This window comes from Crassostrea angulata, chromosome 6 (assembly GCF_025612915.1).
Source record: "Crassostrea angulata isolate pt1a10 chromosome 6, ASM2561291v2, whole genome shotgun sequence".
Taxonomy (NCBI): Eukaryota; Metazoa; Mollusca; class Bivalvia; order Ostreida; family Ostreidae; genus Magallana; species Magallana angulata.
This window is the reverse complement of record NC_069116.1, coordinates 56940519-57062414: the sequence shown is the minus strand read 5'-3', so window position 1 is coordinate 57062414 and position 121896 is coordinate 56940519. Positions and strand designations below refer to the sequence as shown.

The 121896-nt window shown below is 33.0% G+C and overlaps 7 protein-coding genes and 2 long non-coding RNA genes across 12 annotated transcripts; 7 read left to right on the top strand and 2 right to left on the bottom strand.

Moving 5' to 3' along the window:
* The first annotated feature begins 389 nt into the window (after positions 1 to 389).
* On the top strand, positions 390 to 7929 carry LOC128189775 (uncharacterized). Of its 2 annotated transcripts, XM_052861526.1 has the most exons (6): positions 390 to 499; positions 1560 to 1799; positions 3161 to 3418; positions 5409 to 5546; positions 5665 to 5805; positions 7360 to 7929. In XM_052861526.1, the coding sequence occupies exons 2-6, from the start codon at positions 1673 to 1675 to the stop codon at positions 7491 to 7493; spliced, it is 798 nt and encodes a 265-aa protein (XP_052717486.1). In that variant the 5' UTR covers positions 390 to 499; positions 1560 to 1672; the 3' UTR covers positions 7494 to 7929. The 2 variants fall into 2 exon arrangements, with proteins under 2 accessions (XP_052717486.1, XP_052717487.1); XM_052861527.1 differs by lacking the exon at positions 7360 to 7929 and having other exon boundaries at positions 5665 to 5837.
* A 4008-nt stretch (positions 7930 to 11937) lies between these two features.
* Positions 11938 to 13247, top strand: LOC128187623 (uncharacterized). Its single transcript, XM_052858033.1, has 5 exons — positions 11938 to 12056; positions 12286 to 12453; positions 12596 to 12712; positions 12828 to 13143; positions 13233 to 13247. The coding sequence occupies exons 1-5, from the start codon at positions 11938 to 11940 to the stop codon at positions 13245 to 13247; spliced, it is 735 nt and encodes a 244-aa protein (XP_052713993.1).
* Positions 13248 to 29581: 16334 nt separating this feature from the next.
* Positions 29582 to 34950, bottom strand: LOC128187622 (uncharacterized). Its single transcript, XM_052858031.1, has 2 exons — positions 34644 to 34950; positions 29582 to 29745 (listed from the first exon to the last, which is right to left on the bottom strand). The coding sequence occupies exons 1-2, from the start codon at positions 34888 to 34890 to the stop codon at positions 29582 to 29584; spliced, it is 411 nt and encodes a 136-aa protein (XP_052713991.1). The 5' UTR covers positions 34891 to 34950.
* A 1233-nt stretch (positions 34951 to 36183) lies between these two features.
* On the top strand, positions 36184 to 41407 carry LOC128189773 (uncharacterized). 3 transcript variants are annotated; one of them, XM_052861525.1, is made up of 8 exons: positions 36484 to 36577; positions 37734 to 37815; positions 37912 to 38126; positions 38230 to 38380; positions 38466 to 38807; positions 40402 to 40440; positions 40540 to 40627; positions 40715 to 41407. In XM_052861525.1, the coding sequence occupies exons 2-8, from the start codon at positions 37773 to 37775 to the stop codon at positions 40944 to 40946; spliced, it is 1110 nt and encodes a 369-aa protein (XP_052717485.1). In that variant the 5' UTR covers positions 36484 to 36577; positions 37734 to 37772; the 3' UTR covers positions 40947 to 41407. The 3 variants fall into 3 exon arrangements, with proteins under 3 accessions (XP_052717484.1, XP_052717485.1, XP_052717483.1); XM_052861524.1 differs by lacking the exon at positions 36484 to 36577 and adding an exon at positions 36184 to 36247 and having other exon boundaries at positions 40402 to 40627; XM_052861523.1 differs by having other exon boundaries at positions 40402 to 40627.
* A 14064-nt stretch (positions 41408 to 55471) lies between these two features.
* On the top strand, positions 55472 to 59230 carry LOC128187621 (uncharacterized). The gene is made up of 7 exons (XM_052858030.1): positions 55472 to 55689; positions 55879 to 56029; positions 56140 to 56312; positions 56633 to 56951; positions 58590 to 58628; positions 58742 to 58829; positions 58927 to 59230. Exons 1-7 carry the CDS (start codon positions 55513 to 55515, stop codon positions 59177 to 59179), a joined length of 1200 nt encoding a protein of 399 aa, XP_052713990.1. The 5' UTR covers positions 55472 to 55512; the 3' UTR covers positions 59180 to 59230.
* A 4735-nt stretch (positions 59231 to 63965) lies between these two features.
* Positions 63966 to 69199, top strand: LOC128190056 (uncharacterized). The gene is made up of 8 exons (XM_052861954.1): positions 63966 to 64023; positions 64108 to 64310; positions 64410 to 64560; positions 64632 to 64901; positions 65965 to 66075; positions 66987 to 67010; positions 68128 to 68215; positions 68419 to 69199. Exons 1-8 carry the CDS (start codon positions 63981 to 63983, stop codon positions 68675 to 68677), a joined length of 1149 nt encoding a protein of 382 aa, XP_052717914.1. The 5' UTR covers positions 63966 to 63980; the 3' UTR covers positions 68678 to 69199.
* Positions 69200 to 93118: 23919 nt separating this feature from the next.
* On the bottom strand, positions 93119 to 95165 carry LOC128186461 (uncharacterized). Its single transcript, XR_008243952.1, has 2 exons — positions 95111 to 95165; positions 93119 to 94607 (listed from the first exon to the last, which is right to left on the bottom strand). It is a non-coding gene; the product is annotated as an uncharacterized LOC128186461 (long non-coding RNA).
* Positions 95166 to 98848: 3683 nt separating this feature from the next.
* Positions 98849 to 105510, top strand: LOC128186460 (mannan-binding lectin serine protease 1-like). The gene is made up of 8 exons (XM_052856229.1): positions 98849 to 98968; positions 99043 to 99260; positions 99462 to 99612; positions 99723 to 99887; positions 99987 to 100151; positions 103839 to 103946; positions 105002 to 105089; positions 105188 to 105510. The coding sequence occupies exons 1-8, from the start codon at positions 98926 to 98928 to the stop codon at positions 105435 to 105437; spliced, it is 1188 nt and encodes a 395-aa protein (XP_052712189.1). The 5' UTR covers positions 98849 to 98925; the 3' UTR covers positions 105438 to 105510.
* Positions 105511 to 115588: 10078 nt separating this feature from the next.
* LOC128189746 (uncharacterized) lies at positions 115589 to 119078 on the top strand. The gene is made up of 3 exons (XR_008244273.1): positions 115589 to 116068; positions 116290 to 116434; positions 118706 to 119078. It is a non-coding gene; the product is annotated as an uncharacterized LOC128189746 (long non-coding RNA).
* The last annotated feature ends 2818 nt before the right edge of the window (positions 119079 to 121896 follow it).

The window sequence follows — 121896 nt, the reverse complement described above, 5'->3', positions numbered from 1 at the left end:
GTACTATTCAAATATCCAGAAGTTAACGACTCTTAGATTAACATGACCCCTTTTCTATTAATTCTTTGAGTCAAACTTGTTGAAAGTGTCACAATTAAGGCTTAAGTTAGGTTTGCGATTTTTTAGTATTTCCATGCACTAGTTAGAGAATTTTCTAATGTTCTATAATATGTAGGTATTCTTAAATATCTAAAGGCACTGAATAAAGAGTTGTGGATTTACCAGGTAAAAAATGAGGTAAAATCTTATTATCAATAACTGTTGCATTTATTTTGCAGGCTAGTATGATGTTCTTTCCTTAAATCATGTGGGGTCTACTTTCAGCTAAATTTTAAAGCATTAATGTCACTCCATATAAAAAAGCAATTTTGGTACATACTTCCTGGTTTTCTATGTTTGATACTGAATGTGTGTACAGTAGTGTTATATCGGTAACATGACTGTATTCGTTGCCTTTTCGAATCATGTGTAGCTGGGATACTTGTAGCATTTGCATATGGTATGTTTGTCAGTGTTGAAAAACTGTTTTGCCTTATGTAGTGTTTAGTTACACAGTTTAGTGAGATTGTAATATAGATATAATTAAATGTTATAATCTTTAAGTAAGGGTATTTATAAGGAAGAAAAATCTATTTCTAACGTCATCTGTTTAGTCCATTCAATATGTCTGTATTTTCATCGATATTCTAGAATTTGTTCGATACTTGCAAACGCTCTTGGTTTGCTTTTACATTTTTATGGATGCTGTCTCCTTAGGGTTTTAGTTGTCTTTCGACTTTTTTAAGGGGGGTGGATGGTCAACAAAGTACACAATGACGTCTGATTCACTTGAAATTATCAATGTGGTAACCTGAGTTTTAAACTGTTAATAAATGCTTTAAAATTTTAACATTTTTCTTATTCTCGACAAAAAGATTCATATGAATATAAATTAAAATTAAATTAATATAATAAATTGAAATATAAATATAATCATATAAAAATGGTAATATAAAGCCAAGACCATCAAACTTTTTAAAAGTCAAATGCGTTAAGAAGCATTTGTTTTTATATAAACACAAAACGTATTTATCAAATGGCTCATTATTGTTAAAATATTTGGTATTTTTATCATTTTATTAAATTAGGCTCATTTTTTTTTTTTTAGCAAAACAGAAAATCAATATATTTGACCGTGTTTATAACATATTTTGCAACGCAATAACATAACGTTTTAATTTTTCTAGATTGCTAGATATCAGCCAATCATAGAGCTAGATATTAATCAATTATATAATAAAAATTAAGATCTTATCTTTCCGAAACAATGTTTTCAAAAAAATATTTTCTGTAGGTTGTAATTCCCTATTTCTGTAAAAAAAAAGTCGTATGGTTCGCATTTAAAAAGAAATCGGATAATCCTGAAGTCATTTCTAAAATTTTTTACATTGACTTCATATTAATTTGACCAAAGCTGGACATGTTCAATATAAGTAGTTTAGATCTATAAATGTTTTAAACTATAGAAAACTATAAATAATAATTGTATACCACATAAGAAAGTCTCTTTGTTTCTTCAGATGATTTATCGTTCCAAAAAATCGCCACCCAATCAAAACCCTTTGTAGGCACGGCGGGCACCAATCAACTGTACGAGGCTAGTAATGCAGTGGATGATAACACAGCAACATGTATGAGAACAATAGTAATAGGCACCGGACTTAGCACTCCAGATAAGACTGTCTGGTGGAAAGTTGATCTTGGTGGAGTGTACAACATTTACAGAATTAACATCCTATTTAAAAACTACGACGGTTACGGTATGTACTATTTAAGCATTGAATCATTATTTTTTGAGAGATATGGTCTCATAACTGCAACTGTGTGTGCATACAAATTGAATAACGCGCGTTAGCGCGTTTTGATAATTTGTTTGCACACACCGTTACAGTTATGAGACCACATCTTTCAAAAAATAATGATTCAATGCTTATATTTGCGTTTTTAAACATTTATTTCCTTCCCGCAGATATTTGTTTTTAAAAAGCTCTGACTTATTCAACGAGTAATGAGAAATTAACGGAAGAGCCATTGGAACAGCCGAATAATGCTGGCAAAAATAGTGCACAGCGTTTTAAATTCTAATAGCACTATTTTTAATTATTTTTATTTCTGTGATTTAATAAATTTACTATTGGTACACTGAGAAATTAATCAGTTGAATTAATTCATTTAACCGTCAAAATATATTTACATCAATGAAATAATAATCAGCGTCAGTATAGTAACAGGTCGTGATCCGGTTTGAAGTCGCGAGAAGAGTCAGTTCATACAGAAGGAATACTTAATGTATTCCTACGCACCAGATTTACTGATTGCGTCTTCTGTGTTATGCGTAATTGTTATACTTTCATGTTAAATACTGAAATCTGATTGGTTAAGACGCAGTTAATAATATTTACAATTACCCTCAGCGTTAGCAACGCACTTGGCAACGGGTAACATTAAAAAATGTTACATGCGCGAAAATTATGCGCGTACGGTTCGCTGTAGAATTCACGTTATTCCTATATAAAAGCAGTAAAAATTTCTTTAAAATTTTAAAAAAGACATTCAGTATAACAAAATAAATAGTGCCTGTTTGGGAGGATAACAGTTGAAATTGACACCCCTCGAAAACCATTGTCAACCTCCGCTTCGCGTCGGTTGACAATGGTTTTCTCAGGGTGTCAATTTCAACTGTTACCTTCCCAAACAGGCACTATTTATATAATATCACTCAAATCAACCAATGCAATCTAATAAAGGGAAAGACAGGAAATGTAAATATTACGATTTATTATACCTCTGTGTATTTGTTGCTATAAAAAATTACGACGAATAAACCTGATTTTTGTTTTTTATCTCAACACCGTGATGCAGATTCCTTGCTAATTGCCCACTGATGGAAACTAATCTAAAAAATCTCCTGGTGTTATCTAAGCCGCTAAGATAAACTCAAAGTCCCGTAGATGGATGAATTGTGGTGAAAGTAAACCCCGTAACAATGAAATATATATTCAGATACGCTACGGCCATCTATTGAAAACATTTACAGTATAGTTTGAAAATCTTAGCATCATTTAGGAAACGATATTATTATTAATAAATATAAATTAAAGTACGAATACATTCATTACAGAGGACCGCCAAAGAGGACGATTTGCAGGATTCTCGCTGTACGTGTCCAACAGAGATGTATCATTTGATGCTGGTATAAAAGGTTCCATTCTGTGTTACAAGGACGGACCTCAGTTACCACCCTTAAACTTTACAACAGTATGTACTGAAAAAGGACGATACGTCATATATTACAACGAAAGGTTAAACGGAGTTATCTACCCGAAAGGATATGAAGTCACAAATGTATATGAGGAGCTCTGTGAGGTCATAGTTCAAGGTACATATTTTAAAAATCGAAATCCGTGAAGCACCAGTCGTAGATTTTAAAATCTCGCTTTTATTTTCTGAGAGTTTAGAGCATATATAAATCTTTTGCGTTCGCGATTTTTAGTTTTCGCCATTTGATACAAAACGGAAAAACTGCTGAATTAAATACTCGCGTGAAATAAGGAATCTACAGTATACCATTTTTAACTAACTGATATTTGTCCGTATGTATGTTATTATGTAAACTTAAGTCAAGTTACACAGTCCATCTGTTAATTCTTGTTTTTATCTTCTTCTTTTTTTGCATTTTTTTGTCGCCCCAACTCTTTTTACACCACTGCACATAATTTCATTAACCTGGGGATAAATGTGGATAAATACTTTGTATATGATTGATTTATTCCTAGCTCTTTGATTGGCTGATATGGAACAATCTAGAAAAAATAGAACATTCTGATTTAATAACAAACCTATATAAAAATTACAAATATTACAGCTTAAAAAGATTTAATCGCTTCTAGTGACGATAGGACGTAACGACGCTCTGATGTATTAAATCCGTCCGTGAAGATAACAGCAATATTATATAACTCTGACAAAAACCTGAAGCACTTGAGATAAAACGAATAGATTTTAATTATAATTGTTCTCGAGTGTTTCACGTAGATTCAAGGGGTAGGGGGTAGGGTGTCCCTCCACTTTTTGGCACACATTTTTTTTTTAAATATACATACAAAAATTTGAAATTAAAATACGGAAATGAACAGTTAACAGGTATACTACGACCCCTCCTCCACAAATTAGGATTTTCACGATTTTGGAAAGTTTTACTTTTATTTTGTAAAGATTTTTTGGATGAGTCTTAGTTATTAACAAAGAATATTTCTTTCTCACTCTGATTAAAACCATTTCTTGAATGTCATTTTTTATTTACTTGTAGGTAATTAATACTTTAGAATGATATCAATCATCTTGCCTCGATAAAAATTGGTTAAGGTCGACCCTATTACGGCATGAGCGATCCTTCAGTTCCTTCTAAGATTCTCTAAAAGAGGGGTTAAGCCTGGACAAAATTACACAAACAAACAGACGGACTGTTAGATCTATTAAATATTCTCAAACATTTTTTTTTTCATTTACAAATTTAAAACATAAGCTATGCATATGAATGTAAATCTTGTCAAACCAGGTGATTAATCAAAAAGTTACATAAATTGAGTTCTGTAAAGTAATTATTCCATGATACGTTTGTTCAATTTTCAACATTGTCCATAAGAAATAACAAAGCGGCAAAACGAAACTCAACCTGTACAGGTTTTATGATATTTTATTTTATTTATAAAATCTGGACCAAAAACGTGAGGGAGAAACCTTACGTAAGAGAAAAAGCTTCTACACAGTAGCTCCCCCCCCCGGGGGTGAGGGAGCGTCTATGCTCTACAATACCGGTATAAAAAAAAACCTGTAACCTTGGGTTGGTTGTTTTATGCATATGATATTGTTGAGAAGGCCTTATTCAAACTGTATGCTGATAATGGTATTATTAAGAAAAATAAAATGAAATTTTGCTTGTAGTTTTTTTTTTACAGACAAAAACACTGAGTAATGTAAATATATATCTCATTATTCAGTATTGAGAGGATACAACACTCACATATATGTACATGTTTGACGTTTCATTTCATTTCTAAGTGATATCGTATTTTACTAGGATATCAAAACAAACATATAAGACGTATGCATAAAATAAAATGAATGAGGTACTGTTTCATGACACAACATACGAAATTTAAAGACGAAGCTGTTAAAAAATTACTTACCTGATGTAAACATCTTTCGACGAGAAACTAACAACCTCTTCAAAATCACGCCAAAAAAAAAAAATTTGGTCATGATCCTAAAAACTTACAATTGTATCAACGCTTTGAAGGAATCAGACGACATCATGTTTTTTTTTTTATATAAGATTGTGTAATGTTTAATATCTATATTTGCAATAGGGTGTAAAAATGACGGTTTCTACGGCAGAAACTGTGACACTCCTTGTCCCAACAACTGTAAAGATAGCACTTGTCACATAGAGAGTGGAGCATGTTTAACGTGTAAACCTGGATGGACCGGAGTACATTGTAATACAAGTAAGATGATAATTTGCATGCTTGGTACATATGTAATTTATATCATTTTAATTGTAATGTGCCTTCTGGACAAACCCCTTTTTCCAACAAAAGTGTAAAAAAAAATTCTATATTACAGAATGTAGAGAAGGATGGTACGGTATAAACTGTGATCAGCCGTGCGTAGGCCATTGTAGAGACAACGCCACCTGCAATCATGTGACTGGTCAATGTGACAGAGGGTGTGCTGCTAGATGGACAGGGAAACTGTGTGACAAAGGTAGTACTTGTGATTTCACTTCATCACTTTAGTTAACCTTTCAGGATCTAGAGTAATGAAAGCTTAATTGACGTTTATGTTATCATTGCTTTGAAATTGCCTTTTATTGATCCATATTTGTTAAAAACACTCAAATATCAAGTTTCATAGTACCGTGATACATGTATAATGAATAGGGTACATGTATATTTTATGTGATCAGAAATCATATTATGATTAAAACTGTCTTTCAATAGGGTGATTCATTTTTGAGTTAACGCAAGATGAAACTTTAACTGCGTGTTTTTTGTTACAAAATAAAACAAAAAACAAAAACAAAAACAAAACCACCAAACAAACAAACACACAAAAAACAAACAAGGAAAACATAACAAGTCCACAATAAAAAAAATATGTCATTTAAAGACAAAGACAAGAACTGCACATTGAAATTCTTGCTCTAAATTATTATCTTTTTACAGTTGCAGATGTCATTTAAGTACATATACATGTATACACAAATAAATCTAATATTTAGCAGTAAAATGTAATAATATTGTAAACCCAATTCAGGCGGAATTTGATTGTGAATAAGTACTTTTTCTGATACATTGTATAGTCTTCAAAACTAAATTTTTAATTTTGTTCTGTCATTATACAAAATAGAATATCACTTTATGTGGATAAAGAAATTGTCCGAAGGAACAGAATCGGTATACAAAGGTGTTACCCGTGCGGCGTCCTGAAAGAAAGTGAATTACTTGTGAATTTCTTAACAAAGAGAGTCGATAGAATACCTGCGTTTAACTTCATTGGTCAAATGATGACACCAACATTACATGACCAAATAGAGCAATCTCTATGTCTTAATATTTCACATTAAAAAGTGCGATAACATGTAAGCGGAAAAATTGTAAAATCAATATATAAAGCATATTAGGTAAACTTAAAATTTCTTGAATATTAAAGATACGTAATTCGCATGGAAAGTTGTTGTGGAAGTGTACTTGAATAATTACGCACATTTTTTTTTATAATGTGAGTTCTTTGGCTTTTTATTTCCGTCAAGAATTCCGAGCTATATACAGAAAATCCCATATTAATCAAGTGTAATACATAAAGACAGAATTAACGCCATTTAACTCTACAATATATATATTTCTTTGTTTTTGATACATCGAGACACGCTGTTTTGGAAAACTTGGGCGTAGGAACACATACACTAGACCCCCCCCCCCATTTTCAATTTGCTTCCGACTCCACTATAAGATTTTTTTTACGACTACAAAAGATATATTTATTGTTAGTACCATTTAAAATCTGACTTTTTCCAAGGCATTGATAAAAAAAAGTTTATTGAAAATCAATGCTTATGAATACATTGAATCGTTTGGATTTTTGTCAGCGGTAATGATTTGTGGTTCAAACACTGTTTAACTTCCGTTTTGTCAGATTAAATGCTTAGGAGAGTTGATTCATAATAATGTCACTTTATAAATATGAATATTTTTATATTTATAGATATATATATATATATATTAATTTTTATTCAAAAAAACTTTTTACCTATTTCAGTAGATAATCAAACAGCCACGTTTAAGCTTAGAGAGATAAGTATGAATTTCAAATACATGTACTTCATTATTGCGATTGCACATCATGCTCAAAGACAATTTGATAAGTTTTTAATTTGTTACTTATTATTTTGATAATTTCAGCATACTTAATCACGACTATTTCTGTTATTGAAATTATAATGACTGCTATAGGAATATTAGTTATAAAACAACGTTGGGCAATCTTCAGGTATATTTTGATTTAAAGAGAAAAAATTGAGATTTCAATAATTTGTGTATACGTTTCTTTGTGTTTGATATATTGAAATACGCTGTTTTGTGTTTTCTTTGATAGGAATCAAAGATATGAAGAAATAAAAAAGAACGCAACCTATCTTTTCTCTAGCAAATTAAGTGGTAGTGGTAATGTAAACTGTGAAAGCATTGAACTGAGAGATTTATCAAATGACAACGCCATTCAGGAAGATGGTGATCGTACATATATTGACATTATTGAACACGAGAGTGACAAACAATCTCAACACACAGCACCAGTCAGCGATACTATACTTTAACTCCTTCCGCTTGCACTCACTTCTAAATTAAAATGATTGTGACGTCGTTTAGCTATAAAGATAGCACTATTGCGTCATATAATTAGATGTTGATTTGTTAAAATTTATTAAATATAAATCTATCTGGATGAATTATACATGTTGCAAGATAAACAAACAATGACTTGAAAATATATGATCCATTTTTGTTAGGGTTGAAAATGAGCATCTATAAACTTTCAGTTTTTACAATCCTCGTCACTTCACTTCACTTAAGAGAACCGGTACAGGAGTATTAGTCCTCTATATGAGCCCGTAGCCTATTACAATCAAAATATCAAATAATAATTGAAAATACTAGTGAAAGAGAGAGGGGATGGGCAAAATCCTCTGCTTTAACTAATGATGTATCTGCCTATGATGTATATGGACCAGTGACGTCAGCAATTCATGGTGGTTTGACTTAAGGTATCTCACTCCTCATGTTTTGATTTCATTGCGCAGATGATCATTATATTTGAAATGAATATGATTTAATTTATTTAATCATCACAGATAGATTATTATTTCATAATTACACAACATTCATAAAGAAAATCCATTTGAATTCAAGAAACAAACAAGTTTTTTGGGGAACTATTTTTTCGTGCGGAAGGTTTTTTGACGTAAATGACAGAAACAAGCAATTTTATGAATATTCAATATACTTTTCTTTTATTTTACTTTATTCATTATTTAACATTTGATAGGTTTGTAACATATTTTATAGGTTCTGTGTAACATGTACAAAATCAAATCTTGAGAATGTGATAGCCGTTTAGCATAAAATCATGCAAATATATAGAACATGTCTGAATTTTTTTAAGGCCAAATTTTGCGAGAATTTTACCTATGAAGCCCTATATCTAAAATTTGACATCACTGACCCCCATGTTATATTATGTCAAAATGATACTGAATACATATTTAGGCAAACTGGATTAATCTTATAAAATTCTTGATATTCAGAAAGTTTTTATTTCAAATCAAATTGTAACTATTATAGAAATTGTCTATTTTAAGTGCAAAAAGGTCACAAAATTTTTTATGTAACTTCGTACACATTTTTTGCGTAATCCCTCTATTCAGTGTGACCATTGTGCATAATTAAGAAATAAGTTTGCTTAATCAAATATACTGACAACAAATCCTAATCAGGGTGAAATTGCATTTTAGGTGCGAAAAGGTCAAATTAAATAGGCCATAACTCAGAGGGATGGATACTGACCCCCAATTATCTTTGTATTTTTTAAGTATGTTTTGTCTACAGATTTCAATGATATACTTCTCAAGAAAATCTTGATACAACAACATTGAGGAGTGGGATACCTTAATTACGTCAAACTATTACATATTAGAGAGGGTTACATTTGAATAAAATATAAAAAATATAGTTTATTCACTTTTATTTCACTATTTACTGTGAAATCCTATAAATAAGAAAAATGCTTATTTTATAGTGCTGTTACCTTTAAAGTTCAGTACAGGAAAGGGATTCTTTAGAACCACTGAGTCTATTTCAACTAATCATTGCCAAATGCTTACTTTGGTCAATAGCTTTTAAATGCATGCGCGGATCTAGAGGGGGGGTCGGGGGGGGGGGGTCCCGACCCCCCCTGGAAAATGAAAATTTATTAAATTTACATAGTAAAATTATCGCGAAAATATGCCTCGGACCCCCCCTGGCAAACACAATTATCCTTCGGACCCCCCCTGGAAAAATTTTCTGGATCCGCGCATGAAATGTGTTCAAATTAAAGGCCATACCCACTTCAATGAGGATACACGACAAAATATAAGAACGCAAACATCAAAAGAAAGACCGCAATTGCAAACCATTTGTTTCTCTGAACAAAGGATTCTATAACTAAAAGCTTAGCCTAGCACAAAGTATTAAGAATATTAAAAAATCATAGTAACTGTTGTCAAATACTTGAACTTAACAAATATAACATTTTTAAAATCAATAACAAACTATTTTTAAGATGATTGCAAAAGATACAGACATAATTAAGTATATACATGTATGACATAACGCAAAAATATAATAATTTTTCCCGTCAGTTGATTTTTTTAAATTTCCAATATGATGATACCAAGAACACTCTACCATTTATTTCACATACACATCTTTTTATTAAAAAAAAACGAAAACGCACAACAACTTTTTACTTTCATATCGTATAGCTAACAGCTTTTTGGTAGCTGATAATGACTAAAATTAAGTAAAAAATACATGTATGTTGGTTTCAAATTTTCTCTGTCAGGAGCCAAATAGTCTGTTAATATATTTTCCATTACCTTCCTTGTTCCGCTAAAAATTAGTGTTGTGTAATACAACATCCAAGTCACGAGATTTTTTGTCATGATTTACTTTTGAAATATAAAATTATGTAAAACTCTTTCAAAATGCTGCATCAACACTTATTAATGCTACCATCCATTTAAAAATTACCTTGTGGAGGCAAGTTGCCTGTTACCCCTTACATGACACTACGTCACAAGATGGCGATTTAAATGTTTTGTTAAATTGTTTATATCTTTCGATTCGATTGTATGTCGTCATAGCTAAGTGGTTAAAGGATTGTGCTTCTGAACCGCAGATCATGAGTTCGAGTTCGCCTGGAGCTTTAGTTCATGTTAATTAATTATATTTTTCATCTAAAATTGCAATTTTTTTTTTGCATATTTGACTAAAATACTTCTTATTCATTATGATATCTATCTTAATCAAGTAATTATTGCAGATTTGAGAAAATATTTCAAGGTGTAGTGAGCGACCTTAAATGAAACAAAAAAATCTAGAGAAAATAGAGGCAATAAAAAGCCAACTAGTATGATATTATTTTTATTACGGGCCGCCAGAAGGCGGTCCCTTATTTGATATACATTTAGATATTGTAACTGCGTTTCTGCTAGCTGCAGATCTGTAGCTCTCTGGTTGAAAAAATTCGGATAGACAAACCAGAGAGCTACAGTTCCAAGCGTTGTAAAAACCTCCGATTTATGCCGCCGTTTTTTTGGTCGCTCGCTTCCGGAATTATATCCGACTTTAAAAGCATTCAACCGCCTAAAAAATTGGATTTATTAATTAAACATATAGTTTACCCCAACTCTGGTAACTTTGTTTTCCTTTCAATGGTTCCGAACGGCCATCCTTCGCCTTGGAATGTCATCGTTTTAAAAAACTTGCCTTATGACAGCCATGTTTACCTAGTAGCGAGATCTCGTTATTTGGTCACGTGATAAAGGGGCATAACTCTAACTCGCGTTTCACGTGTTTACCTTCACAACAACCGGCATTTGATTTGATTTCGGTCTGTATCTTAACAAATAAACACTGACAACTATTTTTATGAGTTTACTTATTCAGTTTAGACATTTATCGATGATGCAGGCGTTTAATCACGCATACTTTCTCTCAACTTTATGGTTCTTTGCTCGTCTGAAAATATACACCCTTAAATTAACTGTCTCACGTGAAAGAAGAATTTATGACGTAATGCACAAATTTCACACAGTAAATAATCATGGCTGCATTCAATGTTAAGAAGATATTCGAAGAGGTTAGACCACTATATAATTTTGAATTCGAACTTAAAGACGAACAGATATCTGTGATAGAGAGTATTTTGGAAAAAAAGCATACTGTGGGTGTTTTCCCTACCGGGTTTGGCAAAAGTGTATGTTTTTTATTGCCCCCTTTGATTCTTGATCAACAGAAGTCAGACGTTAGACATGTATGCATTGTCATATCCCCCTTAAAGAGTCTTATGATAGATCAGTGCAAGCAGAATTTTGATCATGGCATTCCTGCTGCCGTCATGAAAGGCATGGATGAGATGAGTCATGAGGTTATTATAGGTATGATATAATTTTGTGTTTATCTTTGAATAAATTGTACAGCTTGCTTGAAAAAAAAATTAACACTGGTTTGTTGAACTAAAAGGGTATATATTAATATTTATATAGGCATAAAGACAGGTGAATATTCAATTCTATATATGTCACCAGAGACACTTCTAAATTTCGAGTCATGGGGAAACATAATACTCAATTCCAGTTTGTATCGTGACAGAGTTGCACTGATTGCCATAGATGAGGCACACATTTTGGAGTCCTGGTAAGAGTTTTAATTTAATTTTGAGGTAATTTTAAGGTGTTCTGATTCTTGTTAATTATATATGTACATTGTATGTTCATATGAAGTGACATACATAGTGACTTCTTTATCTTTGTTAATCCTTCTCTATATTTTCCCATTACACATCTAATGTCAACAAAATAACAAACTCTTATGGTTCTAGAATATACATATATCTGATGAAAGCACATTTGATTTAATGTTAAAGGGGTGATACTTTTCGTTCAACCTTTGCAAGACTCGGAGAACTTCGCTCCCATTTTCCAAGAACTCCATTCCTTATGCTTACTCACACCTGCACACAGCAGATTCTGAAGCACACCACGAGCGGAATTCACTTACCTGGTCTAAAAATGTTCACTGCATCTCCTGACAGGTAACTTTTGTGTAATGAAGGATCACAGTACACATGTATAACGAATGACCACAACTGAAAATTCATAGCCAAAATATTCTTGTACTCTCAGTGTGTTTTTAAATCTTTTGTTATGATATGTTTTAATTTTTAAACTCAACAGACCTAACATTTACCTGGAATACAAGAGGTCAAAAGATATTTTTGAAGAACTTGAGTGGCTGTTTAATGATATTAAAGAAAATGGTATCAAAACCAGGAAGACTTTAGTACATGTTAGGTAAATTGTTAATGAATCTATAAAAAGCTATTGTCTGCAAGATAAAAAAAAATTGGGGTTCATACTTCAATTTATATTTTAAAGTATTTACCGGGTATACTCTTCAAAATTGTAGGAGCTTGAGTCAAGGTGGCCGCCTTTACCGGGATATATTGGGCCATTTAAAAGAAGGTGCCTATTTTGAACAAAAAAAGGTTCAGCGCAACAGCCACATTGCTTTGTATCATGCTGGAATGGCTACCAAAGATCCTGAGTACATACTGCATGAGATTTCAAAGTCAGACAGTGTGATACGACTTGCAGTCTGCACTATCGCATTTGGTATGGGGATCAACATCCCAGACATTGACCTTGTCATTCACTGGGGTGCATGTAGCTCTGTAATGGACTATTGGCAGGAGGTTGGTAGGGCAGGGCGAGATGGACGCAAGGCAAAGGCCATGTACTTTGTAACCCCTGGATCATTACTTCATGCTTCAGATGAAATGAAGGAGTTATGTAGTTCATTGGACAAGTGCAGGACAGAGTGTTTTAGGGACTCTATTCTCTCTTATTTCATTGGATACTCCTCTATATTACAATCACTTTGTAAACTAAACTGTATTGAATGTGAGTGTTCTCAGTGCAGTTGTTGTTATCTATGTCAAGAAGCTTGTCCGTGCAGGATGAAGGCCAAAAACAAGAATTAGGAAACATTAGGAAAGACAGGTATACATTCATATTTATAATATTTTATTAATTATAAAGAAATTCTTCATTTTCCAGCACTTTAACATATTTATTTAACCTGGCATTTAATTTCTCTGGATTTTTCACTGAAATGTTATGTCTGAAATCATCAAATCCACTGTGATGTCTTTCATCTCCTTTGTCAACAAACAAATCTTTCATTCCATACTCTTCAATAAATTTCTTTAACTTTGCTTTTGAAGAGCCATCTGATGATGGCGAGCGTGGAATATAATCTTGGATGACATTAACCTGGAGGATCTCCTCAATGGCTTTCCCTACACTCCCAACAATTTTACTACATCTTGAGACCTGTGTTTCTGTGTATTGCCCATGAGAGTTTTTCAGGTTAGCTGTAAGTATGAAATATATAAAAGGTGCACTGTAAAAGATCTTTCAAAGATTTAATTCATATAATGAACGAAATTACTTCTTTATTAAAGGACGCTTACCCTTAAACTCATTTTTCAGGAACTCATTAACCAGATCCAAAGCAATATTATGGCCTGGTTTTCCCAATAGATTCGCTGTGCTGTTCCACACAACTTCACTCCGAATTCTCGTAGGCAACAATCCATTGATACCTGACAGATATTTTGCGAGTATGAGACACATATTTAAACTTTTTTTCCTAAAAATGCTTTCTTTCATGGTAACTTACAGATTTATTTTATTAATTCATTACCTGCTAAGAGTCTGTGTCCCAGAATAAGATACTTATTGTGGTTGTTATTCCAGAAATCCACCATGTCTAGCCTCCAGTCCGATATAAGCTGTTCCCCATTGTTGTATCGTTCTGCATTTGTTTGTACCATGTGCAGAAGACCACGCCACAGCATGCAACAACTATACTGAAACACAGAATCACCACTGTTTTGGTCTACTACTTCAGGTAAATCTAAAATCAGAAGTAAAGACATTTTCAGACACAGCTAATATGTGCACAAATTTTAAATTTTTATTTATCAAAAGTAAAGACATTTTCAGACACAGCTAATATGTGCACAAATTTTAAATTTTTATTTATCAAAAACATTAATATGCAAATACAGTTGAACTTCAATATCTCGAAAACCCATATCTCGAATACAATGGATATGTCGAAGTGATTTGTACCTAAGTCCAAACCACTTTTACTTTAAGTAATTTACATTTGATATCTCAAATACTTGGGTATCTAGACTTTTTAACCAGGTTCATCTATTTCGAGATCATGAGGTTTGACTAAAATCAATAGTTGTCATGTCATGTTTAATTCATACCAAACTCATCATCAGAATCTTCATAGTAGGGCAAAGTCTCCTCCAACTCATCTTGTGTCTGATCATTCCAGTAGAGGATGGTGTCATCAAGGTATTGAGGGTCATCATCAGAGTCTGAGTCTTGTACTACATCACCCTCTGCAGCCTGCTGTATAGACTTCATATCTATTTGGGGCCAAACGAGATGAACCACTCTTTTACAGATGTCTTCGAACATTTCCTGTCTTTCAGTGCCATCCTCAGGTATGACATCAGAGTTCACATCAATGTTATCAATGTTCAAAATATTACAGACAATCATACAAACACTTCCTTCTGTAACAAAATTGAAGAAATCCACAGCAGAGTTAACACAGTCAGAGATTTTTTTCTTCACTGTACGGAAGCCAAATCTGTTCTTGATATGAAACAGAGAACCCTTATCTCCCACTGTGCTCCCACTAAACAACATGTTCATTGAATCTTGAAGTATTGTGCATCTTTTATGAACTCCTTGTGGTCTTGGAATAAGTCCAGTAAGCTGATCTGTTTCATCCTCACTGAAGGCCATTGGCAGCTTTGCTTCTACCATTCTTTCAACACTAAGCTGGTCTCCATGACAAAGGATTGGATATGGATGTCCATTCTGTCCAATTGGTACATACTTATGGAGATATTTTAATATTTCAAGTGTTCCACGAGCGGAGGATGGATTTTCTTGAATAACTCCAAGATTTACCTGATCAAAATAGTTACTTATTGTAATCAAGAAAGCCTGCAATTATATATATATATTGAAAATTTTTCAATTATAATAATTTTTTGTTTCTATTTCCTATAGCATAATCTGTGTCAAATTAAAACCATTAAAACGGATACATTAGTAAACTCACAATTTCTGACTTTGTTTCAGAAATATCAGAGTACTGATGCTGGATAGTTGCCACATGAGCTTCACTGAACTGAGGGAAGTTTTTCTGAACTATATTCTGGACAACACATTCCATTCGTTTCTGAAGATTTCTCCAATCCTGGATGGATGGTAGGTAATTCTAAAAAAAACATGTACATGCAGTAATAGTTAAATTTATGTACAGCATAAATTTGTACAACAGCTAATTAGTTAATTTACACACGTAATAATTATACATTGTATGTTCATCACTTACCTTCAGTTGTATGTCACTTATAGAACACTTGTCGTCAACATCATCCAGATGACGGAAGGATATCCTGTTCTTGGCTGCAAAACACAGGGCCCACAGCATCATTTTATTGTCTTGTCGAAGATGATGCCGTGTCACGCTCAACTTCTGGACATTATCCCAGCACACACTGTAACCTGGATCTGTTAAAGGCAAGTCAATAAACTCAAGTTATGATTAGATAATTAAAGAGACATAAATGTAAACAAAATCACATTTATACCTTTTGTTAAAAGTTGTGGTAATGGACATTTGTCACTATGACACTAAAGAAAAAATGTTTGTAAAATTGAATTACAAATTTTTGTCACATACTCATATTTCCATTCTCAATTTTATCATTTAGGAAAGAATTGTGGAAGAGGAATGGCATCTACTTCATCTTCACTACTAACTTCCGCATCAGATGAGTCTTGGTTCTCTGAACTCGCTGAAATGATGGAGTTGACTGAGTCATCAGAGCTGTTCGAGTCCGAGTCCTCTACTGATGACTGATGCTCATCAGGTTGGGGTCCTTGCAGTTCTACCTGGACATATGAAATGTGATGATTTATCAAAATGTGTAAATTTAATAAATATCACATTATTATTCAATATGAAAACTAATTTTGATTCTGGTTGGTCCATTATAAAACAGATTAACTCCTGTCAATATTCAGAAAAAAAAATTATTCACCTGAATAGCATTGTTCCAGGAGTTAATGCTGTCATCAAACTCTGTGCACAATTTATCGACTGCTGTTCTTGTTCCCTTAACACCCTTACACCATCCCAGCTTTTGGAACCACCTAAAAATCTGTAATTGAAATGTTGATAAAATGTAAAAACAGTTGCTATGTACATTTAATTTTTTTAGGGTGGGAGGGAGGTTAATATCTTTAATTTTTTTCTTCAAAATTTCATAATGGTACAACAATGATTATATTGTAATACCTTTTGGTTGCATCCTGATCTGTACATTTCAACAGATATAATAGTCTGGAGAAGATTGTACTTCTTGGGATTGTGGAAATGCAAAATGGTACCCATAAGAAATCCTAGGGCTGGCACAAGTGAACTAACATTACCTTTGTCATCTCTGTAATATTTTAAGTATTGAGGTATAGAACACACATGAATTGTATAATGCTCCACAAGTATAATCAAAGAGGAATAGAAATATGCAAATGCCATTTTTTCTATATTATAAAAATATATACTTTTCATTTTATGCACAAATTATATTCACATAGTTGTAAAATGAATCCCTAGTTTTAACTTTCAAACCTGCAAGTACTAATGCAACAGGTACTAACTTTTACTTCAATGTTCCAAATAAATTAATTACAAGGGTCCAGTATTTAACCAAAAATCCTGTGTTTATCAATTTTTATATAAACTTTTCTTTCACAGGTGTTTTTTAAAGTGCAATTTAGGTATTAGCAAAATAATAGCAGTCATGCTGTACTCCTTTATTTTGGTTTATGCATCATGTACAGATTAATTTTTTAACTTACATGTCAGCATTTTTGTTCCAACGACATGACAATGATCCTTGCAAAAGTCCTGTCAGGAGAGGAATATTATGACTTGCCTCTTGCATAACTCGTTGCCATTGAAAATCCTGTAAAGACTTCACAGTTGATGGAATTTTGAGGGATGGAACGTTAGCATTTTTCACCTCCTTCTTAATCATGCGCCTTAGAACATTCATCACAGCATCTCTTGCGCACTTGCTTTTCTTAATCATAATTCTCAAGGCATAGTCATAGTATGAATCTTTGATGTACCTGCACACTTTGTCTTTGAACCCCTCTTTCTTAAATGTTTTTAATGTAATAGATTTTACTGGGGTTGAAGTCAGATGTTTAGGGGTAGATGTCAGGCATTTTCTTTTGACAAGTTTCACAGGAGTAAAGCTGAATTTTTTTTTTACATTCAATTTTTCTGGTTTTATGAAACTAGAGTTCTTTTTTGTGTCATGTTTATAAATTTTAAGTGTCAATGATGCACAGTCATTACACAAAAACTTCTGGGTCGGTGTTAAAGGAAGAGTGATTTTTTTGTCTAAAATGTCATTGAGCCTGTTTAAGGGTATGGCCAGTTTTGAAATTGATTTTCTTTTAAAACCTTTCTTTTTAATTTGAAATGGTTGCTCACAATTTAGGCACTTATTTGGATCCATGGCGGCATGCTCATTCAATTATTGTGAATTACGTCATGGTAGTATGTTTATCACATGGACAGCATCCGTATCTTATGCAGAAAGGATGTGTGTATATTTTCAGACGAGCAAAGAACCATTAAGTTGAGAGAAAGTATGATTAAACGCCTGCATCATCGATAAATGTCTAAACAAGTTGCTGTCCTTTAAAAAAGGACTACAATACGTGGACCATTTGCAAGTGTTTCCAACGAAAACGTGAAAGCCTTAAGATTATCAGAGATTCCACCGACTCTAGCCCTCTGCTTTTAACCACTAAATTTGTACGTTGTATTACGTATACATGTATGTATAGCCCTGACTTTTTATCTCAGATCTTAAAGGATTCATACTTCTGAAATAATTATGATCTATCTATGAATGAAGTTTGCATGTATAGTATTAGGCATTCGGTGAATTCTACTATTTGCGCACACAATACGATTCGCACTACTTTGTTAACTATGCAGTGACAGCTTTGTGTAAATTAAAAAATTCATATTTTGATGCATTTTTCTTGAGATTTTAACTTTTATACAGTGACATAATTATTCAATCATGCTTAAAAAAATTTAATCGGGAAGTTCTCTAGCCTCGCCTACTATAAAAGTAAAGTTAAGTTACATGTGTATTCGGAAAAACAACAAAACATTGCAAATTATGCTAGTTGATGCATGTTGTAGTTTCGGCATAACATTAACTTATTTCATAACGCTGATAGTTCATATCACATGCCAGTCATTTCTTTAAACGTATACTTAGTTTCTGTACTGTTTACCGACAACTTTACAATTACAGCGCATTTGAACTTATGTGTGCATATGGCACGGAATCCCGATCCCGATTCAGATAAACGTGTGCTAGCCTGGTTCCCTGAGCTACCCATTACGCACAGGAACCAGGTAGCCCATGCGCAGGCTGAATTTTCCCCATAGCATCCGGTTTAACCTCGCTTATATATTTTCTGCGTGGACCTCAGGGTCCACGCAACTAAATAAGTAAACTCATAAAAATAGTTGTCAGTGTTTATTTGTTAAGATACAGACCGAAATCAAATCAAATGCCGGTTGTTGTGAAGGTAAACACGTGAAACGCGAGTTAGAGTTATGCCCCTTTATCACGTGACCAAATAACGAGATCTCGCTACTAGGTAAACATGGCTGTCATAAGGCGAGTTTTTTAAAACGATGACATTCCAAGGCGAAGGATGGCCGTTCGGAACCATTGAAAGGAAAACAAAAGTTACCAGAGTTGGGGTAAACTATATGTTTAATTAATAAATCCAATTTTTTAGGCGGTTGAATGCTTTTAAAGTCGGATATAATTCCGGAAGCGAGCGACCAAAAAACGGCGGCGTAAATCGGAGGTTTTTACAACGCTTGGAACTGTAGCTCTCTGGTTTGTCTATCCGAATTTTTTCAACCAGAGAGCTACAGATCTGCAGCTACGTTTCTGCGGGGTAGTTTTTTAATAGTATTATTTTCATGCTTATTTTTATGAATTAAAAGTAAATTTGCATGTAGAAATATGTTTTATACCTTTAACATTTACTACATATTTTTGTTTTTCTCGTAAAGGTAAATTAGGCCATATACTGCCGTGTTAGGCGCGTTTTTATCGAGAATATAATTTCTCGCATTATCACCGGTGTGAGATCGGTTTGTCCGGTGTGAGACAGCAGTGTGAGATTTTTCTGTCTTACACTGTGTATTACTACGCCGCTTTAAAACGTAAACAAACTTTTTCTGCTGTATGGAAATGCAAAATGATTGATTGATATTATTCATCAAGAATTTGTTTTGCTAAGTTAATTACAATTTATTATATTTCTATTAATGAAACTGTCGGGTGCTCTTATCTTGACTTGCACTATTTGAAGCACGCGGAGGGATAAACCGAAAGTAATCTTTTGAACGTCGTGACAGAAAGTTGTCAGACATGGTTTTTTAATGTAAAATAATGCGAGAAAAATAATCATTCATTATATACTCGTGTGAGATAGTGAAATGCCACCTCGGGTCCAAGATTCATTGTCTTGGACGAGGCTTTTAGGACTCGGCAAAGCCTCGTCCTAGACTATCAATCTTGTCCCCTCGGTGGAATTTCACTATCCCACACTCGTAATAATGAATGATTCTATTATTATTCGGAAAATTCCGGAGTTTTTAAATCAATGTATCGGGATCGGTATACGGGACACACTTAAGACCTGAAACACTTAAGACCTGAATGACGTTTTATATAAATGATATATATGAATTTATATGTTCTGCATGAAATTAAATGACTTCGTGCGTGTATTTATTATATTTCCATGTGAAATGTGATAGAAAAATATCATGAAATGACACCCATATCAATTATTTACGCAAAAATATGAATGACCTGAAAAACTGAAATGACTTGAAAATTTGAGCTGACCTGATTTATTTTTTCTTTCTTTCGAGAACCTCAATGAATGCAATTACATAATTATGGTTATCTTCATAAAACGAAGTGTAGATAAGATTTATAATTCTATTTAGGAGAAAAATTATCATGCTTTTTTTTACTTTTAAAATTGTGCAGTTTTTACCGGATGAGCATGATCTTACATGTACCTTTAAAATAATCCATTTCTTTTTATTATGTGGTCCCTTGAAATCATATAAACTAATGCATTAAGTTTTGCAACAAGAAATAAAAATGGTTTAAAATACAGAATCTCCAAGAGAATAATGACGAGTTGAACTTTGTATTTGAATAATGTACAAATCAATGTGTTTCCCATTACTTCAATCATGGCAATGGTCATACAATTACCGTTAGAAATACTTACAACAACGAACTCGATTCTTTATGATAATAGTAAAATGTTAAACTTCAAAACGTGTTGCTCAAAATATATTAAAATTTACTATCAAAATAAGTGCAACCAACTTGTTATTTTCTTCTTTGTGGTGTGTATAAACAGCCATGATAATTCAAACAACAATTATAATTTTTGCGGCCCATTTGACGCTTGCGTCAATATGTTAACTTGTTATTTCTTTTATATTAATTTTATCCCATGGGTCAGAAATCCTGAAAAGAGGTAGCGGATCAATTTTACACAAATTACAATGTATATTTTATAAAGATATGGTTGTAAACAAAATGTTCTATATTGATATTCAATAAAGCTACTTATCAACCATAAATCACTTAAGCCACAATTGGGTTCAACAAAAGACCTCAGTGATTCCAAAACTGGTAGAAGCAAAGTACGTATTTTCACAGAAATGTACTGGGACATTTCCTTTTCCTTCAGTAATATAGATGAAAATGTTATGCAAAAAAGATTGTATTGTTCGGTGGTTGTCAGTTACCGTAGTTAAAAGAACTTAAAGGAAGTGAACATGAAAAAAAATAATTGTTGCTTAATAAATTTTAAAAGCCCTTTGAAACTTAAAAATGAGATCTGTTACCTTTTTGTTTATTTCTATCAAGAGATTTTATCAATTTAACACTCTCAGTGAAAGGTTTATGGAGGTAATCCATTATTCCCCAGCATGCATCTGTTCTCTGACGTAGATAAGCCACATTGCTGCTGGTGACTGGGTCAATGTTGGAACTAGGCCAGTGTTTATGTACAGAGTTGATAAAAGTTAAGAAGAAAAAATATGCTTTGATGTGAAGAAAAATTTTGTGCACTGTCATGAGAAGACAAGGATTTAGTACATTTCTATAAATAAACCTCAGATAACTATTTATGATTTGTACAAAAAATGAATATAGATGAATTAATTTGTAAAATATAAGACCATCACATTCCAGATGTTTGTACGGAGATGCATGTGGCAGTCAGTGTTTACATAAATAAAATGCTGTTTTTAGATTTCAATTTAGATTAATATAAAATTGAAATTCCATTTTCTTTGTGGGGTTTCTTACCGTTACTTTTTTTTAAATGCCCTGGAAATTTTTCTGATTTGTTTTTTTTTTATACATAAGATCTTGATGATATGTACCTTTTGTTTATCCTGTCATGCAGAAGAATAACAGGACTAAGACACTTTTTAAAAGTCAGGATGCTGTGCAATGCACCTTGTGTGCTCATTTATGTAGCACACATAATGTTCAAACTCATAAACAAGAAATTCCCGAGTGCAAGAAAAAATAGGTCACAATAACACTGATCCACGGACATTCCATTCTAGTTACATGTCACATTAACTGCTGGTGGGAATGCATCATTCTGAGATCCAAAATCTTCCTCCATAAACACTGTTTAAAATGACAACTCTTTACACTCCTTTCAAGTTTCCATTCACATTTTGATGATGGCATTTTATCATTGTTACTAAACGTGTGTAAAAATGCAATGTGTCTCACTGACGGCAGCATCAGTGCTGCCCTCTCTTAGATGCTTAGAGATAACCCAGCAGGGAGGTAATGATTTTAACAATATGGCAGCGCTCATGGATTGCAAGAATTAGTTATTCTAAGTGGTATATCTTTTTACTGAGTAAAGCTCTGTCTAAACAGTTTTCAGATATCATTATACACATCAAACAGACAAATTTGAGCCCTTGATAATTTTTTCATGTTCACTTCCTTTAAGGGACAACACTTTTGGGTCTCTGGAATATATATACAGACAGTCATGCAGAGGCGGACCCAACAATTTGGAAAAAGGGGGGGGAAGGGGTCCAGTTGATGAAAATCAATACGTGCAAAATTCATTATTTGTCAATAAACAAGGACTTTTTGAACGTTTTCCGTGCGGACGTTTAATAAACATTTATCTCGTCACTTTCTATTTCATATCTATTTCAACATCAGAGTGAACTGCATTATTGAGCATTTTGCTGTTTGTGTTTAGGTAAGGAAGATTTGCATAACTTCTAGCCTTTGAAAAAACCACGTCTCCAGCAATGAGAACGTGCGTCTTTGCTTAATAGAAAAGACACACTAAGAAACAAAAAAATAATTCAGACTAAATACGACAAGCTATTATAAAAATGGATTTTTGGATAATTTTTTTATGTCTTTGATTTTTAAAAATTTCTTAACTATTTATTGCCTAAAATGATATAGAATATGACAAAATAATTGGGATAATCAATCTGCTGAATAGAAGGTACATGTGTATTACAATGGTACAAGCAATTGTCGTCCTAGGGAACTTGATGTAACCTCTGTAATGGGTGCGCTACACCATCCGGTAGAATTACAGATGCGATCATATTTAGGAAAGTTTTGAAAAGTTGTGCATTTTCATGATGGTTTACATATAAACCCTTTACACGGTATTTTTGTAACAGAATTTCTTATTCTTGGAAACAACAACAAAAAGCTTTTTTGTGTTTCATGTGGGTATGAAAGTAGCTAGCATTCCAGAAAAATAGCATAACTCACATAAGCAGGTTATGTTATTTTCTTTGTATTTTTCAAATGAAACGATGTAAAAGCATTTATTTGAGATAATTACAGTATTTATATTATAAATGGGAAAAATTGCTTTTAAATAGGCATTAAAAATTTTCAAAAAAAAAAAATCATTTGTCCAAGAAAAAGGGGGAGGGCCGGGTTCCAACCCCCAGAACTTCCCCTCTGGATCCGCTAATGTCATGTATTTTTTTTATTCCAATAAAAAAGGTGAAAATAACAATTTGAGAAATGAAAATTAATTAAATTTCAGACTAGTTATTTTAGAAAACTTTGATCATATGAAAAATAAAAATTATTAAAAATTGGTCACAGAAAAGACATATTTTTTCCTTATTCCTAATTCTGAACAATGTCGTATTTTCCTTTATTTACAAGGACTATGTAAAAAAAAAAAGTCAATGCATGTTTCCAAGCTGTTTTAGTCTACTATTAACTCTCTTGCCGTCATTATCTAGAAGTCACATTTTTTTCTTCTGCAAAATACCTGTTGAAAGCTTAAAAGTTTCAAATCAAGCGCAGTTGCATTTAAGTGCATTTTTTTTAAAAGCAAAAACAAAAATCAATGAAAGAGTGTTATTTCACAAGACCTCTGTATTTTCCATTTTTGACAGTTTGACAATTATAAAAGATAACAGCTAAACACAAGCTGGCGATTTGGTCATGGCTTATTTATTAATTGGCAATAAGTTTAACAACCGACCTGTCACCCACTTGATGAACAGGTATATGGCTGCACAATAAATCAATCAAAATCAATAGTTCAACAATCAAGTTATTCAATCAATCAATAATCAATAAATCGATAATCAAAGTTGAATCAATCAATCAATAAATCAAAGTTCAAATATGCAAGTCAATATCAATATGGCTTTGCTTTAAGCGGGTTGCTGGCTAGGTTAGGTGGACCCTGGGAACAGTTGACCACCTATTCCCAAGCTTTGAGCAGGCCCTGGGAACAGTTGCCTACATCAAAGACTTGAGAAACCTTGCCATGGTGCAAATTCCGCCATACAAACAGCTTTACTAAAGGTGTTTGTCCGCCAGACAATTTGCAACCCCAAACCCATCGAGAGAGGGGGAATGTGTTCAGGGCAGAGGGGGGCAAGTTTAAGGGTAAGCCATGACCAGGTAATTGGGGATTAGGTAAAGGGAAAGGGTAGGGGGTTGGGATAAGGTTGTGTCTGTGACAAGGATAAGCTAATACATATGATCAGGATATACTGATGAATGGGTTTGTGAGAACGGATAAAGTGCACCCTGCAATGTGTCAAGGAAAACATTATTGCCCAATTCGGATAAATGTACTCCGTCTAAGCTAAACATGTGGTTGTTATATTTATTTAATTCGAGGTGCTTAATATAAGCCCCTCCCAAGTTCAAAACATGAGTTGCAATTGCATTGTTAAGACGAATTCTGGACTTTTCTGCTGCAATAGTACTAGACATATAACGCCAACATGACCGTGGCAAAATTTCGGACCAAACCAACAAGGTGTTAGGCAAAATTGTAGCTAGTTCAGATATAGTTTCAAACATTTGTAGACGAAGGTCCAATAAAGGTAATGCGCCAATACTGTTGCCTCCGCAATGTATCACTAACATGTCAGGAGGAGTAGTGTAAAAAAGCTGGGTAGAAATGAATGTAAAAACGTCCCCACACCTCATACCAGGTCTGCTTATCCAGAGTACCTCAGCCCCAATCAAGTCATGAAGGCCCATTGAATTGCCTCCAGCGCGCGTTTGGCTGTGTATTTTAGCTTTGGAAATAATTGATGATCCGACTATCCATATGTGAGGCGCTTGACCTGAAATTCTTGTTATATGTTAGCATTGGGGTTAAAATGATGCAATAATGAGGATTTAAGCCTAAAGCCTTATGTATTTCTTGTAACACATTGACTTCCAACGCCCCTTGGACTGAATTTGGTGTTCTGGGATACCTTTAATGAAAGCTGCCGTGGCAGCGCCTATGCGGAAAGAGTGGGATTTAAAGGCTGCGTGAGGGATCTTAAGATGCTGTAAAGTCTTGGTAAGGATAGTGGAAAATTGGTATGATGTAAGGGGTTTATTATCAAAATGGCAAAGTAGTGGGCCTTCAACAGGTGGTCTTACAGAGAGAAATTTTGTCAGAGCTTGTTTTAATATTAAAGATTCGTGATCCATAGGTATCACTATGGTGGTTCCCGTGCCAGCTTGATCTGCTTTTGAAAACTGCAGGAATAATCGTATGGTTTGAGATGTAATTGAAACTGCGTTGGCTTGCAGAATTCTACTAGGGGATGTACCCATTGTGACCGTTAATTCACCAACACGCAAGAAGCCAAAATAAGCTAAAAGGTAAGCAGAAGTGAAGAGAATTGACTCGTAAGTGGAGTGGCATGTGTGTGGTAGGGCCTGGATTATTGCATGAAGAAGAGGTAATGTGATAGGTCTTCGAATGTCGAGAGAAGGGTTTTTCCTGGAAAGGCCAATCAGGAGCTTTTGAATTATGAAGGATTTAGTAGTGTCCGGGAAGTTGTTAATTTTTTGTTGGAACGCTATTGCGGAGATGTAGGTTTTGATGGTAGAGGGGGCTAATTTTGAAGCAGACATATAACCTATGAAATTAATCAAATGGTCCAATGGGGGGGTATTGGTGTGTGGTAGATTGTAAGAATCACGAAACTGGGAAAAGGCAGTCATGCCTTTGGAATAAGTGAGCTGAGTATTTGTTGAAATCGATGCCGACAGTAGTGTTTGGACCTCCTCTACAAAAGGCTCCAGAACTCTGATGGGATTGGTTGCGGGTTGGGTGATGCTGCTGGTGCCAGCTGACGAAAGCGGTGCCACTGAAATCGTGAAATAGAATCAGCTATTTCGTTAAGCTTGCCCGCTATATGTTGAGCCTTAATTTGAAGGTTTAAATGTAAGCATTTTAGGACCAATGGCCTAATGAGGGACATAACGCGTGGAGACTTTGATGATTTGGAGTTGATAATGGATACCAAGGCCATGTTATCTGTGTGAAGCAAGAGTTTGGAATTTGACAACTGACAGCCCCAAATATAAATGCCCATTACAATTGGAATTAATTCTAAGTAGGATATATCTTGCCTAGTGGCTGAGTCCAAATGTTCGGGCCATGAGATGTAAGCCCATTCCCCATGAAAATAAACACCACCACCTGTTAATTTAGCGCTATCTGTGAAAAATTCCAGATCCGTGTCCAGAGACCACGACTGATCAGGGAAGGGGCAGGTTCCATTAAAGGAGTGAATAAACTTGAGCAGAACGAGTGCATCTTGCCGCATTCCTGAGGTGACTCTAATCATGTGGTGAGGTCTGTAAGCGCTAGACATAGCACCATAGAACCTTCTGATAAATGCTCGAGCTGCTGGTAATGCCCTGCCACAAAATGCTAATAACCCGCAGAGTGATTGTAACTGTTGTAGAGTGATTTTTTACGATTGCAGAGGTCCCTAAGTTGGTCATTGAGGGATGTGACTTTATCATGTGGGATAAAAAGTGTTTGAGATGCTGTATTAATCCCTAACCCTAAATAAGTAATGTTAGTTGTGGGACCTTCAGTCTTGTCAGCCGCGATCGGCACACCCAAATCTTTGCAAATGTGGCTGAATTGCTGCATCAATCTATCACACTCGTCTGAAGCATTTGGACCAACAAACAGAAAGTCATCAAGGTAGTGACAAATGTTACTGGACTTTGTAGTATGGCTCAATGCCCAATGTAAGAATTTTGAGAATTTTTCAAATAACGCGCATGACAGTGCACACCCGAAAGGAAGGCATTTATCAAAATAATAGAAATCTTGGAACTTGATACCAAGTAAGCAGAAATCACTGGAATGAATAGGTAGTAGCCGAAAGGCGGACTTTAGGTCCATCTTACCGATCAGGCAAGCTGGACCTTGCGACTGTACAAGAGTAACTGCTTCGTCAAAGGAAGAGTACTTAACTGAACAATATTTGGGGTCAATGAAGTCATTAATACTGTTACCTTCCGGGGCAGACAAATGAGTAATCAACCTCCAGCCGCCCGATTTTTTGGGAACAATGCCAATTGGAGAAATGGGCAAGTTTGAAAAGGGTCTGACAGGATAAGGACCAGCCATTCTACCTAGCTTAGTTTCTTGATCTAATATATTTTTAATTTGATCAGGGTGTTGCTGAGCGGATTTTAAATTTTTTGATTCAGTGAGGGTTCTAGGGCCTGCGAAGTTGAGTTTAAAACCCTTTGAAAAACCTTGTAATAGAAACTGCTTTTCCTCTTGATGAGGGTAGTCTTGAATGTACAAATATTATTGGGGTAGCTCCTAGTTGCCATTTATCTATATTGTCTTGGACCTGACATATGTGGTTGGGTGTGGCGAGGTCTGGTGAAGTTGAAGCGGGGGGATGATGGGCCAGAGGTTCTAAATTGTGCAGAGCCTGGGCTCCGAAAGGGTTGATTGTAGGTGGATGATGCGTTGCTGTGAACTTCTCGCCTTTGTCGAGCACAGTGAACTTGGGGGTGTGAACCGGAGCAATACATGCATAGGTGGGAGTAAAAGCAGGACTGGCGAGAACAATAGCCCTTAAAGTTGTAATCGTAGCACTTGTGTGAAGCTGTGGGGTTGTTTGTTGTTGAGGCCATGTAGATAAGCCAAAGCTCTGAGTCAATTGCTGACCAGCTAATTGATGGATCAATGGACTTGCGAAGTCTAAATTGTTTGTCGTAATCAAGCCAGCCTTGACTGTTAAGGTTGCGGGAAGCCCCTGTGCGAATGGTGTCAATATATTTAAGCAAATGGGGGGCTTGGTCAATATGGCCAGAGATGTAGATGCCGGCGAACACGAGCATTGCGTCAGTCCACCTCTCTATGGAAGTTAGTTTGCGTGCTTTTGGTGCATTGGAAACAATGGCCAGCTGGCCGTCTTTGACTGAAAGTTTATGGTGGTCAGCCTCAGAAGAGTCTGAGCCTGATTGCAACATGTTGGCTAAGTCAATGTATTCCCCCTTAAGTATCTTTTGTTTAATTGATTGCGATACATGATTCCCAAGAGAGGACCCTACGCTAACAAGTGGTTGGGGTGAAAATTGCATGCTCGTAGTACCTGATATATGCAGGCGTTGTATGTCTTGAGTATCGGAGATTAGCGTCGGAATCGGTGCTGCAGTAGATACGACTTCTGTCTGTATGGGTGCTGCAACTTCCTGATGTTGTGGTCCAGCAGTGGGGGGAGTAGGTACCATGGTTGGAGCTGAATTAAGAGGTTCCGCATCTTTGCGGGCCGGTCTGCGTGTCCTAGAAGTGGGTGGCCTTGCCGGGGTATTTTTTGATTTTACTTTTGGCATAGTTCTACAATGTTGTAAAACAATTTAAGCCAATTGTTATAGTAATAATGTAGCAATACTGACAGTGAACTGCTATTTATTTGGCATAGCTTTACAATGCTGTATAACACTGATAAGCTAAGGGTGCCAATGTAGCGTTGCGACGATATATATAATTATATAAGCATAATGATTACATGATTTAAGTTTTATGATAATAAAGTAAGTAACATATGTATAATAATAATTGAGGATATAAATGATGTGTTGTCAAAACAATGGAACTTTGTGTGTAACAAAATACTGCACCCCACGTGGTGTAATTCTATCACATAAAGGAAAGTGCAACGTTACCCAATTATCGACGAAATAAATTGTCGAAATACGGCCATATGAGTTGAATTGTATGAAAGCCAGTACTTACAATGATGGGAGATATACTTAACCTCTATGATATGTGAAGATGTTTGTCGATGACGCCAGATTCCCTGGATTCTCAACGTTGAATTTTTCAGGGATGCTATGTGATGGATGGGTAGAGAAGGAAAGGATGTTGAACCCGATATTAATCAGGTCAATCTAACCCGATTGATTTGTTAAAGCTAACTACGTCAAAATATTTAGTGTTAATATAATTATCTTGAAAGAATAAACGACTACAGTGTTGGCGGTATCTGTCATGGCTTTATTATGATTTCAATATTTCAACATGTACATATGATTCATAATTTTTATAAAATTACAATGGATAAGCGCCGATCCTCAATATGGCATTTGGCGCTGAAATTTAGTCATTATATATAATGATAACAAGGAGCCATGTATTGCTGGCAACCCTGGACGGTGAACAGAAGTTGCCAGCGATGGCTTGTTGCAAAATTCTGCAGTCTGGCCGACCAGCTTGATGTTCAGCAGGACCAAAGTAAAGCCATGACGTTGATTGGATTATAACTGTAACGAACAATAAAAAAGAAAGCAGAAGAAGAGAAACATATGAGGCAAGGTTATCAAGACAGTATAATTAATGATGAAGGGAAAATAATTTATAACTATTCTTCAATGGACTAAAAAAACCTATTTTACTATGTTTATCCTTTACTAATAATGATAATGGTGTGGGTGGGAGGGTGTTCGATATCGGCAGCGTCTAACGGATCGATAATTGCACGCGCAATAATGACGTCATTACATTATTGACATTTAAGTACCCGCGCCTATTGATTTAGAGTTATCGCGCTTGGATAAAATATTGGTTACTAAAATTATTAGAGTTATGCCGCTTGATTTATTCTTCTTCGATAAATGGCATTTACCGTATATAGCGATAAATGTAATTATCTTGAAAGAATAAACGACTACAGTGTTGGCGGTATCTGTCATGGCTTTATTATGATTTCAATATTTCAACATGTACATATGATTCATAAGTTTTATAAAATTACAATGGATAAGCGCCGATCCTCAATATGGCATTTGGCGCTGAAATTTAGTCATTATATATAATGATAACAAGGAGCCATGTATTGCTGGCAACCCTGGACGGTGAACAGAAGTTGCCAGCGATGGCTTGTTGCAAAATTCTGCCAAGTGGATAGCGGGACGCGAGGCACGGGTACCGCAATCCATCCGCCAATCAAAAGGCGGTGATTTGGCGAACAAGACATCATGCCTTTTAATGCAACGCAATAAACAATATAATCAAATCAATTCAATTCAATACTGCAAGATAAGTAACAACAACACAAACACTTCAAGTCTTTTTCAATCAAAACGAATAGCAATAATATTTTGAATTAGCAAACCAACACATTATGAGGATGCACACTGTCTCCAATACACGTGCATATAAGTAGGGAATGGATAGAGAAGTTGAAACGGGTTGATAGGGGGCAGTAGGTTTGTTCAAATTAAACAAAGTTTTGGACGACCATAAACAGATACCGCCTAATTAAATGCACGGGTAGACATTTTGTTTTGTTGTCAGGAACTTAACGAGGGCAGTTTTTATGGTATTTGTAAATAAGAAATTACCAAGTTTCGATAAATGAACATAATCTTGGAATAACTTCGGCTGGTTGATATCAATATCTGGATGACGTATTAGTGCCCCGTTGAGCTTTTTACAAACAAATGACCCCAAGGAGCTATTTATTCGTATTCTGGCCTGCTCTGCTGCTATGCTTGATATCATGTGCAGCCAATATTTTCGGGGAAGTATGTTTGACCATACCAGCAAAGTGTTTGACATTTTTTGGTGTAAAGAACCCATGAGTGATTTCATTTGTAACTGAAGTTTTTTAAGTGACACAAGCCCAATACTGTTACCACCGCAGTGAATGATCAATACACGAGGTGGGGTGCCATGCTCCTGAAGCAGTAGTGAGATATGATCGTCAAGTTCTTCCCATTTTAGTCCGCCCCTTCCAGACCAATTCACGGTGACATTTAAGGATTCCAGAGACAAATTTGAACCAATTGCTGACTGATTGCAGTAATCCTGGGCCCTCCTTATGATTGAAGATCCTACTATCCAGATGTGTGAAGAGCCTGTAAACTTATTTATCTTTAGTAAAGACTTTGATATTACAATACTACTGTATTAGGACGTATATAGGATTGAAAAGCATTAGAATGCCACCGACCCTTAGCTTTAATTTCCTGCTCTGGCGCCCCTTGCATGTATAAATATGTGGCTGCGCCTATTCTAAATGAATGGGACTTAAATGTTGTAACGTCAAGCCTCAAAAATGACAGTGATTTTTTCAAAACTTGGTTAAATTGATAGTAAGTTAAGGGTGAACCATCAATATGGCACAAAAATTGCAATGTATCGGTGCTTGTTGGACGTTGTTTTAAAAATGCTCGCATATTGTCAAAAAGCATTTTATTTTCGTTTGTCGAGTTAATTTGAATTGTTATACCCTTCCCTATTTGGTCTGTTTTAGTTTTATCTAATATAATGGTGATGCATGACGTTGATATGGATACGTTGTGCAAAGACAGTGCTGAATTGCAGGAATTCCCACGTGTACTGGTTATCTCACCTACCCTTAGTAAGGCAAAGTATGCAAGTGTATACGCAGTGGAAAAAAGGATCTGTTCGTAATAATTACTACAAACATGTTGTAAAGAAGCTGCGATTTTTTTTAACAGTGGGAAAGTTATTGGACTTCTAGTATCCTTTTTATGTTTGAGTTGCTTAAAACCGAGTAGTAGTTTTTTTACAATGAAAAATTGACATGGATCAGGAAGATTGCTTAACTTCAAGCTAAAACTAATGCCCGCTAAGTAAGTTTTGGCAGTTGAATATGATATGCTTTTAGATGATAAAAATGCTATAAAGTTGATAATTTGGTCAACAGATGGGGGCCAAATGTCTTGGATGTTATACAGCCCTCTAAATTGCATGAATAAGTCAATGCCCTTCTGATAAACAGTTTGAGTGTTTGGAGCAACTGATGCGTCGAGTAGTTTTTCTATTTCCTTTTCAAATGGTTCCAAAATTCCGATGGAATTTGGCATGGATAGTAATCCGCATATGGGGCCAGATTTCTGAACTTTTGCCACTGAAAACGAGATATAGCATCAGCTATAGTATTTGAAGGACCTGGTATGTGCACACATCTAATTTGAATGTTGAACCTGAGGAGCTGAAGCAATAGAGGTCTAAGAAGGGACATAACTCTTGATGACTTTGATGTTTTTTGATTAATTATCTGAACTACTGCGATGTTATCAATGTGCATTATAATTTTCTTAGACTGCAATTTGCTACCCCAAATTTGAATTGCCAGCGCTACTGGCACTAACTCCAGGTAGGTCAAGTCTCTACGATCTTCGGATGACCAGTCTAATGGCCATTGAAGATAGGCCCAATGTGAACCGAAAATTGCCCCGCACCCAAAAGAGCCAGAGCTGTCAGAGGATATGTGCAATGTGTCCCCATTTGACCAGTGCATATCAGGAAATAGTGTGGTACCATTAAATTCGGAAAGGAATTTTAACCAGACCTCCATATCGTCTCGTAGAGCTTTTGATATTGTAATGTAGTGATGTTTTTTGTATCCCTGCGAAAGACTGTCGTAAAATCGTCTACAAAACGCCCTACCTGCAGGTATTGCCTTCGTAACAAATGCTAGTGACCCCACTAATGATTGCATTACTTTTAATGTAACTTTCCTTCGCGTATATACATTATGTATCATTGATTTAAGGGTGTCAACCTTGTCCTTTGGAATAAATATGGTTTGGTTAATAGTATTGATACCTAGACCAAGAAATGTAATGTATGTAGAGGGGCCTTCTGTTTTTTCCTCTGACAGCGGGACCCCAAGTTCTTTACAAATTGTATCAAATGATCCCATAAGGTTTTGACATATACAAGTATTAGCTGGGCCAGCGAACAAAAAATCATCCAGGTAATGGACTAATGTGTTGTGTGTGGATTGATTTTCCACTATCCAGTGCAAAGCTGTTGAAAATTTTTTAAAAGTGGCACATGCAATAGAGCAACCGAAAGGTAAACATTTATCAATATAATACTTATTGTCAAAATAAAAGCCGAGCAATGAAAAATCTTCGGGTCGAATCGGAAGTAGTCTGAAAGCACTCGTTATGTCTTTTTTGCCTAATAAAGCCCCAGGACCAAGTTTTTGAACCATACTTATAGTAGTATCAAATGATGTATAATGTACTGAACAGAGACTGGGGTCTATAAAATCGTTAACACTGTTGCCCTGTGGTGCTGACAAATTACAAATCATGCGCCACCCCCCTTGTTTTTTAGGAACTAGACCAATAGGGCTACATCTAATATTAGAAATAGGTCTAGTGTAAAATGGACCAGCTATTCTCCCCAGTGAAATTTCTTGATAGATTTTTAATTGAAGCTCATCAGCGTGAGTTTCTGCAGATTTCATGTTTTTTGAAACGTGAAATTCTCGTGTACCAGAATAATGAATGTTGAAACCGTATTCAAACCCGTTTAGTAATTCATGAGCTGTATTTTGATCTGGATAATTAGTAAGCATTGATTTTAAGACATTAAGTTTGACCGGGGTTGGAGCCATGTCCCATAGGTCTTGCGTTGCCTGTTGACTGCCCACGGCCTTGACCTCTATAAGGGAATTGTCGCATATGGTCGAATGCGGGGGGTTTCCCTCTCTCTTGGCGAATGGGTTGGTTGTTGTTAACCCTGCAGTAAATAGAAGGGTGGTTGTTGTTGCATTTTAGACACACGTGGTGATAATTACAGTAAGGTCGGCCGCACGAACCTTTGTAATTAAATTCATAGCATTTGGCCGATTTATTCGAAAAATTTGTCATTTGCGGGCTTGTGAGGAAGGAACCTTGCGCTACGTAAAGAAGCCAAAGCTCAGCATCGATAGAACCCCAATCTACCGTGTGATTTCGAGAGCGTTTTAATCGGAACTGTATGTCATAATTTAACCAGTTCAAATTAGGCGAACGTTGGGCAGCTGTGCGAATGGTGTTCATATATTTGAGGATAGCTTGGGTGTGTTCAGGGAACTTGGTCAGATAAATGCTGCTGAACACGAGAAATGCATTTGTCCAGGTTTCAACAGAAGTAATTTTAATTTCTTTGTGTTTTGGCTGGATAACCAATTCACCATTGACAAAAGCTAATTGTTGTTGGGGTTCGTCATGAGGTTTGAGGGGTAACATTTTATGCATGTGGACAAATTCATTGTTGTAAATAGATTGTCTAACAATCTGAGGTACATGGGTACCCAGTGCATCTGTTACACTACATAATGAATTTGGCATGTTGAACATTTGCATGCCGTTACGCAAAGCATCGGTACAATTGTCAATATCGTTTATTGTACCTGATGAATGGGCTGCCATTGACGATGAAGGTCCAAGTATGAGTGGTTGATGTAACGCTGGACCACTGCCATCAGAGTGGGTATCCAAATTCAATGATTCCGTTGCCTTTGCTACTGCCTGGGGGTCAGCATCATCAGGTGTCTGGCGGTTGCTATTACTGACTGACACTGCTTTTCTGGCGGCGGCCGGTGCACGTGTTGGCCTGGCATATGGGGATTTTGATTTCCTTTTTGACCGTAACATCATACTAAAAACGTTTGCCAATAATTATGTTAATTTTACACGTATAAATTAGGCTATTCAATCTTTTAAAATATATATATATATATATACATCTATATACGTCATTAATTACAAAAAAGAAGTGGTTATTGCATCAATATACCACACCGTTAATAATTTATATATTATTCATATTCTTTGTTATTTATTGTTTGGTTTTTTGTTTTTTTTGTTTGTTTTTTTTTATTCTGACCTATCGATTATACTATTTTTATAATATGTTATGTAGAACAAAAAGCTAAATTGGTATATATATTAAAAATCTGTATTTGCACATAACTATTTTTTTAATATAACTTTTTGAATTCGAAGACTTATAGACAAAATATTTTTTAAAGTACAATTTGATACATTATCCCCTTTTTGTGGGGTGATGGAAACGCCCAAATCGCTTCCAACGCCTCATCAAATTTATAAACTGGTTAACGGTACATACCAAATTCCTTACAACATACAAACTTTAGAATTACTTCTCTGTCAATCTACACGTCCGTCGTCTGTTCGATATCGGCAGCGTCTAACGGATCGATAATTGCACGCGCAATAATGACGTCATTACATTATTGACATTTAAGTACCCGCGCCTATTGATTTAGAGTTATCGCGCTTGGATAAAATATTGGTTACTAAAATTATTAGAGTTATGCCGCTTGATTTATTCTTCTTCGATAAATGGCATTTACCGTATATAGCGATAAATGTAATTAGTTGCTGTTACTTGTATACATGAATTTATCTGTAGGGATAAATTCCATTATCTGAGCTACTTTCTGCAATACAATTTATACTCAGTATATTATATTATTTAAGAAGCAGAATTCAAAGGTATTGATTCGCTTTTTTTTTATAAACTTAAATTTGCTCAAAATTTTGGACGCCTTGATTACCCTAGGTCAGTGAACGTTGTTGTTAAAATAAAGTTTTCACAAACCATGAAAAGTTTTCACGCATTGTCAACGTCAAGAGTATAAAAACAAACAATTAAAAAACCCGAAATAATCTATCGAAACATTCTAAAATTTTATAATTATAATGTAATTTCAACTTTGAGATGTTATGAGAAAAACAATGTAAATATACATCAACCATACATGTTGAATAATCCTATTTTAAGATTTAATTAGTAACATTTCTATTTCCCTTCTAAACAACTGTTTGTTTTTGTGCTCTGACTGCAATTTTTCCCTGAGAATACAATGTACACGAAGTACCAAGCAGTTTTCCGAATTTCCTTATCGATGTTGTGTTGACGGCGACATGAGGTTAACCATATAAATTTGATGAAAAACATACATATAGTGTATGGTTTATTCTTCTACATGTAAGTGCTTTTCGCAGTTTTCATGTAAAATTCGCTGACAGGAAGTTAGATAAATGCAATGACTTTAGTTTAAAGTACATTATAACTGGTACCTTTAGTGTCGTCCTAGATTACTTGGTGGTTCTGTAAGCAAATTGTACAGGAATTATGTTAACGACCACATTTTTGGCCATGTGCCTAATTTGACAACAAAATCTGCTTCGTTGTTTTACACGACGATACTTTTTCAATACGTATACCATTACTTAAGACGTCAAATAGCCATTTTGAGGGATATACACTTTTATCTAGATATCTGTGACATTTTTTTTAACCGTGATACACCAATTTGTAAGTAAATAATAAATTCAGTATTTTCTTTTGAAGCTTTAATAAGGCATTTGGAATCAGTGAAAATAAATGCATTAAGATAATCTCATGGTTTATTTTTTCTAATATTTTTCTGTATTATTTATTCTGATTAGATACGCAATATATACCATGGATATTTCTTAAACTAAAACTTTATGTCTCAATTAAATATTATGCGATTAAGCTGAATTTTCAGCCGCAAAGGGAAGGTGGCGAATGAGTTTTTTCTCAAACATGATGACTTAAATTTGGTAAAGTTAACAGTATGAAGAAGTATAAAAAGAATGCAACCTTATAATATTGCAGTGTAATTCATACATTAACGTAAGTACTTGTTACAAATTTAGGTTAGATACTGGCATTGTTGCATAGTTTAGCGATGTGGACAATGCGTTTATCATTAGGAATATATAAGTTTGAGATGTCGTAACAATTAATGAATGAATAAATGCAAACGCTCACAGGATAATCAATAGTCACATTTATAAGCTAAAAGGCACGCGAAGGCGAATCTTCAATCTCCAATAATTTAGTAAGAATGTCTTTTTTATGTCCAGCTTGCTTTTGTAAATGATGTTTTTATTAAGCCTTTACATATATAACTTTTCGCGAAAAAAGAGGACGACAGCAGGGATATCATGTATTGTACATCTATATTGTTACGGAAATAAATATCCACTTTCAATATGATGATATTGGTGCTTATATTTATTTAAGGAATAAGGAATCATTCTTTGAGTATTATGAAGTGATAATTTCGGCCGGGGCGTGGTCAAATCCAATAAAGCCAGAAAGGCTCTATAATAGATTTGACAACGCCCCGACAGAAATATTCACCTCATAATATTGAATGATTCCTTATAACTTATATCCATATTATTTCCAATGTATACATTTTAAAACAACATTATTTTAAAACCACTATTTTTTACGTAGCACATGTTATGTATTACTACGCGGCGCAGCCAATCCGTTTTCGGTTGTGCTATAAGGCACGCCCGTTTTGTGTCATTCAAGTCTTTATTGGGTTTTAGGATTCAAAATTGACTCGTAATGTTACCACTGACAAAGACAGTTGAAAATATAAATCTATGGATGTCAAAATTAATTTAAACTGTCATTCCTCCTTTCAAAGCATATCAAGCTGTTTCGAAGTCTGTTCTTTTCATATAAGATGAGCCTTCTCCCGCTACTTTATCTGATACCTTATGTGATTGGTAAGTATTACAATAATACACTATTGACAAGTAATTTGTTATAATACTACTATTCTGTTATAACAAAAACCACAATATTTTATTCGCACCAAATAGGGCAGATGTTTTCCGTCCACCAAGATATCACCGCTTCGAAAAATGGTAGTAGCGGTACTTTTACGTCACCTGGTTATCCTGGAAATTATCCAAACAATGCAAATTACACATGGACCTTGACAACTGGAGATTCCAACGCAAGGGTCGTAATAAACATTACTGACTTTAGTGTAGTAAGGTACCGCTTTACTTCAAAGTGTGAGGATTATTTACAGGTAGGAAAAAGATATTGAGGATGTTTAGTTCATTGAAATGTAATAAATTTCGTAAATGAAATCATTATCAAATGAGCAAAAAATGTATAAAATTATTTGTCAGGTAGAGAGAACAGAACCGAATTACGCTCTAATTTCCAAGAGATGTGGTGATTTCGCTCCATTTAACCTTGAGTGCACTGGGAAGATTTTCGTCGTAACATTTGTGTCGGATAGCATTCACAACGCTAGAGGGTTTTATTTGTCCTGGCAAGGTACATTTTACTTTTAAGAGAATAGTTTTCAATTTGAACATATATTTTACGCAATATTTCATGTAAGCATTAAACAACCTTTAAGTATACATACCTGATACAACAACAAAACGAACGACAACAACAACAAGAGAGATAACAACAAAACCATCGACAACAACAACAGAGATACATGTAACAACAACAACAAAACCAACAACATCAACAACAGAGTTAACAATAAAGAAAACAGAAGAACGAACGACAACAGAAACATCCAAGACAACATCATCAAGAACAACAACACCAAATCCCAGAGCAAAAAAATCAACAAGGGAGATCCTTACGTTGCCGTCAGCTTTGTTGACGTCGAACCAAAAACAACCAAGGACACACACAAATGGTCCATTTACAAAGACTACAGAGTCGTATATAGTAAACGAAGGAGGTAAAAAAGAAAACCTTTAAAGTTTGATCAACGTATCAAATATAAATTAAAAATTGTGCTCACTTTGAAATTTAGCATCATTTTAAGACCGGCTAAACTATACTAAGCCTTAACTAGTATTACGTTCATAATTTGATGATTAAAAAGAATTTTACCGAAAGGTGTCCGCACCTTAGATTATTTGATGTAAATTCTTTTAAAGTACTATAATATCTTAGTATTCTAAATCATTGAATTCTACTTACCATTAAATTTGTAAATTGAAATTATGGAAGATGCTTGTACCACATCTTACTAGCAGTTGATTGGCGGTTAACTTAATATTTCAAATTTTATCTTGTGTTTGGTATTCAGGCAAGCTAAGAAAATGTCATTTGTAACCAGACAGCCGTGAATTCAGTTAGTGAAATTGTCATGAACTATAATATGTTGTTTCTAACATACTAATTTACTTTTATGACAATGTTGTTGCAAGTTAAGAAGTCAGAATCGGGAAGGGAGAGCCGAAATTGATTCAATTATGTCAGCTCCTTGGCAACTCTAGCAAACATTAAATTAAGGTAGTATGGGACACCTCCATATTGTTAAAAGTACGTATTTAAGTATAAAATATTAAGTATAAAATAATGGATGTTCTCTGTTCCGAAATTGTTACCTACCAACGTAGGTAATGGTGTTCACCACCAATCTGAAGTTATGAGTCACGATACCTCCTAAAATTATGTTAGTAAAACAATTCGTAGGGCTTGTCTGCGACAGAGGCGGGGAATATTTCAGGGGTTATCTATATAAATGTCAATTGGTTAACTACATATAGAATGTATACTTAGCAAGAAACAGCAATTGCTTATAATTGTTATATAGTTATGTAGATAATTCCAGAAGAATAGATTCAAAGTAAGTTTTTTTTCCCCGTTGAACATATAAATGTATATAAACCCATGGTAATAGATGGTTGATTAGGGGAAAAAAATAGAGGACAGAAAGTGCATGATAGAGGCAGAGAAAAAGTAGCGACTTGTATTATAAAAAAATAACGTAAGAAAAGACGTTACAATATTTAAGTTTTTTTTTGCAAAATGGAAAATTGTGAATTTTGTAAAATAGAAAGAAATCAAAAGATTTGGGACAGCTTTATGCTTGATGAATAGGGGTAAATGAATTGACCTCTTCTCGCTTCATTAAAAGACTCTCTTTGAGCATTTAATCTATTTTAATCAAATATTATGTTCTTTTTTAATATTTAATCATTCCATTAATATTTAATATGGAAAATAACTATCTTTCACTGATTTTTTATTAGGACGTTAACATCGTTTAAAACTTATTCTATTAGGTTAAAGTTTAATGTGGTAACCTCTGGAAAGTTTCAGGTGTTATTTCATGTCGTTTATATTATCTTTTAACACATTTTTGATTTTTTAAATGATAAATGCATCTTTCAATATAAACTCAAGAGACTTCTTACTTTTGGAGTGAGTATGACGTCTACAAAAACATACTTCTTATTTTGGTGAACAAAAACAGTTAATTTTAATGAAATAAGAATAATCGAAGTAATGTTTTATTCTTAAAACTGTTTTGACCTTTTCAGCAAATAATCAAACAGCTACGTTTAATCTACGAGAGATAAGTATGAATTTAAGCATGGATAAGAAATTGAAATTGCACAGTACATTAAAAGGGTTGTCGTTGTACTTTCAATTCTTATTCAAAAATCTTTTTCTTTCAGCATATTTGATCTCAGCTATTGTAGTGATAGAAGTTATTTTGACCGCCATTGGTATATATTTTGTGAAACAACGTCGGATAAACTTCAGGTATATCAAGAACTAGATTTTAAAAGAGATAGAGAGGGTCGTTTTAAATATTAAGGTGCTATGTTCTTGTTATATCTTTTATGATAGGAATCCAGGATGCGAGGAAGTCAACAAGATCAAAACAAATCCCTACTCTACCTCTACTCTCTCAAGAGACTGTGGTCATGGAAATTACGAAATTATTCAACTGAATGAAGCATCCAATAATCACACCCTACATCAAACTGGATATAATGAGTGTACGTACATTGAAGTTATTGAACATGAGTATGACTACACATATGGAGACATAAAACCAGTCAGCGACAATACTGTGTGACCATTGCTCCCATTATTCTGTGACATACATATTGTGACATTAAAGCTGAACACCGCTCGTAAATAGGCACTGTCCGCCATATTTCTCTTTAATCACTGATGTCCCTACAACCCTTATATAAGGGACAGACCTCTAAACAGTTCAAAGTACTTCGCTGTAGAGGTCTCACCTGTGTGGACGTACATTTTGCCTCGCCGTGTTACCCGGTCGCGATGAAATTATCAAATTTTACGCACTTTTTGAAGCCAGGAGAATACTAACATCAAATAAATTGGTAAATGCATTATTTACGAACAGAAAATGAACATAAGATAAGAAAAAAATGCCTAAAATCTAAAGACCACGAAAGGAATACTACATGTCGGCCACGAGGTTCAGGTGTGCAATCGGGTGTAACGAAATCGAAGGGTTTATATACCAGGTATCTGTGTGACGGTGCCTATTTACGAGCGGTGTTCAGCTTTAACACAGAAAACTGCTTTGCTATATAAATAGCATAGATTTAGTGGACTTTATATGTTTGATAAGTGGTGAGAGAAATCCTATCTACATAAAGCTTTGCACTAATTTTTAATTGATATCACTGCTTTGAGATAACATGCCTTGGTTGATTTATATGAACTGTGCAGCGTAATAACACATTTATACAAATGTAGATTACTGTCTACTTTTAAGAACAATCAATATTGCCACTTGAATCGTTAATGTGTATAAAGTTCAGCAACACGATGCACTCGATTAGTTTATACCGTAAATTTATAAGTATCCTTAAAGAGACAGTACAGCTGAACACGTGTGTAAATAACTTCAGATTTACCTATATATCGTTAGGATATAAGAAATAACGTTGATTGTAATAGTTGAAATACTTAAAAACTCCTTTCCAACTTTAAGGGTGGTACAAACAGGAATAATCTTATAGCGTTTATTTGTACCACGTGCAGTTTGATTGACAGCAATTGACACATGCTGAAAACTACAAGATCTTCGTCCGACAACGGTCATACGGTTATACGAGGTTAAAGGGACTCTCTAAACCGAACACACCCTCACTTACTCGACAATTTAGAAATGGTTTACCAATTTCGGTTCATTTAAAATTAACAGACATAAATATGTCAAATAACCCCCCAAGGGGCCTCGTTTACAAAAATGAATTTAGGTTGTTGCAACCCCTATGATAAATACGAAAAATATATGCTTACAAAATAGTAATTGTGGTTTTTTTTTAAAACTTCGTTATATTCAATTAAATAATTTCCATAGCAACATAATTTTATCCATTACAACACATTTTTTGCCACAGAAATCAGACCTAGAATATGTTTTTATTGACTGTATGTATCTATATTTTAAAAACATCATTATTTAATTCTGTCGGATCACTTCCCTTCTCTTTAGTTTTTTTCTAAATCATGTCCATAGCAACATTATGTTATCCCTAGCAACATATTTTTGCCATTAAATCAGACTCGAGATAGTTTTATAAGCCTTCACACACTTTAATTATTACAATCATGAACTGTTTGAATTTTAGAATCCATAAAACTATACAAAAATAACAATAAACACTTTATGAAAAAGAAGATTCGTATGGCAACAATTATATATATATATATATATATATATATATATATATATATATATATATATATATATATGTGTGTGTGTGTAGATAAATAAAGCCTTGGTACAGCAAAAAATACTTAAATAAATAAAACAGAATGCGACAGTCCAAATTAAATAAATTGTTTCCTGTTAGCGCTTTCAGCCATGTCGGCTCTTCAGACAGTTATACAAAAAAATTGTACAACTGTCTGAAGAGCCGACATGGCTGAAAGCGCTAACAGGAAACAATTTATTTAATTCGGACTGTCGCATTCTGTTTTATATATATATATATATATATATATATATATATATATATATATATATATATATATATATATATAAATATATATATATATATATATATATATATAAACGACACATTTTGACGTAGATACAAACTTTACAATTTTAATAAATCTAACCACTGTTTTTAATAGAAAACTACCATTATACACAGCGGTAATTATCCATTTGTTTGAATTTGTTTTCTTGTTAAGCAAAATTAAAAGCAGAATATACTGTAACTTACTAATAGCAATGCAATTTTAACCATACAAATTAGTTTAAGGTAAAGTTTTTACTTAAGGTTACATAAAAAGGTATTTAAATAGTTCTTGCATTTAACAGAAGGACATCATTCATTGCCTAAATTTTTTTTTTTTCTAAATTTCTTAACAAAATTGTCACCACCGTTTATGACATCGACAATGACTAACCTCACCAGTTCAAATGTAGAATTTCAGTTGTAAATATGCATGATGCGTTCACTTAGCGCACACACACACACACAATACTACATTTTGACAAGAAGCCCATGGTTCTTCTCGGTCACCTGAGTACCTGCAGTGTGGCATTTTGTATATTCATGTGCATTTTAATTAAGGGGCTATTTTGAAATCATTTTTAATATTCCTTGATTATTTAATCCAATAAACGTTTGAAATTCTAAAAAAATTTAAAAAGTTGTAGCATAACAAACAGTGACATAATTGAACAAATCTTAAAAAACAAAAATAATTGGGCGAAAATTACACCCCTACCCTATAAAATCATTGGAGCCCTGCCCTAACAAGAAAAGTCCTGATCCAGGGGCCATTAAATTCATAATTTTGGAAGAGGCATTCTTCCTCATCATAACTATGTACTTATTTCATCGGTTTAATACCCCGGAGCAGAGGAGAAGATTTTCAAAGAATTACTGCATTTAGAGCCCCACCCTTACACCAGAACACCTGACCCAGGGCCATGAACTTCCCGATTTTGGAAGAGACACACTTCAACATAATAAATATATATGTACTTTAAATAAAATTGGTTCACTGGTTTCAGAGAAGAAGCTAAAAATGTTCAAAAGTTTACGACTAACGTACGACGAATGATGACGGACAAAAACAGATAGCAATAGGTCACCTGAGTGACAATTCTCTACATCATTTTCAGCTTCTAGGTCCTCTTCTCCAACCATCTGATCACAACAGGAATCTTTCCTCCTTTTTAAGGCCAGTCTGCAGAAATAGATGGAATCTGGATTTCCTGAAAGGAACTCATCAATTCTGCAAATGCGATTTCCTTCTGCATTTCTCACTCTTCTCATTTTGGAGTCTACATCCCCTGGGTCAAGTTTATGACCACTGCTTTCTCCAACTTCAACTTCTCTTTCAAGAAAGCGTTTTGAGATTCAATGAATCGCTTAAAGTCGCGTTATGACATCAAAGCCCATCCTTTGTGAAGAACTTAAGCAGAACCAACTGGATATGTGTCTCCCTCTAAACAAGGGAGAGTGCATATCTTATCCTGGATTTTATGCTTGTACAGCAGTTTGGTTCTAATTCTTAATCATTCCTGATGTTTATTGTAACTGTGTTTTCAAATGTCTAGATGTTTCCAAAGATTTCCATATTTAGAAAAAAAATGAACAGCATAGACCTTTCTGGACAGGAAAATAGAGCAGTATCTCCATTCTGAAATACATGAGTATCATCATCTGTTTCCACTTCTTCCCCAACTGAGATGTCATCATTGCTTGTCACAGGAGCTGGATTTTGTTATGTATCTCATCTACAGCATTCACTTCGAGTATCAAATACAGACAGAACCTGTATTGCTTTGTCTAAAGCATGTGGTCTATCCGACTGGTGTAAAGGATAGGACTTCCCATTTCCCATGCCATACTGGCGCCATACTTTGAAGCTATCACTGCTATATTCAAAATTGTTTATACTCATTATGTCTTTCAACTTTTGGTTGACAGGAGGATTTTTGCCAGGAACTGCTGAAGCCAGAACAAGGGAAATATTTAACATGTTACTCTTCTGTACATCAAGCATAAATTCTTGGGCAGTGCGCACATTGTTCCCCTCTTAACATATTTTCGAATGGCAGATTTAATGTGCGCTGCTCTTCTATCGCATATTGATCTTCCTCCTTGAGCGTCGGCAAAATCAAGGCGTCTAACATGTATACCAGATCTGTTGTTCATTACTGCTATTGCTGATATGCTGAGATGCCCATGGAAACACCCAGCATTGTCTGATCGTATGAACGCTTCCGTAATCCGTGGGTTCTTTTTCTTGATTAACATTAAGGAATCCTCCAAGATGGCATTAGAAATCCTTGCATCTTGAGATGCATTATCAAACAAATGAATAATAGTATCAAATACTATCGCAGTTTTCACTTCAGTGTCAACAGCAATATATTGCTCTGTATGATGCAACAGTGATGTGCCAATTCAGACCTCTTTTTCCATACCATTTGGATTGTAATTCCTAAAATACAGAGTTATAACTGTTTATAATATAATCCATATAAAATGCAAAGGACTATATATGGTTTGAGCCTAAATTGGCCCCCTTAAATGAACACTGTCATTTTACTGTAATTCTTTATTTTATTTGTACAAATATACATTTGAAGTTTTTTCATAATTTTCATTTTGATGTTAGTGCCCACAATTTAAAAATATGACATCATAAACTTTACCTTTTCCCGCCATTTTCTCATTTTTAGCATAAATGGCTTGTTTTGAAGCAGTTTTTCTTTACGGAAACATTGAGCGACTGCTTGAACAAACAAAAAATATTTTCACCAAAGATGTATCTCTCCAATACTTATAAGTGGCAAAAAGTTCGTTCTTGTTCAAAAAGTCGCTCTATATTTCCCATTCGAAAAAAGATAAGAAATATTTCAATTTTTGACTGATTTTGATTGGATTATCAAAATAGCGTCACTTCTGACGTCATATACTGCCAGTGAGTGCATATAAATCAAATAAATAGGCGAAAAACATATTTTATGTCAACTCTATTATAAAATAGCACAACAAATTAATGTACCTGAATCATTTTAAAATCAGCGAATTATGGGGGCCAGATGTGACTAATATCATATAAAGTTCTTTGTAGCCTAATTTTTTTTTCAAACTTATTCTTTTTACTATAGTATTTGTTTATATCTGAATGAAAAGGTTGAATACCCATATACCATCAAATAATTGCATGTGACCACATTTACCTGTACACTAATGGAATGAACTTCATTGCCCAGTCTCTTTCAATGAAGACTTCATGGCTCTGAAAATCCTCTAGTTTAGTGGAACGTGATAAATCCTGATTATGTGTTCTCAAAACATGCATCTTCCACTCCTCTATTGCTTTTTTACTCTAGAAATGGAAACCTTGAAGAAAAGGTTAGAAATGCAATTTAAGGTGATATGGAGCACCTCCATGTTGTGACGTACTACTTATTGAAATAAACAATAAAATCAAGTGTAAATTCATAAATAGTTTCAGTAAAAAAGCAAGACTAAATTACAGCAATATACCTGTAACACAGTATAAATGATTTCAACTTCCTGATCCTTGGATTCATAATCAGTTACAGTTGCAGCATGTTCTATGGATGAAAGTGTCTCCTTTACATTTTCACAAGCTTGGCGAACCTGATTATGGGGATGATCACATTCAAAAGCAAAGTCCACATCACCTGCACTTAATGCATGCTCACAACAATGATCAGCAACTTCTGATGACTGGACCAGGTGCAACTAATCAGAGAAAGAAAATGCTATGTTTTATCGTACATATAGATATATGTGTTTTTAGGATGTTAATTTTTGTAATAGTATAAATAGATAAAAAAAAATGAGAAATCAGTTTTCTGCTGCAGAAATAATTAAAATTGTCATTAAGCTATAAAAAATATTAAAGAGGGAGTCATAGCCCAAAACTACCATGTATTCTAGCTTAAAGGTCATATGAAACGATTTTTAACACTATGATTTTCTTTCATGAATATAAAGCTTGGTATAAACAAATGTTAAAATACTTGATGTAAGATTTTTTTGCCTTTGCATTACTGAGAAATAACCGTGAAAACTGAGCACCTGAAAAAATTCTTGCCCGCTTATCGTTCTTGATTTTGTGAATTTATGACGTCACAAAGACCCACCGATGTAAACAATGCATTAAAACTAGTGTAATTTTACAGTAGTTTATCGATTAAATTTTAGTAATTTTTGCATATATGAACGTGTCTTTCTTTTCAAATGAGATCATTTGATTTCGTAGTAGCCTACAGATGACTTAGTTTTGATTGGTCGTTAATGAATAAATCTAATATCAGCTTCTCACAAAAGTAAAATCATGATGAAGATCCCGTACTGGAGTGGAAATTTAACGAAAGAAATGCTCCAACATTTACAGCTGATTAATGAATTATCCTTATCCTTTTGAAATAGAAACACCATTTTCTTCTTCGGTACGTATAATGATTGAGCTACATTTAAAGGGAATTAAAGCATTTAAATTGATTTAATTTATTTTGTCACATAAAAAAGTATATAAGGCAGGCCAATGAAATGTTTGAGGCATTGTGTACATACATGTAGTTTGTATTTAAGAACTGCTATAAAATGCCGCAAAATTATTCTTAAATTTTATTTCGAAATAATATAAATTTCTGACTCATTGATATATACATGTAGCAATATCTTTAGAAAATACTTTGTGTACACGTGTATTAACGTTTTATTAAATTAGATCGCGGAAATATGGCATTTAAGGATTTAGAAATGTATCGGTAAAATAAATCGGTTTGATAAAAATAGTTGTGAACGAATGTGAAGATAATCAACAGATTTTATTAAGAACAAGCATCAATAATGATAAAAAAAAACGAAAGAAAACATTGCGGAAGAAAGTGAGATAAAAGATATCTGTGAGTAAACACCGAAATTTCTCTTAGACTAAAAATAATTAAATGGTAACATATTTGTGAATTTGAAAGTGAAACAAACATTATAATCGTGAAGCGAATGAGACACAATGAGGCCTACAAGTTGTTTAGAAAAAAAATCTTAATGAATTGCATGAACGTGCAAATGGGAAAAAACGATCAGATTTATTTTTGAATTTGTCAATTTCATTAAAAAGATCAAAATAAAACATATAAATATGTTTATATTAAAATTATATTATACTTGCATGTGGATCTATGAAGAAAATCATTTATTCTCCCTGCAGTCTCCAAACTGAATATCATTATGTACACGCTATTACATGTAAATAAAAACGCACACGATTTCATTTCTTGAGAGAAAAAATACTGACGTGGTTGATTATTGTATAATTATACAAGTTTTTATATAAAATAGTATTTTTTTCTTTTAAAATGCTGCAAAATGACATGGATATTTGTATTCACAACATAACTTTATAAGGCGATTGGGTCTTACTGACGTCATAAGCAAGGGAGGTAAGCCGCGTAAGTCAATGTTCCTTTTCCCGATTAAGTAATTTTGATCGACTGTGGCGCTCACATTTTGCATAAAATATCCATAAAACAATGTCAGTCTTATCAAATAGGCACTTATGAACTCATTCCCGTATATAACTCAATATGGTCAGGATATCGTTTCATATGACCTTTAAGATACTGCTTTGCAATGATTAAAGATATCCTTTTTTCCTCCACCCATTCTTAATCCATCCCCCATGAAAACAGAACATCAAGGACTGTTTGAAGATCTTCAAATCCTTGTGCTCCACCAGCCACATACGTATTTAATCCCTTCATGCAGTTACGTATTTTTGGATCTACTGACTCTAAAATTCGCATGTAGGAACGATGGCTTGTTTTTTTCTGAAAATCTAGAACAGAATTGTAAATAGTGATCTACCACACGGCTCCTGACACTGTTTAAGATTTTTTGGTGGACTTCAATCTTTTCTCCACAAGACAACTTAAGATTCTTGATGCCATATGGTGCATCAGTCATAATAGCTGGTGACATTATAAAGTCAAGAAAATGAGATGTTTGTTGTTCGCACAGCTTTTCCCTCCATTTAGTGTTAGTTGCGGTTTGTTTCCCATGTCCAATTCGAGGAGCATGCTTTCTAGCTGCTGTAAATCTATATTTTGATAACCCAGGAATGTGTTGTCTGATGTCAGCTAATGAAAACTTATCAGCAATAATTGAAAGAAGTTGGCGCTGAGTACCCCAGTTATTGGCATGCTTATAAGCTGAAGCAACAACATCAACTTTTTCAACCGATTCTGTTTTTCTTTCAAAAAATGACTGAAAAATCTCATTTTCTTGGCCAGGGGCTAACACCCTAAGAACATCATGGAATATTTTCTCAGCCTTTACAATGTAGTCCTTCTTAGTCCTTTCTGATGCATTCTACCAGTTACACCTGGTGTCGTTTTGATAGCACTAAGGCCACATGCTTCAACAAAGCTATCTAAATGCTTCCTTTTCTTTGGTGACTATTAATAGCTAGAACTGGGAGTCCAAGTGCTTGAATGTGAATCCTCTGTTAATTCACTCACGGGAGTGGACTGATACGGGGACGACTGAAAGGAAAAATAAACAAATGAAATAAATGAATAAATAAATTAGTATTGAATCCGACATATACATATAGTACACAATTCCAAACTCATAACAAATATATATAGAGCTTGAAATCAATATGAAGTCCATTTAAACATTTTAAATCTTTAACATATAACAGAGTGTCACAGATGACATTTGGCAACCAATACTGCACATCTACAAAATTTTTAATCAAGGTCTATTATTGCAAAAGTTTGAATTTTCTGAATCGAACTGTTTCTGAAAGAAAGTCTCCCGATGGAACAAAATTAATTATATAATAATACATAATGATTGTTCACTTTATTCTTCTATTTTGCATTTGATAATACAATGTACCGGTACATGCAATTAAATACATATTTTAGAAAAAAAACATTTTTATCTGAAAAGGTTGAATGATATTTGGTGCTGGTTTCAGTGTAGTATTCCCGAAAAAAAAATGGCAATATTCCAAAACTCCCTCATATATAAAAAAAATGTCCGCAATCGACATTTGATCTAATGATAACACTAAAATTTAGTGTTATTATTTTCTCAATTACTTATGCCTCTTTTCTGCTGGTTTAATAATTAAATGAGGTCAATGATCAGTGATTGTGATATGAATGTTTATAAGCATTTTTTTCTTTTGCATTTTGTGTCATAGAATTACCTAAAGGTAAAAATGAGATAGAGCCAATATAAGAGAACTATGTGTGGTATATGCATTGTGTGCCCTCAAAATAAAAAAAATCTTTTAAAGGGCTTAAAAAATGGGGTGTATGATACTTGAAATCATATTGAAAAAAAGTTTGTAAAAGGTTATCAGCACAGTGACCTCATAATGTAGAAATGACGTTATAAACATTGTCTTATTTTGATAAATTGATGTTTCGTAGCAAATATGGGTGTTTCCCAATGGTTTTTCGACTGGGAAACATCGAGCGCTGGTTTGCTCAAGTACCATTTTTTAGTATGATGTGTATACGTATTTGAATAAAAAATGTGTTAAAATCATACTTTAGCAGACCTGCGCTTTATACTTCCAGATGCAAAATATAAAGAAAAAAGACAATATTTTCATTTGTTTGCAAAATAGCGCGAATAGGGTCATTTAGGTAGCATCATAGATAAACAGCGAATGAGCAATGATGACTAAAATCAAAATGAAAGTGATGAGCATCCTCTGTACAATGATTTAAGAAGATTTGATTTTTAGACGGGGTCACGTGACTCCGTCTATTGGTTTACTGTCATCCGAAGTCTCAAACCGGAAGGCACGCGTAAAACACATGAATTGAGTCTACGCGTAAGAAAATAGTGCAAAAAGTTTTCATGCAATCAGTAAATATATATTATAAAAACACGCATTAAATCTTTTTAAGTCCTCCGTGTATAAACAAAATTCTATTTAGAAAATAAACAAATAGTTTTATTGATCAAAATATTCTTGCTCGGGTTCAAATGTGAAATGAGTTACGTAACTGAATACACAGCGCCGTTGACTCAGTTGGTGTACGAGCTCATAATCAATTGAAGAGGTTGATGGTGGAATCGAAATTAAAGTTCCCAAACGTAATGTGCCATTTTTGAAAAGTTGTGAATTTTATTTTGACAATCTTTCACCTTAATACTACCAAACTTCATGCGCAAGCCGAAGTTAAAATCGGGACGGGTTATACACAGATGTTTTACAAATTAAATAGGTGTTTCATTGGCTTCCAGTCTACTTGCGGTATGACTGCTGTTCGTTTCGGAAGGAATTTTGTACAAAGTCTGAATTTGCCTTCTCGTTCGTTGGCTCTTTAGTTGATTAAAGTGAATTTAAATTTTTAACAATGCATTGTAAGCAAAATCTATAATAGATTATACATTTTGGAAGACTTATACATCATATAATATATACAATTATATCGATTGAAGAACCAAGTTAAATGTTAATGTTTATGTTTTCCGGCTTAGTTGGAATCAGGCTTGGGGTGAATTACATTGTAAAATAATGCATTACATTACCATTACTTCATGAATTAGGGCATTAAATTACCATAACCATTACTTAATTTTCTTGAAGTAGTGCATTACATTACCATTACATGAGTAAAGTAATGCATTACCATTACTTTGTGAAAAGTCATAAAGTTTAAAAAAAGTGATTTAAAAACTAAATAAAGAGTTTTTTTAAATACATGTATTTCATAAATAAAACATGCTTAAAATATTTACAGGTTCATGTTCATGTTTACTATCAGGTTCAAATTTAGTGACTTATACAAGGTTGCTGTTGCACTTGTAGTTCTCAAAGTAAGGTTCGTCCCGTAACCTTTACACGCTAATGGCGGAGTTGACAATCTCTGTTATTTATGTCTCTGATTTTCGGAGTATGATTTTTAAAAAATTGATCGTTCGTATCGTAATTCGTGTAGGTGATGCACGAGTTTACACAAAAAAAGTAGTTAGTGGCGAACGGATTTATTTTTACCTATTAATTTTGCATGAATCGCAAATGAAGAAAATCGTGTCAGATAAGTCGGTCTTAAAAATCAAAATGGCGACCGTGACAAATTTTTTTATTGTCAAAGTTCTTGGAATCTTATTGTAAACAAAAATATTTCTAACGTCAGGTGCCTGTGTATGTTATCGGTATACAAATGTACACTTTGTTAATTAATTCAGCAGTTTTAGAGTTTTTGGGGTTTTCATAAAACATTATCTACTTTGATATAGTTGTTTGATTATCCCGGTTAGTCGTAATTTTAAATTTTTTCCTTGGGGTCTTATTTTACATAATATACCGTTGTGTCAATTTTCTACAATTATGAAGGCCGGGATAGATTAAAATTTAGACAAAGTATCAGACAATTGCCGAAAAGCCGAATTAACATAGATTGTAACAAATAATTCAAACTCATAAATTTTGGAAGCATATTCGAGGAAATCTAGGACAATTACAAATTCAAACTTTCAAGACCCCGTCTTTCAGTACTATCAGTCCTTTGATTATACCATACTATTTTAAAAAAATTAGAATTGGGGGTAGATATTTGACAATACCAGAAAAAGTCATTTGCAAATTTATAATCAAGTACTAATAAAAGTATCTTTAGGAGCCAAAAGATTTTTTTAAAAAATCATTGAAAGAGAATCTTAGTCTGAATTTCCTCTTTTTTGCTACATGTCTATTTTTGTTAAAACGCATTTTTAAAGCATAATAAATCAAGATAAATCAGTTTATTTAAATCTAATGTGATCATAAATTGTATTTTCTTTTAAAAAACTCCAGAAAATGCATAAAACAAAAAATACATCTGGTTTAATTTAAATTTCATGCCGCATTGATAGTTGCCATTGAACTCTAATCCACGACGTCCCACTATCGATTTCTTACGTATTGTTTTATCGACGTAGCATTGGTATCAATTAATATTATGATACCCACTGACAAGCTCTGAAAAATATATGAAGCAAAATCGAATTTGAGACCGTTCTTTTGCTTTTCCGCTAAAACACAAAACAATGTCAGAGCATTGTCATTGCTTTAACAAATAATACATGTACAATTAATATAAAAATGTAATATTCTAACATTGGATGGAGTGTCAGTGTTAGAAGAATCTCTAAGTCGTAGTTGGGATAGTCTAAAGATGCTAAACAGATATCATGTATTCTGTCGTGTTTTCAACATGGTCTTTTCGAGTTTAGAAAATTGTGAAAGGATGTCAAAACACCCCAATTCCAATTACAAATTGAGCTTATTTAGTTATAGCGAGGAACTTAGACCCGAGTTGAAATTAAACTTTGGTGTCATTTTATAACATTGAATACTGAAAACAAATGTATCAAATTAAGATCTTTAGAGTTTTTACTTGGAAAAGTTTGCAGCATTGTAAAATTGTTTTCTGTAAACCTGTTCTGAAACCTAGAGCTTATAAAAACGCCTCAACAAATTAATAAAACACAGCTTCTGTCATTATTTATTAAAATGACATGAAATGGCACTGTTCATACATGAAAAATGTACAGATAACGGATGTTTATTATTTCGGTTGACGTGTACAAAAACAATTTGTGGCTATTCAGTACTTTCAAGGAACAAGGTGATGCAAATGCAAAACGCATAACTGTTGTATTAGCATGTTGCATATACTTAAAACAATTACACAAATCATAATTCAAAGATTATATATGATTATTTATTAAACCTCTGAATAATGTACAGGGGTAGCGAATGTTTCCGGAATAAAAACTCTTTTGTATTTTGCTATTTACTTTTGATAAATCGACAGAATTAGGGGACTTAACACAATCAGAAACCTACACCTGGATAAAGCTAGTGCAGTATCTGTAACAACATGTACTAGTTATATGCGTTCAATTAGGACACATGCCGACTGACGTTTTTTATACTTGTTAGATCATGAATTATACACCGAACTGACTACGGTTTCTTCCGCTTTTCATCATCTTGACAATGAGCACACGGCGGATGCGACCGGTCGGCAGAGGAAGCCTACTCCTCCTAGGCACCTGATCCTGCCTCTATCTTTGAGATCAGTGTTGCTCTGTTTTAAATTCGTATTTCACTTTAAGGATTTTGAGATGGTTGGGAGTTGGTTATTGTCATTTTTCATTTAGCCTAAGTTGTTTTTCTTAAAAAACTGATTATATTCTTTAATTAAGGGTAATGGTTAATAATTTGGTCAATTGGTATTTTTACATTGTTGTATTTTGTTTATAATGCTTTTAATTTGTGATGCATTTCTATCGATCAACCAAAATATGAGTTATAAGCAATATACAGAACAGTTTCTACTTACAATTTTTTGTTACGTACACAATGCTTGTGCCATATTATTATTTACATTGGTATACAAATCTTTTTCAAACTGATTTTTCTATCGGCTAATTCGTTTTGAGCATAAATAAACTGCTCCTAACATCACATTCAATTTAAATGTAGTTCTTATCTAAGAATGTTCTTTTGAACATTTAAAATGTTAACAAAAACATGACCTGAGCTTTGTTTAATAATCAAAAAAAGTGAGCTCTGTATCTCGCTTATAACTTGACGATTGTATCTTACATTTTGGTTGACTTTTAGAGATGCCTTACTGAAGTTTTGTAATTTTTAAAAAGGGAGAAATAAATTTTTTAAAAAGTGGCATGGTCACAATTTTGGTAATTCGTTTTTTCTGTTTTTATTATTTTCAATGCTTAAGGAATGCATAAATGATCATTAAGATAATTTGAGAGTCAGTCGTACAGTTATAGGCAAGACACAGTGCTAACAATCCTGTGTCGTGTAAACAAGGCTCGTCTCTGTTTTTGTTTACATAGGTTCAATATACATGTACCAGTAAAAAATATTCTAAGCATATTTGTCTATCTTCTTATTCATTTTATACATACATGTAAATAAACAGTACCAAGCATTTAACACATCTATTCTAGGTCTAAAACTGGAATTTTCACTTCAACATTCAAAATATAAACACAAGCTTTGTTTACAAAGCAAAGTATTGTATGCTCTGTAATTTGCTTATAACTCAAAGTTTGGTTGTCTTTTAAAAATGCCTTATTGAAGCACTGTACTCATTAAAATTGGAAAAATAATTTTTGACGAAAAATATGACCCTTTCCCTTTAAATACAAATGATAAGATTTTATAGATGCATGCTAGTAAATTTTTTATTTAAGTCATTATTTGTGATTTATTTACAGACTGTACTCCGGAAATTGTCGGTTATTTTAATTTGAATTAAGTGCGTAATTCACAAATAACATCGAACAGAACAAAAATATAAATTATTAACGTAATGAGTGTAATGATGTAACAAAAAAGGGGAAATTCATGAAAACTCACTATAAATATTAGCTATTATAAAGGCTTTATTTAATATTTTTTTCTCTCATGCCTTCAAGATCTTATATGTCATGGGTGTTCTAAGTTACTTTTACTTAATGACTGCTGTGGTTGGTAAGTGTCTTTATTCATTTTGTTCTACGGTTGTCATTTTGAAACTGCTTTATGTTATTACAATTCTTTTATAAGCATCAGAAAAGCAGCAATATACCTACATTGGAAACATTGATGCCACAATGAATGGTTCTACCGGTATCATAACCTCTCCAGGTTATCCTGGAAACTATCCCAACAACGCTGCCTATATATGGACACTAAAAACAGAAAATCTGAAAGCCAGTGTCATCTTTAATTTTCAGGACTTCGACATCAAAAAGTATAAGGACACTTCATATTGTGAGGATTATTTAGAGGTCTGAAGAGAAACGCCTGAATATACAAATTCGTACTAAATTTATGATCAATTTTATTGAATGATAATGTTGCAGAGAATTTCATGTTTGAAAATAATCATATTACGAATTCAGAACGTTAAAGAACTTTGAAAAGAGAACAAGAACATACATATTTTAAGCCTGTATAAGTACTTTATGTTTCTTCAGATCTATACAACAGAACCGTGTTGCTTTAGGGCCATCCATAGATGCGGTAAATTTGAACCTTTCAGTCTGACAGTAAATGGAAGCATCATAACCATTCACTTTGTGTCTGATCACTTGCACAACACCAAGGGATTTAACTTGACATGGAAAGGTACATGCTAAACAGAATTGATATTAGGATAATTTTGAGATTCAGTCTTTTGGAGACATGTTACATGATTTTTGCATATATCAGAGAATTGTCTTGATAATGCTTTATAGTAAATATACCAAGAACACCCGCGGTGAGTAAAACTTCTAAATGGACCTCAAAAATACAAACGAAATCCTCAGCCAAAACCATGTCTACGACTGGACCAAAGAGGTGTGGAACAACAGATCGTGGAATACCGACATCAAAAACAGAAAATATTATGAGAACAAGCTGTATGTCTGTTTTGTCAATAAATTATATCTTACAATTTGGCTTTCATATGCCAGATTATCCAAAAACAATTTATATGAACTGTTCATGTATCAGAGCAATGTCTTGATAATGCTTTATAATAAATATACCTAAAACAGCTGAGATGAACCACACTTCTTTATTGACCTCAAAAGTACAATCAAAAACCTCAGCAGAAATTATGTTTACAAAAAGACCCAAGAAATTGGATACAACAGACTCTGCACAAACGGGGAAAGTTATGAATACAAGACGTATGTTTTGTTTTAAATTGAAACATTGAAAGTAATAAGAAAGCTACAATTTTAGTCATATTTTGACCTATATTGGTTACTTATATATGGGCTACTTTTTCATTTAAAACACTTTAACAATTTTTTCTATATTTTTATTGTAATACAATTAACGCGAACTGTGCCAAAGACTAAGTCATGGCCAGCAAGACCAGCCCTTACGGAGCGGTCGTCCAGGCGACCTCAACTTCACACCGCGGCTAGGGATGGGCCCCAGACAGTAGTGCAGCCGACACCCCCACAGGCATCTACAAGCCCAGTTGAACTGTCGGCGCCACAGTCGCCCACAACCAGTGTTAGTGCAATACAGGTCACCGAGCCAACTGTGCCGAAAGGTAATCTAACTCTTGTTTCTCTTAACTAAAACCACACAATCCTGACCTTAACTGTGGGGTCTACACATTTTTCGCTCAAATACTATGTCAGCCCTAGCACTAGGGATAAGATGATTTTTGGTAAATACATTCACTTTGGGACATTGCTCGTTAGGAACCCAAACAAATTTCATGTTTCCTCCATTCTTGCAATATATAAATCCGGCCAATTAATTGATCAACCTAAACATCAGCACAAAATTCAAAATATTGATCTTTATGAAAATTCACCATTTCCTAAAGTACATGCATGACATTCGACTAGGAAGCCAGTTACATGTATCACAAGGCTGGCTCATATATGACGAGCAGTATTTATGTATATATGACAATCGCTATTACTTAAAAGTGATACTATTTAATTACCCGTCGTTAGATTTGACAGATCAAAGAGTCAAACCTACTTCAAAATAATGTCACAATTCATACATTTTTTATGTACGGTTCATCAGCGCGCATTGCTGATAGAACGCATTCCTATAAATGAGTACACGTGTGAATGGTGTGGTATGTCACATGGTTTTTATTAGTGACCAGGTATATATGTCTCATCGACCAATGACAGACGACTTTTAAGTCATTAATATGCATGCGTTACAAACTTCGCTAATGCGATATGTTCAATGTGATAAGTATTTCGTAAGATTATCTTCAAATACTGGCAAGTTCAATTTGCGATATCTATGCAAAGCAGCAATGCCTTATTTTATGAATGTGAAACGGCAACACTTTAGATAGGCCAAAGTTTAAGGACATCATTGTGAATACATTTTTGTTTACATATAGTGTAAATGGGATGTGTACATTTTGTGGTTAGAGATCTAGAAAAAAATCCCGATTTGTTTTTCGAAAAAAAAACCTGTGTAACTGTGACTGAATGCAGCTTGTTGACGTTCTAGGTCGCTTTGATTTGGTATTCAGCTATATATATTGGGTATATGTATATACTTGCATATATGGTTGCATAAATGTCCTATGTATAGAAAATGAACAATATAAAATCATCAGACTTTACCATTTAGGTGTTTTCATTAAGTAAACTAAAATGTGTTGAAAACGGATCTCTTACCCAAGCGCGTTCTGAGCTTTAGTATAAGTAGTAGTAGTAGTAGTAGTAGTAGTAGTAATGAATTAAAAAAAAGTTGCCCAGATAAATGATGAACGATATAGTAATGCTTTTTAACCTTTTAAGGACCTGAAATATCAAGAGTCTTTTAATCAACATATTTACCTTTTTTGTAACTATTTCATTTTGAAGAATAGCTCCGGATGAAATGAAATGGAAAATATTGTTTGGCAAAAAAAAAATTGGAATGGTTAGGACATTAAAAATGGTAATAAGTAAGAACAATAAACTGGTATAAATTTATCAAGAACTACAAAATTTTATTAAATATCTTAGAATAATGGGTCAGTTTATTAAAAAATTTACCAAGTTGTCTTCAGGTTTCCCCCCAGACACCCCTTGTAGAAATGTCTCCACCAAACACCAATTAGGATTGCTATTTTTGTTATCTTTGATCAGTCATTCATAATCGCCACTAACGTCTAAATAAAATAATTTGATATTTTGATGCTTAATTCTAACATTATTCTCAGGTGACCTTGCCATCAAAATACAGAGAGATGAGATGATAAGTATGGTCTTTTATTTTTTTTGTATAATTTGTATGAAATATTATTTGTATGACATGCATTTAATAAATCATGTACTCATTTGCTATTAATTATAAGTTACCTTTAAATCAAAGTATATTTAGTCGCTGGGATCGGTGTTGTAGAACTCATATTGATTGCCTTGGTGATATACATTGTAAGACAAAGACGGTCAAAAATGAGGTAAATCGTTTAGATAGATAGGGAAAAAAGAGAGACTTTGCTTATTTTATCAAGATACATTTCATCATTTGTATATCATGTTTTATTATTGATACAGTATTGGGCAAAATGCCAAGGATAAAAATCACCCAGTACCGCGCAAATCAGTGGCCAGTGATGGAAACCTCTACGAAAGTATTCCTTTGGAACACTTCTCGATTGAAGACGCCATACCGGAAGAAGATGAGGTGTATATCGAAGTGCCGGAACATATGTACGACAAAACCTTCGAACATAGACCACGTGTTAACGTCAACCCCAACTTGTACCATCTGATATCCGAGCTTAAAACGAAAAACATATCAGAGTAAACTGTTAAGTTCTCGTATAGATAAGTCTACTGTAACTTTGTCATAAGTGTGCGAATTAAAATCTTTCTTGTAATCTTTTTTAAAAATCATTTTATTTTCCTTAGTGTTTTTACGTTATTTACAATAGATTTTTCTGTTGCTATTGATTAAACTTTAAAAACAGAAAGAACTGTTATGTACACTGATGATTTTTTAAGAACCATTAGTTGGAGATAATTGTAAAACTTTCTCCATATAAAGCATCAGATCAAGAAGTACTGCAGGAATGCACTGTGATCAGAAGGTTTTTCAATCACTGTATCCTTTCTACTTTCTACTGGAATAGTAGAAAAATTCACTGTAATAAAATCAGTTACAAATTCTAGACAATGACATTTAGGAAACCACATACAATGATAGTTCAATTGCTAGAATTACGTTAAAAAACAGTTCAATCAAAGTCAGTAAAATGAAGCAGTTTTATATGATTTAATTTGTTGTTGACATATGCATATTTACATATTCACGATCATGAATGCATTGCATTTGTTTGTTTAATAGACTTCCCTTATCAAAAGCGACTAACATGATCCTCTCTTCTTTACATCACATTTGGTTTCTACGTGTAGTGTCACTGCATTATTTTCCCACAAGTACGAATTTTGAGCAATTTCCCCGAATTTCCGTACAGATAAAGTGGGTTCTCTCAGTGACATGAGCTTGGTCAAATTATGAGATGAGAAATTATGTTAATGCCTTGTTTTCTCACATATATCGAAACATAATTCTAATTTCATGAAGCTAATGAGGAAGTCAGAATAAGGCAATGGTCTCGGCTTAAAAGACATTATTACAAGGTACCTAAAACATTTCCTGAATTTTGTTTATTTATTTTGATATCAGCGATATGTTTTGGGTTTTTTTTTTTGCATGAAAAATAGTATTTTTAGCTCTATTTGAATGATTACAAACTTTGTATCTTTTATGAATTTTCGGACTTTTCCAGCAAAAATTCTAAGCTATAGACGGAAAACCCCATATACATCACGTTCTTTAATATTCAAAGATATAACTAAAGCCATCAAATTCTACGATGTATTATGACTGTGTCAAAAATCGAAATATCTCTGGGAAAGTGTATCAAAGCAATTGATAATTAAATCCAGTCTTAGCCAGGACCGGTTCTATATTTAGATCGGATAGTCTGTCCTTTACCACTGTAATCGAACTTTGGCGTGGGAATACATGACTACAAACCCTATCTAAATAGTTTGTACCATTTATAATCTTATTAATTTTAGGTATTTATAAGTAAATTTCCTTGAAAAACAATGCTTTTAAAATAATACATTACATCGAATTGATCGATTATTTCAAGTACTACGTTTTTTCAGAGGTAATAATTTGTACTTACGTCCAAACACTGTGTGACTTCCGGTTTACAAGAGTAACTGCATGGGAGATTCGATTAAAGTTAACTCCCAAAAATGATCGTGACATAACCAACAACAACTTAAAAAAGAATAGTACTTAACATCAACATTAATGATTTGTCCTTAAACTAAATATTTGCTACTCTGTGTATGTATATTTTTATCTTAGATATGAAGCTAAATGAGACGAGAGAGAGAGAGAGAGAGAGAGAGAGAGGGGAGTAATTTTTTCATTTGTGCAAGTGGTTAACACGGTATTGGATGCGTTATATATCCGTGCGACGCAAACAAACCTGATCCTTAGTGAATCACGCGATTTAATTATGCAACATTAAATTACTGTTTCTTTTAAGTTACAACAGAAAAATTTATTCTGGATTTTTATTTCACGAATTAAGACATTTTCAAGAATCAATAGATAAGAGGTGGGCCTTATAAAACCTTCATTTTAACCAAATAGCCAAGATAAGATACCAATTCTTCTCATACCTTTAAGTTAATCAAATTCAAACCAAGAAATTTAGATTTTGAATTAGCAATGTGCACCATTAGATGTTCAAAGTTCGTTATAAAATGCACCCTTACAATCTGTATTTTTCTGAATGATACTATCTATAACTTGTACAAGTTAATAAAAATAAGTCTCTTAAGAAAATGCTCGAGTATGCTCTAGTAATTTCGGACAATGATAATAGAATTCCTTTTTTATTGGAAGTTTTTATAAGAAATTAAATTCTCGGATTTTGAACATTATCATACACTTTAGATACTTTATTCAGTATTATTAGATTTATTTTTTTTGGGGGGGGGGGGATGGGAGGGGGGTAAAATAGGTCATAATAGTAATAATTAATTTCATAGCATAATACCGATTATATTGTTTTTCGAAGAACGGATGATTTTGGTAATGAAAGTTCATTTTTGCTGGGATCAGAAGAAAATCGAGAAAGGGTGTCACATACACATACAAATAATTGCTGAAAACAAAAAAGGGTAACCAAAATTAAGGACGTATTGTGATTTTCTTTCGTGACAATTGTGACAGGCCGAAATATTCACACGAAACAAATTTTACCAAATAAGAAAAATGATAACAGTATAAGAGAAAACAACAACAACCAATGACAACAGCAACATAATCTACACAACAACAATAACAACGGAACTATCAATACAATCAACAACTTCGACAAAAAAAAACCCCGAACATTAATAACAACAAAATCACGGACAGCAACAATACAACATAGGACAACAGGTTCATACTACTCGGGATTTATGTTGGTACGAACGCTAATGATATCCAGCATAATGTCAATCAGTGGCGGATAAACAAAGATGTTTATGGCGCCGCACTCAACTTTCCAATTACATGAGAGAGAGATAGAGACAGAGACAGAGAGAGAGACAGGGACAAAGAGAGACAGAGAAATCTATAATATACATGTATTTCATATGACTCTGCCACATACAAGTGATACAGGTATATCAAAGTTCAAAGTGCGTTTAAAGCAAAATTAGGTCTGTGCTTTTCCACAGATTTAAAGTTTCAATGGATTTAATTTCTATGATTTATTATTATATTATATTCCAAGATTAAAACACTTTAAATTTATGGCGCTTCGCCATGCATGCACGGTAGAGTATGTAATGGTCAAAATTACACCACGAATTCCCAAAACTATCATTTTCGAACCAGATAACTATTCATGATGAGAAAACTTAATTTCTCTGCAAGTGTACACTATTTAAAATTCAACAATATATACTTTGCATTGAAATGAATACTCCTGCTTATTTTGACGTCAAAGAGGCCCATCCAAATACATGAATCTCATCAGAAGACCTTTTACCATCAAGCATCTGCCTAAACTAATTCAAAAAGTGTACAATAGAAAACGGCCAAAAGCTACATTTATTAAAACTAGAATGACAACAAAGGGAGCAAATTCAAGTACTTATTCATACCAACTGGCAAACATTTTTGTCAGCTTACCAGGAATGGTCGGACAAGAACATTTTTACAGTATTAACATTTATCTCGGCGTACTTTCTGGTGAATATTCAACTGTTTATTAAATTTCGGAGAAAATAAAAGTGTAAATGGTTTGATTATTTCCGAACAGCCCTCAAACAGAATTTTGGATGATTTTGGTCACTCCATGTAGGTCAATGTACATTGTAGTTAGAATGAAGTTTCCTCAAATCAACAAACTTTTCCATGCATTGTCAACGTTAAAAGAACTAAAATAAGTCACAAACCAAACGCAGAACCAAATAACGGCAATGCCGATGGCAACATTCTAACATTAATTATTATTTATCAATTTAACTTTGAGATTTTATGAGATAAACAATGCATAAATACATATAACAGAGGAACAAAACTTATTTTGAGATTTTATTAACGACAAATCAATTTCCTTTCTAAACATCACAATCGTTTGTGTCACTGCAGTACATGTATTTCCCTGAAATTACAAGTTACAAACGTCAAGCAAGCGATGTTGCGAATTTCCTTATAGATTTATAAACATACATACAGTTAATGATTTATTTTTCTACAAATTTGCTTTTTGCATTTTTAATTTGATTTTGCTTCGAGGAAGTTACAGAAATGTATTGATTTTAGTATACCTTTCCGGACATGTTTCTTTTGTTTCTTTAGTAGTTATATACGCAAAATACCATGGATAATTAAAAAACTAAAAATCCTTGCCTCCATGAAGTTTCAAGTGATTAAGTATAATTTTCAGGCGCAACGAGAGGCGATTAAAGAGATAAGCTGGTGTCAAAAGTTAAGAATTGAATTTTTTTCTAGAATCTAATAACTTATTTTTGTAAAGTTAATCAGCATGAAGAAGTATGAACAAAAATTAAATTTATGAAATTGTATTGTGCTGTAATCTACTTGATACGAAGTTAAGTTACATACTGACATTGTTGCCAAGTTTAGCGATTTGGACAATAAGTTTGTAAATAGGAGGTTTAAGATATTAGTTTCTGCTGGCGTCACAATTATTAAACGACTAAATGAAAACGTCCATGTGGAAGTCAATAGCCATCTTAATAAGCTAAAAAAAACACCCATGGGTAACTATTCAATATTCAAACATTTTGTTAGTAAGAATGTCTGTGTTGATGCCTGTCATCCTTGTGTAAATAATGTTGGTGCAGTTGTTAAAGCCTTCACATCACTTGTCGCGAGAAGGAATAAGGCATCACGGATATATAAGCAGTGTACATATGTATTGTTACGGAAATGAATATACATTTAAAATATAAAATCATTAGAACTTATATTAATATTGATATCAAAATCAATTCACACTATCATTCCTCTTTCAAAGCATATCGAGCTGGTTCGAAATCTACTCCTCTCATATAAAATGAACCTTCTCCCGCTACTTTGTCTGATACCTTCTGTGATAGGTAAGTATCATAATATATAATTGTTTTACTACTAATATACTGTTATCATTAACAGCAACTGGATTTTTTATTCGCACCAAATAGGGCAAATGTTTTCCGTCAACGCTTCGAAAAATGGTAGTAGTGGTGTTTTTACGTCACCTGGTTATCCTGGAAATTATCCAAACGATGCAAATTACACATGGACCTTGACAACTGGAGATTCCAACGCAACGGTCGTAATAAACATTACTGACTTCAGTGTGGTAAAGTACGATGGAACTCCAAAGTGTGAGGATTATTTACAGGTAGGAATGCTATATTGAGGTTGTTAAATGAAATGTAATAAAATGTCGTATATGAAACCATTATCAAATGAGCAAAAAATGTATAATTTTTTTTGTCAGATAGAGAAAATAGAACCGAAATACCAGCTAATTATAAAGAGATGTGGTGATATCGGTCCATTTAACCTTGAGCGCAATGGAAACATTTTCGTCGTAACATTTGTGTCGGATAGCATTCACAACGCTAGAGGATTTTATTTGTCCTGGAAAGGTACATATTACTTTTAAGAGAATAGTTTTCAATTTGAACACATATCATGTAAGTTTTAAATTACTTTTAAGTATACATCAGCCATACAACTACAACAAAACCAACGACGACAACAAAAGAAATAACAATCAAGACAACAGAAGAACGAACGACGACAACATCAGAAACAATCAAAACAACAACACCAAGAACAACAAATTCACTAAATCAAATTATAAAAACAACAAGGGGGATCCATGCATTGTCATCAGTTTTGTTGACTTTGAACCAAAAACAACCGATGACACATACAAATGGTTTATTTACAAGGGATACAGATGCGTATGTAGCAAACAACAAAGGTAAACTGAAAAAATAGGTTTTGTTTTCTTATATCAATTCTAAAATATTTATTGTTCTCATTTTGAACTTTTGGATTTAATCATTATCATTTTGATATTTTGATATGCCAAAACTGCCTGAGATTCTTTGATTTTACTTCTTGTAAAGTACTATATATCCTAGCTTAGTATCATGGTGGAAAACTTAATAGCGACTTTTTCTGCAAAGAAAATAATATCAATTAAATTCTTGCAACCTGTGTTATGAATTAAATTAAATAACTCGAGAAATATAATCAATTTTTTAAATTTTATACGTTTAATTAGAATTACCAAGCGCTTTTCGAATAAAAATTATATGATTTGTCACGTATGCTCTCATATGTCTTCTAAAAGGTTGTTTGGGCGACCTCCATATTGCGACGTACTTTCTATTTATTTAAAAATAAACAATGAAATCAAGTTAAATTTTATAAAAAAAATTTCTTTCCATAAAGTTCAATTTAACAACGAAAAGCAATTGGTTTGAGTGTTAACTACAAATCTGCAAGTCATAAGTTCAAATCCGGCTGGGGCTTTTATCATTTTTACTGATCCAACCGATTTCAATAAAATATTTTGGTTAAATATTGTAAAACTAGAAAATTCTAAACGAATTACCACATAAAATTATAATGTACTCTTATCCACATTATATAAACATGTGTCCTATATAACCTTAACGCTCCTAACTTTAAGATTCGCGAGGCAGTAAGGTAAGGAAAAGACATGTCAAAAATGGTTATTTGGAATTCACGACAAATCTATTTCTAAAGATTTTTTGAAATAGTTTTTATAGTTAGAAATTATATTTAAGGAAAGAAAACCAAAATCGTGCTAAACCAACTTCCAGATTTGCACTACTTTACACTTACCATTTCTTTGTTAAACTAATTTTATTTACACTCTAGAATACGGAGAATTTGCCATAGCTTTGTGAACGGCTGTTCTTATTCATCTCATTCATCACACGCCTATTTAGAATTGTATCATTTTACATTTAATTTTCATCACACTTGAAACAATCGAAAAGAACTTTTTCCAGCACACTCAACGACAGAGAAGCGAGGAACAATGCTCACCAAAACTGACTCAATGAAGAAGACCACTATCTTGATAACAGCGCAACAAATCACTAAACAGAACAAAGCTATAGGTATTTATAATATGAAAAATGATCTTTGTCTTGAACGTTATGCATGATTTTAAGCTACATGTATTGCGGATCGCATTTTTCAATTTTTGTTTGGCTTTTTTTTAAACGATCAGCCTAAGAAACAAGTGACACTTGCTATCATTATATTGCAACCCTATCAAGATCATCTCTTGGTTGGTGCAAAATATTTACTTTATTTTAATGCGACAACGTGTTTACGCTGAGGTTCCGTTGAAGGCTTCTTTAACTAACCTGGCTTGTTTTTGGATGTTTGATACTGATGAAGACGTGTGGTAAAGCTTTTAATCTTAATTTTAACAGTATTCACGTTAAAAACCTTCCAAGCTATTGTCCTCATGTATTGAGCGACTCTAAAATGCTAAAATTACCCTATGTCATTTTTCGTTTCCGTTATTAAAGTGTATTGATTGTGTTTTCCTAGCGCGTGATATTATTTACTTTAAGGGATCTCAACGAATCTGAGGCAACATCTATTGTCACCTGTAAATCTAGTCTCAGTATAATATTATAATCATATTCTAAAAACCATTTCATTCGTTAAATTGCCAAGGATATGTTGTTATGACGTTATGTCGTTAGGATATGTTAAGGTAATCATTGCAACTGGTATTATATAAATACTATACATATCTTTAAAATTAGAGATCCGACATTTGTTGGTCCATATTTGCTCATTTATTAATTCCTCTCGTTTCATTTGGAGTCTACAGAATGAACATTTCATGAGGCATTATATCTTTTTTTTAGTCAACCATGTCAATAAAACGCAATTACAGCCTCGCTTAACCCGTAGAATAACGTAGTCAGAGTTCTCCAAAATGTATTGAAGAAAATAATTGATATATTGTTGCATATATCATAAATGAAAGGATCTCAAAATATAATTTCAGAACCATTGGGGACAAACGAGATAAGTAAGTAATTTATTCTATGTTTAAATGCATATTGTAGTATCGGTGTTAACAAAAATTGTTTCGCAGTTGAGAACGACTCATTAACATATCTTCACCATTCTAGTTTTCTTATCGTTAATATCAGCATGCAAGTATAAAGACGTTTTACATTCGTTTCACATGATTACATGGGCTATTCTGTATTTTTAAAGGATCACAGTTACTCAGGGGCGAAAAAAATCCACCAATAGGAATGAAAAACTACTTATTGTACATTGCAGTCCTACTATTGTGTTGCTTTTTTCACTTTCAAATAACTAGGTCAATGATCTGCTTTTTATGCGAGTGACCTCTGAATGTTTATTATAAAAATTGTCAAAATTTTCCACCCTTTCAAAGGTTTCCTTTATTTTGATTCCTAGAAAAAAAAACCCAATGTGTTGGTTGGAAAATGATAAAATAAAATCTTTACTAATTTTATATTTCAATGAATTGTTTTAAGCTTATATTTTAAGTTTAATTTAGTCCGAATGTTCTGTATCAATTTTCAAAATTCCCCCAATTTTTGATCGGATTATACAAAAAAAAATGATTACTAGGAGCTCCAAACCATTGATTGCGCAAAACTGTTTTTATTGTCCGTATTCTGTTGACATTAACATTATATAGGGTAAATGATCAAATTTTCGAGATATTAGTTCGAGTTTCCTTTGTTTTAATATTGATATATCGTTGTCTTAGCATATCTTCCTCAAATAAACAAAACAAAGATCAATATCGATATTTGCTAATAGCATTTTTATTTTGTGTTTTTAAAACAAATTTTAACTTCAGGTATTGGACTACATGTATGTGAAACTATTTTTTGAAATCTCAAACAGTTTTTAGAATATATACATATGTAGACCGATATAGTTGATGTTACTTTCCTTTTGACAAGTTGATATGTTTGAATCATATTGCAGCTGATAGCAATGAAAGATTTACTTATACACATAATAGAGCGAGGAATTCAAAAGACATACAAGCTTTATATGAGTCTTTTTTAAAGGAGGGGTGTTGAGGTTTCATTCTGTCATCAAGCACTTTTAAATCATGATTTGTATTAAACTGCTACTTAGTTACTTTTATGTTCTAGTCTTTTTAGTCGCTGGGATAGGCGTGGTAGAGCTTACATTGGTCGCATTAGGAATATACGTTGTAAAACAAAGACGGGCAAACAAAAGGTAAAGCGCTGAGAGAGAGAGAGAGAGAGAGAGAGAGAGAGAGAGAGAATAATTTATGCAATTGTTATTTTATAAACATGAACGTTACCATCTATTCCTTCTATTCTTTAATCAAAGCTAGATATCTATCGGCTGAGATACCAATATTGTATTAAATTGTTATTACATTACCATCACAATTTCTATTCTTTAATCAATGCTAGACATCTGAATGCTTGGAAATCTGACAAGGAGAAAAATCGTCCAGTCTCGCGCAAATCAGTGACCAGTGTTGGCAACATCTACGAGAGCATTCCTATGGAACACTTCTCTATTAAAGACGCCATACCGGAAGAAGATGAAAGTGTGTATATTGAAGTGCCTGAACATATGTACGACAAAACCTTTGAACATAGACCACGTGTCAACGTCAACGCAAATTTGTATCAATTAATATCAGAACTGAAGACGAAAAATAGATAAAACCAGTATTTTTGTTATAGTGTATATGCGGCCGCTGTAACATTCTCAATCGTTTGCGCATGTACTGATACATTTGTGAATGTTTTTACAATCAAATGATTGATCTCTTTTTCTACAAACCTTCTTATCCTCGATATGTTTCAAATGGCCAAGCAAATCATTACTATTTTAAAAGCATAATTATGTTTCTAAATAAGGTCCTTTATTTCATCCTTGTTTATAAAGTTTATATAAGTATATACATGTATGTTTACTATGTTTATTGCGTCGAAATTTATTTAAGCTTGTAAAACTGTAAATGCAGAAAGCACCAAAGACCTCTACTTGGAATATTAAATGATACTTCCTCATTAATTAATTAATTTAATTAGTGAATCACTCGGTGGTATAAATATCCATTTTTTAAAATATGATATATGGGGAAAACCCAAATAGAACCTTTTAATTGTTTTGTGATATCTTTTTTTTAGTTTAAAACTTTTGGACCGTGTGTTAAAAATTAAAATGCAAAATAGGTCAATAAGTTTGAGACAATTATATATATATATATATATATATATATATATATATATATATATATATATATATATATATATTTATATTTATATATATATATATATATATATATATATATATATATATATATATATATATATATATATATATATATATATATATATATATATATTATTGTTCCCTTTGTGTCCCTGTTATTTACTTATACAAACTTTCTGTGTCAAAGAACATTCATCACTACATTTGATTTGAGTATCATAAGGACAAATTTATAAATTTATTACATATGCTTTATAATCTATTGAAACTCCATACTGATTGACTTTAGATTTTTCCTCGGCTTTCAAATTTAGTTTTTAAATAATTTACAGTCAAAGATATTAAAACAGGCCATATAGCTGTTTTTATTAAAAGACTTTGCAATATTAAGATCGAGTCTCTGCTTACGAGGTTAAATTCAGTCGACAGCATAACATGAAGCTCTTTCGATTTTTTAGAGTCTCTTTTACGTACCATATTGATACATGCATATGTATCTTTATTTCCTGGTATAGAAACAAATATATTGCATCAAGGATTAAAATATTTCCTCAAACAACTTTTCGAAAATTGAAAGTTTATTTGAATATAAAACAAATGTTAATTGAAAACTACAACATAGACTTTGACTGTTATATAATATTTTTGTTTAAGATAAAAGAGTTGATACACAGGCGTCCTTCGTATTTTTCCCTGATCATTGACAAAACTACATATAGCATGAATTATGACAAACATGTTTTTGGCATGTGTTTCTTAGTGCAGAACCAATGTATTTGTGTCTTCGAATATTTCCGACAAAAGAGAATGTGTAATGTTTTATTGTAACTATGTGTATTAGTTACACGTTTCAAATAACTGTTCAGCATGTGCATGCAGAAAACATATAGAAATATTTTGGTTTTTATTAACAAATCACCGAAATGACTGAAATTATAATCAATGATACGGAAGTGGTGGTTTAGCTATCGGGCTTTTGAATAAACAAATAATTATATATTAATGAAGACACCTGGATCATTTATATTAAAGACATTTCTTCTTGTAGCAAGTGCGCCAGCTACTATTAACCTGTATTTTTCATATTTACAACTATAAAGCACTAAGGGAACTTTTAAAACCCTATATTGTAACCAGATATCAGAGGGCAGTTAGTGGTTTTTGATTATACAGTACTAATCTGAAAGTAATTGTGTTAAATTGTTATGAAAAAACGAAGTCAGTCACTATTTTAACATGCATAAAAGATATAGGAATATTTGTAAATAGTTTTTAAAAGTTTATACGTTACACAAAAATACCTTTGTATATTGTTATATTAAATATGAAAAATATTTTCTTGTTTGTAAAAATTTGATTATCACCCTCTCATAGATTTTACGCTGTTTGTGTCATTGGTTTTATTAAAGATGTTTGAAATTATTGTTTTATTTATTCTCGATGTTGATAGGATAATAGACGTAGAAATTCACGTCAGTGTGAACCTTGTGAGTTTCAGCTATTTTCAGTTTCACACACATCACAATGAATACATCGAAGAAGATTGGGTGACGAAGGACTTATAATTATTCTTAATCAAAATGTTTATAATGTTTGCTGAAATAATGATATTGCTACGTATTTACGAATCTAACTGATTTTTTTCTATTAAATCTACAATATTTACGTGCATTTATCTTTGTTGCCTATGATATTTCCCAATCAAAAAGTTAAAGGGCTTAAGTGATTTCACTGACTTCTTTAAACAATTCACAAAATACGAATAAAGGTTTTAAGTGAGAAAGCTCGTTAAATGAATTATAGTGTCAAATTTTGTTAAACTTATGAGTTCAATTTATTTTACTTTAATGTTTTTATTTCTTTTCCCTTTGGCTTTCCGCTAAATCACAAATCAATGTCACACAGAACATGTCTGTTGTCTTAACGAATACATATGTGGACATGTCATATTCTAAAATCGGGGGATTAGTGTTTTAGCAATCTCCGCGTAGTTGGAGTTGTCAAAAGATTCCAAGCAGGAATGTCTTTTACTTTTATTTTAATAAGGTATTTCTTAATTTAGAGGATAGTGAAAGTAAATTAAAACATCAATTACATTGTATAGCGAAGAATTTTGAGTCTTGAATTAAAATTTAATGGGGTTATTCATCATTTGTTTCCTTCAAATCGGTTTTATAATCCACAACATATAAAAGCAAGTATCAATAAATTTATATTAAGGAATATATTTACCCATGGGACGCGTATATTTTTCTATAAGAACAAAAACTTTTGCATAATAGTCTTATTATTGAAGAACAACTTTTCATTCTCTAATAGCAAGGTCAATGAACCATTTTCCTTGCTAGTGACCTAAGACTTTATTTACTAAAAATAAAGCGGAAAATGAAAATAGATTTTATTTCCAATTTCATCTGTTTTACTTTGAATCTTCCTTGAACAAAGCACGTTTTTATGAAATTCAGAAAACACGGAAATCAATATTTGTTTATAACATTGCTATATTGCCTTTAAAAAACATTTTTTTAAACTTAAATATCTGTAAAATAATGTAAACGTAATCTTTAACAGATTAATTGATGTCTTTAATTTAATAACAATATCTCATTAACTCAAGACCCGCTTAGTATTTATTTCTATATTATGAAAATCTAAATTGGAAAGTAGATTAGTTCATCATGCAGTGAATGTGAAACCTTCAATATTTTATGATAAAAAAATATAACTGTAAATGATTGAAGCAATGTTTGTTACTAATGTAAAAATGACAATAACAAACCGTGAACCCATCTCAAATATCCATAAAACGAAATACAAATTCAAAGCAGAGCAACACGGACCTCCAAATAGATAGAGGTAAGATCAGGTGCCTAGGAGGAGTGAGCATCCTCTGCTGACCGGTCACAACGCTTGTGCTCTTTGTCGTAATCAGAAAAAAATTGGAAAAAAGTCCGTAGACAATTAGGTGATTAATTTTGGTCTAATAATAAGTATGAAAAACGTCTGTGAGTCAGCATGCGACCCAGTGGAAGATTGTATTTGCTGACAAGGTCGTTGTATCGACCATCGAACTTACGAAAAGATGACTTCAAGCGAGACTGTTAATAGTCCTGTTTTATCAACTTGTTTGTCAGTAGCTTGTTTCGTCTTAGAAACTGTTCATACGAAGAGTATGCCCTTGCTTATCGAATTAACTGAGAGACAAAAACACCATATGCAGGTGATGCAGGGATATTGCTACATAATTAAGGAAAAACTGAAGTCATCGCGTTTATCATAAAGTTTTGTTGTTAAATGTAGGTTACCATCAATGTCCATGTCCAGTAAAATATCCAAATATGAAACAGATGATGCAGACTCTGTGGTATCTTTTATTTCAAGTTCACTTGGAGTCGACGTAAATTTGGAAATAACAATTGTTAATTGATAATACGCCGTCAATATACCAGTATGTTGAGTTAAAGGCCACAGCGAGTGATTTATTTTTTTCAAGTTTTTCAATAAATTCTGCCTTATAAGAATACAAAAATAGATCTGTTTAAAATGGGGCACAATTGGTGCCAATGGGAATTTCAACAGATTGTTGAAAGACTTGATTTCTAAAACCTACATAGATGTTGTCTATCTGAAACTCAACATCTTTTTAATGTTAATTTCAGAGTACTTGTGTTTGCAATCAGAATGGTTTTTTTACAAAATAATTCTTTTAGATTTCCAATGACAAGGTGAGCATTTTTACGACTTCCATTTTTATTGAAGAGACAACTGTCGATGGTATCAAAAAGCTTATTATACAAAGTGCTTTTCTGAACTTAAAAACACCGGTTCATTGTGTTGTAACATAAATCGACTGTGCGTATCTCGAAATATTATTTTCATATGCATTTCATATTCTTAATTTTATGCTCCGATAATCGCTTCATCACTTTCTTTTTGTATTATTTAAATCCATTGCAACTGAATTTGATAAAAGTCGGCGTAAATATTTTTGTTTAAACTAGATTGAATTAATGGCATAGAGACACTGCCCTTAAAATCACTTTCTTAGTTCAAACATACAATTTCTAATACTTTTCTTCCCCTTTATATTCAACTAGTTATAAACGTCAAAGGGAAAGGAAAAATGTTAATTTTTTCTCCAGAGCGAAAGTTGAGAGAATACCTTCTTTTTATTACTTGTATAAAGAAATATTATATAGACTGTTTTCAGAAGAGCAATTTTAGCCGCAGTAACTAATGCATGATGTGGATCATAATGTCTTTGCTCCTTGATTATTCAACCAATTTCAATTTGATACTAGACTTTGACCCGTGCTTGCACGGGTTGACATTGCATATTATGTCGGGCATTTAATTAGCTAAGCCTGATTGAGACAAAATAAAAACAAATTGGTAATCTCCAAATACCAATTATGTTAAAAATATATAAAACAAAAGACAGTACTCTTCCGATTTCTCGGTATTAAAGCCCAAAAATTCGAGTCTATAATTTTAATATAGTAGTAAAGATAGTCGGTATTTTGACGCTGTTAGTGCTCCTTTTTATTATCATACATATGTTTGACATAGTTTCTTTTACTTTGTATTTGTTATGCTGTTCGGATTTTCTATCTAATACAATTGCAAGTTACTTTAATTACTAGAGCTATCTGCAAATTATACAAATATTGTATGGATCCCATGCGTGTAATTTGGCGATACAAAAAAAAAAAACCCATTAACTTATTAAATACATAGTAGCTTACGTTTTAAGCAACGTCTATTTAGTCCTGTCTGCCAACATGAATATATATTGCCCGATACCTCGCTAAACAGGTTGACACAATTGCAAAAAAAATAGCGCACATCAGTTAATACATAGAACACTTGTAACAAATCATAGCTGGAGAGATTATCTATACATGCTTAAAAAACCTGTTAGTAATGTTCGCCGTGTGTCATAGTTTCCTGGAAAAAAAATAGTTTTAATTTTGTTTCTTACTTACATGAATAACATATTTATAGATTGAAGGGGAATAAGTAGCGTATCCTTGGATAAATTTTGTACAACAAGTATAACTATGAGGGTTGTTAGAAAAGTACGCGGACAAAGTGATTTACGGCAAAATTACTTTGTTCTTTGTAGGATGACGTATGTTTTATTAAATGACTACCAGTTGATAATAAAAATGCAAAAAAATTATATCATTTTGAAGTTCTTTTCAAAAGATACAGCGATTTTTATTTCGCATGAATTGGATTTACGGAGCACCATTTCATATTTACACAACATCAGGTGACGTCAAACTACTGAAAGGCAATTTAAACCTGACACTCTTTTTCAAAGTAAACACATTTTAGTTCACACACTTTTCATGCCATTAACCCATTTATAAAACGCATGTTCCCATCATAATTTGTCATATTTTTGTAAAATGTCTTTTTTGTCATATCTTAGATCATTTAGGTCCGAAAATCTCTGTCAATGCAGTTTTGACTACAGATAAGAAAATAAAGCGAAATCCATACATGTATTTTCAAGATCCGGGATGTATGGGGGATCGGGTGCTGCAAGAGCTCAAGATATCAGTATTTCCATTTTCAAACCTTCAATTCCAATTGTGGTTCCAATTGTAAACTTTTGTCCTATAAAATTAGCGGCATCTAAATTTATTTTGGTCTCCATCGGATATTTTCTGCGCGCACACAAAATTTAATGACTGCCCGGTGCTCCAAGATTTACGTTAACGTTATTGACTCATTTTTCTAGCGTTTGTCATCCATATTTAGCAATAAAACGGTCAGAGATTCTTCAATTTAATTAAAACTTTCCCAAAATGACCATAACTTATTTTGATCTCATATGAAATATCGTTTATTTTTATGCGCTTATACTGTTTATTTTCTTAATAAGGAAAAATGCGTACAACATATAAAACATTACAAAAACTGACATGCTCCGTGAAGTATATCTTGTCAAAATAATTATTCTGCATATTTTTAAGGTGCGTTTGAAATAAACAAATCTTTACATATTTCTTAGAAAATACGTCAAGATTAAATATGAAAAGTTTCGGTGGTATCATGCAAATAGTCCGCTCGCAATCGAACTTGTCCGCGAACTTTTCTAACAACCCTTGTATGTATGCCTTTTTTAACTCTTAATCTTTTTTTTCCATAGAAAACTGATTTTTATTCATTATTTTAAACATGTATATTAAAAATAGTTTTATAAAATAAAAGATTTCCTACTTTTTTTGTGTATTTTAAATTAGATTTTGGTCATTCCTCGCTATTGATTTCTCCGGATGATGCCAGTTATTTTGATTCATATGTTTGTGCATTTTCACTCGCATCACAAAGAACAGCTCACAAAACAAATCTATTGTGTAATGATTGTAATGATACAGCTTTGTAAAGCGGAAATACATGAACACCCTTAATATAGATACGAATTATTATCAATTTTTTTTTTATTAATTTTCTTTCATTCTCCCTAGACTTCTTACATGTCATGGATGTTCTTATTTACTTTTCCTTTATGACTGCTGTGGTTGGTAAGTGTCGTTATTCATTTTGTTAAACGATTGTCATTTGGAAACTGGTTTATGCGATTAAATTTCTTTTATGAGCATCGGGAAAACAACATACCTTCCAAACAGACATTGACGCCTCAAGGAATGGTTCTACCGGAATCATAACCTCTCCAGGTTATCCTGGAAACTATCCAAACAATGTGACCTACACATGGACACTAAAAACAGGAAATCTTAATGCCACTGTCTCATTTAATTTTCAAGACTTCGACATCATAAAGTACCAGTACACTCCACATTGTCAGGATTATTTACAGGTCAGCACTCAATTTAGAAATGCCTGTACATACCAAACATATGTTTTATGATAAAGATGAATTTGTTAAAATGATAATGTTGAAGTGAATTTCTTGTTTAAAAATAATCAAACGACCGGAATTGAAAAGTTAAAGACCTTTGAAAAATTTACGAAAATATGCTTATTTTTAAGCCCCTATAATTACTTTGCGTTTCTTCAGATAAATGAAACAGAACCGTGTTGCTTTAAGGCCATGCATAGATGCGGTAATTTTAAACCTGTCAGACTGACAGTTCATGGAAGCGTCATAACCATTACCTTTGAGTCTGATTACTTGCACAACAGCAAGGGATTTCATTTGACATGGACAGGTACATGTAAAACAGAATTGATGTAAGAATGATTTTGAGATTCAGTCTTCTGGAGACACTTTAAATGATTTATGCATAAATCAGAGCATTTTCTTGATAATATTTTATAGTATATATACCTAGAACACCCGCAGTGGGTACAATTTCTTTATGGACCTCAAAAATACAAACGAAATCCTCAGCTAAAATCCCTGATACGACTGGACCAAAGATATTGGGTACAACAGACCCTGAGATACCGACATCAAAAACAGAAAATATCATCGGAACAAGCTGTATGTATATTTTGGCAATATATTTTTCTTATGATTTGGCTTTCATACAAAAGATTATCCATGCTTGTATCAAACCATTGTTTTGATAATATTTTATAGTAATTATACCTAAATTTAATCCACAAACAGAGTCACGTCATAACGTAACGCTATGTGACTCTATACAAAATTAAGTGTTTTTAAACAGCAAATTCATAAGCTTGTATACACTCAATTATCATAGAACAAAAATATATGTGAAATGATTTACCTTAAAATACTTAGTGTATGTATTTAATTTCATAAAACCTCGTCTAAAATTAAATTAAAATGAAAAGAATATCCCGCTTGTTTGCGAAAGCTTCGCCTGAAATATAACAGGTAGTAAAAGTCGCGTTGTTTTATTCGGCCGTTACCAGGACAATAACGGTGCATGAGACCGTTCTTTGTAACAAACAGACGCTGGAGAACTTGCAGAACAAAATGATACCAAACAACGCACGAAAAACGTTTATTCTGCCATGATAAAAGACTACAGAAAGTAAATAATTTTTAATTAAAAAAATCCCCCATTTTCTCGGACAGGTTGCATATCTGTTACAGCATTTAATGAAATCGATATTAACTCCTCTTCAAACTAATACATATACTTCTTTAGTAAACATCCGCGCTAACGAGCGCTTTTGAAAATAACATGATACATATTTTGGCTGTAACTGAAATTTGACGTCGTCTATGAACAGAGAAAATCACGGATGGAGTTTGTTTACTGTTACCACGGATATATTACGGGGGACAACTCTAGCAGGTTCAAATATGGGGCAGCCTACGGGGAAATGCAGAATAATATCCACATTTTCACTGTTATTTTCAACTCCTTATTAGCTATGCATTCATAGATTTTATAACCTGTATTATTGGAACTAGTTTTATTGCAGCACATGTTTAAGGCCATACTTTTATAAGAATATTTTAGAGAAAAAAATAAAACATTTAACAATGAAAAATTAAATGAAAATTGCACTTTGTATTGTACACTGATAATATAATAATAATTAAAAATAGGTTAAACACTCATGCAGAATGAACATCATTCAAATATATTACTTGAAAAATAGTTTTTATCCTTTCAAATACAATTATATATTTTGAAAAATTAAATTAATACTAGTATCTATCTATATTGATCAAGTTCTCTCTAGTACTTAAGATTTATGAAAACACCAGCTTACAGAGTTATAATATAAAACCATGTAAATAATTAATTTACAAATACTTCTAATCTGTATAATATAGAAATTTTCAATGTTATAGAATATTTATTAAATCATATTCACAAAAAAGCAAAATTTCACAACTGAAAATTGAAAAGAGTCTCAGTAATCTAGCTGTCACTACATCTTTAAAACATTTGACTTTAAAAAAAAAATTATTCATAGCTACGTACATGTATATAAAGAACATGCAATTAATGTGCTGAATAAAATGCGTTTTGAATAGCCAAGTGGTGATGCAAAGTTTTTTGCAGTCGATTAATTGATTTCCCGAAGAATCATAAAGTGACACATATTTTTTCTTTAAGTATAAGAATTAAGGATATTAATTACATTTATCTAAACTGCTTGAATTTTTTTCAATTTCTCATGCAAAATTCTGAGTATGAGCACATCGAGAATAAACATTTTTTTAAAGCACTACATTTTGTTTACACTTGTATAAGTAGCATTCATTGCATTATGCTGGAAGAAATCATGATTCAGAATATTAACTGAATTTAAATATATACACTGTTATGTATATTCATTTCTCGATGCTCGTTTCTATAATTTATGACAAACTAATGGATACAAACACCATTATAAAATATGTACCTAGGTTTAGGTAATCATATTACTACAGGCACCTGTATCTATGCTTTTTGTAGAGGGTACTTTCCGTACAAGCACGGGTATAGGCGAAATAATAGTAAAGGACACAAAACTCATTTGTAAATTTACTTTTCTAGTATAATTTCTTTGATTAAATCAAGTTACACAAAAGTTAAACCACACATATACATATGCACACATGCGCGCGCGCATACTACACACTGCAGGCACGTAGCATCGTTTTTGAAAGTGCACACATTGATGATTTTTTTCTGATCGATTGTTGTAAACGTTATTACATGTAATTAATTAAAAAACATTTATATATTCCATTTAATGGGAAAATATTTAATACACTCATTTTTTTAAACTCTGAAATCAAAGCCAGCAAAAACTAATTAGTTATATATTTTAATACCGTGGTTCCATGTAACATGATTTGTAAATCTGATAATATACCGTTATTAAATTTTTACAGTTACTAACATCCAAGAGTATATTTATTTACGATTGGTTAATTTTTATTTCAGAACTTGCTGGATACTGCTTATCGCTTTTTTTATTCAACAAACTCTTCGTCAGATGTCTTGCTCTACCCAAATGATTCGGAATTCTGATGTTATTAGCTCTAAAATATCACATGGAACATCCAAAACTGCTGAATGGATAGTAACACAGTCAGAAAATTGTAATCCAACATCAACTAAGGTGGCTATTGGTCGATTATGGTCAGAATATGAAAAGCTTCGTAAGAACAAAACTAAAACTGACGGCAGCAGAAAGTTTACAGAATTCTTGGAAACAGAGTTTGCTCCACCCACATTATCAACAACAGTAAAGTCAAATTTGCCCGAAGCTACATGTCTGATTAACTCTAGCGGCGATGCCACGTCAACTGCCATATCCATATGAAACTCTCTTTTTATGGAAAACCAGAATCTAATTCAGGAACAATTTACATTAAAGTCTGGGTTATCTGAAACTATATCTAACATGCAAACGCTGAACATAAAGTCTGAAAACATATCAAGGAAAAACCGAGTGCTTCAAGAAAAACTTGTATCATCAAACAAAACAGTCAAACGCACTAAACGTAGAGAGGATTACTGGAAAACCAAATGTACAAAACTGGAGACAACAACTGACACAACAAAAGAAGACTATCAACAACTTATTTATGAACTGCAGGCTGATAATGATCAACAAAGAACGACTATCACCGAACTTCAAACTGCATTAAAGGAAAAGTATGATCAGATCGCTTATCTCATCGAACAGCTACAAGAGGGGGATGAAAGGAGAGTCATCCATCTATTTGACAAGAAAGAAAAAGCATTCACCCCAGAACTCCATTTATGTGTGTACTCTCTTCTCGAACACAATGTTCCTTCAACGCAAATTGGTAAGTATTTCATTTTCATAAGGATAAGGACATTGAACTACTACGGGTACATGATCCTGATTTTCTTCATCATTAAGCAAGACACACATGTACTGAATATACATTTAATTTCTTTCATATTTTTTTTCAGGACCAACCATAGAAGCATGTTTAAAGCTGGCTGGAAAAGAACCTGATCGACTGCCATCTCCTTCAACTGTGGCCAATATGAACATTCAAAGACTCTGTCTCGTTAAAAAGCAACTACAAGATGAACTACCTGAAAAGATAAACACTACTCTACACACTGACGAAACATCCAAAGTTGGCATCAAGTACGGGGGATTTTCTGTTCGTGATGAAGAAGGTAATTACTTTGCTCTACGACTTCGTGAAATGGCTACAAAATCAGCACAGAACACACTGGATACTTTCAAGGAGATTTTGCAGGATATTGCTGACACCAGAAAAGAAACTCATCCTCAGAGTGCTGGAAACAAGATTTTATGTAACATTCAAAATACTATGAGTGATCGTGCTGCAACTGAGTTAAAGTTCAATGAGCTCTTAGAAAGTTACAGAGAGGAGGTGTTGCCACAGGTACGAGCAGATTACAACACCATGGATGATGAAGAGAAAGAAACAGTCAGTAGACTTAACAATTTCTTCTGTGGTCTTCATGGTCTTGTTCATCTGGCAAATGCTGCACAGAAAGGATTATATGAAGCAGAGGTAGGGAATTTTGCAGGAAATCCTCAAGTATTTGACAAAACGTTCTCTAAGAGTGATGAATCTGGTTGTTTCCGTTTAATCAGAAGTGCGTGCAAAGCTTTTGCTAGAAGAGGGGATGAAAAATATGGGTGTTATGGAGCCTTCCGAACATACATGCAGCCTTTTCTAACTGAAAATAGAATGATGTCACTTCCTCTTCAACCTTTCAAAGGCCATAGATTCAATATTCTGTTTCAAAATGCAGCCTGTCTATACTTTTTACACCCCCACATGATTGCGTTTCTGGAAAACTCAGATACCGAAAACAAAAGACTTTTAAAATCTGTTCTATCGGATCTTCATGTCTCCTTTTATGTTGCTGGACTGAAAGCGTTGGGTTTGATATCAAAGATGGTTACAACGCCCCTGTGGAATCTTCTTGAGAACAGCGACACATCAATTGAAGACATGACACAGCATTATCTCCATCTGTCTTTGTATTTGGTAGATGCTTGTGAAAACATCGTCGATTTCATAAAGGGAACCTTTCCATCTCTAACAGGAGTAGCGTTTCATGGTGACAAAATTTTCGAATCCTTAACTAAAGAGTCAACATATGATACTGACGTGGAAATTATTCTCAGAGTCCTGTTACCATCAATCCGAAAAGTAGTACTTTATGTCTACAAAGATCATTTGCCAAATGGTAGATATGAATCATTCACAGATGAACTCTCACAAGCTACCAAGAGTGTGGACAAACATAACTCTTATTCTGAGCGACTTTTTGCCTACATGGACCAAATCCTGAAATCACAACCAAATATATCAACCCTGGCAGCAATGGAAAACGACACCCACTGACTCAAATGGAACTTATGTCTAATCTGTTGAAAGTTTTCAAAATCTGTTTAAATTGACCACCTGCAAATCATGTATGAAAATATTAATTACATTGATCGTTTTTTGTTCATATCTGATTTGTAAAATAATTTATAAAGATTAATTTGTGCAAAACGCTTACTATTGTTTTACAGATAATGCAGTTTTGTGTCTTGTAACTAGAATTATGTAGTACATATTTTAGTAGTGGCAAGACGTATTACCATGTATTAAATGAAGTAAGTAAATAATTAAAATATGAAAATGTCACAAATCACAAGCAAAGTTATTGCAATAATTTTAACTGTTTATATCGGAATTACAAATGCTTATCTGTTGACGTTTTGGCGTTGTTTTTGTCAACGGGACGTTGGCGTAGGAATACGTTTAAATCCGAGGTGCGGAATAATAAAGGGATTTGGATATCCAATAAAAATCAGAATAGTATGATTAAAGAAAGTGTACATTACAATTGAACTTATTTTGATTTGTGATAATAATTTATCTTGTATATTTGCCGATTATTAAAATTAATAGTATTCCAAAGAAATGGTCACAAAGAACAACATAAGCACTACTTTTTGCGGTCTATTTTTAGTAACAATATATGACCAAAGAATTCCAAAATGTCATTTTCTTTTAATACTTTCTCCAAGCTTTAAGATGATATATCACACTTGTGGAAAATATCTGATATAAAATTTGACTTGTGGATATTGGTCGATTATGGTCAGAATATGAAAAGGCTAAAACACCCGCGATAAGGAAAACCTCGTTATTGACATCAAAAATACAAACGATAACTTCATCTAAAATCACGTTTACAACAAGACACAAGAAATTGGATACAACAGATTCTGGCACACCAACTACAAAATCGGGGAAAGTTAAATATACAAGACGTATGTATGGTTTTCTTTGTTCAAATTGTAATATTCAAAGAAATAAGAAGGCTACGATTTCAGTCATAATTTGACCTGTGAAATTCAACATTAAAAGATGCTTATAGCAAAAACGCTTATAATGAATTGACACCTATATTAAAGCCCTTATCAGTCCACATAGGGTTTAAACATATTGTGAAGCTGACGGATAAAACGAATTACGTTTATAACTAAGCAAAATTACCCGTTCCTGACTTTTCTTTATCAGCATTTACTGTATCATGTTGAATTTCACTAAACATTGGTCAAAATATGATTGAAATCGTAGCCTTCGAATTTCTTTGAATACTTTATTTGACTTTATACTTTAGTATCGGATTTAAACGACGCATACATATTTCTATATCAATGATTGTCGATGATTACATGTAACGAAACTCGGTGCAAAATAACAACCGGAGGTTTCAAGAAAGGGAAGTAGCGTATATTATCGTACAAAATTTCTGAAGGTTTATTTTACACGGGTAAATGATTTTTCAGTTTATAGTGCACAGGGTGGAAAATGTTTTACCAAAAAAAAATATTTTAGGATTTAACACAGAAAGCTAATTTTGCATGAACGAGAACATGTTTAACGTAAAGTTATTTTTTGAAAGTGTTCACTTTCCAATTTTAAAATTGGATTTCTCAGTATCTAAGAAAACTAATTCCAAATTTTACATTAGAATTTCCAACTTTAATCTAGGAATTTTATTAACAGACATTCTCAAACTGTCACCAAAAAAATTCCTTGTATTTCATTAAAATGATAGAGTGACCACTTAATGTATCAGTAAAGTTTAAAAAAAATCTTTTCCTCTAATTTGTCTTTCATACCATAGAGTATGAAAAGTCACTGAAGTAAATCTTATTACGTAAAAAAAATATATCGTTGTTTTTATAACAACTTCTCTTATTCCGCAAGTAATGTTAAAATTTCGATAAACTACACTTCGAAACCGCTGAAGTAATGTATTGGAATGAGCATGTATGATAACCATTTTTCTTTAAGGTACTTCACTACACCAAGACTTATACGTTTGAAGACAATACGTCACAAAATGGCGATTTAAATGTTTTGTTAAACTGTTTGTATCAATCGATTCAGATGTATATCGTCATAGCTCAGTTGTTAAAGTATCAGGCTTGTGAACCGCAGGTCATGAGTTCGAATCCACCCGGGGCTTTTGTTTATGTTTACTGAATGAATTTTATTGAAAATATCATTTTTAAACTAAAATTGCACATTTTTTCGCCTATTTGACATATATACTTCTTATCCATCATGCTTTCTATCACAATCAAGTAATTTTCTGCTGATTTGAGAAACCTTTTCAAGGTTTAGTGAGGCACCTTAAATGGAACAAGATTTTTAAATAAAACATAGATTTATTGGGTGGAGTTATACGAGGGTCAATAAACACATACCAGGAAAATGTAATCTCTATTTTTATTTTTTCGACAAAATTTATTATCTACACATCATTATTTGTTAAAACATATTTTTATTCTTTGCGTAAAGTTTCATTAGATTTGATCAAAATGTGCTAAAGTTATTTTTATTTCCAAATCAGTATGTATTATGGTCACGGCGCACCCTCATGAGCACTGTAACGTCAAAACCCAACGTCATGGCGACTTTTGTTTTACATTTTTTAAAAATATTCCTCTCTGCATTTCATACACAGTCTGTGGCGCTTGACCCACTAATTGAGCATATCCATGTACCACCCGTACCTGTCAACTAGTTTGTTTACAATTGTCGCGTAGTATACTAAGTCAACTATTTTTCTCGTGTTTTCAAACATTTTCTACAATGTCATTCAGCTTTCACTGTCGGAACGACCTTGAAATCCATCGACGTTAGGTCCGAGCTATATAGTGCCTGATTTACATAATCAAAACCGAACAAATCTATATCAACTTTAGTACTTTCCGCTTGAACAGCTTTCAAGCGAGCACCTCTGGATTTATTACATATTTAGCAACAATAAAAAAAAAAACATTCCGAAAACATTTGCAGGGGTGCTTGGTATCCAGCGAGCTCACTCTTCTCATATCAAATTATTTATCAAGAATTGTAAATGCGGTGCTGTAACTGATATCAAACATGGACGCAAGTTCTGCAACAGTGATGCGTTCGTTATTTTTTATGACGTTGCCAATTCTTTCAACGAGTTTTTTGTAAATTAGTCTTTTTCTTCAAACAAATCATCAACTCACTTTTAGTAATTTTCCTACTCCGTTCACCATTTTCGCAGTTTGTCTTGGTTTTTTACCAAGTGTAATACACAATTTTATCTTTGCTCCGTGACCTCGACCACCTTCATCTATTTTAGCTTTTTTGATTAGGAACATTTGTCGTCTATCACTGATTTTTATTAACGGATCAACATATTGATCAATTTCAGAATATGAAATGACGTGGTATTACCTTATTTATAAGTATAATCTAAATTTTGATTTAGCGCCATAAAACAAAGATAAGGTTGAAATTTTGTTCGGCGAAATTTTTTAAAAAGCTAAAACTGCCAGGTGCGATGAGTGCATTTTTGAGATATAAAAGTATCAATTATTTATAGAAAACGTGGAATAAACTAAAAATAAGGAATTGGTTAGGATTAATTGATTAAGCCATGTCTTTAAAATTTGGCAGTAATTTGACGTAAAGTAACAGCGCTCTGAATAAAGTCCTCGTTGTTTTTTTATTGACCCATAATAATGGGGAAAAGCTACTAAATTGAATGCGCTCAGTGCCTGTCAAAATATTTCTTCAGACACAAACTTATATACTTTGTTTATTTTATCGATTTTCAGTTCAAACTCAACAAATAAGTAAAAATTGTCACGAGAAAAATGCTTACAGTATTTTCAGTTACAAAATTCGTGGCTGAGAGAAACATGATAACTGCGACAGGTATTTGGTAACAATAAAAATGTGCCTTTCAATGTGTTAACCATATATTCTAGATTATTTCAAAAATAAAAGAAATAAAAGTTATAGACAAATAACATCAACAATTTATAATGTGAAGCTTATATACCCAAATCTTATAATAAACAAAAATTCTGTAAGCGGTGTATACATTATGAAACTTGCACTTATTCCAAATGGAATTATTTGAAAAAGATTTTTAAGAAATGGTATTTGTCATACGTTCACTGAATTTTTAAAATCGCAGTCTTCTCATAGAATTACTGTCATTCAAAAATTTTAAGTTCTTTGCAAAAAAATCAAAAACAAAAATATAAACGACTAAACGTAGAGACATGAAACAGCTTGCAATGGTGTTGACATTTCTGCATGCACAAGACGTCAAATCGAAGTCAAAGTTCAAGGTTCACTAGATATTGGAAACTGTGATGTTGTAAAAGTTTCTGATCTTTCGGTGAAGGCGTGTCCCCTGAAAATCTATATTTAGAATTTTATAGTTCATAAATTCTGAAAGTCTTTGAACGTATGAGTGAAAACATGTATTTTTTTTAAAAATAGGTACCTACCCCTGCAGTGTAAAGCAAAGAGTCCATCATTATAATTCACTCAATGGTTATTAATCCGTAATAATCCGAAAGTGTGAAATTTGAAAGATTTCTCGAATAGGCTTAAATTGAATTATATGTGACAATATTGTTTTAAGAAACATTTCGGATAAGAAACCACTTTTAAATAGAATAACTCTTGAAAAAAATGTATTGGACCACATTGTTTGGAAGCGCATTGTCTTATTGGCCAAACTATTAAGAAAAATTCATTGTATTCGATTTGATCAGTTTATGTTTTTTCCAGCAAAAATGGCTTCACATAAACAAAATACATACACGACTGACACAGCTAGGAAGACCAGCACATTGAAACAAACAAAATTAACCACTCAACAACAAAACTCCACAACAGGTGTTTATTGTTTTTATTTTTTCGTGTAAAAAGTTGATTCATTAATTGTTTGATATCTGATTATTTTGAGGAAGTAAACAAACAACAAACGATATTTAATCAAGTTTATTCATTTCTGCCAACAGTTATTTAAGAAGCAAGGTTATTTCGATCATAGTTTTTCCATCTTGCCATTAACAATATTCTAGATAGCCCCTTGTCATTCAAAATATGATTGTATTAATAGAGTTAAGATTGTTTATAACTTTTAAAAACTCTTTACAAATGCGGGAGCATAAGTACATTTTATTTTTGTAGTTTAGGGTTTTAATGATGCTTCTATCAGAGTTAACATTTTCATTGTACATACAGTAAGCGTTATTTAAGCAGGTTTGGGGACATTTCTGAATAAGATATATTTTTTAGGTTTACAGTAAAAGTAAACCTTTTTTCACAATTTAAATAATAATATTAGGTACATTTCAAATGTATGTATTTTGTTTGTTTGATATTAGTTGTTAAGCATTTTAATTTTCTGTGATATGCAATAAATATTTCGTAAAATTATCTTTAAATACCAAAACGTTCAATTTGTGATATTTTTGCAAAGCAGCAATGACTTATTTTATGATTGTGACAGCTCCTGGTGAGTTAAATGATGAATATATTTTTTGGCAAAACTAAATACTCTTTATATATATGGTAATGACATTCAAGATGGATATACATAAGAACGATAAATTTGTTTTAATCTACCAAGAACTACATGATTCGATCAAGTATCTCAGGATGATGGGTTAGTTTAACTTTAAAAGCCTTTACTAAAATTTATTTACGATTGCCAGTTTTGTATCCATTGCTCAGTCATTCATAAACTCTATCTTTAACGTTAAAAGTAAGAAAATTTGTATTTAGAAGCATTGATTCTAACATACAATATTCTCAGGTGACCTGGCTATCAAAATACGGAGCGTTGAGATAAGTATGGTCTTTGATATTTTTGTATAATTTGTATGAAGTATAATTTGTATGAAATGTATTTATTTAACCATGTCTTCACTTGCTAATAAGTTACCTTTAAATCATAGTATATTTAGTCGCTGGGATCGGCGTTGTAGAACTAACATTGGTTGCCTTGGCGATATACATTGTAAAACAAAGACGGTCAAACATGAGGTAAATCACCCAGATAGAGAGAGAAAGAAAAGAAAGAAATTCTTTTTTAATAAACATACACTTCATCATCTGTTTATCATGTTTTATTATTGATACAGTGGTGGGCAAAATGCCAAGGATAAAACCCACCCTGTCTCACGCAAATCAGTGGTCAGTGTTGGAAATGTCTACGAAAGTATTCCTTTGGAACACTTCTCGATTAAAGACGCCATACCGGAAGAAGATGAGGACGTGTATACCGAAGTGCCGGAACATGTGTACGACAAAACCTTTGAACACAGACCACATGTTAACGTCAATCCCAACTTGTACCAGCTGTTATCAGAACTGAAAACAAAAAACAGATAAAAACCAGATTTTTAGTTAATGTATAGATATGTTTTCTATAACCTTGTCCATGGTTTACGCATCTATACACACTTATGTAACTATGCACCGAATTACGTTTTGTTTTGTTTTTAGTTTTTCTTTAAAATCATAGGTCTCATAACAATCAAATGATTGAATAAAATCCAAGACATCCAATACATGTATGTGAATAAGTTTTGTTCAATGTGAATATTTTTGTCAATTTTGTACCACTGTTAACAGCGTACATAAAATCTCCGTGTCTTTGAAGATTCTTGAAATCGTTCAACATTTATCACTAGATTTGATTTTAGTATAATAAGAACATATTTAAGAAATAACATGCTTTTATTATCATAGATACTTTTTACTGATTGACTTTGAATTTTCCACCGGCTTTGAAACTGAGTTTTTATTTTAAATAATCTATTGTTAAAAAGATAAAATAGGCCATATAGCTATAATTGTTTAAATGTCTTTGCAATGTCAAGACCGAATCTCTACTGAAGAGGTTAAACTCTGTAGGGATTTTGTCGGTTTTCAGATTATCTCTCACATGTTATATTGATATCGTTATTTCCTGGTGTAGAAAAAAATATAATTCATCAAGGATTCAAACATCTCCCCCAAACAACTTTTCCATTATTAAAAGTTTATTTGAAGATGTAACAGATGTTAATGTAAAACTACAAATTGGACTGTTATATATATCTAATATTTTTTATTTGGGGTAAAACGAAGGAAACACAAGCTTTATTAATATTTTCATCTGACCTGATAAACGACAAAGCTACAAATAGCATGAATTATAGGAAAAATGTTTTGACATGTGTTGTTAAGTGCATAACGAATGTATTTGTGTCTACAAATGTTTCCATAAAAAAACGTAATTTTTAAAAGTTTATTGTAACTATTAGTTACATGTGTCAAATAGCTGTTCAGCATATGCATGCAAAAAGACATAGAAATATCCTGGTTTTCATTAACAAATCACCACAACGTCTGGTTTTATAGATAAAGAAATTACACTATACTGGTCGGTAAGCTATCAGGTTTTCAAGTAAAAAATAATGATTACTAAATGGAGACACCTGGATACATCACATTAATTACATTTTTTTGTTTGCTTTTGTTTTCCTTTAGCAAGTGCGCCAGCTACTATAACCGTGTGTTTCCCATATTTACAACTATAAAACATAACTGAAGGGAACTTTAAAACCATGCATTGCAACCAGATATCAGTGGGTAGTGAATTTGTTTTAAGATAACAGTACTGATCTGAATGCAGAAGTGTTTGGTCGTTATGAAAAAATAAAGACAGTCACTGTTAAGCATTATGCAAAGATATAGGAAACTTTGTAAATAGTGTGTAAAAGTTTATACGTTACACAAAAGTATCTTTGTATATTGTTATAAATATGAAAAATATTTTTAAAAATTTGATTATTACCCTCTCATAGATTTAACGTTGTTTGTGTCATTGGTTTTGTTAAAGATGTTTGATATTATAATTGTTTTAATTAGTCTCGATGTTGATAGGATAATAGAAGTAGAATTTTTCGTCAGTTTGAACCTTGTAAGTTTCAGCTACCTTCAGTTTCACACTTCACGCTAATCCAAGAAGATTTGGAGACGAAGGAGGTGTTCTTTAATCAAATTCTATAATGTTTGCTGGAATAAAGATATTGATACGTATGTAAGAATCTCACTGATTTTAAAAAATTAAACCTACAATATCTATGTGCGTTTATCTTTGTTTTATATGATACTTCCCAATCAAAAAATTAAAGGGCTTGATTGATTTCACTGACTTCTTTAAAAAATTCAACAAAATACGAATAAAGGTGTTGAGTGAGAAAACTTGTTAAATGAATTTTAGTGTCAAATTTTGTAAAACTAATGAGTTCAATTTAATTTACTTTAATATTTTTATTACTTTTGCCTTTGGCTCTCCGCTAAATCACAAATCAATGTCACACAGAACATGTTTGTTGTCTTAACGAATACATATGTGGACATGTCATATTCTAATATCGGGGGATTAGTGTTTAAGGAATCTCCGCGTAGTTGGAGTTGTCAAAAGATGCCAAGCAGAGATGTCTTTTACTTTTATTTTAATAAGATATTTTTAATAAATTTAGAGGATGGTGAAAGTAAATTAAAACATCCCGAATCCAATAAATATACTGTAATTATTCAATTGCATTGTATAGCGAAGAATTTTGAGTCTCGAATTAACATTTAAATGGTGTTATTCATCATTTGTTTCCTTCAAACCGGTTTTATAATCCACAACATATAAAAACACGTATCAATGAATTTATATTAAGGAATATATTAACCAATGGGACGCTTTTATCACAGGTGCTTGAGGACAGGATCGACCCCCTCTCTTATCCCTCCCTCCCTCCCCCCCCCCAAAGTATATAGACCCCCAGGACTTTAATTTTCTTTTTTTTTCTTTTTTATTAAATTATTCTTTTATATGACATATTTCTAATCTAATTTATTCATCTATTGCCCAACATTACATAAAACAAATATTTTAAAAAATCAGACCCGCTGTACATATAATACAAGAAATATGTCCAAAAAGGATAATTTAATAAAATAGATAACTAAAGTCCCGGGGGTCTATATACTGGGGGGTGGGGGGTGGAAGGGGGGTGGGTTCGATCCTGTCCTCAAGCACCTGTGGCATATATTCTTGTATTAGAACAAAAAAGCTATTACTTTTGCATATTAGTCTTATTATTGAAGAACAACATTTCATTCTCTAATACCAAGGTCAATGGACCATTTTTCTTGCTTGTGACCTAAAACTTTATTTAAAAATAAACGATAAAAGGTTTTAGTTCCAATTTCATCTGTTTAAATTTGAATCTTCCTTGAAGAAAGCACGTTTTCATCAAATACACAAAACAAGGAAATCAATATTGATATTTGTTTATAATATTGCTATATTGCCTTTTAAAAACATTTTTAACTTCAATATCTGTAAAATAATGTAAACATAATCTTAAACGATTAATTGATGTCTTTAATTTAATAAATTTTACCGTTTAAACGTATACACATGTACTGATTATATGTATTTATTCTTTTAAAAAACAATATCTCATTCACTCAAGACCCGCTTAGCATTTATTTCTGTATTATGAAAATCTAAATAAGAGACTAGATTAGTTCACCATGCACTGAATGTGAGACCTTCAATATTTTATGATAAAAAAATATAACTGTTAATGATTGAAGCAATGTTTGTTATTAATGAAAAAAATGACAATAACAAACCGTGAACCTATCTCAAAAATCCATAAAACGAAATACAATTTCAACGCAGAGCAACACGGACCTCGAAATAGATAGAGGTAGGATCAGGTGCCTTGGAGGAGTGAGCATCCTCTGCTGACTTGTCACATCCGCCGTGTGCTCTTTATCTGTAGACAATTAAGGTAATTGTTTTTGGCCTAACAATTAGTATGAAAAACGTCAGTCAGCGTGCGACCCAGTGGAAGATTGTAATTGATAACTTCAAGCTAGACTGTTGATAGATCCTGTTTTCAACTTGTTTGTCAGCAGCTTGCTTCGTTTTAGAAAGTGTTCATACGAAGAGCATGCCCTTGCTTATGGAATTAACTGCGAGATGAAAACACCATATGCAGGTGATGAAGGTATATTGTTACATAAATAAGGAAAGTTGACTATAGAAAATTGAAGTAATCGCGTTTATCATAAAGTTTTGTTGTTACATGTAGATTACCATCAATGTCCATGTCCAGTAAAATATCCAAATATGAAAGAGATGACGCAGGCTCTGTGGTATCTTTTATTTTAAGTTCACTGGGATATATCGAGTAGACGTAAGTATGGAAATAACAATTGTTAATTGATAATACATCGTCAATATACCTGAATGTTGAGTTGAAGGCCACAGTGAGTGAATTATTTTTTTTACGTACAAGTTTTTCAATAAATTCTGCTTTATAAGAATACAAAAAATATCTGCTTACAATGGGGCACAACTGGTACCCATGGGAATTCCTACAGATTGTTGAAAGACTTGATTTCTAAAACCTACATAGATGTTGTCTTTCAGAAACTCAACATCTGTTTAATGGCAACTTCAGAGTACTTGTGTGTGCAATCAGAATGTTTTTTTACAAAATGTTTTAGATTTCCAATGAGAAGGTAAGAATTTTTATGACTTCCATTTTTATTAAATTACAACTGTCGATGATATCAAAAAGCCTACTATACAAAGTGCTATTCTGAACTAAAAAGTACCGCTTCATTGTGTTGTGACATAAATCGACAGTGCATATCACGAAATATTATTTTCATATACACTTCATATTCTTAATTCTATGCTGCGGTAATAAGAACTTGCTTTTGTATTCTATTTTTCTACTCTAATTTTCTCCACAACATAATTAGATAATTTTTGAAAAATCAAACAGCGCTTCATCACTTTCTTTTCGTATTATTTAAATCTTTTGCTAATGAATTTGTTAAAAGTCAGCGTAAATATTTTTGTTTGAACTAGATTGAATTAGTATGATAGAGACACTGTCACTTTCTTAGTTCAAACATACAATTTCTATGACTTTTCTTCTTTATATTCAACTGGTTAAGAAGAAGAATCTAAATTGTGAAAGCAATGGCTTTGCCACCCCTGGGGTGCCACGGACGGGCCAAATATGCAAACATCTTCTTCTCTACTCCCACGCATGTTAGGAAAAAACTGGTTGCATGGTTATGATGTCCATGAAGCCCTCTACCAAAATTGTGAAATTTATGGCCCCTGGGTCAGGGGTTCTGGCTCTAGGGTGGGGCCAATATGGCCATTCTTCTCTACTCCAATATATATTTCTTAAAAACTAAATGCATGATTATGATGTCCATGAACCCTCTACCTAAATTGTGAAATTCATGACCCCTGGGTCAGGGGTTCATGATCTAGGGTGGGGCTAATATGGCTAATTAGTAAAAATGCATTAAAGCTTAGAAAATCTCTTCTCTACTATCATATGTATTTGTTAAAAACTAACGCGGCTATGTTAAGGCTGCCCGATTAAGGGAGTATGGGACTGACACCAAAGTAATTAAAAATTTTTTTAAATTGGTTCAACAAATAGCATTGCATTTTTTCTAACAAAATATAACAATTTTTTGATAGGTTAATATGTTTGTTTCCATGGTAACGGTATCCAAACATACCCTTGTTGGAAATACTTCCGTTCATCAAAATACACCACTTAAAACAGAAATGAAGCAATGCTACATCGTTTATAGTAATTTTATTTCATTTTTCTTATATGCTATTTATAATACATTGACAGAAGAACAATTTATTAAAAAAAAAATTCTGAAAGCCTCCTCAGTATCATACAATGTGCGACCGAATTTCCTCTGCATGGTTCAAATTTGTTGCTTTTTGTGTTGACCTTCAATGCAAAATGGTAAAAAAAAAACCTGTTTTGATATAATTGGAAGTTTTATTTTTGAACTTAAACGAAATATGCAAATGTTATGCTTTCACTGGAAAAGGAGAAACTCATATGTCAATGACTTAGATAAAAAGATATTGCAATCTGAATTTACTCTGGTCTGTTTTTACAATTTCACGCCATTTTCACTTGATTACCATTCTAGTGTAGATAAAATAATCAATACCAACTTTTTGTTCAATAAACATTGAGTCAATTAATAATATCTTTACTACAATGCTTGTACTTTATAAAATTCACCAAAAAAGTAAAAAAATATTCATTTAAATCCCAAATTTCCTCTGCTGAACTTGAAATTCCTCTGCTAAAATACAAATTTTTAAACAATTTGCACCTTATAACAATATACCAGGTAGGAACAAAATTATTCTAGTAGGTATATACAAATAAATATTTAATTTATGATTTGCTACATGTATCTTATAATTATTTTTTTCAACTCTGAAACATAAAAAAAGATTGAAATCAGCATTACATCATGAACAAAATGCACAGTACAAATGCCGAATATAATTTTAAGCTATTTTGGCAGAACAACATCCATTACTGTTACAACCATATATTATGGTATGAATTTTTTTAAATACTAATCAAGTTTATACTGGACATAATTAACTCCTCACGTATATGTTCTATGTAATAGATCAACAAACTTATACAAATAATGCACCCAAATCAAAAGTCCTTTCAACATTGTTACATGTATTACCAATCTAGCATAACTAATGAAGCTGACAATTACCGCTCCAGAACGAACGCTATCAACAATTTCATTATATATCTAACATAAATATTGAAGCAGACAAGAGCACATCCTTGGCTTATCCTTGCAACATCTGCTTTTATTTGGGCAAAGATGTAGTATAAACATCTTTTGAGATACTGTATGACTTGGAAAGTTAAAGTTGTGTGTTATTTTTTCACAATATAGATGGTTCCTTAAGATTTCCTTCACATGATAAGCATCCAATGTTTTACCAATATTTGTGTCAATGTTTGTCCGAAGTTTGGAAATCATTGTGCTATCTTCATCACCAACTATTGTCTTTATACAAATAGACCCATCGTTCCCATCCTTGACCATCTCTTCTATCATGTCACTCTCCATGGCCTTCATAGAACTTCCCGTTCCAGTTGATAATGCAATCATGTGGAGGAGGTGTTGATTTTGAATTGAGAGACAAAGTACATGTGCGACAGGATTTCGATCTTGTTGAAAAGTTTTCTATTTTTCCAGAAAATGTCCCGATCACAGATGAATGACCTGAAAGATGGGAAATAGCATCAACTTAAATACTTATACATAGAGAAATATCTAAAAACTGTTGTGACATTCAAACACAAGGATTTCTTAGGATGTACAATTATGGTTCACAAAGACTAGGCCTCGGACAATTCAGGGTTTATTCAACTACATGCAGTTCGATTTCCATGGCATTCAACAATTATATAATTTAGAATTTACTGATATAATAAACAAACTTTTTAAATGAATGAAAGACTTTCAATTGGCACACTCATGCTTAGAGTATTAAAAAGAATAAAATGAATGACAAAAAATATATTGCACAGTGATAATCTCTAGGACTAAGGATTAAGTCAAAATATATATGGAATAATACATTAACTTTTACCTTACTGTATGGGGGCTTCAATTTGTTGATATGAGTATATCCTTGAAATCCATGAAAATTAAACCAATCACAGTGATACACTGTACCAAACGAAATTACCCAGTAGTTTATGTACTAGTAATTTATCAAATACCTGATAAACCGCCATGACTTCACTCTCTCTATCTATTCTGCCAACCAGCATATTTCTATATATACAGTCAGTTCAAACATATCTTTTACAACATACACCATAGCATAGCATAGCATTGAAATCTCATAGCATAGCATTGGAATCTCATAGCATAGCATTGGAATCTCATACCATAGCATACAATCTCATAGAATCGCATTCGTCATTTCATACCATAGCATACCATAGCATAGTATACAACATTATTTTAACTCAGTTTTAAATGTTTTTATTTGAAAAAATAAATGTTTACATGATAGATTTGTGGTAAACTTTGGCTTCTTATTATTTCACTTCGAAATGTGTGGCACTCTTCTGTGTATGGAGGCGTATTTGTTCAAATCACATAGCATACCATAGCATATCATGCCATACCAGATCATTAAGCCTTGCATTTCAATTTCTCATAGCATAGCATACAAATCTCATAGCATACCATACAAATCTCATAGCATATCATTAAAATCGCATACCATAGCATAGCATTAAATTGTAAAAGATATGCATGAAATGACTGTAGCTCTTCTTCATTAGGAGATCAATACAGTCTAAAAATGGCCTCGACCATCGAGCTCTCTTAAATGCGTATCTGCTTAAATCCCTAATTCCACCAAACTCCTCCACTGTCTCCAACCACAATCAGACATTTGGACAACTTCTTCATGGTCAACATCTGTAATATTAAGTTACATAATCAGGAATTTTTGCACCATGAGAGAATTTTAAATGGAACACCAGTTTGTTGCAAAGTTGATCAGTAAAAAAAATATATGCATATGTACTTGATATTATAAAGGCATAAACAGACTCTAAGGTTAACTCAGATTTAACAAACATAATAATATTTACTAAGAGAGGAATAGTTAATATAAGACAATGACTTATGAAATCTTTACTTTTAAATTAGATGTTCTCCAATCAGATAAATGCAAATATTTCAACATGGAGAAGGGCATGGGGCTGTGAAAAGTAATTTTTGAGGGAGCATTATTGTGAAAGACTGAAAGTCACACAAAAACTCCAGACACTGTAAAAGTGTTTTAACGGGAAAAAAAGACACCATCTGATGTTGACATTGTACTTGACATCTATTTTACACCTATTTGAAATTTATTTTGCTGTCAATATGTAAATTATGAGTTAATGTATATACCATAGTGTATATCATTACATAAAGTGTTCAATCATGTCTTTCTATTTTAAAATACATCTCCTGACGTCATGGGTTTCCATAGTCTAACTCAATGAATGTAAGTCAAACCTGGACAGATCGCTTTTGCTGGCGTCGAGTCATCTTCCTTCATCTCTGATGAGAATTTATCAGCTTTAATATCAGAATATGTGACTGGTCTGCCCAAGAGAGCGTCTACGTTCGCACTAGACCATCCTTTTTCTGAACTTTAGCAACCTTTCTGTGGCAATTGGTCTTCTCAGCGTTCAAAATCAAATCCATGTTTCCTCCGCATTGCCAAAAACTGAACCGATATTTATGTCGTAAAAAATATTTTGGGTTAAATTAACTCTTATTATCATTTATATTCACGCTTTATTATTTAAAAAAACCCATAAAACCCTTTCCACTATAAATTTTATTGTTTAATACCTTAGAATTGAACAAACAGATTTAACGACCGCAAATTGGTTTATGTCATTCAGAGTTGCGCGGTAGATTCAAAATCGTGAGTCCCATACTTCCTTAATTTCACAGCGATACGTAGAAAGTCACTTGTCTGAACTTTATAAGATATGACGTCATAGTTAACTTTGACGTTACGATCTGCATTCCTTTCGATTGTTCTTAGGGAATGTATCGTAACGTAATAAGTGATATTCATTGTGCATAATAAAACCGCTTTATTCCTTTACATACTAGACACTGTTGTAAATACTACATGTAGTAATACTACATTTAATATCACCAATATGGAGAATAAAAAAATCAACAGTTTTAAAGCTTCGTAATAGGTAAATAACTATTCATAAACTAAAAGTTTTGAGACTCCCCCTGATACGCGTAATCTAATGAATGGCGATATGTATATGCATATAAAAACGGCTTGGCACAAGTGAAAGATAAAAACAATCTTAGTATATTTTACGTGAAATCGGGAGAGAAAATAAGTACCAATGTGAATATTGCTGGGGAAACCTACCAATTGACCCGATTTTGTGTAAATCGAGCTTAAAAGGTAAGATGTGCCTAATTTCGATGGCGGTGCGAAATGTTTTGACAATATTTCAAATAAACGAAATATTTATATAAACCCCCAGCAAGAACTGCAAAATACATTACTTATCGAAGGATTTTTCATAAAAATATTTTTGATTTGATGTCATTATTCACTTGTGCCGATGCGATTTTTATAGATTATTTACCGTGTTAGAGAACAGCCGTCACGTGCTTAAGAAAAATATATGACGTCACAAAAATACATGAGATATAGTGTTGGGTGTCACTGTTAATATTCATGTAATAAAAGTTTAAAGAAACTCGCTAGGTTTAAGTATTTTCGATAATTAAAATAGTATCGTTTTCGATATATATTTATCTTCGGACAGCCTTAACATAGCCGCAAAATGCATGATAATAATGTCCATGAAGCGTTCAACCTAAATTGTGAAATTCATGACCCCTTTTTTAGGTGTTCAGGCACTAGGGTGGGCCAATATGGCCATATAGTATAAATGTTTTAAATCTTAAAAAATCTTCTCTACTCCCACACAGGTGAGCAAAAAACTGAATATATGGTTATGATGTCCATGAGGGCCTCTACTAAAATTGTGAAATTCATGACCCCTTTGTTAGGTGGTCAGGCTCTAGGGTGGGGGCAAAATGGCCATATAGTAAAAATGTTTAAAATCTCAAAAAATGCTCTTCTCTACTCCCACACATGTGGGCAAAAAACTGAATACATGGCTATGATATCCACAATCTCCTTTACCTAAATTGTGAAATTCATGGCCTCTGGGTCAGGGGTTCAGGACATGAAAGGGGGGGGCGCAATATGGCAATATAGTGTTAATGCATATAACGTTTAAAATTTTTCTTCTCAATTCTCACACATCTGTATAAAAAACTGACTAATAATTATGTTTACCAGGAAGTACTCTACTTCATGTCCCCTCAAGGATGGTTTTTTGACTAGGGCAGGGCCAAAATGGATTATAATGCATATAACGTTAAAAATTATCTTCTTTCCTCCCACACACCTGAAAGGAAAACTGAATTCATGATTTTGTAGACCAGATCTTTTAGTTTTTCACCAAAATTATAGGTTTCACAGTTCTTTTTGAAATGTGGTCATAAAAATTTTATAATTTTTCTACTCCAGTATGAAACCTAATTAATTAGATACATATATGAGACTCCATGACAGGTTTGTGTATGGGATATATGCTACTCAGGTGACCGTTAAGGCCAATTGGCCTCTTGTTTCAAAGAAAACTGAATTTTATTCATTATTTTAAACATGTATATTAAAAATAGTTTTTTAAAATAAAAGATTTCCTACTTTATTTTTGTGTATTTAAAATTAGATTTTGGTCATTCCTCGCTATTGATTTCTCCGGAAGATGCCAGTTATTTTGATTCATATGTGTGTGCATTTTCACTCGCATCACTAAGAACAGCTCACAAAACAAATATATTGTGTAATGATTGTAATGATACAGCTTTGTAAAGCGGAAATACATGAACACTCTTAATATAGATACGAACTATTATCAAAAACAAATTTATTAATTTTCTTTCATTCTCCCTAGACTTCTAACATGTCATGGATGTTCTTATTTACTTTTCCTTTATGACTGCTGTGGTTGGTAAGTGTCGTTATTCATTTTGTTAAACGTAATTCTGAAACTGGTTTATGCGATTAAATTTCTTTTATGAGCAGCGGGAAACCAACATACCAACCAAACAGACATTGACGCCTCAAGGAATGGTTCTACCGGCATCATAACCTCTCCAGGTTATCCTGGAAATTATCCAAACAATGTTGCCTACACATGGACACTAAAAACAGGAAATCTTAATGCCACTGTCTCATTTAACTTTCAAGACTTCGACATCATAAAGTACCGGTACACTCCACATTGTCAGGATTATTTACAGGTCAGCACTCAATTTAAAAATGCCTGTACATACCAAATATATGTTTTATTATAAAGATGAATTTGTTTGAAAGCTAATGTTGAAGTGAATTTCTTGTTTAAAAATAATCAAACGATCGGAATTGAAAAGTTAAAGACCTTTGAAAAATTAACAAAAACATGCTTATTTTTAAGCCCCTATAATTACTTTGCGTTTCTTCAGATATATGAAACAGAACCGTGTTGCTTTAAGGCCATGCATAGATGCGATAAATATAAACCTGTCAGTCTGACAGTTCGTGGAAGCGTCATAACCATTACCTTTGAGTCTGATAACTTGCACAACAGCAAGGGATTTCATTTGACATGGACAGGTACATGTAAAACAGAATTGATGTAAGAATGATTTTGAGATTCAGTCTTCTGGAGACACTTTACATGATTTATGCATAAATCAGAGCATTTTCTTGATAATATTTTATAGTATATATACCTAGAACACCCGCGGTGAGTACAACTTCTTTATGGACCTCAAAAATACAAACGAAGTCCTCAGCTAAAATCTCCTATACGACTGGACCAAAGATATTGGGTACAACAGACCCTGAGATACCGATATCAAAAACAGAAAATATCATCGGAACAAGCTGTATGTATATTTTGTCAATATATTTTTCTTATGATTTGGCTTTCATATAAAAGATTATCTATGCTTGTATCAAACCATTGTTTTGATAATATTTTATAGTAAATATACCTAAAACACCCGCGATGAGTAAAGCCTCGTTATGGACATCAAAAATACAAACGATAACTTCAATTAACATCACGTTTACAACAAGACACAAGAAATTGGATACAACAGATTCTGGCACACCTACTACAAAATCGGGGAAAGTTAAATATACAAGACGTATGTATGGTTTTCTTTGTTCAAATTGTAATATTCAAAGAAATAAGAAGGCTACGATTTCAGTCATAATTTGACCTGTGAAATTCAACATTAAACATGCTTATAGCAAAAACGCTTATAATGAATTGACGCTTATATTAAAGTCCTTATCAGTCCACATAGGGTTTAAACATATTGTGAAGCTGACGGATAAAACGAATTACGTTTATAACTAAGCAAAATTACCCGTTCCTGACTTTTCTTGATCAGCATTTACTGTATCATGTTGAATTTCACTAAACATTGGTCAAAATATGATTGAAATCGTAGCCTTCGAATTTCTTTGAATACTTTATTTGACTTTATACTTTAGTATCGGAATTAAACGACGCATACATATTTCTATGTCAATGATTGTCGATGATTACATGTAACGAAACTCGGTGCAAAATAACAACCGGAGGTTTCAAGAAAGGGAAGTAGCGTATATTATCGTACAAAATTTCTGAAGGTTTATTTTACACGGGTAAATGATTTTTCAGTTTATAGTGCACAGGGTGGAAAAAGTTTTACAAAAAAAAAATTATTTTAGGATTTAACACAGAAAGCTAATTTTGCATGAACGAGAACATGTTTAACGTAAAGTTAAAATTTTGAAAGTGGTCACTTTCCAATTTTAAAATTGGATTTCTCAGTATCTAAGAAAAATAATTCCAAATTTTACATTAGAATTTCCAACTTTAATCTAGGAATTTTATTAAGAGACATTCTCAAACTGTCACCAAAAAAATTCCTTGTATTTCATTAAAATGATAGAGCAGGGTTAGTGTATCAGTAAAGTTTTTAAAAAAAATCTGTTCCTCTAATTTGTATTTCATACCATAGAGTATGAAAAGTCACTGAAGCAAATCTTATTACGTAAAAAAAACATATCATTGTTTTTATAACAACTTCTCTTATTCCGCAAGTAATGTTAAAATTTCGATAAACTACACTTCGAAACCGCTGAAGTAATGTAATGAAATGAGCATGTATGATAACCATTTTTCTTTAAGGTACTTCACTACACCAAGACTTATACGTTTAAAAACAATACGTCACAAGATGGCGATTTAAATGTTTTGTTAAACTGTTTGTATTAACCGATTCAGATGTATATCGTCATAGCTCAGTTGTTAAAGTATCAGGCTTGTGAACCGCAGGTCATGAGTTCGAATCCACCCGGGGCTTTTGTTTATGTTACTGAATCAATTTTATTGAAAATATCATTTTTAAACTAAAATTGCACATTTTTTCGGCTATTTGACATATATACTTCTTATCCATCATGCTTTCTATCACAATCAAGTAATTTTCTGCTGATTTGAGAAACTTTTTCAAGGTTTAGTGAGGCACCTTAAATGGAACAAGATTTTTAAATAAAACATAGATTTATTGGGTGGAGTTATACGAGGATCAATAAACAAATACCAGGAAAATGTAATCTCTATTTTTATTTTTTCGACAAAATTTATTATCTACACATTATTATTTGTTAAAACATATTTTTATTTTATGCGTAAAGTTTCATTAGATTTGATCCAAATGTGCTAAAGTTATTTTTATTTCCAAATCAGTATGTATTATGGTCACGGTGCACCCTCATGAGCACTGTAACGTCAAAACCCAACGTCATGGCGACTTTTGTTTTACATTTTTTTTAAATATTCCTCTCTGCATTTCATACACAGTCTGTGGCGCTTGACCCACTAATTGAGCATATCCATGTACCACCCGTACCTGTCAACTAGTTTGTTTAAAATTGTCGCGTAGTATACTAAGTCAACTACTTTTTTGGTGTTTTCAAACATTTCCTACAATGTCATTCAGCTTTCACTGTCGGAAAGACCTTGAAATCCATCGACGGTAGGTCCGAGCTATATAGTGCCTGATTTACATAATCAAAACCGAACAAATCTATATCAACTTTAGTACTTTAAGCTTGAACAGCTTTCAAGCGAGCACCTCTGGATTTATTACATATTTAGCAACAATAAAAAAAAATATTCCGAAAACATTTGCAGGGGTGCTTGGTATCCAGCGAGCTAACTCATATCAAAATATTTATCAAGAATTGTAAATGCGGTGCTGTAACTGATATCAAACATGGACGCAAGTTCTGCAACAGTGATGCGTTCGTTATTTTTTATGACGTTGCCAATTCTTTCAACGAGTTTTTTGTAAATTATTCTTTTTCTTCTATTTTAGCCTTTTTAATTAGGAACACTTGTCCTCTATCACTGATTTTTATCAACAGATCAACATATTGATCAATTTCAGCATATGAAATGACGTGGTATTACCTTATTTATAAGTATAATCTAAATTTTGATTTAGCGCCATAAAACAAAGATAAGGTTGAAATTTTGTTTGGCGAAATTTTTTAAAAAGCTAAAACTGCCAGGTGCGATGAGTGCATTTTTGAGATATAAAAGTATCAATAATTTATAGAAAACGTGGAAAAAACTAAAAATAGGGAATTGGTGAGGATTAATTGATTAAGCCATGTCTTTAAAATTTGGCAGTAATTTGACGTAAAGTAATAGCGCTCTGAATAAAGTCTTCGTTGTTTTTTTTTATTGACCCATAATAATGGGGAAAAGCTACTAAATTGAATGCGCTCAGTGCCTTTAAAAAATATTTCTTTAGACACAAACTTATATACTTCGTTTATTTTATCAATTTTCAGTTCAAACTCAACAAATAAGTAAAAATTGTCACGAGAAAAATGCTTACAGTATTTTCAGTTACAAAATTCGTGGCTGAGAGAAACATGATAATTGCGACAGGTATTTGGTAACAATAAAAATGTGTCTTTCAATGTGTTAACCATATATTCTAGATTATTTCAAAAATGAAAAAAAAATAAAAGTTATAGACAAATAACATCAAAAATTTATGATGTGAAGCTTATATAACCAAATCTTATAATAAACAAAAATTTTGTAAGCGGTGTATACATTATGAAACTTGCACTTATTCCAAATGGAATTATTTGAAAAAGATTTTTAAGAAATGGTATCTGTCTGAAATCGCATACCTTCACTGAATTTTTAAAATCGCAGTCTTCTCATAGAATTACTGTCATTCAAAAATTTTAAGTTCTTTGCAAAAAAAATCAACAACAAAAAAAAAAGACTAAACGTAGAGACATGAAACAGCTTGCAATGGTGTTGACATTTCTGCATGCACAAGACGTCAAATCGAAGTCAAAGTTCAAGGTTCACTAGATATTGGAAACTGTGATGTTGTAAAAGTTTCTGATCTTTCGGTGAAGGCGTGTCCCCTGAAAATCTATATTTAGAATTTTATAGTTCATAAATTCTGGAAGTCTTTGAACGTATAAGCGAAAACATGTATTTTTTTAAAAATAGGTACCTACCCCTGCAGTGTAAAGTAAAGAGTCCATCATTATAATTCACTCAATGGTTATCAATCCATATTAATCCGAAAGTGTGAAATTTGAAAGATTTCTCGAATAGGCATAAATTGAATTATCTGTGACAATATTGTTTTAAGAAACATTTCGGATAAGAAACCACTTTTAAATAGAATAACTCTTGACAAAAAATGTATTGGACCCCATTGTTTGGAAGCGCATTGTCTTATTGGCCAAACTATTAAGAAAAATTCATTGTATTCGATTTGATCAGTTAATGTTTTTTCCAGCAAAAATGGCTTCACATAAACAAAATACATACACGACTGACACAGCTAGGAAGACCAGCACATTGAAACAAACAAAATTAACCACTCAACAACAAAACTCCACAACAGGTGATTATTGTTTTTTATTTTTTCGTGTAAAAAGTTGATTCATTAATTGTTTGATATTTGATTATTTTGAGGAGGTAAACAAACAACAAACGATATTTAATCAAGTTTATTAATTTCTGCCAACAGTTATTTAAGAAGCAAGGATAATTCGATCATAGTTTTTCCATCTAGCCATTAACAATATTCTAGATAGCCCCCTTTCTTTCAAAATATGATTGTATTAAAAGAGTTAAGATTGTTTATAACTTTTAAAAATTCATTACAAACGCGGGGGCATAAGTACACTTTATTTTTGTAGTTTATGGTTTTGATGATACTTGTATCAGCGTTTACATTTTCATTGTACATACAGTAAGCGTTATTTAAGCAGGTTTGGGGACATTTCTGAAGAAGTTATATTTTTTAAGGTTAACAGTAAATCTTTTTTCACAATTTAAATAATAATATTAGGTACATTTCAAATGCGTGTATTTTGTTTGTTTGATATTAGTTGTTAAGCATTTTAATTTTCTGTGATATGCAATAAATATTTAGTAAAATTATCTTTAAATACCAAAACGTTCAATTTGTGATATTTTTGCAAAGCAGCAATGACTTATTTTATGATTGTGACAGCTCCTGGTGAGTTAAATGATGAATATATTTTTTGGCAAAACTAAATACTCTTTATATATATGGCAATGACATTCAAGATGGATATACATAAGAACGATAAATTTGTTTTAATCTACCAAGAACTACATGATTCGATCAAGTATCTCAGGATAGTTTAACTTTAAAAGCCTTTACTAAAATTTATTTACGATTGCCAGTTTTGTATCCATTGCTCAGTCATTCATAAACTCTATCTTTAACGTTAAAAGTAAGAAAATTTGTATTTAGAAGCATAGATTCTAACATACAATATTCTCAGGTGACCTGGCTATCAAAATACGGAGCGTTGAGATAGGTATGGTCTTTGATATTTTTGTATAATTTGTATGAAGTATAATTTGTATGAAATGTATTTATTTAACCATGTCTTCATTTGCTAATAAGTTACCTTTAAATCATAGTATATTTAGTCGCTGGGATCGGCGTTGTAGAACTAACATTGGTTGCCTTGGCGATATACATTGTAAAACAAAGACGGTCAAACATGAGGTAAATCACCCAGATAGAGAGAGAAAAAAAAGAAAGAAATTCTTTTTTAATAAACATACACTTCATCATCTGTTTATCATGTTTTATTATTGATACAGTGGTGGGCAAAATGCCAAGGATAAAATCCACCCTGTCTCACGCAAATCAGTGGTCAGTGTTGGAAATGTCTACGAAAGTATTCCTTTGGAACACTTCTCGATTAAAGACGCCATACCGGAAGAAGATGAGGACGTGTATACCGAAGTGTCGGAACATGTGTACGACAAAACCTTTGAACACAGACCACATGTTAACGTCAATCCCAACTTGTACCAGCTGTTATCAGAACTGAAAACAAAAAACAGATAAAAACCAGATTTTTAGTTAATGTATAGATATGTTTTCTATAACCTTGTCCATGGTTTACGCATCTATACACACTTATGTAACTATGCACCGAATTACGTTTTGTTTTGTTTTTAGTTTTTTCTTTAAAATCATAGGTCTCATAACAATCAAATGATTGAATAAAATCTAAGACATCCAATACATGTATGTGAATAAGTTTTGTTCAATGTGAATATTTTTGTCAATTTTGTACCACTGTTAACAGCGTACATAAAATCTCCGTGTCTTTGAAGATTCTTGAAATCGTTCAACATTTATCACTAGATTTGATTTTAGTATAATAAGGACATATTTAAGAAATAACATGCTTTTATTATCATAGATACTTTTTACTGATTGACTTTGAATTTTCCACCGGCTTTGAAACTGAGTTTTTATTTTAAATAATCTATTGTTAACAAGATAAAATAGGCCATATAGCTATAATTGTTTAAATGTCTTTGCAATGTCAAGACCGAATCTCTACTGAAGAGGTTAAACTCTGTAGGGATTTTGTTGGTTTTCAGATTATCTCTCACATGTTATATTGATATCGTTATTTCCTGGTGTAGAAAAAAATATAATTCATCAAGGATTCAAACATCTCCCCAAACAACTATTCCATTATTAAAAGTTTATTTGAAGATGTAACAGATGTTAATGTAAAACTACAAATTGGACTGTTATATATATCTAATATTTTTTATTTGGGGTAAAACGAGGGAAACACAAGCTTTATTAATATTTTCATCTGACCTGATAAACGACAAAGCTACAAATAGCATGAATTATTGGAAAAATGTTTTGACATGTGTTGTTAAGTGCATAACGAATGTATTTGTGTCTACAAATGTTTCCATAAAAAAACGTAATTTTTAAAAGTTTATTGTAACTATTAGTTACATGTGTCAAATAGCTGTTCAGCATATGCATGCAAAAAGACATAGAAATATCCTGGTTTTCATTAACAAATCACCACAACGTCTGGTTTTATAGATAAAGAAATTACACTATACTGGTCGGTAAGCTATCAGGTTTTCAAGTAAAAAATAATGATTACTAAATGGAGACACCTGGATGCATCACATTAATTACATTTTTTTGTTTGCTTTTGTTTTCCTTTAGCAAGTGCGCCAGCTACTATAACCGTGTGTTTCCCATATTTACAACTATAAAACATAACTGAAGGGAACTTTAAAACCATACATTGCAACCAGATATCAGTGGGTAGTTAATTTGTTTTAAGATAACAGTACTGATCTGAATGCAGAAGTGTTTGATCGTTATGAAAAAAAAATTAAGTCAGTCACTGTTAAGCATTAAGCAAAGATATAGGAAACTTTGTAAATAGTGTGTAAAAGTTTATACGTTACACAAACGTACCTTTGTATATTGTTATAAATATGAAAAATATTTCCCTGTTTTTAAAAATTTGATTATTACCCTCTCATAGATTTAACGTTGTTTGTGTCATTGGTTTTGTTAAAGATGTTTGATATTATAATTGTTTTAATTAGTCTCGATGTTGATAGGATAATAGAAGTAGAATTTTTCGTCAGTTTGAACCTTGTAAGTTTCAGCTACCTTCAGTTTCACACTTCACGCTAATCCAAGAAGATTTGGAGACGAAGGAGGTGTTCTTTAATCAAATTCTATCATGTTTGCTGGAATAAAGATATTGATACGTATGTAAGAATCTCACTGATTTTTAAAAATCAAACCTACAATATTTATGTGCGTTTATCTTTGTTTTATATGATACATGTACTTCCCAATCAAAAAATTAAGGGGCTTGATTGATTTCACTGACTTCTTTAAAAAATTCAACAAAATACGAATAAAGGTGTTGAGTGAGAAAACTCGTTAAATGAATTTTAGTGTCAAATTTTGTAAAACTAATGAGTTCAATTTAATTTACTTTAATGTTTTAATTACTTTTGCCTTTGGCTTTCCGCTAAATCACAAATCAGTGTCACACAGAACATGTTTGTTGTCTTAACGAATACATATGTGGACATGTCATATTCTAAAATCGGGGGATTAGTGTTTAAGGAATCTCCGCGTAGTTGGAGTTGTCAAAAGATGCCAAGCAGAGATGTCTTTAACTTTTATTTTAATAAGATATTTTTAATAAATTTAGAGGATGGTGAAAGTAAATTAAAACATCCCGAATCCAATAAACATACTGTAATAATTCAATTACATTGTATAGCGAAGAATTTTGAGTCTCGAATTAACATTTAAATGGTGTTATTCATCATTTGTTTCCTTCACACCGGTTTTATAATCCACAACATATAAAAACACGTACAATGAATTTATATTAAGGAATATACATGTATTTACCAATGGGACGCGTATATCACAGGTGCTTGAGGACAGGATCGACCTCCCTCCCTTCCCCCTCCCCAAAGTATATAGACCCCCGGGACTTTAATTTTTTTTTTATTATTATTAAATTATCCTTTAATATGACATATTTCTAATCTAATTTATTCATCCGTTGCCCAAAAATTACATAAAACAAATATTTTAAAAAATCAGACCCTCTGTACATATAATACAAGAAATATGTCCTAAAAGGATAATTTAATAAAATAGAAAATTAAAGTCCCGGGGGTCTATATACTGGGGGGTGGGGGGTGGAAGGGGGGTGGGGTAGATCCTGTCCTCAAGCACCTGTGGCATATATTCTTCTATTAGAACAAAAAAGCTATTACTTTTGCATAATATTCTTATTATTGAAGAACAACTTTTCATTTTCTAATAGCAAGGTCAATGAACCATTTTCCTTGCTTGTGACCTAAAACTTTATTTAAAAAAAAATGAAAAAAGATTTTAATTAGTTCCAATTTCACCTGTTTAAATTTGAATCTTCCTTGAAGAAAGCACGTTTTCATCAAACACACAAAACAAGGAAATCAATATATGTTTATAATATTGCTATATTGCCTTTTAAAAACATTTTTTAACTTCAATATCTGTGAAATAATGTAAACGTAATCTTAAACGATTAATTGATGTCTTTAATTTAATAAACTTTATTGTTTAAACGTGTACACATGTACTGATTATATGTATTTATTCTTTTAAAAAATAATATCTCATTCACTCAAGACCCGCTTAGCATTTATTTCTATATTATGAAAATCTAAATAAGAGACTAGATTAGTTCACCATGCACTGAATGTGAGACCTTCAATATTTTATGATAAAAAATATAACTGTAAGTGATTGAAGCAATGTTTGTTACTAATGAAAAAAATGACAATAACAAACCGTGAACCTATCTCAAAAATCCATAAAACGAAATACAATTTCAACGCAGAGCAACACGGACCTCGAAATAGATAGAGGTAGGATCAGGTGCCTAGGAGGAGTGAGCATCCTCTGCTGACCTGTCACATCCGCCTTGTGCTCTTTATCGTAATCGGGGGAAAAAATCGGAAAAGTCCGTAGACAGTTAGTTTGTTGCATTGTTTTTGGCCTAACAATTAGTATGAAAAACGTCAGTCAGCGTGCGACCCAGTGGAAGATTGTAATTGATGACTTCAAGCGAGACTGTTGATAGATCCTGTTTTCAACTTGCTTGTCAGTAGCTTGTTCGTCTTAGAAACTGTTCATACGAAGAGCATGCCCTTGCTTATGGAATTAACTGAGAGACAAAAACACCATATGCAGGTGATGTAGGTATATTGTTACATAAGTAAGGAAAGTTGACTATAGAAAATTGAAGTAATCGCGTTTATCATAAAGTTTTGTTGTTACATGTAGATTACCATCAATGTCCATGTCCAGTAAAATATCCAAATATGAAAGAGATGACGCAGGCTCTGTGGTATCTTTTATTTTAAGTTCAATGGGATATATCGAGTCGACGTAAGTATGGGAATAACAATTTGAAACGGAATAGGGGTAGTGACAAGCAGAGAAACACACCCATGAAGTTTAAGTAATAAAGCACACCCGTACACGTAATAGAGTACACCCATTGAAATGGAATGACCTGGTGCCCCCTTGGAAGTAAACTCTCCCAAGGGTATATAAGCAGACACATCTAGCAGAATAGGCAGAGTAGGTCTGAAACGCACAGCTCTCAGAAGAACCCGCAAGACCTGGAAGGAAATAGAAACCTGATAGAAGTAATTTGTGAGGTTGTAAGTAGACAGACTAGGGGAAGGAATACTCCTCAGCGGTAATTGGAATTGGAATCTTAATTGGTTGTCGGGAGGTAGTAAGTCTATATGACTGAGGCGCCTGACTTCCTGTAATATTAAGAACCCTTTACCAAGGCACGCGGAGATAAGTATCCCGGTGAAACAATAATAAGTGATTTAAATACACCTCCAATCAATTGTAAATCAAGTTTAATCATTGTACTCAGGAAGAGTAGAAGTAAAATTAATATATTTATATCCCTTAAAAAGAACCCGATATTTTGTTTAGGTAAAACACGTTACATTTTGGTGGCAGCTGGTTAAGGGATAGGAACTGATTAAATTGTTGATTTATTTTGGTTTTGTTGTTTTATGTAGATTTGTTTTACCAGGTTAATATTTTACCAAGTAATTTTTGACGGGTATAGTGGACCGTGTATTTGTGACTTGGTAAGTATATTAGAGCTTGTGTATAGTTATCCAAAGGTCGGTTGCGCCGCGTGTGTACAGTGTGTGTACAGCGTTACTTCGTGTATTGTTAGGCTTGGTATTGGTTCGTTTAGTATCCGGGTAACGAGTATTACTTGGTGAAGTTAACCAAGTGCAACGTTTACCGAGTGCAAAGTTAACCAAGTGCAAAGTTTACCAAGTGTATTTATAGGAAATTGTTACCCGGTTAGAATATAATACCAGAATGAGTGAAGACGATTTGTTAGCCGACCTCAGTGCCATAGATGCTAGAAGGGAAAAGCTCCGAGCAGAAATTGAAAGATTACGATCAACTCCACAGTTTGCCAAACATTCGCCAATACCGGACTCCGGAGTAGACATGGGCTACAAAAGCAATCGCAACCCTGACGACAGTTTTGAAATAAATTTCAAAACACCGAAGAACACGGGGTATGCACCTGGTCACTTTGAATACCCAACGCCTGGGTACACATTGTACGAAGATGAGAAGGATCGTACACTGCCAAAGGTTACAGATACTGAAAACAGGCTGCCGCGCTTAGGAACCATAAGCCAACCAGTGTTCACCGAGACATATCTGACACCAAACCCTTACCTAAGTACTCGGTGTGCGGTGTCATCATCAGATTCGTCTACGGTTACGTGGTCAAATAATTGGAATCCAGTGCAGGAATCCGTTTACCGATCGTTTCCTACTATTACTACAACTAAAAATATTTCGAATGAACGGTATCAGGACTATGGTAAAACAGTGATGAAACCGGCAACATATGACGGCACTGCATCATGGATTGATTACAAAGCGCATTTTGAGGCCTGTAGCGATATCAATTCATGGAACTCTCAGCAGAAAAGCTTGTACCTGGCAGCTTCTTTAAGAGGACAGGCCCAGACCGTCCTCGGTAACATGAGATCAGGAGTGAATAGGACCTACGCAGAGTTATGTGAAGCTTTGGAATCGAGATTTGCACCCGCGAATCAAACTGAACTCTACCGGGCAATGCTCAGAGAGAAGCGCCAAAGACCAAATGAATCTTTACCAGAACTTGGTGAAAGTATTCGACGTCTAGCGCATCTGGCATATCCAACTGCTCCCAGAGAAGTTACAGAGATGATCGCCAAAGATCAGTTCATAGATGCTTTGACAGAGTTTGATATGCGTCTACGAATTCAGCAATCTCGACCAAAGTCACTCAATGAAGCAATACGTTGTGCAGTGGAGATTGAGGCATTCTGTAGAGCAGAACGTCAAAGAAGAGAAAATGGTGGATATGTCAGGACCACGAGCAATAACCAAGTTACACCTGATGCACAAGATCCTACTGTTAGGGAGGAACTCAGGCAATTAAGAGATGAGATACAGGCGTCTCTTAAAGATTTAGAAAAGAAAATTGTTAATGTCTCGGTAAAAGAATCATCTGCTGCTGCAGATACAGGTAATACAGCTAAGGAAGGTAGATTTCCTTTTAAATGCCACCATTGTGGAAAGAAAGGCCACATGATCAAAGATTGTTTTCTGAGAAACAATAAAGGTGGCACTAGAATGCAAAAACCAGAGGTAAAGGATTCAACCAGTGTCAAAGGGAATACAGATTCCAATAAGAGGAATGATTCGAGAGTTTCCAGTACAACGGCCATGAAAGTTGACCAAGACAGCCATGAATCTGGGTTGTTTGTCAAGGCAAAGGTAAATGGCACTCAGTGTAATTTACTGTTAGATACGGGAGCCACTCTGACTAATTTGTCAGATCAACTGTATGCAGAAATAGGCAAAATCAGCAGAACTTCCCTTTTACCGATATCACAGAGAATTGTAGGGGCTGATGGTGCGCCTCTTACGGTACAAGGAAAAGGAGTATTTGGCATTAAACTTGGTTCTCAAGAATTTGAGACTCAGGCAGTGATAGCAAACATAAAGGCAGATGGCATTATTGGATTAGATTTCTTACAAACAAATGAATGCCTGGTTGACGTATGCAAGACCAAGATGTATGAACGTGGGATAGAACATGAATTAGAAATGCAAGGAAATATTGGCTGCTTTCGGGTGAGCCTATGTGAAACCATATCCATTCCTCCTAAAAGCAAAATGGTATGCCCGGGTCAAGTGTTAGACCTACCGAAATTCCCACAGATACCGTTGTTAACTGAACCTTGTGCAAAGTTTCAGGACAGCGAAAGAGCATTGGTAGCTCGATCTGTAGTCAATTCATCTGAGAAAATACCAGTTAGACTGATGAACGTGCCCGGCCAGTCCCAGACAATTTTTAAGAACACAGTCGTAGGAATGATATTCCCGGTAAAAGAAATCATTATGCCAGAAACAGAGGGCAGTGTTAATCACGTCATGCCTGGGGAACGAGAAGAGGTCCTTCCGGAGCATTTGCAAGAATTATTCGATAGGACAAGACCTGAGCTATCAGCGGAGTAGACGGCACAGGTGAAAAACATCCTTATTAAGTTTAGCAGCATTTTCTCAAGGAATAAAGATGACTTTGGTAGAACCTCGTTGATAAAGCACCATATCAATACAGAAGGAGAAAAGCCAACCAAGCAACCTCCAAGAAAGTTACCACATCATGCCTTTGGTAGGAAGATTGTGTTGGTGAAACATATGCAACGATTGCACCCTGGTCAGGATCATTGTATTACCCCACTGGAGTCCACTGAACCTGAGAAATATCCAACAAGACGCGTGGAAGATGAAGAGGATTGGCAGGAGGATCCAGGAGAACTCTTGTTTGAGGAGGAGAAGGACAGAGAAGCCGGTAGAACGAACAGGAAGAAGACGTCTCCAGTTTTACCAGGGGTGAAAAGAAGAAACAAGGAGACATCACAAACGGTGACCATAGACTTGCCTACTAATGAAGAGTTAGAGATAGAGGAACCTAGTAACAGTGCTTTGGTGGTACAGAAGGCGCCCTTGGATGACCAACACTGCTCATGCTGTTCTAAGAAGAGCAAGAAAGCTGACGCTCAAACACAGACTGATACAAATCTCAAGGCAGGAAAGAGTCACCAGAAAATAATAAGAGTCACCAGAAAATTTCAGAAAGATGGTGAGACAGTGGAGCGTTTCGAGGAAGATATCTGGAATGACTGAGATTTGTGATGTTCTTAATGAATGTGCTTTTGCATGCAAATGGTGTTTTGCTGAGAAGAAGATTCTTTTGTTTTACCTAGTAACAGTTGGTTACTTTAACTATAACACAATCCAAATCAAAAAGGGAAAATCAAAATTCCTTTTTTTGACCCTGTTTTTCATATCTGCATCCATATACACCCCTTTTTGCCAAAAATAAGCCTTTACAAGTCAAAGTTCATGGAATTTCCCTGCATCATTGACATTTAAATGCATTACACAGACATTTAAAATGAGTAACGTTCCTCTTATTCTTACAAAAACTTATGAAGCATCAGAGGAACGTTCCTCCTACCTAAACTAAAATCTCTACATTTCATCTGAGGAACGTTCCTCTTTTCACTTCAACAGATATCTTTACAAAGAATCTGAGGAACGTTCCTCTTTTCACTTCAACAGAAACTCTGACAATTCATCTGAGGAACGTTCCTCTTTTCACTTTAACAGAAATCTTCACAAAGAATCTGAGGAACGTTCCTCTTTTCACTTCAACAGAAATTCTGACAATTCATCTGAGGAACGTTCCTCTTTTCACTTCAACAGAAATCTTGACAAGTCATCTGAGGAACGTTCCTCTTTTCACTTCATTACAGAAACTGAAACCCTGACAAAGCATCTGAGGAACGTTCCTCACTTGAAATCTTTACACTGTATCTTAGGAACGTTTCTCATTTCACTTCATCTGAAAACTACATAAAGCATCTTAGGAACGTACAATCGTTCACAAGTTGATTGTTTACTTTTTACATGAAATCTGTATAAAGCATCCGAGGAACGTTCCTCTTTTTCCTTAAATTGAAATCTTTACAATGCATTCGAGGAAAGTTAAATAATTCCTCATTTCATTTAACAAAATGTTTACTTCTCACCTGAGGACTTCAAAACATTTCCATTTTTAGTATTTTAATCATTACGCAAAATGTGACTAGCAACAATCCTTTTTGTTACACTAATAAAAGACAAATTGGAACAACGATTTTGACAAACCAAAAGTATACTAATTAATCATTCTTAAAGAGACTCAGAGTCTCAACTGACGTAATCTAAGACGTTGACTTCGAGGTGGATAACATCGATTTTGAAGATCTAGAAGAGGCAAAATGATTAAAATACTTCTGAACATTTTTTAAGGATTCACTTTTCTCAAAATAATTTTTATGATAGGTAAATTTTAAAAATATAAAAACGTTACATGATAACCTGAATATTTGAACATTTTACTCTGCATTTGTGTTTTACGACATTAAAACTATTTCCTTTAAGTATTGTGCAATACCCTGTGGAGAGGGTGCAAAATTGTAAACCCGCGACTGACTTTAAGTTTATTGTTTTTATACCCCCCGCAAACAAAGTTTAGGGGGTAAATAAGAATCACCTTGTCCGTCCGTCCGACTATCCGTCTGTTCGTCTTCTGTGCAATTGGACTTAAAAAGTTTTGCTTAAATTAATTGTAAATAATTGATGTGCGATTGTCAACATTTTACTGGAAAATCCTGATTTTATTTTTAATATCTATCATGATGCAAATTGATATGATACATTGCGGTGATAATTATTGCAGGGATGATTTTCACTAAAACCCCTACTGCACATGTAGCTAATAAGCACAATTGAAATTTAGAAGACATGCTAACTATGTCACTTATCAAATAACTTGTTTAACAAGTGTGCAAAATTACTCCTGATGATAGCGGATTTGCAGCTCATAATTTAACAATTTTAAATATAAAATCAAAAACTTTGTGTCAAGCCGCTGAAACAACAATATGATGTTGGTTAAGTAATATAAGGACTGATGAAAAAGGGTGCACACACACACAAACAGTAAACTTGAGGTCCCAACTCTAAGCACATTATGAGCACTCAGTTGGAGCGCAGTCATTTGTTAGTAAAAATTTTTGTAGGAATGCAGTTACACGCTGCAGGAGCTGAGTAGAAATCCCTTGGTCAACTGTCACATTTTCACCTTGTAAAAATTTAAAATACAACTGCAATGTTTTTGAATTTCCCCGCAAACCCACAGCAATTTCAGAAATATAACAGTATCGTGAAACTCTGGGGGAATGCAATCTGGTGTGACAGGACCTAAGCTTTGAGAAAACAATCAGGTTACCAGAAATTTGCAATTGTCAAATTCTTTGAGCTGGATGATAGTAACAAACATTATTAGGATCTAAAATTTGAATTACAGTTCTCATATGAAATGCAATCATTATATTAATATACATGTAAATTATATCTTACACTAGCTAACAATTACCCCATCCCCCTTCCTAATAAAATCACAACATACACGAGCTATAATTCAATAGTGTACTCGTAGTTTTGATAAATCTACAAATCTACCTCAGGTATTAAGTAGGATATTTTAGGTGAAAAAAAAACAACTCACTTTTTGGCTTTCTTGGAGTATCTCATGTTTATCAACTAGAAAATATCTAATATCAAAATACTCCAGTACATTCTGAAAATAACTTCTCAGCATGCATGGTCAATAGAAATGTCATGACCTAAAGCCCATATTACTCTGCTTCATTTGGTTTGCTAATGTCACCGCCGACCATTTCAAGCTGAGTAACAACTTGTTGTTACATGCACATGCTAAGGTCCTCTATCAGATGTCAATCACTAACTGGATGCTGATAAGATGTTCGGGGTGTGCTAATAATAGTAACTGTGTGAAATTTGAGAGCTTTCAACAGCAGATCACTGCTTTAGGAACAGATGCAAAATGTGGTCGCAAATTTAATTTAAGATCAACGCTGCATGTGTACTTTATGAAGCAGAACAGAAATATTGTTTGGAAATTGCAGTTGCAAACTTTGCAGGATGCATGCATCAAGGTAATAAATACTTTTATTATATCCAAACGTTTAAAATACATAACTGAGTTTCTTTTGCTCTTCTGCTAATTTACTACAATCAAGGTAATTGCAAATCTAAAGCATTTAAATTAAATTGATACAAAATTCTTGATTATCTGATATTTAAAAAAATTATTGTAATCATCAAATTTTGAAAATGCAAAATTAAAATATAATCATAATACAATGTAATGTTATAGGTAATGATGATTGGCAGTGATAAAATATTTTGCCTGATGGATTTTGATTTGAAATCACTGCATCTGAATTGTTTGCTGGTCTAGAGGATGGGGAGCATTAATTTGGACAGAGCTTGATCGGGATGGAAGATGCTTGAAGATTAAGGTTTGTTATTCTTAATTTAAAATTAATCTCACACTATAGCTGTCCTTCTGGGACTACTCCCACAAGGCTCTTTTGAAACAGCGTAATCTGCTAGCCAGTTCTCATTTTACAGGTTATCAATTTCCCCTACAAATGCTTATCAACGCCATTGCTAGGAAAATGGCCCTCTTGGGACAAATGAATTCAGTAACACTATAAACTCCATTTACATGATGTGAGTTTTAGATCTTACAAATCAGACTTTGTAAATAGGAAAATCATAAACAGATCTTAGGTCATATGGAATAGGAACATGCTCTATTTAAGAAAAAGTTAAATATTAAATATATGATTAATCTGCCGAAATGAATTATCACACAATTGTAACCTGTACAAATGTGAAAGGATTAATCTAATGAGTGCACAGGGGCCCATTTCACAAAGCAAACTTAAGACTAAGTTATATCTTAGGAAAGAACTTTTTCCTAAGTTCATTACTTATCCTTTTCACTATTCCAGTCGTATATTATGAATTTTAACTTTAAGACAGGTAAATTTATGTTTTAGGAACAAACTTAACATGGTGACTGTTTATATTATATTGAAAAGAATTATATGCACATTTTAGTTGAACAAAAATACTAGATAACGGTTATCATTAAGACTTTTTCACTTTACTTCTGATTTATTTAAACATGTGTTATTGAATAAATTCAATAGGATTGACAACAGGCATAGCCTATGTATGTCCTCTTCTTGTAATATACCCACTTTACTTCTTAACTGAATACATTAGAACTATCAAATTATACATATATTTCTTCAATTAATTTCTTTGGTGTAGACTTTAAATTTTACAATTTTTTTTAGATTATCTGGTTGCACGCGCAGATGAATAGCGGATGTATAGTTATAGCTAGTGCACTGATGATAATTAGGTTATTCATGCCTGAGAATTACTGATATCTTTAAAAGGAATAATTACTCAATCAAAGAATGACTGGATGATTTGTCCTATCCCTCCACGAAATTAGCTTTTCTTTTAGGGGAGAAATGTTAGGTCTTTTCTTCATCTTTTTTTTTTGTCGGGGGAGTGGGGAAGGGGGGTAGGGGGTAGGAGTTACCACAAATAAAGTGATCTGGGAATATTGATGCTAAATCATCCATGGGAATGTTGTTTCATTCAGAAATTTTTGCCTTTTATCCTCATTTCTTCCATCAGCCAAGATGCATTTATTTGTAGTGTTTTCTTTAAAAAAAAACCCACCCTATTTTTAAATCAACCCTTTCAAGCATGCACGTAGCATCAGGATGTAGGGGGGGGGACCCCCCCCCCCCCCCTTAACTTTTTCTCACAGCAAACAATTTTCTTAAATTTACATATCCAAAAATGAATAAACATGCATGGAGTTCCCCCCCCCCTCCCATTTTTTGGGAGCATGTAAAAAATTGAAGAGAATTTTGATGAAACAAACATAAAGTCCTTAGTATAACAAGCCAGAATTTATGATGAGCAAATATTCTGAATAATTTATGCTGCCTTCTAAATTTCAAACAAAAATAAGTTTGACCAAGCTCATCACGCTTATTTACTGAATTCTAGTATTCCCTTGCTGCAACATTAAATTGATAGGATGAACAGAATCTGAATTATACAGCTTTCTTGTTTGACGTGGTTAATAATTCCTGCTTTATCTAAGTGATACAAATTCCATCTGCTCAGCTGTCTGGCTTAAAACAAATAATTTAGAGCTGTGAACCATTCTCATACTCACAAGAATGACCGGCCCGATAACAATAGCTTTGGGATTTGATGTGAAGTGTTAAGATCTGTCGCCATCCAAAAAAAATAATGCAGTAATACCAATGTGTTTTAAGATTAGAGCAGAAATTCAAGAGTATATTGATGTTTGGTAGATTCAAATCAAATTCATGCTTAATTATCCTACTTGGATTCTGTAAATGTTTAAACGTATTTAGGTATATAGGTATATATATCTGAAGAGAAATATTTGTTGTACAAATCTCTCTCTCTCTCTCTCTCTCTCTCTCTCTCTCGTGCTACATCTCTCTAATTTCTCTCTCTCTTTCAAGTTAAGCAGGGAAAAACTTATGTGACCTTTAATATACTGGGTATTTCTTCTTAAAGAATGTCAATACCTAAATGTATGTTTGAGAATTTGTGTGTTATTAACAAAAATAAGCATTACAACTAGATCTTCATTATGAAATGAAATAACAGGAAGTTATTTAGCAATGATGAGTTTTAATGCAAATATGTATTATACATAGATTCTATAGAAGATCTGGACATCCCCCCTGGGAGGAAATCAATGAGGCCACAGAAAAGTTCAAAAGCCATCCAGCCAGTCACACAGTATGAACAGAAGATAAACAGAACAGAAGATAAACCTTGACTCATGTCAACCATGTATCAAAGACTGAATTAAGTGAAAGTGCTTTCTGGAAAATGCAGCTCTACTTGGGAACTCCATCCTGAATTTGATGGATGCGAGCTTTATGTTTTTAGTAATTATAAAATCATATGCACTGAGACAATTATTAATATAGTTAAATTTTTAATTATATAAACATCTAATCCAATTACAAACTAAACTTGATATTTAATATAAAAAGAAATATTAAATTGGTATTCTTAATTACATGCCTATGTATTTTTATTGAAAACAATTAGTCATAGTGACAAATATGTTAAAAAAAAAAAAAAAAAAAAAAAAAAAGCTGTTATTTTGAATTGTAACCCAAAAATGCCGTGATATAAAATATTAAAAACTCAAACTCTTTTTTACTTTAAATCGAGTAATCAACTTAAATTTTTTTAGCTGATCATCATCGGGACTGAGCGATAGTCAAGTACTCAAGTACTTGTTAACATCCTTAATATTTACGTAAAGTATAACATGTTTAAATGCTTATTTAATTTAGGATTACCGGTATTTTGCTTATTGCTGTTTTTACTTTCAAATGTAGGAAATTGGAACATTCTTCAGGTACCATGTAAAGGTTTCAGTTAAAGAGAAAAGAGGAACGTTCCTCAAGATTCCTCGTGAAGATTTCAGTTGTAGTGAAAAGAGGAACGTTACTCAGATGACTTGTCAAGAATTCTGTTGTAGTGAAAAGAGGAACGTTCCTCAGATGACTTGTGAAGATTTCTGTTAAAGTGAAAAGAGGAACGTTCCTCAGATTCTTTGTCAAGATTTCTGTTGAAGTGAAAAGAGGAACGTTCCTCAGATTCTTTGTCAAGATTTCTGTTGAAGTGAAAAGAGGAACGTTCCGCAGATGAAATGTAGAGATTTTAGTTTAGGTAGGAGGAACGTTCCTCTGATGCTTCATAAGTTTTTAAAAGAATAAGAGGAACGTTACTCATTTTAAATGTCTGTGTAATGCATTTAAATGTCAATGATTCAGGAAAATTCCATGAATTTTGACTTGTAAAGGCTTATTTTTGGCAAAAAGGGGTGTATATGGATGCAGATATGAAAAACAGGGTCAAAAAAAAGGAATTTTGATTTTCCCTTTTTGATTTGGATTGTGTTCTATGTAAATTCACATGTAGATGTTCTTTAAATTGTTTGATGGCTGCCAAGTTTCATGCATATGGTAACAATTAGTTACTGTGAACTATACTTTGAACTATGTCTCCTTATGTAAATTAAAAAAAAAATAAATAAATAAAAAAAAAATAAATAAAAATTATTTGATTCTCATTGATTTAGCGTGCGGGACGCACGGTGTAAGAGGCGTGGGTAGTGAAACGGAATAGGGGTAGTGACAAGCAGAGAAACACACCCATGAAGTTTAAGTAATAAAGCACACCCGTACACGTAATAGAGTACACCCATTGAAATGGAATGACCTGGTGCCCCATTGGAAGTAAACTCTCCCAAGGGTATATAAGCAGACACATCTAGCAGAATAGGCAGAGTAGGTCTGAAACGCACAGCTCTCAGAAGAACCCGCAAGACCTGGAAGGTAATAGAAACCTGATAGAAGTAATTTGTGAGGTTGTAAGTAGACAGACTAGGGGAAGGAATACTCCTCAGCGGTAATTGGAATTGGAATCTTAATTGGTTGTCGGGAGGTAGTAAGTCTATATGACTGAGGCGCCTGACTTCCTGTAATATTAAGAACATTTTACCAAGGCACGCGGGGATAAGTATCCCGGTTAAACAATAATAAGTGATTTAAATACACCTCCAATCAATTGTAAATCAAGTTTAATCATTGTACTCAGGAAGAGTAGAAGTAAAATTAATATATTTATATCCCTTAAAACTAACCCGATATTTTGTTTAGGTAAAACACGTTACAAATTGTTAATTGATAATACGTCGTCAATATACCTGAATGTTGAGTTGAAGGCCACAGTGAGTGAATTATTTTTTTCATGTACAAGTTTTTCAATAAATTCTGCTTTATAAGAATACAAAAAATATCTGCTTACAATGGGGCACAACGGGTACCCATGGAAATTCCTACAGATTGTTGAAAGACTTGATTTCTAAAACCTACATAGATGTTGTCTTTCAGAAACTCAACATCTTTTTAATGTCAACTTCAGAGTACTTGTGTGTGCAATCAGAATGGTTTTTTACAAAATGTTTTAGATTTCCAATGACAAGGTAAGCATTTTTATGACTTCCATTTTTATTAAAGAAACAACTGTCGATGATATCAAAAAGCCTACTATACAAAGTGCTATTCTGAAATAAAAAGTACCGCTTCATTGTGTTGTGACATAAATCGACAGTGCATATCACGAAATATTATTTTCATATACACTTCATATTCTTAATTCTATGCTGCGGTAATAAGAATTTGCTTTTGTATTCTATTTTTCTACTCTAATTTTCTCCACAACATAATTAGATAATTGTTGAAAAATCAAACAGCGCTTCATCACTTTCTTTTCGTATTATTTAAATCATTTGCTAATGAATTTGTTAAAAGTCAGCGTAAATATTTTTGTTTGAACTAGATTGAATTAGTATCATAGAGACACTGTCACTTTCTTAGTTCAAACATACAATTTCTATGACTTTTCTTCTTTATAGTCAACTAGTTATAAATGTCAGGGAGGGAAAGGAAAAATGTTAAATTTCTCTCCAAAGCGGAAGTTGAGATAATACCTTCTTTTTATTACTTGTATAAAGAAACATTATATAGACTGTTTTCAGAAGAGCAATTTTAGCCGCAGTAACTAATGCATGATGTGGATCAAACTGTTTTTCCTTCCTAATAATTCAACCAATTTCAATTTGATACTAGACTTTGACCCATGCGTGCGCGGGTTGACATTGCATATTATGTCGGGCATTTACGAAATAGAGTCATCAAATTTGCACATCATGCTGACATTCAGAACTCTTGGAATTTTTCATATTAAACGCACTGAGTTAGAGTTATCTCCCGTATTTTCTTTTATGAACAGAATATGTAGCGAACTTTTAATTAAATTTACA

Coding starts and splice junctions, on each gene's coding strand:
- LOC128189775 (XM_052861526.1), top strand. CDS start 1,673: ATGAGAACAATAGTAATAGGCACCGGACTTAGCACTCCAGATAAGACT. Junction 1,800..3,160: donor TAAAAACTACGACGGTTACG/GTATGTACTATT, acceptor CATTCATTACAG/AGGACCGCCAAAGAGGACGA. Junction 5,547..5,664: donor CGGAGTACATTGTAATACAA/GTAAGATGATAA, acceptor TCTATATTACAG/AATGTAGAGAAGGATGGTAC.
- LOC128187623 (XM_052858033.1), top strand. CDS start 11,938: ATGTCACCAGAGACACTTCTAAATTTCGAGTCATGGGGAAACATAATA. Junction 12,454..12,595: donor TTCACTGCATCTCCTGACAG/GTAACTTTTGTG, acceptor TAAACTCAACAG/ACCTAACATTTACCTGGAAT. Junction 12,713..12,827: donor AAGACTTTAGTACATGTTAG/GTAAATTGTTAA, acceptor TCAAAATTGTAG/GAGCTTGAGTCAAGGTGGCC.
- LOC128187622 (XM_052858031.1), bottom strand. CDS start 34,890: ATGATGTTACGGTCAAAAAGGAAATCAAAATCCCCATATGCCAGGCCA. Junction 29,746..34,643: donor AATGGCAGCCCATTCATCAG/GTACAATAAACG, acceptor TGTTCGTTACAG/TTATAATCCAATCAACGTCA.
- LOC128189773 (XM_052861524.1), top strand. CDS start 37,773: ATGAGCCTTCTCCCGCTACTTTATCTGATACCTTATGTGATTG. Junction 38,127..38,229: donor AGTGTGAGGATTATTTACAG/GTAGGAAAAAGA, acceptor ATTATTTGTCAG/GTAGAGAGAACAGAACCGAA. Junction 38,808..40,401: donor GTATATAGTAAACGAAGGAG/GTAAAAAAGAAA, acceptor TGACCTTTTCAG/CAAATAATCAAACAGCTACG.
- LOC128187621 (XM_052858030.1), top strand. CDS start 55,513: ATGAATGGTTCTACCGGTATCATAACCTCTCCAGGTTATCCTGGAAAC. Junction 55,690..55,878: donor ATTGTGAGGATTATTTAGAG/GTCTGAAGAGAA, acceptor ATGTTTCTTCAG/ATCTATACAACAGAACCGTG. Junction 56,030..56,139: donor ATTTAACTTGACATGGAAAG/GTACATGCTAAA, acceptor AATGCTTTATAG/TAAATATACCAAGAACACCC.
- LOC128190056 (XM_052861954.1), top strand. CDS start 63,981: ATGAACCTTCTCCCGCTACTTTGTCTGATACCTTCTGTGATAG. Junction 64,311..64,409: donor AGTGTGAGGATTATTTACAG/GTAGGAATGCTA, acceptor TTTTTTTGTCAG/ATAGAGAAAATAGAACCGAA. Junction 66,076..66,986: donor TAAACAGAACAAAGCTATAG/GTATTTATAATA, acceptor ATATAATTTCAG/AACCATTGGGGACAAACGAG.
- LOC128186460 (XM_052856229.1), top strand. CDS start 98,926: ATGGATGTTCTTATTTACTTTTCCTTTATGACTGCTGTGGTTG. Junction 99,888..99,986: donor AAATATCATCGGAACAAGCT/GTATGTATATTT, acceptor AATATTTTATAG/TAAATATACCTAAAACACCC. Junction 103,947..105,001: donor ACAACAAAACTCCACAACAG/GTGATTATTGTT, acceptor TTTAAATCATAG/TATATTTAGTCGCTGGGATC.